The 144,179-nt window shown below is 41.3% G+C and overlaps 1 protein-coding gene across 2 annotated transcripts; it reads left to right on the forward strand.

Moving 5' to 3' along the window:
* Window positions 1–7,266: 7,266 nt before the first annotated feature.
* Window positions 7,267–114,242, forward strand: TBX15 (T-box transcription factor 15). Of its 2 annotated transcripts, none has more exons than XM_030823226.1 (8): window positions 7,267–7,461; window positions 64,752–64,965; window positions 69,814–69,915; window positions 71,601–71,772; window positions 72,820–72,987; window positions 83,493–83,557; window positions 98,488–98,585; window positions 111,774–114,242. In XM_030823226.1, the coding sequence occupies exons 2-8, from the start codon at window positions 64,865–64,867 to the stop codon at window positions 112,556–112,558; spliced, it is 1,491 nt and encodes a 496-aa protein (XP_030679086.1). In that variant the 5' UTR covers window positions 7,267–7,461; window positions 64,752–64,864; the 3' UTR covers window positions 112,559–114,242. The 2 variants fall into 2 exon arrangements, with proteins under 2 accessions (XP_030679086.1, XP_030679085.1); XM_030823225.1 differs by lacking the exon at window positions 7,267–7,461 and adding an exon at window positions 8,481–9,224 and having other exon boundaries at window positions 111,774–114,236.
* Window positions 114,243–144,179: the final 29,937 nt, after the last annotated feature.

The raw sequence follows: 144,179 nt of genomic DNA on the forward strand, positions 1-144,179 counted from the left end.
GGTCTGCTTGGCACTGGCTACAGACCACCACTGCGAGGACAAATTCTACTTAAGACGTAATTGCTGTTAGCAGCCTACAAGTGGGTGGGGTTGAAGGTCCAGAAGCCTTCAGAAAACAGGTGGCTCTGGGGTTAAGCCAATAAAGGGTCAAAGCCATGTAAAGCGGATGCTTTTGAGGTGAAGCCACCCAAACTGACTGGGCACCCAGAGGGAAGGCTGACCAAGGGCTGGTCTGAGGCGGGCAATGGGGATCCTGGTGAGCAGAATAAGAGCTTAGCAGCATGATCCCAGTTGACTGCCCATAGCCCTAGGGGACTGCCTCCAGGTTGCCTTCCTGGAAGCAACCACTGTGGCTCCTGCAGTGATACATGTTCTGTTAGGCACCTGGCTGAGCCATACCTTGAGTAATGTCAGAGTGGGAGACCCTGCCCCATTATCCTTTTGATGTCAAGGATGCTTTGAAGGCCTCTCATGTGTATTTTAGATCTGGGCAGGCAAGAGTTTTTGGCCTGTGTAAGACAGTTCCACCAGTGCCCCATCTTTCCCTACTAAGTTGCTTGAGTCAGTTGCAACCAGAGAGAACTTAGGTGTGCACAGAGAAGGACTGAGGGTATAGGAGCAAAGAATTCTAGCTCTAGAATTCTTTTTAGAATTTTACCTGCACTGAAAGCTGTGAGACCTTTGCCAAGCTGCCTAACTCCTTTGTACCTCAGTTTTCTCATGTGTAAAATGGGGCTGGTAATACTAGTTCTTGGCTTGTAGAGCTTGAAGCAGGCTACATAAGTCCGTGCAAAGCACTTAGCCTAAGGCATGGAGTAACAAGCTCATTAAATATTAGCTCTTCTTAATTTGTGCAGACCAGAAAGAGAGGAGCTACAGAACGAAACTTGGTGGCAAGAAAGGAAGGCCGTGGAAATAAACACTTACCTTGTTCTCTTTGTCTTTCCTGGAAGGAGAGGCCTCTGGATAGCAAACACCTTCTGCTGTTTTCTGAGCTGGCTCAGAAGTTCTCATATCCTGTGGTAAAGGCAACCAAGGATAGTAATATTGGATGTTGGTGAAGCTTCCATCCACCATAGTGCCACTGACCCTTGCCCCTCAGAGTCATCATGCCTCACAGGCCCCTAATGCCACAGACACCATTGATAATGAGGAGAAAATGGATTCATGAATGGTTCCATTTTGGAAATTCCTTCATTCGCCTAGATTTGTAGGCTGTCTTACAAAGTCCTTGGGAAAGTATGTGAATTCAGTATTTTTCTTGGTTTCAGATGGACCACTTTTCTCCCTGCTGGCTTTCCAGGGTACTTGGCAATGGGCCAGAGTGCAATGCCTCTTGTGGCTGTTGGAGTGGGACCAGCAGTGGGGCTGTTCTTCCCCCCAACTCTTCCCCAGCAGCAGCTCAAGGGACTCTGGCAATGTTTGCCTCTCAGCAGACACCACATATGTGTCTCTGGTCTGAAAGTAAAGTCAGGTTATAAAACAAAATTTAAAAATTACATATATCAATCTGTATCTACTGATTTACTTCAACCATTTGGAGGGCTCATTTGTGTGGGGACAACTGTGCACCTGCTCCTTACCCTGACTAATTTCAGTGTCACAGGATGCTATGCATACCACCCGAGAGTTCTGGATTTCTTCCTATCCCCTTAGATTTGGTTTCAGATAGAAGAGGTAGCCCATGAGTTATGGGCCAAAGTCACATAAAAGCCTCCCATGGACTAGCTCACACCCCGCCAGCTCCCCCAACCTCACCTGAGGCTGTGGGCAGAGGCAAGAACAATTCCAGCTGCCCCAGCTACCCTGACCTCGGCAGCCTGGAGGATGTAATGCCCCAGCCCCACCTGGGAGCTGCCCAGTTGTTCCAGTGTGGAGAGTTATTTTCCACTCTCCTTGAATAATGGAGAATAGCTATTGAATAATGGAGAATAGCCACCCCACTCTCCTTGAATAACTATTTCCACTGGGGGAGAGGGGAGATTGAGTGTAAGGAGGCTGTAAAAATCCACATATGGGACTTTTTGGGTGATGGCTCAGGGCTGGGTAAGCTCTTGGATTTCCACCTTGGACATTTTGCTTGTAGGTGGCCATTTATTAGCAACAAATGAAATTCAACCACTTCTGGAAAAAATAAAGTCATCATCAAATTTAATCCCTAATGCCTCAATTCAGCTGCCTTTAGCTGCTGGTCCTTGTGCCCCAACAGATTTCAGTGCTAGAGGCCCCTCTCCCCTGCCTCCTTTCTGCCAACCTCAGCCTCCCCACCACCAGTCCGCAGAAATCTCAGGTACCCCCTTTATGTCCCAGGGTTGCTACAGAGTTAGACTGCAGGGCCCAGTGCTTCTTCCCGCGTAAGCTTTAGATAATTCTTCCTCTCAGTGGAAAAACTAAAGAGAGAAGTCTACTTAGCCAAGCACCTGCAAACCCAGCATGAAGCGGGAGATGGAGTCACATTTAGGGGGTGAACCTGGTAAAACTGGGGTTTCTGAGACCAGAAAGAACAGGAAAGAATTCTCTGTGTAGGACTCATCTGGCTCCCAAGATTTAGCTTTTTGGCCTGAGGCCTGCCCACTAAAGGGCCAAGGGGCTGCACATGAAAGCAAGACAAAGCCCTGCTGCTCCCACTCGGCCCCACCATTTCTCATTGTCCTGTCTGTCAGTCCCTGCTGGGGATCTTGGGGCTTTGGAAAAAGTCCTAGTCTCCCCCAAGAATTGGGTGGCTCTCCGGAGGAGCGGAGGAGCGAGGGCTGGAAGCTGGGTACTCCTCATGTTTCATTTCTTTTGTTGCTTCAGAGACCTTGACCATTCAGGCAATCCCTTGCAGATAAAGGAGAGGAGGCTACAGGACAGCCACATGGATTAAGCTTCAAGAAGCCAGGGAGATCCTGGGAGAGTTATGGATTGGGGACAAGAGATGCAGCAGGAGGGATGCGTGTTGATTTCTGCAGACCTTGGGGGCAATTGAGTGGGGCCAGGATGTTTCCTCACATGCCTGTGTGTGACGCTGTGTACCCACGTATGTGTTGTTTCCACATTCATGTTTGATTCTAGAAAGGTACATGGATACAACGCGTGTGAGTGTAGGAGGTATATGCATGCTTATGTGTGCTGCCGGATAAACATATGGCTTTGTGTAGTCACACATGATACGTGCATGACGCTTGTACTTAGCTTCCTATAAAAAGTATATGGTAGTTGCTGATGTACCCGTATTTTTTCGGGGTGCATGTTGGGGCCTCAAAACTCGCCTATTTTGGATTGAGTTTCATGGTGCTGCCAAGCAATCTCGAGCTCCTGAGAGTGCAGAATGTTACCTTCCAGCATTGCGGAAGCAAGGCCAAGGAGAGGGGCTGGAGGGCTTCCCAGGAAGCCCCTTCACCTCGCACCCAAGGCCTGTCTTTCCGCCTTGGTAACCTGAGGCAGGCTCCTCCCTCATGCTCAGTGGGCTCAGCTCAGGTTCAAAGTTAGGCATCCTGCATCCTGCGAAGGCTGGCAGGGCCGGAGCTGGAGCCTGGCACGGCGGGCGCACACTGCAGTCGAAGGTCGGGCTGCGGCGTTGCGCGAAACGCCGTGGGGAAAGAGAAGTTGGGCCTGGGGGAACAGGATTTCCTCACCTTTTGGGCGCGGCCGCTCCGGCCTGGCCACACAAGGCTCCCTTTGTGGAGGGGCCCTGCTCCTGCGCAGACCGAAGTCAGCGAACAATAGCGCAATTTTGCGGCCCGCCGGGCCGGCTCTGCCGGCCACACCGCGGCGGCCGAAGGCGAGGAAACCGGGTGGCGCTTTTTTATAGTCACAAATATAAAATCGGGGCTTTCCCCCCCTTTTCGCTCTCCTCTTGCCCCAATGCCGATAGAAAGCAGATAAATTTATGAAGGGCAAGCTAAGAGAATAATTACAGGGTGAAGGCCGTTAAATTTTATTTCCAGTCCCAAAGGCAAAACCTGCGATTTTATTGCAAACATCTGGAAGGACCAAGGGATGGGCACGCTGCTGGTTTAAAATAAAAATAAAAGATTTTATTTCGTGAAAACAAAAAAACATCATTAAAGACCTTTCACCCCCACGGACTTTTATTTTTAAAAAGTGTGAGGGGGTGGTTGAATAGTTAACGACTTATGCGGGTCCCGCAGCTCTCTGCGACTTGAAGGAGCGACTGCAGGTGCGGTCAGCAAGAGTGGGCCCACGCCGCCTCCGCGGAACTGGCATTGGGCGGGCGTTTCCAGAAATCCACTCCCTCTCCCCATCTCACCACGCCCGAGGGTTCCAGATCAGTTATGCTGTCCCATTTCGTGCTCTTGTTTTTTGTTTTGTTTTGTTTTGCTTTGTTTTGCTTTGGGGGCACCAATTTGGGAAAATATGTGAAAAGTGGAATCGTTGACCTCACATTCCCAGAAGATTCGATCACAGCAATAATAAAATCTCAGGTCTGTCCAGCCCCAGGGTCGATGACCTTGCCTGCTTTGCTTAGCTGTAAAGTTTTAAGAACCCCTTCACTCTGAGGATAAGGAAACTGAGGCATAGGCCATTAATCGACTTGCCGAAGGTCACACAGTTTGGAGGTGAGCCGGACCTGGTCACTAGGCTCCAGCTCGCCTTGCAGTCTAGATGGTTTCTTCCCACCCCATAGACGCCTCATAATGTTTTATACCTACCTTGATGGGCGAATTCATTGTAATTCTCTCACCCCCACAGGGTGTCCTACCCACGTGTTTAAGGGCAGCCTAATATGTCCCGCTGGCCAACTATTTTTAACTTTGTTTTCAATTACTCACTCAAAACTCTGAAATCAAAGCCGGCTGGTGGTTCACCTTGGTATTGAGGCATTAGCAGTGGTGTTATTTAAGGTGATATTCAGTGTGGGGTAATGGGAGGAAAAGACAGGTATGTGGAGGATGTGGGCGCTCCGTTTCTGGGAATGCCTATTTGTGTTTATGACTCTGATCTGTTGCCGCATGACTCTGCTCCTCCTTTGAAAAATCAAAATAGCTGGACCTGGTCAGCTGTAGGTGAACAGTTACTGTACTGCCTTTCTCTTTCTAACTTTTCCCCTTCCAAGACTAGGCCTGGACTTCCACTTCCCTGTAAGCCCCTGCGGGTAGCCTGTGAAACCCCAGGGCTCCTCAGACTTCCCAGGTACCCAGTAACCTTCGCTTCCTTTTGGGGGACCTGCAGGGGGTAAGTGGGAGGCAGACATCTTGTTTGGTCTTTGTCAATCAGTTTCAGGCTGAAAACAGCTCTGAAATAGAGTCATTTCAGGGTGGATCGCCTGTAGGATCCACTCAGGGCGAAAAGTTGAAGTCTGTAGCAGGGAAACCTAGGTAGTGCCTAGGGAATTAGCCTCATAAACTGGGGACCCCACCCTTACCGATAAAGGTTAAAAGAGAGATAAACTGGGGTAATGAGGGGAGATTTTTAAAGCCCGTTGATGTAATCAGTAGAAGGAAAATTTGTATCACACTTCCAGATTCTTACATGTAATCTCCCAAACCTTCCCTCAATTGCACACGAGTGTACACCTAAGCACACATATTAAGCCGTCCTGCTTACTCTTTCTCCAGACTTTCCTTCCCATCAGCAGAGTCACCCACCAAGGAGTGCATGCTTCTGGGAAAAACCTTACATTAACTCCTATAGAGTCACGGGAGTTTTCACTGCTCCTCCCATTTACTTAGAGGAAACCCCTTATTTTCAAGACTGTTAAAAACCAGCCTGCTTTCATTTGGGTTCGATTGGTTTTAGTGGCCTAACCTACAATTCCAGGATATGTGTGTCTGTGGAATGGGGGTGGGAGCAGCCTATGTGCAAAGCTGAAGGAGGGGTATGGGAACTCTTCTGGCTGACTCCTGACTCTGCTGAGTGCAAGCTTCGGGGAGGATGCAGATGCATGCTGTTGAAGCCATTGCTCATTCCTCTATGTATGCCTCTCAGATGCTGTGTCTTTGGACATACAGGAACAATCGGGACTCTGGACTTGTAATTACGTTCCTCGATAACCAAAAAGTCTTCCTTTTTTTTTTTTTTTTTCTATTTTTGAGACAGGTTCTCACTCTGTCACCCAGTCTGGAGTGTAGTGGTGCGATCTGGGCTCACTTCAGCCTGGACCTCCTGGGCTCAGGGGATCCTCCCCTGTCAGCCTCCTGAGTAGCTGGGACTACAGGCCCACACCACCACACCTGGCTAATTTTTGTATTTTTTGTAGAGATAGGGTTTCTCCATGTTGCCCAGGCTAAGTTCTCCTTTTTGAGAAAATTCCGTGGTCTCAGGGAGGGTGAGACCTGTGGTGTACCCGCTTCTCAGTCCAAACCAGGCCTGTGAGAAACTGTGAAAGGCAAAAGGCTGCCAGGGAGAGATGGGAGATACCGGCTATGGGGAGGAGAAAAGAGCTGGGAAAGTCTAGAGGCCGGCCCCATTGCTACCCCACCAAGCTTGGTAGGGTCAGGCTCCAGCCGCAGGCGGAAAACGCCGGGCGACACCAGAGTTGGGAGCTGAGAGAGAGGCCCCAGCCGCTGGGGAAGGAAATTGCGGGCTCCCGTCTGCCTTGTCTCCAGCTTCTCTGCTGAAGTCCAGTAGCAGTGAATGCGCGCTGACTTTCAGCGAAGACTCCTGGAAGCAACACCAAATGGTGACTGAAGTGGGAGATCCTGCGCCTCTCCATCCCGGCTCCCCAAGTCCTCTGGGCAGAGCTGTAGGAGACGGGGACCAGTACCCTGCTTCCAGCTCCCCAGAGTTCATTTTCGTGCTCCCTGGGGACTTCCAAGCCTGAGACACAGGCTCCCGGGAGGTCAGGCTTGGCTGAATCACACTCATCCGGTGGCTTTTCCATTGTTCTTTTTGCATTCGCATGGGATGCTAGCTTCCTGACATCCTGGTTGGATCCTAATTTGGGGTGGGGGTGAAGGAAGGGGGCAAAAGTAGACTCTTGTCCAAAGAGGCCCAAGGTGCATTCACAACACTGTGGTTGCCTTTAGCACCAGAGCACTTCCAACTCTAATAATACAGACTAGATTTCCCTGGGCCCCTCCGCAGTCCGGCAGAGAATTCGGCGTTTCAGAGGCCTGACAAGTCATCTTTTCTTGCCGCAAGGTGGGAGAGCTGATTCTCCCGGGCCTCGCGAAAACAAAAACAACAACAACAAATCTTAACAGGCTGTGGGCCCCCTAATCTAAACTTTCAGGTTTGGAGACTTCTAAGGGCCTGGCTGTCGTCACGACTGTCCTGCTTGGCCTCTCAGTCTGTCCCCCGCCCCCGGGACCCAGCTCTTTCCGGCTTCTTTGCAAAAGGATAGAACCGTCTCGACCAGGGCACTAGGACTGGAAGATCGGCTGTGTCTAGGCCGCTGCCCGCGAAATCCGAGACGTTTTTCCAGCTTGGCTAGGACCGACTTCGCCGCCGGTTTGAGCTTTCTCTGCACTCGGGGGTCTCCTGCCGTCCTCGACCAGTGGCGTAACTTGGGAAGGGGTGTGGGAATTAAGAATGGCCAGGAGCGTTGGATTTTTTAATTCCTTAGAAATCCATGTTGAATGCAGTCCTTACAGATTGCAAAAGGCGGGGGGCGGCCAGGGGGCAGATCAGCTGGCCGGGAAAGCCAGGGTCTTGAGGTAACGGGATTTGCAGGGAATTTTGAAAAAGCTCCTTCTCTTCTGTTAAAGTTCCTAGCTGCTCTCGCCTGTCACCTCTCCATAGGTTCTCTGCAACAAGAGCCCGGAAGAGGCGAAGCGCAGCCCAGCGTTCGGGCCGTAGGGAAAGAGAGTATTTATTTGCAGCGTGAGGGGGCCCAGCTGGAATACGCCTGAGGAGCTCGCCCTAAACCCCGCTCTCCGTAGCCCACCCCTTGCTCTCAAGGCGCCGGTGTCTCCTCCTCCACCAGGTAGAGCTGGAAGGAAGAAGCGGTCTTTAAATTTTCAGTTACAAGACCCTGGTTAGTAACAGGGCTTTTTATTTGTTTGTTTGTTTGTTTCCTTTTGCCTTACCCAGATTTGCTTAGAAAACGTTCAATAGGAACATTAAAACCTGTGTGGCGAAATCCAGGAGGAACCAGAATATTCTAAAGCACCTGGGGCTGACGCGAAATTATCAGAATCGTTTTCTGGAGTTTTGGACAGGTTAACATTTTGTCAGAGCCCCAAAATTCCAGATCTGCAACTAAAGTGACTCTGGGCTTGCAGCGTCTATGAGACCAGCAGATCTGGAAGAAAATCGTATGGATTTGGGATTTGCAGGAGTTTGGGATTTGCAGGCGCAGATCAGACCTCGATTTTCAACTGTCCTACCTCCCTCTTGGAGTAACCCATGGGGAAACCGGGAAGCCAGGGGTTAAAGTCGGCCCAGGAGCATCCAGGGGACGACTGGCGCGCAGCCTTGGCCCGGGCCTCAGTCTCTCCCTTCCTCTCATTGGTTCGCGCTCTCGGGGTTTCTCTTGTTCCCTCCTCGCTATTGGTTGGGGGCTGGCTTTTTTCCCCCTCAGTCTTTTTCTTCCTCCCCCTCCCTCTCCCTCACCCCTCGGACAGGAGCGCACCGCCTGCCCCCTGTTCCTCGGGAAGGGAGGAATTTAGCGGAAAAAAAAGTTTCCCAGAAGTTTGGATCACAGGGAGGACGGGAAGGCAGAGAGGAAGAGAGAGAGAGGGAGGAGAGAAAAAGAGAGGGAGGGGAGAAAGAGGAGACAGACAGAGAGAATAATAATAATAACAAAAACAAGATGAAGTTCAGTGGACACAGCCTGTGAGCGCCTGCCCCGGGGGTGGGAAGCAGGACTCCAGCGCTCATGCAGCGAGCGGGCGGCGCTCGGGGCGCTAGTTCCTAGCAGCTGGGCCAGCGTAGGGGCGCAGATCCGATCCGGCAGAGGAGGGCGGAGGAGGACGCAGTGGGAGGGTGCAGAGACCCGCGAGCCGCCGTCTCAGCCTCGTCCGCCGCGCCTCCGCCTCTCCCGGGCCGGGCCCGGTGGGCGCTCCGAGCTTGAGGGCGCCAACTGCTCCCTCGGTAGCGGGGGCGAGCGGAGGCAGGGGTGTGGGCGGCTAAAATGAGTGAAAGGAGAAGATCTGCAGTCGCCCTGAGCTCGCGAGCACATGCCTTCTCCGTTGAAGCCTTGATCGGCTCAAATAAAAAACGGAAACTGCGAGACTGGGAGGAGAAAGGGCTGGACCTGTCCATGGAGGCGCTGAGCCCCGCGGGCCCACTCGGAGACACGGAGGACGCGGCGGCACACGGCCTGGAGCCTCACCCGGGTGAGTGCGTCGCAGCCGACCGCGGGAGGCGGGCGGAGAGGGGACGCCGAAGGGCCAGTCGCCAGTCGCTGGTGAGGAGCTAGGCCCTGCCGTTGACGCCCTGCCTTGCCCCAACATAGGTTTCTTTTTCTCCGCGCAAATGCCCTGAGCCTCCCTAAATTCACCGGAACCAATTTTTGGGGCCGGACTGAGCCTTGCATTTTCGTCGCCAGCCTAAGCAAGGAGTCCTGTTTGTTTGCATTTCCTTCTCTTTTGGGAGGAGAGCGCAGCTTTCTGGGTGTCCGTGGGTGAAGGGCTGCCGGTCCCTGGGATTGGGAGGGGCGCGGGCTGAAGGCAACGGCGGGAGCCGAGATCTGGGACTCGCTTCTGAGAACTCGGGAGGACTGGCGCGGCGTTCTCCAATCCAATACCTCAGTCTCGGGGAATGACCAGTTTGTCTCATTTAGCCTTCAACCTCGTCCTTGCCCTTCTCCCACCAACTTTTCGATGATGGAACATAATTATATTTCTACTCCTTTGGCGTTTACGGAAACAAGAACGGATGTTAGACCCCTTACTCCTTGGGTCACTCTTCAGGGCCCACATCTCTGTGTATTTAGGGTGTGAGTACGGTTGATTTGTGTCTCAGATCCTACAGTAACCCATGTATATTATGTGCACCGAACATGTAAAAAGCAGGGCGGATGTCATGTCTGTATTTTAACAGAACCCTAGGAGGGGAGAAGCCAACTTTAACATTTTGTGTTAAGTGCCAAGATTTCAACTGTGCAAAAACAGCCCGGGGGAACAGCTGTTGTCGGAAGAATCTTGAGTGTGCGCGCGCGCACATACACACAACGCTCGCAATTTGGTTTAGCGGTTTCAGAAGCTTTCCAGCCCGGACTTCTAAAACCGTGCTGGAAGGTGCTCCTGCTGAACAGCCGGAGCTGGAGAGTAGACCCCGCTTCGCACGCTGGCAAGCCCGGGGAGGGGGCAGCGGCCTGCACTGCGATAGAGACGGCCTGGGGCTCAGGAGCTTGGGGATCCCAGCCGCAAAGCTGTCCAACTCAGAGAAGGGACAGCTGTCGCTTACATTTTCTCTTTAGGCAGTGACAGTTCAATTTCCATGCTCCCGAGGCTGATAATAATGCGATTAGCGGGTGACCTGCAAAGATAGAGTTTTATGAATTTTCCGTGTTTTTGTGGCCCGTTACGGTATTTGAGTTTAGTACTGGGGAATTATTTTTATTAGTCGATGAAAAGAAAATTAAAAGGAGATTTATTTCGACCGTCCAAGCCGTTTCCTGTATTTGAATGCAAGTGCTTGTCCACGCGGACCCCTGCGTGGGCATTCCAGAAAGGGACCCAGGGCTGATGTGTGTTTCCCTTCCCTGGCCAGACCGTATTTCCTCAGCTCATTTATCTATTGTCAAAATCTCGCGTGGGCCTTCATACAGTTAGAAGTTCTTGCAGGGGTAATGACACCTTAGAATTTGTAAGGTTCTTTTATTTTCTCCACGGCGGAAAAAACAGAAGTTGTTTAGCTGCGCGTGGCAGACGTCCTGTCCCGGGGAAGTTTTCTTTTCGGAGGCCCCAGTTCGCACGGAGCCCGTCTAGGGCCTTATGTTCAAAATGGGCAATATATGGGGTCATAATTAGAGATTCAGATAAGAGTTTGCTCTTTCTGCCGTTCTCCTCAGCCTGAGCTCCATTCAGGAGGCGGAAGAGAGAAAAGTTAGGGAATGAGGCAAAAAGAAACCATTCTAGAGCGTGAACCTGGGGAGCTAAGCTCATGAATTCTATTTACTCGCTCCCGCGGGATGGGGGTGGGGTGGAAGATCTAACAGAACTAACTTTATGTAACAGAGTTCGGTTGGTCATTTCCCATTACGTTATCATTTTTTAAAAAAGAAAAAGATGAGTATTTGGATTAGAGAAAACGAAATGTATTTGTGGGGCAAGGGTCTAGGAGGAAGAAGCTGAAAGCCCAGCACCCTCTGGCTTTCTGCGGAGCTGGGCTACAGGCCGGGCCTAGCCTTTTAGTGGGCCGGGGGAATCCTTAAGGTGGAGCCCCCGCAATGGCTAAGCCTTTCTTAACGATTTGCTGGTAGGATGAGAAAAGATCTTTTAGTAAAAAGGGCGCCGTGGCGTGGAGACGCGGCGGTCCAGGGAGCAGAAGAGGTGGAGCTGTGGGCTCCAGACTCAGGCGGTAGCGAAAGGCGGGACCAGGCCTGGGGCTGTTTTTAGGCCTTTCTTTTTCTGTAATATAGCACGCTAACGAGCACACACAGGGACACATTTAAAGATGTGTGTATGGAGGAGTAGCGCAGGCGACCCTATTGTGCCCAGGGCAGCGTCTCTTCGCGGGTGAGCCTCATTATTGTTTCAACTCTCTTCTCCTTAGGGCCGAGAAGCCGCTGCATGGGTCTCCCGCCCTAGACCGATAACAAACCGGGAATAGGAAAAAAACAAAAAAATTGTTTTGGGGGAAGAATTAAACACACACACACACACACACACACACACACACACACACACACACACACACACGTTCATGCCTAGAGTATTCTCACCATCTCTCATAACACCGTTTTTTAGTCCGCTCTGCCGGAGCTTCAAAATTCCGCGATCTTTAGACAACTCTAGGGTCAGATTTTAATGTTTAACTTTCATTCAAAGACGCGGCCTTTTGCTTTTTCACAGCCCATTTTTCTTTCCGCGTCTGGACAGAGCTGGCTTTAGTCGGCGCCCGAGCACCCGCAGCCTGGGGCACCAACCTGCAGCAACGGGGGATCAGTCCGGCCTGCGCGTTGTAGGCAATCACTCCACAGAGGAAACTATGTATTTCGAAAGTGTTTCAAAAATTCCACCGAGCCTGGTGGCCCCGAAAAACCCCAAGGCCCGCCAGACTTTGGAGAAGGGTCTGTGAGGTACCCTCACCGTCATACCTACGCCGGCACTCGCAGTCTTTTGGAGAAGCCGCTAGAGTGCCTCAAGACCAGCCTCGGAGGGGCCTGGCTCTCGAGCCTGCTCGCCCCCGCCCTCTCCCAGAGCAAGAGAGGAACTTTCGAGCTAGGATCGGCTGGAACAGCTGCTCCGGCTGCGGCCTTGCAAGTATATTGCTGCGGCCTTGCAAGTATATTTCAGGCGCTCGGCGGCGCCATCTGCGCTCGGACCTCAGCCCCAGCTCCACGCGGAGTCCTCAGCTAGGGCTTGGGCGTTTCCCGCCAAAATCTTCTGCAGAGTGCGGCCGAAGCCGGGTCTCCCGCGGAGCGAAATAATTTAAACCTTCTGTGGAGGGATTTCCTCCTCCTGAAACTTCGGGCCGGGCCACGCAGCAGCTGCGCTCCAGAGGCCTGGGGAGGTGGTGGCGCGCGCGGGTGGGCACCTAGACAGGCACACCCAAGGACACGCAGGCAGATCGACACTCCGCATACACGTGTACAAGTGGCAGGTCTCGCATTCTCGCACGCACCCCTCAGCTCAACTGCTAGTGAAATGAGACAGGAAAAGCCCGTGCAGAAAGCGCGGCCGCCCCAGGGCACTTTCTTTTTTGGAGTTATCTAGACCAAGTGGTCACATGAATTAATCTGCCAGTTTATGGTTTGTTTGCTCAAAATAAAACTCAGAGATTTTAATTCTGACATCACCTCTCTACCAACCTCCAACCCCCAATAGGGAAACAGGGTGAACACGGAGGAAGTGACTCTTCACTGACGTTTAAGTAACGAATAAAAAGTGACGAGTTCAAGCCAGCGGGGGAGAATGTGTTTGTGTTTGCGCGGGGCAAGCGCCAGCCAGGGCACAGGCCGGAGCTCGGACCGCAGGGACAGGGTGTTCGGCGAACGCGTAGAGTGAGATGCCTGAGGGTCTGCTGGGGTAGAGTCCAGGGACAAGGAACCTTGGTTCGGCTCTGCCCTGCACGCCTTTGCTCTGGTGCTGGCCTGGAGGTGCCTGGCTCCGAGGAGTCAAGGGTGAGGCCTGGTGGACCTACGCAAGGCACTCACTTGTCAGGTTAAAACGGTCTTCCACGGAGGTCACCCTTTTGGTAAGTGACCTTGTGTGAAGGGAAGCGAAAGGGACCTAAGGCCCGAGTTTGTCATGGGCCAGTGAGGATTATTGTTCGCTGAGGGGATGACCGCCAAGGACCTTTTTCTGCGCACTGATCGGATCTTACTAAATTAGACGCCCTTTGGGTGCGCGGGGCTGGGTTCCCGGGCAGCGGGGATGGTTATGAAGACATTCTATGTAAAACTCCGGCCCCGGAGCGGTGGCACAATAGAAACCAGTCGGCAAAGGGAAGTAATTGTAACCAGTTCCCACCCAAAGAAATGACCACGGCAAACTGCACTAGGGCAATGGGAAGTTCAGAGAATGGGAAAACCCAGATGTAGAGTTTGGACTGTGATGGGGAGGAAGGTAAAATGTGCTATGGTTTGCACCTCCAAAGGTCCCTTCCCACCCTAGGTTCCCGCGCTTCACAAGCCAGTAATGATAGACCCAGGGATCACAAGCGGGTGTGCGGGTCTCACCTTTTGCTGCCACGAAGTGCAGGGCGACCCCTCACCTGCCTCTGGCGTCCACCTCTGCACCTCAGAGACCCGCTGGGGAAGCACAAACCTCATGGGCAGCGAAGGCTTTCCTAGGCAACTTCACACACAGTCTACCGCCGCTGCAATTCTGAATTCAGATCTTCTACTCCCAACTCAACGTTATTTCTTACTGAGCACTATATTTGGGCTCTGAGCTTGCCACTTTGGGTATCTTGATTTGTATAGGTGAAATTCCCAGAAGGAAAATTTCATGGGGGAAACCTTCATGCAGGGAGGAAGGCAGAATTAAATTTCTTAAACAAGAGTTCAGACTGAAATGATGGTGACACAAATTGTCTGCCATTTTTCTGACACCTCCCATACCAATGACTTCAAATGGTTAAAAATCTTTTAATTATGAAAGAAAATTTGTTTAAAATATCTTTTAATATAGACAGCATGTGAGGAGTGAGTGAAGAATGGCATGCAATGCCTAAACTGGGGACCAAAACTAAAAATACTGGGTATTGTGGTTTGTGTTCCCCATTTATCTGTATACTGTTCTTCATGGGTGTAAACATGGAAACGAGTCCCTCGTCATTAACCCTCATATTAGGCCACAAGGAGAATGGGACAAATACATTTAGGCTTAGAAGGCCTAAGCATTGTGTTCATCCAGTCCTCTCTTAGGGCATGCAATGCTATTATTGAGTGAAATATTTCCGGTCCATCACAATCGTTCTATTGCCAAAAAAATTATAAGATGAGAGGACCGCTTTGAGATCCTGATTATAGACTCTGGTAGAACTTTATTTCTCACACCCGGGAGAAAAACAATTACCTCTTAAATCTGTGAATTCCTTCTCAGGGTGGCTATAATTTTTTTTTTGTTTGTTTTTTGTTTTTTAAAGCAAGGCCGAACTGTACAAATTCCACAGGGATAAAGGGCAGATTGGCATGCTATATACCTTTCTCCTTTCTGGAAACAGGACTCCATTCGATTATTATTCTGGGAGTGCAGCTGGTTATTGCTTTCTTACTCTCAAAAGATAAAATTGTTCAATAGGAGAAAATACTTAAATGATTTTCCCATCTGAGCTTTATGTTTTGACCTTTTGAGATACTTTTCACAAAATGGAAAACTAAGGAACTGGTGGAATGTGGAATCTCTTTTCCTTGCTCTTTCTCATCCGTGTAGTTTATTTTTGCTTTGCTTTTCCTGGTTTCTAGTAAGTCTGGAATTTTATATGTGCATGACTGACATACTCAGGAGTCTGCACTAGGAACAGCAATTAGCAAATTTATAAATTAGGGTCCTGTTTACACTTCTTTGGGGGAAGGATAATCATTAGTTAATTTAAGTGAGGCCCTTGCTTTAAGTGTCAGAGGCGGAAAATGTGATTTGGTAGGGAGGACCCGCTGTGAAATGGGAAAAGGGGAATTCAAGAAACTGGTGAGGACCAATCAACATTTCTTCAGTGCCATTAATGGCTTCACTTTTAGGCAGGATATCTTGCTGACTGCAAAACTGGTGATGAGCTTTTGATACCAGAAGTGAAACAGGCCTTGCAAATGACTACTTTTCATTTTATACTTTCAATATTAGCTAGTGTCTTATATATTTTATAGATAAGTGTATAAAACATATGTTCACAAATATATGTGCTTATATACAAACTTACGTGTGTGAACACCATAATATCACCAGAACACTATATCTACATCAAAATATCAGTTCTGAATTGGATGTAGATAAAAATTTGGGACAAGAAACTGCCATTGTGTGTGTGTGTGTGTGTAGCCAGTTTAACAAATTGGGAATGTATAAAATTTGGGAGGCCAAAAGTTTTGTCACCCCTAGGTATCATGGGATGATTCTAGAGCATCCCAGTTTTGAAACTTCCAGGTAATGGGCATTTTCATTTAACTTGTAAATAAACTGATGACTGTGACCAAAGTCAGAAGTACCAGTCAAGGCCGGGCGAGGTGGCTCACGCCTGTAACCCCAGCACTTTGGGAGGCCGAGGCAGGGGATCAGGAGGTCAGGAGTTCAAGACCAGCCTGGCCAAGATGGTGAAACCCCGTCTCTACTAAAAATACAAATACTAGCCAGGTGTGGTGGTGCGGGTCTGTAATCCCAGCTACTTGGGAGGCTGAGGCAGGAGAATAGCTTGAACCAGGGAGGCAGAGGTTGCAATGAGCCGAGATCGTGCCACTGCACTCCAACCTGGGCGACAGAGCAAGACTCCATCTCAAAACAGAAGGAAAAAAAAAAAGAAGAAGAAAAAAAAAGAAGCACCAGTCAAAATACCAGAAACTGAGACTGTACAGATGCTATTTAAAAGAACAGGAGGAGTGGAAATTTTTCTAACTAAATTTGGCATTAATTTTGTAATTTGTATTAATTTTGGATTGGCAGAGTGGTCCTTTTAGTCTAAAAAGTGGTTTCATGTTCTTCCATGTAGAAAGTAAACGGAATAACTAAGAGAAATCTTAATAACAAAAATAGCTTATAGAAATAACTAGAGAAACATCGTGATTTGAGGAAATTAATTTAAGAACATAAGAAATGCATGTAAAAGCGTCCTCTTGTCTTCTTATATTTTCTACAATATAGTTGCCAAGGCTCAAATGAGCTGACAGTTTCCAAAATGTTGCCATACACTTTAGAGGATTAAAAAACAAAAACACAAACCACCCACTGCAGATGACGAGTAGAGTTCCCTCGGAAAGGGAACATTAGAGAGGTCGTTATTATAGACCTAGCCCGGAGCCTTGGAGCTTTTTTTAGCTCCTAGTTCTCAACTGGATGAACCGATTTTCCGAATCCCCCACCGCTGCGTTCTCTTTACTATCCCACAGCTGGGAACGTGTAGTTTAAACTCCGGATAGGGGTCCGGGAAGCTGTTAACCCCCTTACTTGCCACTGACTTCCCCTCTCCCAATTTTCCTCCACCCACGATGAAAACGTCCAATTCTTCCCCCTCTCCAAGAATTTCAGATCCCGTTTCGCCGCAGAAGGAACTGGGATTGCACCTCTTCTCTTCAACCCATCTCTGGGAAAATAGAGCAGTTTCGGTGACCTTCACAAGTCAGAATTGGGCCGTGGCCGCGTCTGCCCGCCCTCGGCCCCTCGGCCCCTCGGCCTCTCGGCCAGACCTTGGAGGCGCCGCGGGGCGGGAACGGCGAACCGGTCAGGCGCGGCCTCGGTGTGCCAGCCCGAGTTCCTATTCTCGCGCCCGGGGCTCCCCGCTGGCCCCGCCGCCTCGCCTCGCCTCGCCGCGCCGCGTGCGCCCGGGGTTATCGTGGGGCCTTGGAAACCCGGGACCCGGAACCCTGAGGGATGGCGGCTGTTCTTAGCTCTAATTACATCCTGGAGAAATGTGGGGACCCTGGGCTAACCGGGAAGGCCCTGGTGAAAGACACTCCCCCCAAAACAAAACAAAACAAAAACAAATCAGGAACCCGCCAACGACAAACCAGAAATGCAAATGGAACCCAACAGTCTCACACCTCGCGCCCTGAGGGGAGTTCGAGCTTTTGCTTTCATCAGGCAGAACAAATTTCCGAGGAATCAAACTGACTTCAAACATTAGCAATTAGAAACCAAGAATCCGCTGGCTTGAAGAACTTTTAATCCCTAACCATTTCCAAATGGGTAAATCTAGGGTCAGTATATATCGTAGCTAGTCTGTTAAAAAGGAAAGTCATCCTGTGGGATCCTGACGTGGAGGATCCCTGGGTGCCTAAGAGGCAGGGACGCTGACGCCCGGAAAGCGAGCATTGCCCACCAAGACAAAGAAAAGCAAATGATTGTCCTTCCCGCTGCTCTTGGGGATTAAAAAACAATGAACTAATTCTTTTATTAAAAAAAAAAAAAGAAGAAGAAGAAAAAGAAACCAACCAAGTGTAAAAGCAGAGTGAGAAGTGACTACTAGTAGCTGAAATAACTGCGTTCTTTTAAGAACCCGGCGGGAATGGCTTCCCTTTGGAGGGAAGTCCTGTCCCGATGCATCCTTGCTCCAAAGCTTTAATCTCTCCAGGATACAGGGCTCCGAATTGTAAACCTAGGGGCTAGGTGCCCTGGGTGGTTTAGTGCTTCCACTCTTGCTCCTGAAAAATAAATAACTGATTTTCACAGTGGGGAGGGGCAAACATTTGAGCCAACAAGTGATTGTGAACACAGCAGTGCCTTCCCTGGGTTCAGAAATGTTTTCTCAGTTTAGAAGGTTAATTAATAATTTGATTTTTTTTGGCATCAAAGGATGGGAGGGGCTATACGTACTATTTAGAAAGAAGGATTTAGTTAGAAAATTAAAGGTATAAACAAACTTACAAAGGAATACTGAGTTGTAAAATATATCAGAAACTTTACTTACTTATGTGGATATACATGTCTTCACTCTCCTGCAAAGCTTTCAACATAGACCCTCATGTTCTGTGTTATATCCATATTTTTATGGTAGAAAGAGGGCTGGAGGAGCTTAAGTTAGTAATCCTAGATTCTAGTGCTAGCTTTGAAATTGATGTTGGAACCAGGGATATTTGTTTTAAAACCAGACATATTAATGTTGAAAAAAAGTTTCAAAATTGTTTTATAGCCACTGATGAGTCCTCAGTGCCTCATTTGTGAAGTGAGGGAGACAAGGCTCAAATGACATCCGAGGCCCCTTTAGCTACAAGATTCTGTGATCCTAACTTTGGTTTTGTTTTTTGAAATATTAACATTTTCTCCTAAAGTACTTTGGTCATCACTTGACCCATCCTTACTTTGTTGGAACGAAGGAATTTTACTGCAGTTGTAGAAATTAACAGCAATAGCAACACAAGTCCAAAAAAATTTAAAAAGAAAGAGAGATTTTTAGAGCTAGAATTAAAAGCTTTGGTAAAGTTCTTAAAAGAGTTTTTATATTAATATCACATGTTCAGAAGTCCTGGATCAGTGATTTCCAGTCCTTGTGTATGATGTAACCTATTGTTGCTTGTGTGAACGCTGTTGAAAGGGTTCTACAGCATTAGCGAATTTAAAGGAAATGTAAGTTATTTATGCTTTGAACATTTTCTGTGCCATTCCCAGAAATAACTGGAAAAACTCTGGATTTGAAAAATGAGGGTTGAAAAAAGCAACTTCATCACTGGTGAGTTGAACTGGTGGGCTAATAAAAATCAGTTGCCCCCTCATTACTATTTGAGCCTGATGGAAAGCACTAGTAACTATTTTCCATGTCTAGTCTGCTAAGCCGAGATCTTGATCTGGCAGAGATGTGAGAATGCTAAAAGGATGACTTAGTAACAGGCAAAACGCTTGTCAACAAGATAGATCAGAAGACAGCTTAGCATTCAAGGCCTCTATTCATAGCTGCTGAACTTGAGGGCAGGGTCAGATGCAAAACTGTGCCCAGCACACACCTAGGAGGGTTTCTAGTGTTTCTATCTGTGGGACTTTATTTCCTTACAGACTTCTGCAGGTGGGTTCAAACTCCACTGATGGCTCCCCACCCTCATCTGATGTCCACATTCTGCACAGCCCCTGTGCAGAATTCTGCAATCATGGAACCGGTGGATTTACTAGTTGTCCTCTGTCACTACTACCCTATAAACTACTGTAGGCCAATGACCTTGTCCTCATTCTTTTTGTATCTCCAGAACCTAGGACAAGTGGCTGTTACATAGGAAGCACTTAATAAATAACAAAACTATAATAATGATAACACGATAAGAACAACGATAAGAAACAGCAATGTTTATTAAATAGGCACTCTGTGCCAGCCCCTGTGCTATATATATATGTGCATATATATGTGTATATAACAATTATATGTATATCAAAACACTCACAAAATACTCTATCTTATTATCATTTCTATTTGGTGCAATGAATGAATGAATTATACAGTGTAGTGGTTAAAAGCTCAGATTCTTGGGGGTCAGACTGCATGTGTCTGACCCCTGGTTTTAACGCTTGCTAGTTGTATGACCTTGGGCAAGTTAGTTAATCACCCTCAACCCTAGTTTCTGCATCTATAAAATCGGAATAATAAATGTGTTCACTAAAGGATTACTTGAGAATTACATGAGATAGTTCACATACAGGAACAAAAGATTTAGCACTATGCCTATTATTCCTATCAATTGAATTGACAGCGATTACTCACCTTAGTGAGCAGCTTGGATAAGAAATTGTTGCAAATTGTAATCTATAGCAGCCATTGCCCCCTCCCCCATTCTTTTGCTTTAAATGGAATGTGTGGGACTTGAAGTGGAATCCCCACTTTGTTTATAGCCTACGGTTAGAAACAGTACAGAATTTGAGTACCTGTAGCTAATAAAGACGAAAGGAATTTTGACAGCTCTTGCTATTGAATGTTCCACTGAGGCAAAATGCCAACCTGAGTGAGCATCTGGGGAAGGGGTGGGAAGTAGCTGGCTGGCAAACAGTAGGAAGAGGGAGTGAGCAGCGGTGCTGAGGAGACTTAGCCTTACCAACTTCCCCAGGAGGGAAGTGGAATAACACAAGCATGTTTCTCTTTGGTTAGTTTTTGATATTTCTTCCCAGAGCTCAGAAATCCCCCCAAAACCAGACTTTACCTGATAGGAAATAGAAGGATTCTTTCTTTGTCTGTAAAGCCATATTCCAATGTACCCCCAGGATTCTGGGAAAAACGAGCCAGTTGCACCAGTTAGTTGAAGCTGCAGTAGAGGATTAGTGGGTGTTGCTTGGCTGAATTTAAACAACAAAAACAACAACAACAATAAAAGAAGAAAGAGACTAAATTAAAAGAAAACCTATAACTGAGCTGAATGTTGGGGAAGAGGAATCTGGGAAGTCTTTTTTTAGAGAAACAACAGGAACCCCAGATCTGTTTTGCCCAGTTTAGGACTGGATAACCCACATTTGGCAGCCCTGGTTTGCCCAGTTTTCTTCCTTCTGTAAAACAGAAGCCTGGATTTGATAATTTACTACTTTTTTAAAATTTTTGTTTCACCCTAGACTTTGTTTATATTATTTCCTGGCAACAGAGGGAGAAGGTGGCTTCCCTAGGAAAGAGGAACAGAGAAGAGATCCTTTCCTCAGCCTCCTTCAAGAAGCCCAGGGCCCTTAAGAAGAAGTGCTGATGTCCTGACCATCCAGAGGAAAAGGGAACTGCCTTTTCCTTCTGGAATCCAGGTCTCAGCGTTCAAATTAGACTCTGCCCTATGTTTTATCTCCAAGACAGATGTTACTATACTTCTCCAATTTTCCAAGCATTATCTTTGCTCAGTGTCCACAACTCTAACCAGCAGTAGCTTTCATGGATTGAGAGCACACTCTGTACCAGGTACTGTGTGGATGGTTTTATTCACATTCTCTCATTGCATCTACCCAATAGGCCTTGAGGATGGCAATTCTTTCCCCATTTTACAAATGAGGAAATTGAGGCTCAACAGATTAAATAGCTCACCCACAGTTGCACAGTTCCAGTATACTTTAAGTGACCCAGCCAGAATTTAAACTCAGCCCTGCGTGGCTCCAGAGTAATATCCTTAACCACTAGATTATATTGCCTGCCCTGTAGATGATGCTTAAGAGCTCTAGGGAGAATGTTGAACCTTTGTAGGTGGAAATTTATGTTTGCTGCTCACGTTGTCACCAAAACAGAAATTGTTAAATTGTGAATGAGAGAGAGGTTATTTATAGTTTCCAGGTCTTTTCCTTCCTTGCTTGTCATTAGTAGTTCCTCTGCTCCTCAGGTGACTTTTCCATACCTGCTAGTAGAGGTCCTTTTGTGGCAGTGATATAGGGTTGTTTTCTAAGCCATGGTCTTTGGAATGGCACATGTGCAGCCTTCCCAACATGATCTGTGTTTCTTTGACTTTAATGCACAAAAATCTCAGTGTCTGAAGTGTAGTGACTACATATTGAATTTTATCTAAAACCTCTCCATCCTAAATCTCCTCATGCAGTGAAATTCGGGGGGAAACTTTAACCGTGCTGTTTTACCCATTCCCTTCTCCATTCACAACGGGATGGATGGAATCTTATTGGTAATTGATTCAAAATGGAACAGCTTAGAAACATATCAGTTGCAATGACGGGCAATTCGTGCATTTCTAAGTACTGTTGATTTTTTTCAAACTCAGTAATCGCAGCTGAAATCCCCTTGCCACGGATTGAATTTACAAAGGAAGAGATTCTGATTTCCACAGTGGCTTCTTTTTAATGCCCTAGGATTAGGAAACTGCCTTGAGGACCACGGCAAGTACACCCACTGTTAGGGTAGAGGTTTTAACTTTAACCTCTGAGTGACTGCTCTGATTCATTTATTTTGTAACAGCTTTATTTAGAGTAGTCTTGTTTGGTATGGTATCAGTTATTTGCAGAAGTCTCTCATCTCAGTGAACACTTACACCCTGTGCTCCATTACTCTTCTAATGCTGTAAGTGGATGAGATGCCGGCAGTGAGTTTCAGAGAACTTAACAACAGGTTTCATGCTTTTCTGGCGCACCTGTTCACTATCTTTCCTTTACTTTTTCTCCACTCCAAGTAACCTTCCTCTCTTAGGAAGTCTGATGTCTCCGACAGGGATTCGAAGAAAATCCAGCCCCCTGCCCCTGTTTTGGTGCGTGGATTTTAGCATTAATGTGTTTCTTGGCTGTTTAGTTGTACAGTCTGTCATATTCCTGTCTGTTGTGCCCAGTGATTAAAAAAATGGCTTTCAGAAGTGAAAAAGAGAAAGACATAAAATCCATCTCTGTTTTAAAGCTTTGCTTTCTCCTGTTGCCAGCATCACTCTATGCAGGCAACTGATTGATGGGATTTGATACGCTCTTTCAGCAACAGAAGCATATGAATCTCTGGGTCCATTTCCTTTCCCAAGGAACCCATAGAGAGCCAAACTCTTGAAATATAGAATGTGGCAGAGGATGAGATGAACACTGCAATCTTGGGTGATTTACTGGATCTCATCCATAAGATCTATCACATTAGAAATGTAGATTCTGCAAGGTATGCAACTAGCCAGGCCTTGGTCATTACATTTTCCCTGCAGTGTTCAGAGCACTAGTTGCATGACCAACATTAATCCTGGGAACATTAGATCCCATCTGGTACAACTGTGCATTACCCAGATTAGACTGTGACAACACAGAGATTTAAGGCATCTCTGTGATATTCTGACTGGGTGGTAGGTACTGCAGGAGGTGCTTCCTAAAGACACAGGCCAATGTGATGGCTGTAGGGTTGAGCAGAGAGTAAGCCAAGCCTCAGCCAGTGTGTATGAGTGTGTGTGTGTGTGTATGTGTGTGTGTGTATGTGTGTAGGGGAGTGTTGGGGGCGGTGCTGAAGGGTGTTACGGAGAACTGGGTGTAACAGTTCCCTAGCCTGCGTGGGTGAATTGGTTCCGGATGTTAACATTTTTTCTTTGGGGCTTGACTACATTCTTCTTTTTCTTTGCCAGTCTGTTTTCCTTCCCAAATTCTTAGGCTTCCACAGCTGTGTGGCTCATTGCTGGTCAGTGCTGAGAATGAAAAATCTGCTTTATTAGAAGGGCAGTTTTTAGGCATGTGTATAAGTTTAGACTTTTGAGGGGTTTTTATTCAGCACCTTTTCTGAATTCTGAGGGCTTTTTTTTTGCCCATCATCTTATCAGCTGAGTACTAATTCTGTAGTGTATTGGATGGCCTCTGTTGGGAAATGAGCATGAGTGTGAGTATGAAAGCATGAAAGCAGACAGCCTTCATATACTAGAAGCAGAGAAAGCTGGTTGGTATGGGAAACTAAGACAGTAGATAGAGGCCAAAGAAGTAGCACTGAACTGCAGGGAAGAGTCAGGGAGACCTGATGTGAGCAACTCTTCTGGCTGTGACTTTGAACACATGACCTGGGCACACTGTACCTCAGCTGTGTACATGTCAAATGAGGGCAAAAATATTGCTGCAGAGTTGTTGTGAGAATTAAGTGAGATAACAAATCTAAGGTGCTTGGCATAGTACCTGGTACATTCATCATGTCAATTAACGTTTATATCAAATTACCCTTTTCCATCTTAGAATATTCCTGTCATATTTGGTGCAAAATTAGGGAGTGCTCAATATTATCAACTGTCTACCTTGCTCATAATTATACTTTTCATACATTGAGACAACTCGGACACTCTTTAGTGTTTTTATGAGAAACCATTTGGCCGGGCGCCATGGCTCACGCCTGTAATCCCAGCACTTTGGGAGGACGAGGCAGGTGGATCATCTGAGGTCAGGAGTTCAAGACCAGCCTGGCCAACATGGTGAAACTTTGGCTATACTAAAAATACACAAATTAGCTGGGTGTGGTGGTGGGCACCCGTAATCCCAGCAACTTGGGAGGCTGAGGGCAGGAGAATCACTTGAACCCAGGAGGCAGAGGTTGCAATGAGCCGAGATTGCGCCACTACACTCCAGCCTGGGTGACAAGAGTGAGACTCCATCTAAAAAAAAAAAAAAAAAAGAAAGGAAAAGAAACCATTTGGAGAGTGTTAGCACAAGATGGTCCCAAACTACCAAACCACCCTCCTTGCCTACTTTTCACTGCTGCCCTATTCACAGCTCCTCTCCACACAGGCTTTTTCTCCTCTTCCATGCCATTATTGCTGCTGCCTGGAGCACTGTTCCTCCTACTTTTTCCTATAAAATTCTTTCTAAAGAAAGTTATTCTACTTTCAAGATCTATCTTGAGCACCAAATATGACAGGAATATTTTAAGAAGGAAAAAGGCAATTTGATATAAATGTTAATTGACATGATGTGTAAATCCAAACATGTAATGGCTTCAGAACATTACATATGTCCATGCAGAGCTCATATGTTTGGGAATACCGTAATGGAGGAAAGTTCTTGGATGCACCAATTGTACCTTTAACTTGGAATTGGCTAAAGGGAGCTCTTTTAGGGATGTCTTTTTGGTTTCCTCTCAAAATGGCACCAGGGTGCTTCTGTGGTTTTGTGGTCACAAAAGAGCCCCAGTTAGGTATTCTGCAACTCTCAAAGGTGTAGCCAAGATTGTACAAATACAAGGGTCCCCCTTTGGCCATCATCATCAGCTCCTCTTGGAAGGAGGTCTTCACCAAGTAACCTGACTTGACCATTAATCAAGGCTCCTGTCCTGCCTTTATCATCATAGAATACCTGCTGGCTTTACACTATCAACAGGACAGTAATTTGGTTTTAACCTGTTATTTTCTTGGCAGGATGCACACCTGTTCTATTCCTTTTGCCCTATTAGATTGACATTAACTTTTAGACTTTTGGGCAATTGATGCCTATACCGAAGGGGTTGTTGGCTTTGGCTGTCCCTCTTATTCTGTGGCCATCTTTGTGCACATGTAAATACATATACACACTCACACAATGGTTTTGGTTGACCTTTTCTACATTTTAGAATTGGTCATAGGTGAATGGATAAGTTAGAAGCCTTTAAAAATTAATATTTTGTACATTTCTTATGACATCCAACATATTTTTCCTTGAATTATCACTTTTTGGAAGAAATATTTATTTTACAAGCCCCAACTAGACTGCAAAACCCTGGAGAGCACTGTGTCTTACTCATCTTTGAATTCCTGTTGGCACTCAGTTAACATTTGTAAAACTGAATTGGTGGTTGTCAAACTTTAGTGATGGGTTTTGTGACCACTACAGCCACGTTACAGATGACTTGGCTTCAAGATGATCCTGGAGCCCAGCATGAGGTGCCTGCCAGTCACCTGTAGGTGTGACCTGGAATGCGTCAGTTGATCTCTCTATATTCTGGAATCTCTATAATAGGAGTAAGACCCCTGCACTTAGAGAAGAAAGAAAGGACATTTGACATTTTTGTAGATAGAAATTGTTGAATGTTCATGGAGTCTTTTTTGGAGCTTTTGCCTGATGAGGTGTTAGCATTTAGAAGCATAATTAGTTTGTGGGAACCTCTCTGCCTCCTCTTTTCCCATTTGTTTCAGGATTGTGACCACGGCAGCCTCTGTTTTCTGCCCAGCAAAGGAGAAAAAGAAATAGAATAAAAAGCAATCTGAAACTATCTAGTGTTCTTAAACAGTAGTGCAAAAAAATTTCTAAATGAAAGACAGATTGTGTGTGTTTGCCTGAGGGAGCAGAATTGTGTTAACCTGAAGCAGAATGACAGATTTTTTTTCTGGCTTTTCCTTCCCAAGAGCAGTGGGGAATATGTGCATGAACTGACAGGAGATCCCAGCTTAGGTCTCAGCCCCATGGTACCAGGGAAGGCAGATTGTCAGGAGAAGGAAGGAGAAAAACCCCTCATACACAAGGTAATCACTGAGCAAAATGGAGGGGTGAGAAATGTAAGGCAGCTCTGTGAGAATGCATTAAAAAACTGCACGGTCAAGCATCAGCCGCAGAGATCCATAGAGTGCCAGGTGCTTTTTGGTCCTGTCAAATTACATGTAAAATCCTCAGTACTGTTTTGGTTCTGATGCAGATGGTCAAGGAGAAAAACAGCCTCACTTTGCTATTTCCTTTCTTCTTTTATGCTTTATGACCTGCCTTCCTGCTGTTGTTTGGAAAGAGATGTTCTGACTACTATGCCAGTTGCTTTTCATGACTTGCAAGACGGTTTCTCTTTAACCCAGATCTTGTTAACAATCCATTGGTTTAGAAGATAAAGGTCTCCTTGATTCAGTGTGAATTCTCAGCTAGTATGCCCACAGTGGCAGTGGACTGTTAGGGCTGACCCAGTGTCATTGTGGGTTCTGCAGGGGTGGTGGTTTCCAAGCCATTGTTATATTCTAAATCCTGCAAAGTGGAGACAGATGTGGAGGGCCAAACTTACACAAGGAGGCTGTATTAGTCCATTCTCACACTGCTATAAAGAACTACCTGAGACTGGGTAATTTATGAAGAAAAGATGTTTAGTTGACTCACAGTTCCACAGGCTGTACAGTAGGCATGGCTGGGGAAGCCTCAGGAAGCTTACAATCATGGCAGAGGTGAAGGGGAAGCCAGCATGTCTTCACATGGCAGCAGGAGACAGAGAACACGGAGGGGGAAGTGCTACACACTTTTAAACAACCAGATATTGTGAGAACTCACTATCACAAGAACAGCAAGGGGGAAACCCCATGATCCAATCATCTTCCACCAGGTCCCTCTCCCAGCACTTAGGATTACAAAACAACATGAGATTTGGGTGGGAACATAGAGCCAAACTATATCAAAGGCCAACAGACTTGAGGTGAATGGATGCCTTGAGCTCCAAGCATGGGAAAAGAGAGTTTCTCTGCACTTAATATGTAAATGATCAGAATAACCTAGTCTATCTTTCTCTAGTTGAGAATCCCTGATCCTGAATCTTGCAGGATACTTCTTCAAGATACATTTGTGGGTTTCTAAATGTTAATAGCCAACAGACTCTAGGAATTGTTAAATGACCTAGTGTCTTTTGGGAGAATGCCACTTCAACATGGTTCTTATCCTGTATCCTCTTTAGAAAGGGAATGTGACCCAGGACTCAACCCAAGAAGGGTTGTACAAGATGACTCACCAAGATCTGATTATAGGTCATGAAGGACCTAATTTGATGCCTCTGAAGAACAAGAAGTCTCTTCAGATGCTAAAGTGCTTTCTGAGGATATATATTGTCCACAAAGATTTGAAAGTTCATTATTCATTCATCTGTATGCTGATCCTTAAGGCTTACAGAGTTCTCTTATAGGCTTCCCTTCAGGTCTTTCATGGTCCAGAGGCCAGAATCAACAACTCCAGAGAGTAACCCCAGAAGGTCACTGCCTTGACACCCCTATAATAATCACACAGTTTGAGCTCCCCTATTTTCTGTTTCACGGTGAAATGGGTCCTATTAAGTGATGGAGAAGATGGGATGAACCTGAACCATAGGCTACTGGAAGAGGTCTATCCTTTGAGCTGCACTAGGTACAGGGAATAAGTTCATTTGTCCACGATGCTAAGGAACATGGTGCAGATACTCTGGGGCAAGAGATCTGACTGCTGTGCCAGTTGCTTTTTATGACTTGCAAGAAGGTTTTTCTAACCCAGATCTTGTTAACAATCCATGCTAGGTGATGTATTGATTGTGCCATTTGGGCTGTTCTATCTTAGGAAAACCCCAAAACCTACTTTCTAATCCCAACCATATCGATACTTTTCAAAGAAGCTGAAGTGCCTGGCTCTGGGGCTCACCGTAGACTGTAATCCAAGTTTCACATCATATGGTTCTCTTTAGATGGGAAGCAGGGCACCAACACCTTCTTCTGGAAGCCTAAATCAGAACAGACCTTCAAACTAGTTTCCATGCTGAGAACTTCTGAGTCTTTCCTTCTCCACCCAACAGCATTGGCAAAACAGCCTGTTTACTCACAAATGCAATATGTATATATTCGCAATATATATGTGTGTATATATATATACCATTGAGAGAAAGTATTTAAGTTTGTTTTTCAGAAAATTCCTCAGACGATGTTAGGCTGGGCATGGTGGTTCACACCTGTAATCCCAGCACTTTGGGAGGCCGAGGTGGGCAGATCACTTGAGGTCAGGAGTTCGAGACCCACCTAGCCAACATAGTGAAACCCCATCTCTACTAAAAATACAAAAATTAGTGTGATGCATGCCTGTAATCCCAGCTATTCTGGAGACTGAGGAAGGAGACTCTCTCGAACCTGGGAGATGGAGGTTGCAGTGAGCCGAGACCACGCCACTGCACTCCAGCCTGGGTGACAGAGGGAGACCCTGTTTCAAAAAAGAAAAAAAGAGAAAGTCCTCCGATGATTTTGATGGACAGCCAGGTTTGGAAAACACTGTTCTGTACCACTGTCTTTTTCTTAGGAATTCCCAGGAGAAAAAGACTGAGAAGTGTACATTTGGCAAAAATGATCACAGTGCTCTGGAACCTGTATTTGTAATGCTGTTGTAATAGTTCTACAAGTATACAAATAAATGTCATAACTGAGAATATTAATTACTCTAGCTAAGTCAGAAAATTACTTTTTGTTTTAATAGGAGGGACTCATGGCTATTGAAATAATGTGAGGGCAGTAAGTAATGTCTGATTACAGGCTCCCTAAGCAAATGAGGCCTGGGATGTTTTTCTGGTTGTGGCAAATACAACTTGTTATTTTATAGAGGTCATGGAAAATGAAACTCCTTCAGGGTTTTAACACTGACAACAGAATACCATTCTGGAAATAAATTAAATTAGAATTAAATTTAATTTTATGCAGGTTAACTCTGGGAGCTATGCTCAACATTTGCAACTCTTAGGATGATATTTAGAACTGAATGAAACACCAAATTGAATAAAACACAAGTTTAAAAGTGAAATATTTGGGTAACCTCTTCTTGTGTCTACATGGCTTTAAACAACTGCTTTGACTATTTTATCTTCTACTCGTCCCTTTCCTTCACTTAACTGATGGATTTGACTTGTCGAGTTGACAGATGAGGTGCTGTTTCTATGGAATATAGCTATCTTTGTCAGGTATACAGAGAACATAAAATCTTAGCTCAGTGGTGGCAAACACATTATTTTAAATCATTTTGTTGAAATATTGCCTAATTATGCTGCTACTTATAGGTCATTTTTATGATTTTTATATAGCATTTCTACCACTGTGAAATCTTGACAATTTTAGTCCTTCATTTTTGAAATTATTCACTTAGATGCTTGTCTAAGTGAAAACAATACAAAGCAATAAATAAAAAATAAATATTTGGTGAATCTGCACGAGAAGGTCAATAATGTAGGTGTCTCGAGGTCAACCCTTTTCTTTTTCTCTTGTGGCACTTTGCTTGTACCTCTAACAGAATACTTCAGTGATGGTATTGGAGTACAATTATTTGTTTACATCTGTCTTCTTCACTAGATCTGGTATTTCCTATAGGTCAGGAGTCTGTCTTTATCTCTGTATGTCTAGTCTTCACACCATCCCTGGCTTGCAATAAGTGCTCTATTAATTAACATGCGTGGCAATTAATGAATAATCATAGTTTTGGGTTTTGTCTGTCCTGAGCTATCAGATTAACTGTTTTGACTGAACCAGCTGGCTGGAAAATTTAGTCAAATCACTGGCTTTTCTCCAAAATGATCACTTGCGTAATACTGCTAATATTTTATATTGTATATTAGTTTATTTTCTCAAAGTACTGTCTGCCCCAGGACAGAAAATCATGTTGATAATTTTATTTCATTCTCTCAAAAACATAGAAAATGAACTACTAGTCTTATCTTAGAAGCAGGAAAGCAAATGAAGACAGCTTAAGCAAGATCACAGCCAGGTATGAGCAGAGCTGTTGGCATAGATCTGTTGCTTTCCTGCTAAAATGCCCAGTCTCAGTGTACCTTCCTTTCCTCAGTATACTCTCCTCCTTTGCGTACCTCATTTCCTTACCCTGGGCAGTGTGGATGGAAGTTTAGAGGATGTGCTGGAGGCAGGCCGAATACCATTTTACATTCTAAGGGCCTATGAACGTGCAATGAGTTTTCTTCTAGTTCTCCTAGGAATTGCGTTGAAGGCCAGACCTAGAGGCACACAGTAGTGGTATAGAGGGTTTCCTTCACTTTTTTTTTGAGGAGCCAGTGTTTCTAAGCCCAGAATGTCTACCTTTGTGTTTCCTCAGCTGCTGCCCAGCAGGCCCAGGAGAACCTGCTCTGCATGATTTGTGAAATCGCTGCTGGGTGACAGTCCATTAGGTATCTTCTTCTGTTCATGGGCCTCTGGTTTTCCCTGAAAGACTGAATCAAAACCTCAAAGTCACAAGATTGGTTCCATTCTTCTTTTCATCTTAAAGTACCAGGTGTACCTCTGTGCCTGATAAGATTGTGTTGGCCCCAGTTTCTATTCTCTAATAGACTGTGATATTTTTTACTTATTCTTTTTTACTTATAAATTTAAAAAAACTCAGATAATTTGTATACTTTTAAAAAATCCAGACAGCCCAAAATGAACAGTGAGAAGCATAAAGAGCAATCTCCCATCCCTAGTTTCCGAGCTTATCCCAGGATAACCACTCTTACCAGTTTCCTTTTGCATCATTCCAGATACATGTATGATATATATGAGTCCTTATATACACATACACACATATGTATGTATACAAACTTTTAAAATGAAAAGAGAGATTGTGGCATAATATATATAGTACTTTAGACTTTATAATTTTAGTTTTGAGCTGTTGTGTTGGAGACTGTCAAATAGTCATTATTGCAAGTTCTCCACTTCCCCCCTTTTAAAAGTCTCTTAGAATTCCATCGTGTGGATCTATCATAATGTTTATTGAACCTATTTTGATGAGCCTTCAGGTTGTTTGCAGTCATTTCCTTTTTTAAATAAGGCTCCATGATTACTTTTGGGCATTCTTGTGATAGCACTTATAGAATAAATTCTAGAAGTAGAGTTGTACGGTTGAAGTCATGGCATTTAAAATTTTGATGATTATTCCAGATTACCCTCCCAAAAGGTTGTTCAATTTACACTTCCACCCACAGTGTATGACAGCCCATTTTCCTATCCATTTGCCAACAGTATGTTAGAAAATATTTTTGTCTTTGCTACCTAATACCCTTGTATTTGAAGGGTATAATGCTTGCAAATTGATTTCATCATAAATTCTCTTCTGTTCTGCCTCCAACTTCTCCATTTTTTCCAGGTACAGAGCTTAAGTTTATAGATTTGTAGAGTAATTCCTTCTTCTCTTTAAACAGGCATAGGGCTTTGTTTAATATCTCAGGCTTCCCTGTTCCTCCATTTATTACCAATCATTACTTTAACTTATTCTTTTAGGATCCTGGGGTGCACGTCTTCAGTGCCGGAGGCTTTCAAGGTGTTGAGTAAATAAGAAATGGCAGCAAACATTTCTTGTTAGTGAGGGAGAGAATAAAAGGCATGTCAGTCAGGTTTTCTGGGTGCAACTTTAGTTCAATTATCTTCAGATGTTTAAAATAAAGGCTGTTTCCAAACCATTTCAAAGAACGGCAAGGCAACCTGCTGAGACCTGTGTGAAATGAACACCCTGTTACAACTAATTAGTGTTACTGTTTTCCTTGCAGTTGGGGGTGAAAGGAAATATATGAAGGGTGTTTATCTCTTCCTGTAGTAGGAAAGAATTGGAACCACTGGAAAAGCCTGGAGGGGGACCCAAACCATGACTCCAGCTGGCTATTCCCACCTTTCTCCAAAGAGTGGCTGCAAGCAGCTATGAGCCATGTGGCTGATTTGACCCAGTGCATATGCCTTCTTTCACCATGCACAGCCTTCAGGTTGTTTTTACAAGAGGCCTGAGACAAATAGCCCATTCGATTAAATTTGACAACTATTTATTGAACACTTACAATATGTAGATGAGTAAGGAATAGTCCCTGCCCTAAAAACTTTACAATCTAGGCAGAAAGGATAATTGAGTAGATGTTTGGAGCGCCTGGAAGTTTTCAAGGAGGATAGCGGTTATGAGCTTAGGCTGGGTTTGAATTGTGACTCTAATCCTTATTAGCTCTGAAAACATGGGTAAGTTGCTTAATTTCTCTTGACTTCCATTTACTTATCTATAAAGGTTTTGTCATAAGAATTAAAGTCATCAACAATTAGTGATCTATTAACGTCAGTGACTACTACATAATTAGGGCTATGCCTTAGGAAGATTCATGTCACAGTAGTAAATAGGACACTAAAGCATGGAATGGGGAAAGATAAGAAATGGGGAGATATGAGTTTAGTCAGGGTAGGTTCGGCCCCATGGCAAGACAAACAAACCCTGAAGTCTTAGTGGCTTAATATATACAAGTTTATATCTTGCTCACTGTTTCAGTTATCAGTTTGTGCGCTTAGTGCCTTAAAACCCTTAGTGGCACCATTTCGTTTGCTCCTGATTCTGTGGGTCAGGTATTCAGGGCACAGCATGATACATGGGGCCTCAGCTGGGGTGGCTTAAATGGCTGGCTGAGATGACCTAATATGGGATGTATGTCTGTAGTCTCCATTTTGGCTGTCAGATGGTCTCCTCTGTTCTTCTCCATGTGGCTTCTCTATGTTGCTAGCTTGGGCTTCCTCACTGCATGTCAGCTGGGCTCCAAGAGCGTGTGTTCTAAGAGGACAGGCTCCAGTGTGCAAACATGTATCAACCTTTGCATCATGCTTACAAAAGTCCACTTGGCTAAAGCAAGTCATGTTACTAAACTCAGGGTCAGTGTGGGAGGAGACTGTACAACGGTACAAATACTGAGAAGAAGAGTTCATTAATTGAGACACACTGATGTAATAGTCTGTACTACTGTGAGAAATCTGGACATCTACCATCATGCCTCTCTTCTGAGTGGTGACTCAGGGACCTAGTCTGCTTTCATTTTATAGTTCCACCATCTCAACACATGGCTTCCAATATTGCCATGGCTAGGGAAGAGAGTTACACTGAGGCCTTAGCCTGTAAGTTAAATATGTCACAGTCCAAAACTAATCATCGCCTGTCTAAGAACAGAGGGTCTTAGCTATGTATTCTGATGCTCAGGAGAGGGAAACAAGTAAGAATGAAACTAGAAATCTTTTCTGTTATCACTAGGGAAGATGCCTGTGGTGGTCCAGGTAAGCAGTAATGCAGATCTGAAACAAAGTGTTTAGGAAGACACTATAAAGGAGAGGATTGATTCAATGAAAGAGCCCTTCAAATACCTGGTTAGTAATAGTTCAGATAAAACAGTGTCCTAAATCAACTTTCTGCTATATTTTTTAACCTCATAAACACACGTTTTCTTCATTTCTGTGAGTTAATATTATAGCTTGGTTTTGCTCTAAGGATATGAGGTCCCATCATGGATTATTTTATTTACTTAGATGTATATTCTCTACTTTTCTTTTTCAACAAGAATGTTAGGCTTTACAGCATAAAGGTTAGAAAGACTTTCAGAGATTAGACAATGTAATGATAAACCTGAATGACAAACTTTTAAAAGTGGCTTGTTTCTTATCTCCATTTTCCAAATATGCCATCTTCCTGAAAAGCAAATTCCTTAGAAGTTTCATTCTTCCCTTTTCTAGAAAGTTTTAGTTTTAATGGAACTGAGGGATTGTCATAAACTATTTCTGCTTTTGAGATCTCTCCTACCAACTTGTAATTTAATTATGTAATAACCATTTCTAAATTAATTCAGTTACCTAAATGGTCAGTGTTCATTGATATTTTTCCAAAGATCATCATTGTCACCAATTTTTTAGATTCCCACTGAAGGCTTTATTGTGTAGCTAAATAAACCAATACAGTGAGGAAAGTGTGTGAAGGGGTAGAGAGAATCCCTTAAATTCTAGAGGTTACACTTTATGGGGACATGAAAACTTCAGTTTAGCACTTGGTTTGGCCATTTTTGAGAGCACTTTGATATGATGTACCAGTATTTCATAATTGATTAGAGGTAGTGAGGTGGCTCACTGAAGTTCATGAAGCCTTATCAGTTTTCCACTTGTCCATTTAGGATATTTTGAGGCTTTAGAACGAGCATCATTGTCATTTAAATACAGAAGGCAGTGTTGTTGGTTGCTTTTGGCCACAGAGACAAGAGTAAGTAGCCTGCTTTACTTTTGGGAGAAGTGATGATAGTTACCCTTATCATCAGCTGAATTGTCATTACGCATTAAGGAAATGTAGGCACGATTTGAGGTTATGTAGGCAACCAGAAATTGAAGGCTGTTTTTAAGGGTTACCTAAAACAGCGATAGTCAATTTTTTATTTATCTGATATTGGAGCAAATTGTAAGCTCACATAGCCAAAAATTTTATCAGTGCTGGTCTGTAGTAATGGACTCTTACACAGTTTTCCTTAGAGTTCTACAAAAAATGAATGTGCCTTTTGTGTAACACTGTCCTCATAGAAAAAAGAAATTTTGTTGGCTAGGATTTGGGCTTAATGTACTAGAACTTTTGAAAAATTGGCATATCCTCATGATATAAATGTTAATCCTGGCTTCTTGTAGTTCTTCTGGAAAAGTAGAAGTTGACTGTAACTTAAAAAGTTCTTCCGTAAACATCCATATATTGGGTTGTTGGAAGACCAAAGCCATTGTCATTTGCTTCAGCATGGGTACCATAGTCCGTCTTGATTATAGGAGAGGGTCTTATCTCAGCACTTGGACTGTACATACCTTGAAGACAGGGATAGTGCCTTAATCACCTTTGCATTCCCCTCAGAGCTCACCAGAGAGTCCCCCAGGTAGCAGGTACCAAGGAGATGTTCATGGAAGTGACTCAGCTTGTAGTGGGAAAGAACGGGGTTAGACAAATGATACTCCCAGCTCTGCTAGTACTAGATAGGAAATTTTGAGCAAATCAGTTTTCTTCCCTAGGCCTCAGGATTCACACTTAAATAAGGGGATCTAGTGAGATGAAACTTCTTGTCCTTTTTTGGCCTCCATCATCAAGCTTCTGCTTCAGAGAGTCAGAGGAAGGCTCTAGGAACCTGAATTTTACATAGTAATTGGGGCATTCTTCTGACCTCTCCCTTCCCCTCATGCACTTTGAGTAATGCTTCTTCTCCCCACAGAAGATGGCTGCCTTATTCCTAGCAGTACTTTGCAAACATCGAGACTGTACAAGAGTACATGCTCAATTTCAGTGGAGAGAATGAATCACACTCTCATCATAGCAATAGTTGATTCACTTATTCAACAAACATGGTATTAGGTGCTGGGAGGTATAAAGATGAATAAACACCATTCTCTGCTCTTAAGAAGACAGATACATAATCAGACAAATGAAACACAGGGAGATGGGTGTCTCGACAGAATATGAACAGAGTATGGAGCACAGAGCCTGAGTTAGGAAGGGGGAACCAGGAAATCATTTTTAGTCTCTTGATTCCCATCAGGTTTCCTATAGCAGGGCCTGGATGAAGAAGGACCTTGCATGAATTCCCAGTCCTTGGGGGCCACCACTCTCCTGCAGTTCCTATAGCCCAGCACAACTGCCACCCACTTCTTTTGCTCTCCAGCCTTTCCTGCTACTGCTGCTGCCTGCAGATCTCTGTCCATAGCCGCCCAGTGTCGATGACAGCAGCAATAACAAATTGCTCCTCCCTCACACCAAGAGGATGGGTTGGGCCAAGTCCAGGATGATTAAATTGCACTTTGAGCCACTGCTGTGTTGACCAGACCTTGGCTCTGCCCTCCCTCCTCCCTTCAAAGCAACAGTAGCAAACACTGGGGATGATTGAGTCAGAGTGGCCGCTTGTCCCTATTTCCTCACACCAGCTGGACTTTAGAACATGAAGCCCTGATCCTGAGGGAGACTCTGCCGGCTCACTCAGTAGCCTGCCTGGGAGGCTGTGTCATCTCCTACAAATTAAACCTTGTGCTTTCTACTCTGGCAGGCCTTCCCTGCAGCCCTTCCTCTCATTGTCCAGTTTGGCCTCCTGGTCGCTCACTTGTGTTGTGTAAACTTTGGTACTTTTTAGAACTGGCCTCCTCTTCTGGGTCCTGGGAAGCTTGCAGCTGTGGATGTCAAAGCTTGGAGAAGCTCAGTCACTGAGTCTGGCCACGCAAGCCATTCGCTTCAAAGGTTAGATGGAGGTGCAAGGGCAGTGAAGAGCTGCAGGTGTTCTCCAGGTCTGATGTGCATCCAGTTGTTTCCATTCAGCTGCAAAAATGCATAGGGCTCTGGAAACTAGAGCTTCCTGGTGTGAATCAGATGAAACCTGAACTGGGCGGAAGGTGGCAAGTTTTCCAGTGCAAGCCTAGCGGGTGTACTTGGGTGGAAAGTCACGTCAGGCCCATAAACACAGCAAGATGGAGAGGCCGCCAAAAGCAGAGGCAGAAATAGCCAGGGGGTCCCCCATCTCGCCTCACTCAAACCACAGGCTCCTGCCAGACATTCTTCTCCCTTGCTCTGCCTTCCCTTTTTCCCTTCTTTTTTTTTTTCTCTTTGTCTTCAAGTTTTGTTTTGCTCCAGTGATTCTTCAGCTAGCCCTGCAGCTGTCTTGCCAATCTCTAAGTTGCTGCTGGGCCTTTTCTTGGAGTGCAGGAGAGATTCAGAGAAGATGGTTTCCATCTAGGGCTTTTCTCTGGGAAGCCGCAGGTGAAACATGCCTTTCTGCTCCACCCCAAGGTACTATATTCCAGGTGTCTGTACAAGGAGGAGAAATTGGCTTCTAACTCTAGTTGTAATCAGAGCATCTTTGGATATACTGAATTTATTGCAGACATTTGTGCCTATTCTGATTCTGAAGTCAGATTTCATCTCTTTCTCATTTGGTCTATATGTAGCTCCCCTTGCTCACCGAACTGAGTTCATTCACTATTTAACAATGATGAATTAGGGGGCTGGAGTAGCACTGACACTGTTCTGGAGAACAAAGCTCTATATTTTGCTAGTGCTCAGAGTGTTCAGGTGGTTTTAGGGAAAACACAATAGCAGTGAAACAGGTGCTGCAGTGGCAGTAACTCCAGGGAAGGCTCAGTTCAGCTTGGCAGGGCTGATGTGTTTTTTTCCAGCTACAGAGACGGGAGCCACTACAGTGCTGACAGAGGTTAGGTACTGGAAATATCAAGGACCATCATCTCTCAGGCCTGAAACACCTTGTACATTTCATGTTCAGATGCAGAAGCCTTGAACACCTGGCAGAACACAGCTGTCTGCCTTCCAAAGGAGAGCTGATGGTCTCTCTTGCAGATGTCTATAAATACATATTCTTATTCGCCTGAAGGCTTTCTGGCATGGATCAGAGTGTATCCTCCACAGCCCAGCGTTCATAGTTGGGAGGATTCAGTGAGGTAATGTGGGAGGTATCTAGCACAGTTCCTGGTGCAGAGGAGGCCTTAATTGTTGACATTTCCCACTCTATTCCACATTCCCTTTTTTCCTTTGTTCTTAATTTCTACCCTCTCCCACAGGGAATGTTACCAGAGTATACGTTTAACTTAACACACACATACTCTCTCTCTCTCTCTCTCTATATATATATATATATATATATGTATATGAAGATATTATACCTTCTGATGATCACTAAGGCATTTTCTTCCCAAGTTAGAGAGCCTCCCTATTAATTAGTATTTATAATACTGGAACACTAAACATGGTCTTCTACCCATCTTTTACCAATCTTCCCTCTCGTTTACTATTCCAGCCTCTGTTTTTGCTCCTTCTAGGGTGAAACAGCTGTTTAATATTTTTCTTCTTTTGAACCAGGCCATCAGAAAGCAGAGGAGGTAGTGACCAGGTAGAGTTGGTAGGAAATGGTGAGCATCTCAACATGCCTAATAAGATCAGACATTGGTGAAATGCAGTCCCAGGAACCATGAGGTTTAGCTACTTCTCTGGGAGGTGGGAGGTGGGGCTGGTGGGAATATGGAAGGATATTGTGGTGGGAATGGAGTCATAGACTGTGTTTGTTAGGGTAGGGCCAGGACCATGCGGAGGCAAAAATTATATCACTGATCAAGATAAATAATATTTAGTGCAGTATTTTAAAAATTCAGAATTAATGTAAAAAAACTATGTTGAACTAAACATCAAAATATTGGAGTGATATTGGAACCTGAAGCAAAAGGAAAAATCAGGAATACTGACCTGTCTGTTTTAGTCTGCTCAGGTTGCCACAACAAAATACCATAGACTTGGAGGCTTAAACAACATAAATTTATTTCTCACTGCTCTGAAGGCTAAAAGTCCCAGGTCAAGGTACAGCAGGGCTAGGCTCTGGTGATAGCTCTCCTCCTTACTTGCAGATGGCCATCCACATGGTAGAGAGAGAGAACAAACTCTCTGCTGCCTCTTCTTATAGGGGCACTAATCCCACTGGACCAACCCCTACCCTTATGACTTCATCTAATCCTAATTACCTCCCCAAAGTCCCGTCTCCAAAAACTGCCACATTGGAGGTTAGGGTTTTGACATAAGAATTTTGTGGGGACACAAACACTCAGTCCATAGCACTATCTTTATTAAATATTTTGATAACTTCATTCATGGCAAATTTTTGCATTAATTTTAATTTTTAAAAATATTGCATTGAGAATAGTGCCACAATAAACATACGTGTGCATGTGTCTTTTTTTTTTTGCATGTGTCTTTATAGCAGCATAATTTATGTTTATTGCGGCACCATTCACAATAGCAAAGACTTAGAACCAAGCCAAATGTCCAACAATGATAGACTGGATTAAGAAAATGTGGCACATATACACCATGGAATACTATGCAGCCATAAAAAGGATGAGTTCATGTCATTTGTAGGGACATGGATGAAGCTGGAAACCATCATTCTCAGCAAATTATCACAAGGACAAAAAACTAAACACCGTATGTTCTCATTCATAGGTGGGAATTGAACAATGAGAACACATGGACACAGGAAGGGGAACATCACACACTGGGGCCTGTTGTGGGGTTGGGGGAGGGGGGAGAGATAGCTTTACCATATACCTAATGTTAAATGACGAGTTAATGGGTGCAGCACACCAACATGGCACATGTATACATATGTAACTAACCTGCATGTTGTGCACATGTACCCTAAAACTTAAAATATAATTAAAAAAATAAAATATTGCATTGAAATATTATTGATCTTGATTGCTGAAATTTTTGGTGCTCCTCAAATTTTTCACTCCAGGCCAGTGCATTGCCCACCTCACTCCAGTCCTGGTCCTGCCCTGGAGAAACCCAGCTCCTGGATTTGGGGTAGAGCAGTGGGTCAAGGAATCACTCTAAGTCAAAGGGGCAAGGTCTGACCCTCACTGGATTGGTCCAACTGACCAGATTCTTCATTTCCTTTTTCTTCCTTGATTATTGTCAAGTGCATGGTTGTGTTTTCAATGCTCAATTGTTTTCATTGTTCCACAATAGTTTGAATTTTACCCAACATTACAATAATTAGTTAAATATAACATTCAGTAGCCAAGTATGATTTTCTAAATTTCTCATAGGAATGGAGGTAGGCAGGAACTAGAGAACCCATTCAGAACCTTCAGCTTTGTTAGGCTGAATGTTCTTTTGTTGTGACTTCTGTAATCTTAAAGCGTTAGTGGATTTAATCTTTTTTTTTTTTTTTTTTTTTTTGAGACAGAGTCTCTCCCTGTTGCCCAGGCTGGAGTGCAGTGGTGCGATCTCGGCTCACTGCAAACTCCGCCTCCCGGGTTCATGCCATTCTCCTGCATCAGCCTCCCGAGTAGCTGGGACTATAGGCGCCTGCCACCACGCCTGGCTAATTTCCTGTTAATTTTTTTTTTTTTTTGTATTTTTAGTAGAAACGGTGTTTCACTGTGTTAGCCAGGATGGTCTGGATCTCCTGACCTCGTGATCTGCCCACTTCGGCCTCCCAAAGTGCTGGGATTACAGGTGTGAGCCACTGCGCCCGGCCGGATTTAATCTATTTTTAAAAGACTATGAATATCTTTCAGCTCTCTGATGATGTGGTTATTTTTTCAAAATTGTTGGAATGAGTTTCCAAAATGATTAAACATTCTTGAACTTTTAATTCTGATGTAATTTTAAGTTTACAGAAAATTTACAGCAACTATTAGAAGGAACTCCTTCATGTATATATACCCTTTACACAGTTTCACAAATTGTTTATATTTTGCTCCATTTGCCATCTCTGTGAGTGTGTGTTTTTGTATAAACATTTATACATAAATACCTAATTTTTTTCTGAACTATTTGTTAGTAAATTGGAGACTCATGTATTGACACAATCTGTTATTTAACCCAGTTGGTATTTACATTTTACCATTTGTCCTAATATCCAGTACTAGTATTTTTTTTTCTAATCTAAGATCTAATTCAAGATTATTGTCTTAGTCTGTTCAGACTGCTAGAAAAAAAATACCATGAACTGAGTAGCTTATAGACAGAAATTTATTTCTAACAGTTCTGGAGGCTGGAGGGTCCAAGATCAAGGTGCTGGAAGATTTGGGATTTGGTGTCTGGTGAGGGCCTGCTTCCTGATTCATAGATAGCACCTTCTAGCTGTGTCCCCGTGTGGTAGAAGGGGCAGGGTCACTTTCTGGGGCCTCTTTTATAAGGGGCACTAATCATATTAATTAGAGATCTTCAAGGAGGTTATGGATGGAGAAGCCAGGCATGACCCACAGCTCATAACCGTTAGGATGAGAAGTCTTTGAAGACCTAGGATAAACTCTGTGCTCATTTACTTTGCCTGGAAGGATAACTATTTGGTAGACGATCTTTTACACCTGAACTATAAATCTCCATGAGGCACACATAGGGAAGAGTGGGCTGTTGTAACTAATCCTTGGGTCTTACTCAATTTCCATACAGAAGCATTCCATAAACTCTAGAATAGGGTCAGGGAATTGAAACAGAAGAGGATGACCTTATGTGATTCTCTGCCTTTTTTCACTTTCTAATGGCCCTAGAGCAGGGAGTTCTTACTCTTTGTAAAATGGCTCTGAGAGCTCTTTTTCTAGACTCTAGTGGAAAATGTCTTGACTCGCAGAAAAGCAGGCCGAGGTTTTCTTCTGGCTGAATAGTTTTGTATTTCCGCACTGTCTACACACTAGATTGTAAAAGCCTTGGGAGCAGTGCCCTGAATTATTCTTATTAGCATCCCCCATTAATCATTGATTGATTTGTTTTCTGGAACAACACCAAATGCTTTGGGGTATGTGAGATGGGAGATACAGTGAGATGTGACTTGTGTATAAGTATAAAGTTTTTCTGTGTTAGCTTAATCTTATAACCTTGGGTGGTTCTGGAGTTTCCCTTGTACAAGCAAAATCACTATAGCAGTTCCAGACTTCACTTTTCCTAAACATCCATTTTTTAAAAAATCACATTGTTCATATTTAAAGGGCTGATGGCATTTTAAAAGAATGGAGCTTCTACATATTTAAAAGCCCCTTTTAGATAAAAATAAACCTGTGGGCTAACTGATCTTCCATGGGGCGGTATAGGCAAACTTAGGGCAAGGGAGGCCTTCTTGGCAACCCTAAAGTCCTATGCCACCCATGAAGAGGGATTCTGGAAAGGTGGCTTACATTCTTCACACTCCCTTTATGGGTCTCACTCTTGGGCCTGATGAAGGCTGAAGCTTGATATATTGTAATTCTAGCCAAGGAGGTGCTTGGGACTCTTCCCTCTTTATGGTGGGGATAGGCTCTGAAGGAACTTGAGGGGTATGCTCAACAAGGGCATATAAAATCATGCAGTGCTTCCAGCTGAGATGCCTGTGTGCATCAGTTGTGGAAACCAACAGTTGGATTAGGGAAATCCCCTAACCTGAAATGAATATTGGTTTGAGTTATTAATCCCAGAAATATTTCCTGTCTTTGAGATTTGCTGGCAGGCCATTCTTGTCTTAATTTAAAGGGTTAGATTTTCCCGAAAGCGGTTGAGCTCCCTTGGTATTTTGGGTAATCATCTCTCCACACACGTATGGTTAATCAGGAGCTGGAGCATAGTGAACTTTATTGACTTTGTCCTGTGCCTAAATTAGGATCTCTTCCTTGGCCAAGTGAATGCTCTTGATGAGTTTGCCTCCTTCTGTGATCATGTTGTAGGGCTTTTGATTAGACATTGCTGTATGTAATCCACTCTCAAGTTGACAAGCATTCCTCTAAGTAAAGATAAGATCTGGCTCGTGGTAGATGATGACTCTTTTCCTGAGATCTCCTGGGGACAGGCTGGTGCTTTTAGAACTGTCTTGTGCCTTGATCTTAATTTATCTGTTGTATTCAATATCACTGGAAGCCAGGAAAAGGCCAAATACCTGACCTCTGTTCCAGGGCTGTGATATGCCACCCACTCCAAGCTTCCTTTGATCCTTTCTTTGCCCAGCCAAGCAGGGAAACTCCTTAGCTTTCCTTGGTCTCCAGAGGTCCATCTGACTGTTGATTTGTGATATTTAGTCTTCCTATTACAGTTTGATTTGATTATATGTTGGGGAAGTAGAAGGCTCTGACAGCCCCTGGAAAGTAACTATTTAGAATGGTGCTCTTCCAAGTGTCCACGTGAAGATTAGTGTTTCTCCCATGACCACCTGGCTGTCATGTGACAAATCTTGAGGGATAGAACCTTGGCTTTATTTGGTCTGGCCTGGTTATAAGAACTTAGAAGGGTAGGCAAAGGACACTATAGATAGCTTAGAATATTCTCATTAAGTTCACTGCCTCCTCAGATAAAGACAACTCCTTGACTGTTCATTTCAGACTGTTTATTAAAACTAATTCAGATCTGCTGAAATAATGTCTACCTTTGTAGGAGGCAAATGAACATTCATCAGAAAATTTCACATAGTGAAGAGAATTGTTTCTTGAGAGTGAAAACCAATAAACTTAAAAAAAGAAAAAACTCGGAACAACCCTGTGTATAAAGTGTTGGTACTGGGTTAGGAAGAGATGGGTTTCAGATAATTCCCATATGTGTAACATCAAACATATTATAGGCACATGGCCCTTCTCATTTCACTTCCATTCCCATCTGAAATATTATTGTGTAAGCTGTGGAATAATGAAATTTCACTTTAAAATGTGTTTTACAATTGGAATTTTGAGTGTCATTCTTACCTTTCTTTCTAATTAGAGTGAGGCTCTGAGGATCCCAAAGTCCAGAGTGGGAGGTTGAGAATGAGTGAAACAGTGGAGACCCCATGTTTCTCTTGGGGATGTGGAGCAGTTGGAATTCGCCAAGATTCTATTTAATCTCTTCTTATTTGTACATCTTATTTTGTATTTATTCTATGTCTTGTATTTTATGTTTGGTTGGCTAAGTCAGGTGTTATAAGGGTTAAAATAAAAAGTAGCATTTAGAATGAATTAAATTCCAGTGACTCATTTATAAGGGTTAGGTTCAGAGGACAACCAAAGAAATTACTAGTCTGAAAAAATACCAGTGGCCTTAATTAATTTAGTCATAAAAGCAAATCTTAAAGAGAATACTGTTAGTTGGCCACAGGTGTATTTTTTTTTTTTTCAGAAACTATTCCTTGGCAACATGGAAAAATGTCAGTATTGGGTTTATACATTTAAAAAACATGAAGTGCCTCTCTTTCCTCCAGCCATCTTTTCCTATTTCTATTCTGCTTTAAGAAGCCTGAGCTGTGGGTGGATCTAAATATGAGATGCACCATTCCTTCAAGTGCTAAAGGCACTTGGCTGACGACAGTTTTTCCTGGTGGTTTCCTGTACTTCATTTTCTGAGATAGCAGAATTTCAAGTAAAATAAATACTTGATTTCTGTCTCTTGTGGCTCCTAGTGTAGTTTCTTGGCCAAGGAAAAAGTCCTTATTAGCTTTCTGAGCCAAAGAGTTACTATTATTTATTGGTCAAAACTACTATGGCTAGCCCACTTGGCAAGTTTAGCCATACTTTATGCTGGTGCCTAGTCTGGGCATCTGTAGGTATTTAGGGCTATGTTAGGGCAGACTGCCCAGGAGAAAGAGGGATTAGACATCGGGAACTGATGGTTGGCGCAGGATTGTAAAATGTCTTATAAAAAAAAGAGGGTGGCCGGGCGCGGTGGCTCACGCTTGTAATCCCAGCACTTTGGGAGGCCAAGGAGGGCAGATCACGAGGTCAGGAGATCGAGACCACGGTGAAAACCCGTCTCTACCAAAAAATACAAAAAATTAGCCGGGCGTGGTGGCGGGCACCTGTAGTCCCAGCTACTCGGAGAGGCTGAGGCAGGAGAATGGCGTGAACCCGGGAGGCGGAGCTTGCAGTGAGCCGAGATTGCGCCACTGCACTCCAGCCTGGGCGACAGAGCGAGACTCCGTCTCAAAAAAAAAAAAAAAAAAAGAGGGAGTAAGACTGTTGACACTCAGTGAGGGCACTGAGTGAGATGAGAACCCACGCTTAAAATAATTGAGAATTTAGAGTCTTGGTTTGAATCTAAAGACATGGTTGGTCTTAAGGACAGAATTTTTTTTTTTCTAAATTTTTCTTTCTATATTATTAACCCTTGAAAAATGTGACGCTGTGGTGCTGACTCCCTGTGTAGCCAAAAATCTGGATATAACTTCCGATTTTCCCAAAACTTAACTGCTATAGCCTATTGTTGACTGGAAGCCTTACCAATAACATAAACAGCTGGTTAATACATATTTTGTACATGTATTATATACTATATTCTTACAATAAGGTAAGCTAGAGAGAAGAAAAAGTTAAGAAAACCGCATGGAAGAGAAAATATATTTACTGTTGATTAAGTGGCAGTGGATTGTCACAAGTCTTCATCCTTATTGTTTTCACATTGTGTAGCTGAAGAGGAGGAGGAAGAGGAGGGGTTGGTTTTGCTGTCTCAGGGGTGACAAAGGCAAAAGAAGATCTACATGTAAGTGGACCTGCACAGTTCAAATCTTTGGTGTTCTAGGGTCAAGTGTACTTATATCAACTTCCACTGCAGCCCTACATTCCTGCAAGCTGAAGGCAGGGATAGAGAGTCACATTCAGATTTTGAACACTGGCAGGAGCAGGGCCCTCCCACCCTTGCCCAGGGATGGCACAGGGAAAAGACATAACCTTGTTGGGGCTATAGCTGTGGAGAAGCAGTGAGGCCCAGATAGGGCTGGGACACTAACATCAAGTTGGTGACCTTTTGAGTGTGTGGTGTGAATTGGCAGATATGGGAGTAGGAAGCAATTTTGGCCCAGGTTAATGGTGACCTTTAGGTTTTGCCACTTGGAATCAGGAACAATGAGATGTTGCAACCGAGGGCATGAGGCAAAGTAGAAAAAGGCACCTGTGGTTGTGGCAGGTGACCTTTAAAAATTGCCAAGAAGAGCTAAGGAACCATTTGGAGACCTTGCCAACAAGAGAGGAAGGACCAGGGTTCTGGGACTCCACAGATCTCCCAACACTCCTGCCCTGGGCTCAGAGCCAATGGCTGTTATTATTGTTACTCAAAACCCCTCCACTGGACTTTCTCCAGCTGGGAGAAGAAGGGGTGGCCTAGGTTACCTCTATTTCTTAGGAGAGAGTTGTCGTTGTTTCTTATTCTGGGAATTGCATGTTAGCTGCTACCTGTGTATCCCAAGAATTTAGAATGCTGAGCCAATTAGGGGAAATGTCTTCTACATTGGGAGGTAAACTCCTTTCTCATGATTTTGTTATCCTTATGACAGTTGGAGTTTGAACATTTCTGGTCTCTGGATAAAAGGAATCTATTTTCTCCTGTCAAGGAAATTTATTTCAAGCCAGGTATTTTATGACATTAAAGATGTAGTCATAGTTTGTAATTTGTTTTCTGTAATATCCTATTCTTTTTATAGATAGCTACATGACATCTGAATTGTGTAATGATTCTATTTCTTAAAACTTTAAGTTTTTTGCAGTATGAAAATTGTTCTTGTGCATTGCTCTTTTGGGGGCAGTAGATGCCAATGTCTTTTCAGAGTGCACAGTGGCATGTTGGACTTTTTTCTTTTATCACCACTGCTTCATTTGGTAAGGAACCAAGATCACATGCTGATGTTTGGACTGCCCCACCTGATCCTCCAGCGAGAACTATGAGGCATATTGTGCTTTTATACTGGCAGGCTTGAGAACTGAAGCTGGTTTTTTTCTTCCTTTTTTGTGATGGTCTTTGAAACATAGCTGACATTCTGAGTTAAACTTTTCTATTAGAGAATAATAAAGGCCCATACTTGTCAAGGTATGAATATCAGATGTTCATTTAAGAAACAGAACAGCAACAACAAAACCACATGACAGGTCAGGCAGCTCAGTCCACTACCACTTCAACAGGCTTTTCTGGGAAGGCCGCAGCCTGGCCCTGTACTTGCAGTTTGCTCTCAGGGAAGGTGCTTATATATTTTCTTCAGCTGCTATTGGGAGATACTTTAATGGTCCAACATGGCTCTTGTCCTCATTTAAACTATGTTTAAGGCCAAAGATGAGACCACACCAAGTGGCCTCTGCCCCAAGGATGCATGAAGAAAGAGCTCCTCTTTATGTCAGTAAGTCTTGGCTCAGCATGAGCTGGCTTCATCTTGGGTTCTGCATCCTCAATCCTGTCTTTGTCTCCTCTCAGTGAAGCACAAGTCAGACAAGAGCCTGTCCCAATGAAGCCAGAGGCCTCAAAGCAGCAGAGAAATCTCTCTTCCAGAAGCCACATATGTCTAGACCCCGAGAGTATATGACTATTACCATGAAGAGGGGATTCCTTCTGCCGCTGAAGAGCAATCTTTTATAATTTCTTCCTTTACCCTCCCTATTTGCTTCTTTGAGCTGTGTCATGTAGCCAGAATTTTATCAAGTTAAAAGCAAGGTATTTATTGTGTGCCCATGCTAGGAGCTGGTTTTTCAAGCCAGATAGTAGGAGATTATTTTAAATGCAAATGTATCTCGAGGACCACAGAAGGGAAATAAGTACTGTCTTGGAGAATCTGGATTGGGTGATGGCTACCACTATGGATCATATAAAAGAAGTTTAAGACTATTCTTTCTTTAAGGTTGTTTTGCGATTTTTGTGAAACTCACTGAGAGATCCGGAGACAACCTGAATAGTGGGTCACGGGTTCAAAGTGTTTGTATTTTTCTCCCATTTTCTCCCAGTTCTCAGGGTCCTGGCAATCTGGGCCATCTTAAGCCATTGAACCAGTGCTGATGGAAAGGCAGGAAAAGTAGCAGCTGCTTCTCTTATTCTCAGACTCAAGGGCCTCAGCTAAGAGGCCTCACGGCCAGGTCCCTGCCAAGGACATTGGGTTTCTTGAGTGACTTGATCACACACTGATGTTTCAAGGCTGGGTGCTCCCCAGCTGGAGCCCTGAAAATGCTTGTGTGACATCCTTGGAGAAGGAAACAAACTTGAAAGAAACTCCCACAAAGTAAATCACCAGGACTGGATGGTTTTCATCCAAGAGTTGGGGAGGAAATGAAGTGTGAAATAGCACAGATACTGATGAAGACATTAGTTCTCCATTAAAACCACAACTGTGTCAGAGCAGAGGAAGTTTGCTAACATGATGACCTTATTTCTAGAGGGGAGAGATTAGTGGCCTCTCAGATGCCTCTGGAAAATCTGGGCCACTTGGAAAGAATAATATAAAATATGAACAATGGCACAATAGCTTTTATTTCCTGAAAGCAGGTAAGAGGGATATTGTGACAATTCATGCACAGCAGCATTCCAGTAGAAGCCTTAGAAATAATATGATAATAAATATGTAATGCATATGCTGCTATTCCCTACTCCTGTGTCCATGAAAGACATCACCACTCAATCTGGTACTCTTCCCTTTGAGCTTGGATTGGGCCTCATTCTTCTGAATTTCAAGCTCTCAAATGCCACATTCAAATGGCTAGAGTTGAGATGCATGTTGAAACTCATTTGCTCTCCCTTCCTAAGAGGATATATTTTATCCTGGTCCACACTGACTCATAATTAAATTGTAAATAATGACAAGAAGGAGGGCTTTCACAGGTAGTTTAGGAGCATGAAAAGAAACATGTTGCGTTTTTTCTAAGGATCAAGTTAGCAGAACATTTATCTCTAAGTAGTAATATGTATCTTGTGCAAACTGAATTCAAATGTGTAATCACAACTCAAACCATGGTAGGGTCTTTCTGGAGGGAAGAAAAGTCACTTTCTCTGAGGAAACAAGCAGCATGTTTCACAAGATCATTTTGAGAAATGAGAATCAATAGCAAGATCTTTCACTAGGTGTTTCTTCGTGAAGTTGAAAAACAGTTGCAAACATTGAGTCCTGCCACAACAGTGACTCTGTGGGGTAAAGGCAAAGTGAGGTATGCTTTGAGAGAAGAATTGCACTGAGGCCCAGAGGGGAAAAGAGCCAGGCAGGTTGGACCCTAGAGAAATTGAGCAACTTTATGTAAAACCTGAGGCTTCTTTGGGACTAGCTTTTGTTTTAGGAGGGAGCAGAAGGCCAGCTCTGCTGCTGGTCTCAGAATCCCATAGGACCAGTCCCTGGAACATTTTGCCATTGGATTGAGCAAAGCCTTATTTTGCTGAAAATAATTAGAGCAATTTGGCTATACTAATTATCCTGCAGCCTAGTGGCCTCTGTATAAGAGGATGTGATAGAGCCAATCTCTTGGTGTGGACTTTAAACTGACCTTTTAAAGATGTTATCTGCCTGCTCCCATTATAAAATCAGTTATTTTGCTTGATCAGTGAAAAGTTGCTACATATGTCTCTTAACAGAGAATCAGAATATAGGAAAAGGCACTTAGCATGATAGAGACCCTGACTGTACTGTGACTCTTCACTGAGTCACCACTGAGGAGATGGTCAGATGCTATGCTTCAGAAACCAAAAGAACAAATGGGGTCCATTGGTCAGCACACTTGGCTGCTAGTTCCCCACCACCACAAGATAACTCATGACCTTGCTCACATCTTGCAGAATCACAGATCATGGAACAAGATGCTGGGTAGGTCATTTTGTCTAGATCTTTGTCTCATAGGAGCAAGCAGTTAACGTCTCCATTTTAAAAATGAGGCAATAGTTGCTTAGCAAGAGTAAATGAAATACTGGTGCTGGGGGAGGCATGGACCAGTTTGAGGAGAGAACCCAGGCTCTCAGCAAGCAGGTCTTCTTACTTCACCACTTTGCTTCACCGAGTCTCACTTTCCTCATCTCTAATGGGCACTGCAGGTATGGATTAAGCATGGTATTTAGAGCACATTGAAAAGTCTCTGCAGGGTAAATGATTAAATGTAGTGCTGATAAGTTACATTTTTATATGGCACTTTATAATTTACAAAGTGCTTTCCTCTGCATGATTTTATTTTGCTGGTGCCTCATTGAGTTGCGTAAGCAGTAGGATTCCTTCTCCACTTTTCACAGATGTGTCAACTAAGGCACCACAGGGTTAAATGGCTCCTCAAGATCATATCTCTAGGTAGAGTCAGAATCAGGACTCACACTCCTGCTTTCTGATTCCAAACCAGGACGAACACTCCTACCTTCTGATTCTGAATCCAGAGTTCCTTTCACCATAAAATGACAAATAATGCAGTTGACTGTATTTATTATCCATTTTAAAGACAGCAGAGTCTTCAGTGTCACAGTGTGGTAAAAATAGATGTTTAGCTGGGAGGACAAGGAGGTTCTTGGTAGCAAACAAACTGAGCTCACCAAAATGTTCTTCTCATGGGCAGGCTCCATTGCCATGGCCTTTAGGAAAGCCTTGGCAGGCCTACCGGGGGCAGCCTCACTGACTCACTGTGTCCAGCTTTCCCTGTGGAGCTGCCTCTCAACCCCAGTGCCAGATGCAGACATTTCCTTAGAGGACATGAGGTGGAGGGATTTCTTCTGAGATACAGGGATTACTGCCTAAGAGCACATCCCCAGTGAGGGGATTGGACTGCAAGTCCCACAACAGCAGACTTGCTGTGCAGACTTTTAGCACACATGAGGAGAAAGAACCTGGTGAGCTTGGGGTTCCTGTGACACTAATGTTTTCCTGGGAGATAGGGGAAAAGAGAACCAGAGTAAAAGCAGCAAGGCCAAAGGAAAAGCCACGTTTTCATTCACTCAAAAATAATTTATAATTCATCTACTTTCCCCAAGTAAGTAGGTGAACATGGATTATAATTTATCCAACTTATATATATGTGTATGTGTGGTTAAAATAAAGATCAATGGAAAACAGGGAATCATACAGAGAAAGCAAGATGGTCTCAGGTGGCCATTTTAATACTCATTACTGCATAGAGAAACATGACCCCTTCACTTTCATAATAAAGATAAAATATATTTTTATTAAGATGCACCATTAGCATTCTGTGTCATATTCTTTTGAATCTTTCTTTCATTGTAAATATCTGGCTGAGGGAAAATGCATTTTGTTACAGCAGAATAGAGCTTGGAAAGATGGATGTTTATTACACTTGAAGAAAACCTATCAAACCAGTGTAGTCCTTAAAGCCTTTTAAAGTCGTAGATTCCTTTGAGAATCTCATAAATCCCATGCTTCCTAGCCCCAGAAAAGCATACAAGCTTTTGCAAATTTAACTTATCATTTTAGGTGACTTGTAAACCTCCAAAGCCTGTCCATTGACTTTAGGTTAATAACCTCTTCATTTAAATAATTAGAAGTCAATATTTTATATAATAAATTTTTTCTTTATAAAAAGATTCATCTCAAACTATGACTGTAGTTAAAATGTACAAGTATAGCAAGTGTCATATCAAATATTCTGATATCTATGAAATTTCCTAGCCTATAGCATTTGTGTTTTAAACTTGTACTCATTGCACATTCACTTATAGTTCTACTCTAGTCTTATTTTTTTAAAGATGCTATATATTGTATACTTTATTGTAATTTGCATTTGATAACACTTGTGTAGTACTTGGTATAAAAAGGAAAATCTGCCTTCACTCATAAATCAATGTTGATTATATGTAGAATATGTATATAAAGTAATACTTTAATATATACAACAGCTCATACACCATCAATAAGATCTCATCCTCCAGACTTGTAAATTCTTGGAAAAAATTACTTCCACATGTTCCTAAAAGTACTTAAAGATTTTTGACTGGTTGGTGGTCCATTGACTCTGAATATCTGACCTGTCAAAATGCCATCTTTAAACTCCAGTGATGCATACAGGCTTGGAATTAGCCAGGGTTGAATTTATTACAGAACAAAGAGAGGTGATGATTAACACACCCATCTGAACAGTAGGGGGGGAAAATAATCCTTGAATGGATTAGATGCCATGATCCTAAAACCACATTCTCTGAGTGTTGGGTTCTTGCCCAGGAATGGGAAAGGCCAAACGTTGATGCCTTTTAAATGACAGGGTGTCTCCATGGAACTCTGGTTAGGGACAGTGGAGTAGAGAGTTTGGGGTCAATTGAGAAAAAGCCTTTCTTTCTCCTGTGACCTATCAGATTGAGGACCTAGACCTGCTCTGTGTGCAGTAACCCTCAAAACTTACAGCCCACCTGATAAGTGTTATACAATTATCAGTCTGCCTGTCTGGGTGGAGATTAATGTGAATATGTAAATAAATGGACTTAATTTTTAACCACTAACCAGAATTAACTTACAATTTTGGGGAAACTCTAGTATGCTGCTGTAAAGACTGGAATAAATGCCGCCAAGAAGATGAAGTGAATTCTTATACACTGTCCCACTTAATTGTGAAATAGACAGGCTCTCTCAATTCACTGGCAATATCTGGTAGGTTCTGAACACTCCCAGGCTATGTTTTCAGGGAAATTTATCTTTGTAAGAATAGTCCATGAATAGAGTACTAAACCCATTTTCTAATTGACTTTCCCATTCTCCTCTCTTTCCCCGCTACGTATTGCAAGCTGTATAAAAAATATGGATTTTTAAACAGCATTGTGTAATAGCATTGATGGAGATTGACTCTGAGAAGAGGCCTCCAACAGAAAGACACCATCCTAAGAAGGAAACAGGTCATCAGAGGAAAGTCATTTTGACCCCCATTCCCTGGGAGGAGGAGTGCTCGAATCGCAAGCCCAGGTGCTCAGGAAATCTCCTGTCACTCTGAGATGGGCTGGAACATGGTGCCATGTCCAAGCTTCTAAATACAGTTCAGGCTGGGTCATCATGACAGATGCTGAACTGGCACCACTGTGGGAATTGAAGTGGGAACTCTGACAGTGCTTAAATGCCATGGCCCCTGGGCTCAAAGTCTTCCTAGGCAGGGACGGGGAGAGGCAGGGCAGAGTCTTGTGGGGAGGAGGGTAGGAGCAACTTTGGCAAGGAAATCCTGCTGTCTCGGCGACACTGCCACTCTTTCAGAAGGCAACAGACACTCAACAACACACCAGCTATTTTGGAAGCTGTCAGTTTCTGAATTGCTGACACACTTGAAGGACACTGTCTCTTCAAGGGTGATTCTGACCCTTCAAGGTAGGTAGGCCTGGGGAAAAACAGAGGCTTGCTGAAGCCAAGATATTGACCATGGAATGAGTGGAATTAAGTGACATGGTGAGGATGACTCAAGGAGTTGGGAATGGAGTTAAGAATAACATGTTCACTTTGCGATTCCCAAATCAGCCTTCTACACAGAAGACAGTGTAAGGCAATTCCTTACCCCACTCCACCCTCCTTTTCTTGGCCATCATAAGAACTCCACCCTGGGGTTAGCATCCTTTGATGACTCATTCCCTTTTGGGAAGAGCTTTAGAGGAAAAAGAAAGACAGGAGAGACTTGGGAGGAAGACTTTTCCTGGAGGGTCTGGAAACTTGGGACGTGAGGGTGGGATTCTAAGTTTTGCAAGCATCTTAATCTGGGTTTGTTGAGTTGTAAATATAAAGACACTCAATGATTTCACTCTCAATGATTGCCTTGTGCCCCAGAAGTGAACTTCTTTCTGCCATCAAAGCATTTAATTTTAGGGTTTCTGAAGGTGGTGTGGGATGGTGGATGAGGTGAAGTTTCAAAATGGGAGAGACTTAGGTTCATTTGTTCTCTCTAATACTTCTGGGTGGGTGGCACTGGGCATGTTCCCTTGTGTAAGTCTCAAAATAGGGTTAAAATGCCTACCTTTCAGGCCTCCTGCTCATGCTCCCTGGGAGCCTCACCTAGGTACTAGATTTTTTTTCTGCCTCCTCAGTGTGTTTTCCTTATCCTGAGCCAGGTGAGTGTTTCTGACAAGGCTGTGCATCTGGAGTCAGGGCTTCCTGCAGCTTCCAAGCTCTGCCCTGTCCTTTCCACCTCTCATGGAACAATGCCTTTGGGCAGTTTTTTCAGCCTCAGTTGCTATCTCTGCTTCTCTGCTCAAGGTGAAAGTTTGCTCCCTGGCCCATTTTCCTTACTGAAAACCCAGTATACCTCTTTTCTTAGTGATCTACCCTTTTCTCTCTTCTTTTAGACCTTATCACTTTCCTTCTCAGATATTGTGCCAGCCATTATGGACCAAGAGAGCATCACTCAAGCAGACCCACACAAAAGCAGGCTTCCTTACATGGCATTTTCATTGTTTCTTCTGCTTTCCCCTCTTTCTTCCTTTCCACCATTTCTCCTAACACCATTCAGTTTTGATAGTTTTGCCCTAGGCCCTGAAATATTTTCTTCATCATGTGATCTTTTCCCACTCTGTATTTTACATTTTCTTTGGTGAGGTTTGCATTTATTCATTTGAAAGTCTTCTTTCTGCCTCTCTGATAGGGACAGGGAAGTGACTGGGAAAAGACTTAACACATGTGGTCATTTTCTGTTCCAAATGATGGAAAGAATTTATATTAAGTATATTCCTATTGTGCGCCAGGGGCTTCACTGAGACACATGGTATCCACTATCTCCATTTTAGATGAAGAAATTGGCTCAGAAAAGTTAAGTAGCTTTCCCAGTCATAATCTGGGTCCGTGGAATTCTAAAGGAGGTTTGCAATCTTTTGCCTTACTTCTCAGCAACTCTGGAAACCCCACTTCACTGCAGACAACAGAGACACTGGATGTGTAGGGGACCTGGTGAGCACAGCAGTCATTCTGTTCCTGAAGGAGGAGGATATCTCTGTCTCACTACCTCTCCCTTAGCATTACTAGCTCTAGCATTTGTAGAACTTGATCCTTTCCCCATTTTATCCTCATGATTATAAGTACCTTCTCTTCTTAGGTTAATGTGGAGGAGAGTTAGTATCTGAGTATTTTCTAGGTGTTTGACTGAGTGCTTCTCACAGAAGTGAGGGAACTCTTTGAACTCAGTTGAAACACCTGAAAGATTTCGGGTCAGACCTTGCCAATCAGTTTGACACAGCTCATAGTCATGCAAGGAAAAGCTGGTAGTATTCCAGTAGTTCAGGTTATGATGTCAGGAGGTGACCCTGGGACTTAATAGGGATTTCACTGGGAACATGTCATGCAATTAAGACACCTCATTACTAGGGATATATTTGTCTCCTGGAAGAAGATGAGAAGAATAGCATTCAAGATTCTTCATCTGGCTCCAGCCTACCCTCCCAGATCTTCTCTGGCTATATCTCTTCTCTTACTTTGCTAAACCTACAGCATCTCATTCATTAATTCATTCAACAAAAACATTTTATTGAGTGCATAATAGGCACCAGACACTGTTCCAGGTGCTGAGGATACAAGAGGAATAATACAGATGTGGTCAGGATGACATAGATTGCTGCTCTCTAAATACGTTTGGTAGATTTTATTGCCATGCCTCTGCCAGAAAATTCCCTTTTCCTAGAAGACCCGTCTCTTTCTTCCCCATTTCTGCCTTTGCATCTCACAGACATATCTTCATTAGGCCCAGAAAAAATCCCTGGACTTGGAGAGACTTCTCTTACCTCTAAACTCCCATAGGATTTTGTTGCTATTTCTCTTAGATAATAGTATCTGAAAATTAGCATTCATATGTCTGGATCTTTTTTGTTGATAAAGTATTAATGCAAATACACATACACAGGCACTTTGTTAATAGTTCATAGAAGTTTCACAAAGTAGATACAAATGATATCCTCATTTTATAAATGATAAAACAAAGGCTTAAGAAGTTAAGTGACTTGCTTAAGGTTAGATGGTTGGAAAGAGGAGAGATGAGCTCAAGAACTCAGTCTTTTGGATCCTAAGCCCCAGCATGCTGTGTGCTATGGTGGATTTTGACTATTCTACTTTTATTAGACTTATTTATGGACCTATCCTCTCTCCCTAAATGATTGTGTAAGCTCCTGAGGACATGGATCATCTCTTATTCAATTTTGTGCCCCTAATAACACCTAGTACATTCCCAGGTCCAGCCTAGAAAATGAGTATTATTTGCTGAACAAATGAATGATTGATTGAATGGATGAGTTTTGATTACTGGAGAGGTTGTTACATTGTTGTCAGCCATGTTATATTTACTAAACAGGATGGTTTTCTATGTTTGCGTGGTGAGTTGGGTAGATTTTAAACTTGGAATAGTTGGTGGTCTCCTGGGATCATTTGAAGGGCATTCCTGGCTGTGCTCAAATGTTTATCATACTTACATCTTTGAAACTGCCACATCCAGAGGCGCTCTCTCCAGAAGTCATAGTTAAATTACCCTTGATGTTTAGAAACGGGCTTCTTAGTTCTTCCCTTTTAGTGCATCATCATGAATTTGTTTCTTTATTGGTGCTCAGTGGGAACATTCTAACAAGGTATAAAGCAAATGCTTGTAGGGCCTTTGGAGAAAGGCCCACTTTTCACATCACAGAAATTAAAAGACCACAGTGGCAGATATATAATGGTGCTATGACAGTGGCTGATGTCGGAGGTGGTGGTGGGAGGTTGGAAGTAGTGGTTGCAAACAGCAAATAAACATTGACTTGGGGATGAGATAATGTATCACTTCACCCAGGAAAAATGCCAAGAGCCTTAGGATGGGGCCTGCGTTGATAGCTGCTCACCTGAAATTCATAAATCTTGAAGACCACCCAGTTTATCAGAATGAACTTTTGAAGGACCTTTGGTGCAAAAGGTACTTAGGTTGAAAATTTCCATGTGGCTCGTGGCCAATTTTTGATTATTCCACTTTTGCACTGTCTGTGTGTTCATCAGGAATATTTTCTAACCCAAAAGTTGGTCTCATAAATATTAATTTTGTGGGAAGAATACAATAAAATATTTGAAATTTGAAGTTCGGACTGTTTTAGAAAATTCGGGACCCATATTTGTCATTTATTTATTTATTTATGTATTTTTTGTTTTTCTGATACGCTTGGTCACTGGCGTAGAATCTTATATGTTAATTTGACACTTTCCTGTTTATGAAGTGCTTTCATATACATTATTATCAGCTGAATTCTCTTCAAACATAGATATCCACTTAGGACCATCAAAAACTCTTGGGTCCTGCACTCTGACTTGAGTTAAGCCTAAATAAACCAAATTCTGCACAAGTAGGGCCCACTTCAGTTGCCTTCTGTCTTTCAATGCTTCCATTAAAAATTTCTCAAAGCCCAAACATCTTCCAAGTACCTTGTAATGTTTTGATTAATGGTCTAGGCTAAAGCAAAAGGGTGATTTGACATTGACAGTGATCTTCAGTGTCTGTCACATTTGGATCTTCTACCTAGGTTGGATTGGGGATAGGAAGTGAAATACAGCAAAAGAGGCCTTTTATACTTGTACTTACTTACTAAATAATGTTAAGTTGATGAAGAGAGCTAAAATATTTCTGAATATAACTGCCCTTGTACTGACAGGGGAAAATTCCCATCAGACCTTCGTTTGAATTTTCCCTTCTCAAAAAACCAACAGTTTTAATTTCCATAGCACTACCTTCTGATTGAGCAGCCTGAGCATTAACTCTGCATTTCTGAGTTCAATGTAGGATGTGCACAGCTCTGCAGTTCTAGTTATGAAAAATGGGCAACAGAGTATAGTGAAAAGAGCAACTCTAGTGTCAGACTAATTCAATTCCCACTCTAACACCTCCCATTTATATAATGTGAGACAAGTCTTTTATTCATGTCATGCCTCATGTTTCTTATATATAAAATGGCAGCAATGATGCCTACTTTAAAGGTTTCTGTGAAAATTGTATGAGATAATAACGTATATAAAGTGCCTAATACAGTACTTGCTACTTCTCTTCCTTTTTTTCATTTCCAGCTTCAAAGCATGCTAGATCACTAGAGGTTGAAACTTTTGCATATTTTTCTAGGCTAAAGCAAAGTTTTTTATAATTTCATCTTTTACTTGAAATTTCAACTTTAAACAATTTTAAATCTAGGGGATACCTGTGCAGGTTTGTTGCATGGGAATATTGTGTGATGCTGAGGTTTAGGTTATGAATCCCATCACCCAGGTAGTGAGCACAGTACCCTATAGGTACTTTTTCAACCCTATGCCTCCCTCTTCCACCATCTAGCAGTCTTCAGTGTCTGTTGTTCCTGTATTTATGTCCATGTGTGCTAAATGTTTAGCTCTCACTTATAAAAGAAGATGAGATATTTGGTTTTCTGTTCCTGTTTTTTTTTTTTTTTTTTTTTTTTTTTTTTTTTTTTTTTTTTTTTTTTTTGAGACTAGATCTCATTCTGTTGCCCAGGCTGGAGTACAGTGATGCCATCGCAGCTCACTGCAGCCTCGACCTTCCCAGGCTCAGGTGATCCTCCCATCTCAGTCTTCCAAGTAGCTGGGACTACAGGCACGTGCCATCATGCCTGGCTAATTTTTGGATTTTTAGTAGGGATAGGGCTTTGCCATGTTGCCCAGGCTGGTCTCAAACCCCTGGGCTCAAGCGATCTGCCTGCGTCAGCTTTCCAAAGTGCTAAGATTACAGGCATGAGCCACTAGGCCTGGCCTGCTCCTGTGTTAATTCACTTAGGATTATGGCCTCTAGCTGCATCCATGTTGCTGCAAAGGACATGATTTCATTCTTTTTTTATGGTCGTATAGTATGCCATGGTATATATGTACCACATTTTCTTTATCCAATCTACTATTGATAGGCACCTGGGTTGATGCCATGTCTTTGCTATTTTGAATAGTACAGCAATGAACATACAAATGCATGTGTCTTTTTGGTTAAATGCCTAATATACAGAATCTATGGGGAACGTAAACAAATCAATAAATAAAAAACAGCCCCATTAAAAATGGACAAAGGACATGAACAGACGCTTCTCAATAGAAGACATACAAGTGGACAAGAAACATAGGAAAAACCCCTGAGCATCACTAATTAACAGATAAATGCAAATCAAAATCACAGTGAGGTACTATCTCACACCAGTCAGAATGGCTATTATTAAAAAGAGGAAAAAACAACAAATGCTAGCAAGGCTGTGGAGAAAAGGGAATACTTATACACTGGTGGTGGGAATGCAAATTAATCCAGCCACTGTGGAGAGCAATCTGAAGCTTTTTCAAATAACTTAAAACAGAGGTTGAACCTTTAATGGCATTGAGCCTTTGTCTGCTCAGCAAGAAACAGATATAAAAATTACTACTACGACTTCTTTGCAAAGACTCTCTCAAAGGCTTTGATCTCAGGATGACTTTGGGTCCTTGCTGTGGTTCTATGTATCGCTGAGAGAGGTTCTGCTTCTTAAGTGGAGAGTGCTGTAGGCAGCTGGTGAGACATGATGTGCCCTTAGTCTCCTTAATTGGCTTATTGGCATGGGAATTGCAGGCTTCAGGTTACTCCCTTTTCCCAAATAGAACTTGGAGGGCATGGAGAGCTCAGAGACACCATTCCATTACTAAAGCCAATTAACAGGCTCATTTGAGTGTTTGCTATCATCATAATTTTAGTTTAATCCAACCCAGGTTATAGTTCATTCCCTTGAAGCTCTGGACTGAGTATCAAATTTGGGCTCAGTTCGTACTCAGGTCAGTGCCAAATGCTCTGCTTCTGCCATATTTAGAGTTACTCTATGAAAAATTTCGTCACCAGCATTCTCTAAGCTACTCGATAAAATCTGATAGCCCACAACCAATTTCCACTGCAAAGGTCCTCTGGAAATAGGAACTTACTTGCTCCTGGTACAGAGAGGGCTGCCTGGGTTTTAAGATTCTGGTATGTGCCGTTCTGTGAATGGGAGCCCTGAGATAGTCATGAGAGTTTTGGTTTTAGAGACTTTGGGATTTGTGAACTAGATCAAGAAGTGGCTGTCCTACCAATATCAGATAGGAAACACCACTCAATGTGGTTGTGTACCAGTATTTGGCAGAAAAGAAAGTAAGATGAATTGTCTGTCATCCGGGTGGGGTTTTTCTCCTTTAATTGTTTCAAACTATTTTCTTCCTGGTGGAAAATATGACAGCTGAGCTCCAGTCTTATAGAAGTAACACTGTGCATCTAATCTCAGAGCATTCTACATCTCTTATCTGACTCTACAGTCAGCTTACACATTTCACATAGAAACCAGGCTATCTTGCATCATTCATACAGGAGATGGGGCAAAGTATTAAACTGGGCTTATGGAATTCATAGTCTGGATAGAAGACAGAACTATCACTACCTGCATGTAAAAGAAAACTTTAGCATGTAGATGATAAAGTCTAAACTCCATATCCTGACACCCAAGATCTTCGGCCGTAAATTTTTGTTTGTTCCCTGATGTCCCAAGAGTTTAGAATAGTGACTGGCACATAGTAAATGTTCAATATGTAGTCATTTAGTTGAGTTGAACCTGGCCTTCCACCCTCATCATTTATCTTACTTCTCCTCTCCCTTTACATAATCTAAACTCTGACATACCAGTTTGTTTGTAATTTTCTAAAACTCCAAATCCTTAATCACTGTTATTCCCACTACCTGAAATTCTTTCTCTATCATTTTGTTGTTTATTGGTTTCAAACTTCTATTTCAAGACCATATTCAAATGTTACCTCATAAAATCTTCTCAATCCTCTTATCATTGACTTGCTTCCACTTCAAAGCTCCTCAACACTTTTCCCCACCTCTGCGGGCATATCTGTCACAGTCAGCCTTCCTTAACAGTTTCTATATCCTTTCTACCAAGTTGTGAGCTCCTTCAGAGCAAGAACCTGTTTTATTTGTCTTGGTCCATTAATATGTAACCTAATCAAGGCAAAGCAGAAATATTTGGTGATATAAAAATTGAATTAAATGTAGTCTTCTGTGCTGGAAATCCTTAGGCAGTAGAATGGATGTAACCTGGACTCTGGCATCAATAATGTATAAAATGGAGATAATAATAATAACAACTCTTAGGCTTGCCTGTACTAAGTGATGTTATGCATGTACAGTCTTGGCAGAGTGCCTGACAAATAGTAAGAGCTCAATAATGTTGACCATTAACTCCAAGACTTGGTGGTCTCTAAGCTGTACTACTAATCCACCCATTAGACATTCAGGTTAAAAGGGACTTTATACACTTCTAATTAAATGTGCATGTGCTGTGCCATAAAGATTAAGGAAATTGGGGACCAGAATAGTCATGTGACTTGGCCAAGATCAAACATATTTAAGCCACCTTAGTTGTGAGGATGGTTTAAATAGTTAAGGGGTGTTACAGAGTTGCCAGCTGTTTTGGCTGGGTTCAACCTAGTATGCTTTTGGGGAGATCTGACCGTTGGATCAGGATGGAGAAGACCTACATTTTAGTACATGTTAGTTTTCAATTTCTCTTGTTTCAATGTCTTTGTCCACAAAATAGACATACAAATACAAGCTATGTCTATCTTATCAATGGGAAGACAATATTAGGTAATGTGTAAAGTATAAATTAAAAGTTCTTTTATTATTGTTGTAGAGTGAGAATTGAACTTACTCTAAGCTAAACTCAACTTTCTGTGGGAACTTAGTGTTACAGTATTCATTTTATCAAAGTGAAATAGGTCAGAGATAGAAAGTAAAATGATGGTTAAAATCTCTTTTTAAAGGATTTTTTTGGGGGGATGAGAATAAATATGTTGCTTTGGCCCTGTGAGTCACAAAATGTTCTCTAGTGACTTGTAACTGGCTCAGCGCAGGTTACTTAAGTTTTCTCCTTTAGCTGCCTTGGTTACGTGTAACATTTTATGTTCCTGATTTACTTAAACTTATTCTGTTGAAATACTATTCTGACAGTATCTGATAGCCAAGAAATCCTGCATCATTCATATGAGTTCCTAATGGCTATTTTTTGAGGACAGGAAGTCACAAATTGCCAAGAATAAATGAACTTGAAAACACAGAGGTGTTTTTTGATCTTTAAGGGGCTGACTAATTATATTTCTAAATGGATGATCTGATTTGATTAAAATAACCAGCTGTGTGTTTCTTTCACGACTTAGATAACTTTATTATACATCCTAATTAATAGCTAAAAATTTAGATCTGGTTAGCCAAAATATTTTTTATAACTATGATTTAGAAATGTGTTTTACAAAAGATTAAATTTTATTTTTACCTAGGCTGTTAATCTTGACTCTGAGATTACTATTTTAAGAGTTTTGTAGGGTTGCTTACCCCACAGGTGGCCCTAACCCTTCTAGAAGCTTTTTAAAAAGAGCCTCTATAAAAGTAACAGTAACTTTATTTCAAGATTATAATATTTAAGAAACAATTGAGAATAGAAGATTGGATATGCATTCATGTTATTGAACATGTGGGCTGTTGCTTACATTCTTTATATAAAAGTCACTGGATCCTGTTTTGTGAGAGAGTGAAAATCTAGAATTTCAGGGTATTTCCGGTTAAATAAATGTCTTTGAAAATCCTCTTCATGGACAAATACTGCCTATGCCCCCACAGACTTGCCCATTTCCTTTCTAGTAACCATGGGTTCCCCAGGAGTGTTCTAGCCCTCTTGGATCTCTTTCTCTTCTGGACTTCTAAGAGATATCTGAGACAGTATGTAATGGTGTGGAAAACTGTGTGGCAGTTATTTGTGTTGCTCTCTGATTATTTTTGAGTGCTCCTAGTCTCTACTGTACTGTACTTGAAGAGAGGTCCCATTGTGTACTTTGTTATTTCCCAGAATCTAGCACAGTGCTGGGCACATAGTAAGCACTCAATAAACACATAATTAATCAACACTAACTGGGAAATTTCAGAAGGTCTTGGATTCTGTTTCTAATTATCTGCATGGTACTTCATCTAAGGCCATATGCTGATAGGTGCTTATTGATTGATTTGATTGAAACTATAAACCCTTATAGAATACCCACTCAATTATTTAACTCCTATGGTAATGTGAATCTGAGCCCCCAGTCTTTTTCCTTATTTAACTTGTCTTGTTCAAAGAGTTTTAAATTTGATGTTTCTAATTGAGGTTACCTGGGTTAGCACTTGCACTGGGGAGGATTCTTACATTCAGGTCATTAGAGGTGGAATCCTTAAGCTCTTTCTTTCCCATTGCACATTGAGGACCTAGGCCCCGCTGTGGTTAAATGGCTTGTCTAAGGTTATTCATTAATTCATTTGATGTTATATTTTGAGTCCCTGTTTTGTTCCAGATGACATACTGAGTTAGGGGTAGAGTCTCTTATTTCATAATTCTCTAGCCGTAGTCCCAATTCCAATCTCAACCTCAATTTAGCTACCATTAATACTTATCTCTTAGTGTAGTGATACCTTTCCTTCCCTTTCCCACTTCCTAAACATACATTGGAGAAATCATATGTCCAAAATTTCTGCTGGGTCCTACTTAAGGTGTCTGTTTCCAATTTTTTGTAATTGTGGCACTTTATGGTGGATTTCATAACTTTTCGCTTCCAAAGGCAGGACAATAATATATTTTAAAAATCTTTTTTTGAGGAGTTTTTTGAAAAATTTACAGTATTCATGATAAGTGAGGAGCTCTTAAAATATCCCAGAAACAAAATAGGATTTGGGAATCCATGTCTCAGGGGACATGAATTAGTGTGTTTGCCTGAGTTTGTGATGATATAATGGCTCTGCTACTGAAAGGCATATAGAATCAAGCTAGGATATAGATTTGTCACTCAGCAACAGCTGTCATCTTAGATAAGTAGTTCTACTTTTCAGTGCTTGGAGAAGACCAAAAATAGCTGCTGCTTAGTCCTAGGTATAAAATTATGTGCTTAGACATGTAAAACCTAGTTATAAAACTTTATAGATTTTTTGTGAGTGAGGGGAAGAGGGGGAGGGAGAATGAAGATAGTGACTACAGTAGTGATTATGGGTAAACTGAAGTTTTTGGTCAGAAACTTCCCCTTTATTTAGAAGTTTGGTTTGGTTCTTTAACAACCTGAATATCTTCACAAGTGACAGGTAAGGAATTGGGGAGATGGAAAGAAATGACGCTTTTTCCCCTGTGGGCACTTTATTCCCTGTGGCTTTGACACAGCTGTTAGATATTCTTGCCAGAGATGCTGCCTGGTGTTGCAAGAGAAAAAAGCCAGTGACAAAAGGAAAGAAAAGTAAAGGAACAATGGGATGTATCTTTCACAGGGCTGCAAACCTGCTGCAGGTAAGTGAGGTTGGCAGCAATGTGATTGGGCATTCTGTCCCATTTTTTTTCCATCTTACTAGTGCCAAGGATTGATGCTCAAGAAGCTCTGACCCTTGACACCATTGAAAAGTCACTTGTCAGAGTACAACACTTGTTTCCAGCCTTTACTCATGTATATATTTAACCCCAAGGAAAGCAATCAGAATTCTAGATGTTAAGGGTGGGTTAGAGAAATGGATTCTTAGACTTGACTTGCAGCATCATTTGACTTAAGAAAATTATACTAGATAATCTGAATTTGAAAAATTTTAGGACATACAATTCTTGGCATTAAGTTCCTAAAGGTAAATATTTAAAATTCCAGAAAATCTTCCCTGGTAAATCTGGCTCTAGCCTTCTGCATCAGTCAGCTTCCCCTGCCCCCCAGCCCCACTTGTCTTCACGAGTGCAGAAGACACAGGAAAGGACCATCTGGCCCAGCATGCCAACTTTTTATTTGGTTGCTCTCAATCCCACCTTCCTGTTTGGATCACCCCTCCCGTCTGCCTATACTTCAGAAACCAATCAAGGTGTCTCCTGAACTCATTTATTCCCTTTGTTTCAACTGCCTTTTTGGGTAACTTTTTCCATATGCTTACATCCTTGACTCACAACAGAGGTTTTTTTCCCATTCAACATGGCCTGATTAGACTCTTAGGAAAAACCATTTACTCAAATATATGACAAAGTACTTCTAAAGATCCCAAGCAGCTTTTCATTACTTTTGATGGCCATGGCTTATGTAAGTAGAGGGAAAATTTCTGTGTTTAAAAATAACTGACAGGCGGTGATGCTGAGTGGTATGGAACTGAAGAACATATTGTTAGCACTGAATCTTTACTCGCACAAATGAAATAGTCTAATCTAGGTTTGGATCTATAATTTATAATTATTTTAGTTTAATTTGGCGTTTATTTTGTTGCCCCAGTTTGGCCTCATTCCCTTCAACATGGTGACATTAGTACTATTTATATTGCCTGTTGTGGACCAATTTTCTTCAGCTGTTGCTAAAACTTACTAAAATGCCAGATGTCACGTTGGAAACACGAAACCTGAAAGAAGGTCATAAATCACAAAAACAAACCATAAAAAATAATAAAATACCCTGAGTGCTGTGCTCTGGAGCTTCCCAGCTTTAAGTCTCCTTTTGTTTACCCCTCTCCCCACTTCATTGCATTTCCCACCCCCATCTTTTAGGGCCAGGGGTGAGCGGAGCTCAGCAGTTTCTCACCTAAGGCTTGATTGTTTATTTTGCAGATTCTGAGCAGAGCACTGGTTCAGATTCTGAGGTCCTCACTGAGCGGACTTCCTGCTCCTTCAGCACTCACACTGACCTGGCCTCTGGTGCTGCAGGCCCTGTGCCTGCTGCCATGTCTTCCATGGAGGAGATTCAGGTGGAGCTGCAATGTGCTGACCTCTGGAAGCGGTTCCATGATATTGGAACTGAAATGATCATCACCAAAGCAGGCAGGTAAGGACAAATTCCTTTGAGTGGCCAGATTCAAAGAATTTGCAGAAGTAGGAGCCATTACATTCTTCCATTCTTATTTATTTGTGATGGCATCAATAAAACCGAAGCAGCTTGCACTCACTTTCTGCATTTGGACATCTTGGTAAAGTGGTTCTGTTGTGTTTGTTGTGATTGTATTATTTTCCTCCAAGGGCCAATCAAATGTAAGTCATGTAAATCACAAACATTTTCCACCTACAAATGTATTTCAGCTAATATTGGAAGTCCATGGGATCTTAACAGCCAAAATATATATTTCCAAAGCAAGTGTTTACTTCACCATTAAATACTTTCAAGAAGTTTGCTTCCCAAATAAAAACTTGCATCTTCTAAAGTATTTAAAGCAACAATGCTTTTGTAATAATTTTTTAAAAAGAATTGGCTTGATGCATATTCTGAGCCTGTTGATGTCCATTGTGTTTTATCATTGACTTGAAATTATTACACAACTTTATCAGTGACCTATGGAATTTCTTGCAAAACTGTTTTTCTAGGATTACAAAGTTTTAAAAACACAGCTTCTCTTGATATAGTCACTTTTAGTTAAGCTACTCCTTTATTAGTATGTTTCAGCTTTCCATAGTTAAGTATCTATTTTGTGCTGGACACTCAAAATACATCTTTGAAACTTACAGGAATCCTATGAGGTTTTTCATAATCATCCCATATATGGATTAGGATGCAGAGGATGAAAGACATTAATTAGCTTGGCTGAGGCACATGGGTAGTAAGAGGCAGCTCCAGAATTCTGCATAAATCTGTGTGGCTCTAAAACAGTGGTCTCAACTCTGAACTGTTAAGAAATTGCTGTAGTTCTTGCCCCTTGGATTCAAAATGAAACGATTTAGATAAAATTAAACTTGGGCTGGGCACAGTGTCTCACACCTGTGATCCCAGCACTTTGGGAGGCCGAGATGGGTGTTTACCCTAAGGTCAGGCAGGAGAATCGCTTGAAGCTGGGAGGCAGAGGTTGCAGTGAGCCGAGATCATGCCATTGCACTCCACCCTGGGTGAGAGAGCAATACTCTGTCTCAAAAATAAATAAATAAATAAATAAATTTGGACTAAACTTTTCAGCATGTAGGAATAGTTCACTGAAATTAAGCAAAACAATTATGCTACTTTTGTGTTTTCAAAGCCAGTGTACATAATCTCACATGTCATGGGGAACAAAAATCACATCTTACTGATTGTGAGCTGTTTTCATGAACATAGCCATTTAAAGTAAAATAATATTTTGATTGGGTCCAGTTTATCTACGTGTCTATAAGGAAACCTTCCAAAACAATAAGATATGACAAAAACGTGAAATTAGAATAGAGCTGAAATTTTGTTTATTTTATTTCTTTTCTGGAGCTCTCTTCCTTCTCTCAGTAGTGAATAAAACCATTAAGGCTTCCTAGGGGGAGAAGCTGGGCTGGATAACTGTGTTCAATATCATCTCTTTTTCATTGATTGGGTCGCAGGGTACTTCTGTTCCACATTTTGGGGTGTAAAGGCTTGGAAGAAAACAAAGTAACTCAAGGAAATTTTTTTAAAGTTTGTGGTAGAAGAGTTGTTTTAGAGAGAGAAGAAATATTACTTTTTTTGTCTATAAGATTTTCCAGTATTCTTTTTGGGTTTTTACTTTATTACTCTTGGGTCTGTTTATTCCAGTCATGTTTGTTCCTAATATCACTCCCTTATTCCCTGTGCTTTAGTGAATTGAGTTCATTTGAGCATCTCCTTGACAACCCTCTTGTGACTCATTTTGTAATTCTTCTGCAGTATTTTCATTTCCATATCTCTGATTTCACAAATTCACCTTAATATCTGGATACTCTACATATTCCCCAAGACAGACACATAGTTTGTTCTTTAGTAATAATTGAAATCCTTTGTTTAGGTTTAGAAACTACATTAATTGGTTCTGTATTCAGTTGTCTCAACTGTTGTTACTACATCTAATTCTTCTCAGGTAATTCTGAAACAACTCAGAATCATACAAATAAGGCTTTCTCTTCTGTGAATTTTCTTCGTTCCTTCTCATTCTCCTGGTTAATTTCTTGCTTCTCACTCATTTTTCTTGCTATGCAGTATTGTCAGTATTCTTTTCCGTTTTAATTCCGATCTCCATCTTCTTAGTTATGTTAGTTATATATGGCTTTCTCTCCTTTTTCTCATTTAGATGATCTTAGTCACCATCTACCTCCTCCCACACTCCAAACTGTGATCCTATTGATTCAGAGCTGCTGAAGTCTATAGAGCCCTCAGTCTTTGAGTGTACCAACCCAACCTGCATGATCAGCACCATGGACAGAGGTGCTGGCGAGGATTAATGGGTTTAGAAGACAAAAGAACTGGCCTACATTTAGCCATAAAATTAAAACCAAACACATCTCTTTTTGTAAAACATGAAAGGTTAACTTTTTCCTTAGAATGTCGTGACTTCACTTGATATTCTATGCTAAAATGTGACAAAAAGAAAAAAAAGGCTTGCAAAGTTTTTAAGAAGAGAATTCAAAGGTAGTCACAGAATTTTAAAGCAAGGGGGCACTGTAGAGATTATCTAGTTGATTTCCTTTGTTTTATAGGTGATGGGGTTAAATGATTTATCCAAAGTCACATAGTTCATTCATTTTAGAAGTTGGGTACTGGAAAGGGATGGGTAACTTCTCCATTAAAGGTCATATAACTGTTCCAGACAAAACAGATATTGAATTAAAAACATCTAACACCTTTTTCTGTAAAGGTATGAAGAAAAGAAATCTCTCTCTTTCATGTAATACAGCCTCTCTAGGTGACTGGGGGAAACCATATTTTCTTAACTCAGGTAGTAAGTGAGAGGACTTTTGCCCCATCTCTGGCAAGATGCCCTCCAAACATTTACATATACAGGGAAGCTATAAATCAGTGTTATTAAGAAGGGAATTACTTATCTGTATTTAAGTGTATAGATCAATGTTCCCCAAATTTTTGGAATTAATTAATGCAAATTAAAGTGCCTTACCTATAGTGGATGTTAGATTTAGTCAATGTGCGTATCCCATCATCAAATTTCATTAGCGCACCATAAGACAAAAGTATGAGGCTTTTAAATAAAAATTGCGAAGTAGGGGGAGAAATTTTTAAATGATATACCGCTAGAAGCTTCTGAAGAGTAATAAGGTGAGAAAGATGAAATAGTTATGCATTAATTTTGTAAATAAGAATTAGCCACCATCTCTATTAAAGGACTGTGATCCTTCTTGTGCTTTCTCTCAGATATGATTATCATGTCACTGACCTACTGCCAGGGGATATTAGCCTTTTGGGTTGCTTTTCCTGGATGAGTAGTGAGTGTGTAACTAGAACAGAGAGCCTCTCCTGTGACGAACCAGTACATATTTGCAAGATGGCTGTCTGAGGTCAGGGTATGGTCTATGGCCATGAAATGGAGCAAAGCCAATTAGGCCATATGTGGATCAAGCCTGTGACCTTGACCTCATTAGCACCGTGCTCTGCCCAGCTCAACTAACTAGCCCCAGATGGTTAAGCTTAATGCAGCATTTTGCATACAAGTAGCCTAGAGCACATTCAGTGCAATCCAAATTTTTGAACTGAGGACTTTTTATGTCCGGCTTGATAGAAAAGAGCTTGAGCTTGATGTTTTTCTTCTTTCTTATGGTTAAAGAAGAATGGTGAACTTTATTCTAGACTTATTGAAACTCAATATCTCTTTTGGGCTGCTCTGTCTCCTCCTCTCTTCAATTATGAGAGAAGTCGTAAAGTGCTATATCCTGACCTCACTTGCTTTGGCAAGTTTAACAAGCCATTGTGGTAGAAACAAGGTATTGCCCAGAGGCCACGAGAATTCATTTGGTATTTGCTTCCAATTCCATAGGGTCCTTCCTCTGACACACACGTTGACAGCCTGAGAACTTGCAGAAAATTTTCTACAGTTTTATGCACTAAAAAATCTTGGTGGCTCTTTGTTTGGAGACTGGTAGCACCTTCCTTTTTTCTTTTATACTTGAGAGACTATTTTTAGAGTGGTTATTTTCAAATAAACTCAGTTGAAAATATTTTATGATAACTTGCAATAAACTGAAAAGCTCTTTGGATTATAAGGAGAGTGTAAGTTGCTATACTAACCTTTAAACAGATTATAGCTAATAGGAAATGTATGCATGGCTACACACGTGCACACACATGCCTATGTATACATATATATCACAACAAAGATTAACTAAAAATACAAAGCAGGGTTGAACACTTGGAGAGTATGAATCATCAGATAGGTCAATTTAAGTTAAGAAGAGATACTAGTTCAGTAGTGTAAGTCTCCAGTATATTTCATAGTGATAATTTCCAAAGTGAAAAAAATTAGTCAACTTTGAGAGTTAGAGGACTTTAGAATTTGATGTGCTTAGAGTACCTAATAAGAATACATTGTTTAGGCCGGGCGCATTGGCTCACACCTGTAATCTCAGTACTTTGGGAGGCCGAGGCAGGCAGATCACGAGGTCAGGAGTTCGAGACCAGCATGGCCAATATGGTGAAACCCCATCTCTACTGAACACACACACAGACACACACACACAGAAATTAGCTGGGCGTGATGGCTCATACCTGTAGTCCCAGCTACTTGGGGGGCTAAGGCAGAAGAATCCCTTGAACTCGGGAGGCGGAGGTTGCAGTGAGCCAAGATTGTGCTACTGCACTCCAGCCTGGGTGACAGAGCGAGACTTCGTCTCAAAACAAACAAACAAAAACACATTGTTTAAGCTTTTACCCCTGCTACTTCTCCCACTCTGATTTCTGAGCTTTCTGTTTTATTCATCTTTATAGGAGGATGTTTCCTGCCATGAGAGTGAAAATCACTGGCCTAGATCCACATCAGCAGTACTACATAGCAATGGACATTGTGCCTGTGGACAATAAAAGATACAGGTAACAATAACTCTGGGATGCGGAAATGTGGATATCACCAGCATTCCAAGACAATTCTTCAAACTCCTTAGAGGATATATTTTAGCAATGTATGCTGTACAGGGAACAAGGAATGCAGACTATGCCAATGGCCTGTGGCAGAGCACCAGGTGGAAAAAGCGTTAACTTTGACCTGGGATTCCCCACTATGTCTCTGGATAAAATGGGATTGTATAGTGTCTCCCAAGGTAGCAAAAATCAAGTGGATCTTAAGTCTAAAATTAATTTAATTAACATTGGAAGTGATTAACATATTGAATAATTTGGTTTGTGAAATGCTAAATAAATTGGGGCGATTTATTTTGGAAAGAGGAAGGAGAGGTGGAACAATAAATCATATTAAAATGTATATTTGATGGATCACCCCATAGATGATGGAGAGGAAGAACAGGAGAACTGGGTAAAATTTCAAGAAGAATATCTACTTAGGGAGAATTATTATTCATTGATATGGGTTGTGAGTGAGATTGTTAAGTAATTTTCCCTCAAACTGATTAAAAGCCAACATAGTCTCCATGTCTCTTGGATGGCTTATACATTGCTCTTGCCAGAAAAAAAAAGTTGTGGCTTATTTGTTTTCCTGAGGTCTCACTCAAATCAGTAAATCATTACTCATTTTTGAAATATCTAAAGTGTAACAGCTTGGCCCTAAACCCGTGAATAGGGAGGCAAGAGTTGATGAAAAAGGCCAGGACTAGTATAACAAGTGGGGAGAGAGCTGGCTGAGAGAGACACGGTCTGGATTTCAGGACTTAGGAGAAAAGATGCTTCCAGCTTGTTTCAGGGGATCTTGGGATTGTGATTTGGACTGGGTGCCTCTACTTGTCAGGGTCCAGGTCACATGTGGTCCTTTAGAACTGAGAAGCAGGGAAGTACCAGATCCATGGAGATGTTTCTTCTGAACCATGAGAAAATTGTCAAAGTCAGGAAAACTGACTTCCTTTGCTACCAAACAATGTCTTTTTTCCAGTGACTTTGTGGGAAAATAGTGTAGAAGATGATGTTCAAAACAGGTTCATCAGACAATGTGAACTGGGAGTATTTGGTGGTGCTTCTGAAATGGTTGCAGAGAGGCAAAGGCCCATCATAGAAATGCCTCAAAGTCCATATTCTTAGCAAGGAAATGGTTAACCAGTGAGAGGCTTGGGAAGGCTCTGCACATGGCTGCATTTTATAGGACAATATGGAAGATGTTTTTAATAAGGAACAAAATCCTGAACAAATGGCCAAGGGATTATATGGTTTGCATTTGAAAGGTGAAAGGTTGTAGTAAAACGCCTTTTCTATAGCTAGACATGTGAGTTCAGGATGCCTGTGTGCACACAGGGGTGCACGGCATGGAGAGAGGGAAGAAAGGAAGACGGCCGTGAGAATGTTTTCCTTGCGAGGGCTGTAGATTTGATCATTAACCACAACACCTCTCTGCCCTCCCCACTCCATCTTTTTGTCCATTTCTATCTCTATTTCATTTCCCTGGTTATCTGCCCTTCTCTTTTCCTCCTTTGATTCTCTGTTTCTTTCCCATTACTTCTCCATTCATGTAATCTCTGTTTTTCTCTCCTTTCCCCTGTCTCAACTTGTTTCCTGGGCCTCTGTCCCTTCTCTGCCTCTGTCTCTGAATTTTCCTCTCTTCCTCTTTATCTCAGATATGTGTATCACAGCTCCAAGTGGATGGTGGCTGGCAATGCTGATTCGCCTGTGCCCCCAAGAGTTTATATACACCCTGATTCTCTAGCTTCTGGAGACACCTGGATGAGACAGGTGGTCAGTTTTGACAAACTCAAGCTTACCAACAATGAATTGGATGATCAAGGACATGTGAGTCAAAGAATCCTATCTCCCCTTTCTTTCTCTCTTCCTCTGTTTGCTTTAGAGCTGGCTAGCCCCAGTCTTTTTCAAATAGGTAAAATAAGGAATCTCTAGGCCACTTTAAGTAATTTTAAGTAAGTAAGCATAAAAGTGTTTTTTTTCCAGTTAAATTCCGTTTATTACAAATCTAACATTTAGCAAACATCTGTTGTATATCAAGTTGTGTTTACCAGACAAAGTCCTTTTGCTCTAGAGGCTTACAGTCTAGTCGAGGAGGCAAGACAGCAAAACAAGACAAATCAACCAGTGGTTTAAAAAAATCACAACAATCAGTAGAATAACCCATGAGGCCATAAAACAAGAGAAACAAGTGAATGACAGTTTCAGCTAATTTGTCAAGAAATTTTTTATACGGAAGACTAAGTCTTAAGGCTTTCCAGGTATATTTGGAGCATGTGATGTTATTAATTTATCTTTGGCAGTGAAACACATACCGAATTTTCACTGAATGGCAGGACCCATACTGGGTGCTATGGGAAGATTGAATAAGCTAAAACCATTGCTTCCATCTTCAAGGAAATAACAATTTTCTGAAAGAGTGAAAACCCATATCTACCATTTACTCTCACATAACAAAATAATGTTCACATATTCAATAATAAATGCAAATAATAGGATGTAGAATTTAAAGACAGCATGAATACATGCTGAAAATTTGAAGCTGGAGGGAACAACTTGTCACATGGCAGAGGTTCTGAGACCTTTTAGTGACATGTTGTCCATTGGTACTAAAGAAGTCATTCAGCATTATCCAGTTGAAGCAAATGTATTACTTTTACCATCCATGATAAGGATGTCCTGCTATTTGGTTTCATGTAATGCTATTTAATCACTTAGTTCTTCCTGGGCAAGTATACTGATTTCTAGTTTTCTGTACATCTCACCTCCAATCTGTGCTTTTCTTATAGTGCTTCTACTTAGTGATTTATTTTTGCATGAGAGCAAAATGTAGGTTCCTTAAAGCCAAGCCTGGTACAATTCCCCTTTTTATTTCAGATCATTCTGCACTCTATGCACAAATACCAGCCTCGAGTTCACGTGATTCGCAAAGACTTCAGCAGCGACCTTTCACCCACTAAGCCTGTTCCTGTTGGGGATGGGGTGAAAACGTTCAACTTTCCTGAGACTGTGTTCACCACAGTTACGGCCTATCAGAACCAGCAGGTAAGAGGTGGCCCTTGAGAGTCTTCTGCTACATCTCTTTTTAAAACAGTCTCTTCTTGCTTTGGGCAAGAAATGCTTAGTCCTGCATGGCACTGAAGGATTAGTATGAGAGACAAGAGTTTTTCAGTACACGCAGGGCATTGGTGATAACAATATGGTAGTGCCTAGTAACAGCTTATACAGTCTAGGTTTAGATCAGAGACAAGATCTTGACCGAGAGGACCAAACCTATTAAATTATTTTTATGTCTCTCTGTACTTGCACCTATGTTCATGATCTCTACTACATCCTGGCAAATGATCCTCATCATTTGAAATTCCTTTGCAAATATTGAGGTTTGAGTCATGCCTTCTCTCTTATATACAGTTTTCTGTGTATCCTTCCACCAGGCTACATCAAAGTCATCAAGCTATTGTGGGTCTATTTAAGACCCACTACTTTCACTTACACTTTCAGATTTAATTTACTTCTGTGTGACCACTGGCCACACCCTGAGATCTGTAAGTTTATATCTGTAATACATTCATTCATTCCATAAATATTTATTGAGAACATACTATGTTCCAGATTTAGCAGAGAAATAGAGCTGATTAAGATGAATTTTTTGTTCAAGAAAAGAAGAATTTTTGTTGAATGAAAGACATATAAAAACATAATGATAGTAAAATGAAATAATTCAATGACAGAGATGTAGGCAGAATGTTTCTTGGTTTGTGGAATAAGGTAAGTTTTCCTGGAAGAGTTGACACTTTTCTGATGTTGACACACACACACACGAACTAGCCAGAAGAATGCAGGAGAAATACATATAGGAGAGGGGGAAGGAGAAGTCAAGCCTGGAATTACTGTGGGTATTCTAAACGTGTTTTTTTTTTGTTTTTGTTTCTGTATTTTTTTTTGGAGGAAGGTGGCTAGGTGGACTTACAAGTGGTCTCACTTTACCCAACTCCCTAAAAGTTGCATAAAAATGCTATTTTTGTTAATTGGATGGTGTTTGTTTCTCAAAATATGTAATTACAAAGATTCTGCAGTGAACCTTTCCAAAACAAAGAAATGTTTTGTTTGTTTATCTTGCTTGAAACTGTGCTCACTTTTATTTGGGGCCTATGGAAGCAAAGTGAATGTACACCATTATACTCAATACCTTTTGTATTGGATGCTCTGCTTCGTGCTCTAACAATGAAAGCAGTATCTAGAAAAGCATTCATTTACTAATTCTATATCAAGTGCTTATTATGCGCAAGGTAGCTGAAGGTGAATTATGTAAGTATTGACTCATATAAAAAGGGTATTTCTATCTTTCATGGTCCTTCTGCATAAGATTCCTTAGGTATTATTTACTTTCAGGGGAATTTGACATACAACAAACCTTAGTCCACTAAATGTTAAGTACTATACAGCGTTAGACTTCTCAGCAGCTGTGAAGTGTTTTCAACTTCAGATTTTCCTTGTGAATGCCACATTTGATCTAAAATAGAAGAAGAGCTTTAGTTTGGTTTGGGTGCTATTTAAGAAGCTATTAAACCATCTCAAATTCCTTAGATAGTAAAATTGCAGAAGCCATGGAGGATCCATACAGAAAACTGTAATAATTAAGATTTTTCAAGCTCTGATACAAGATATAGCATCAATATAGACATGGACTTTGGAGCAACCAGAACTTTGGGATTAGTTCTGGCTCAGAAGAAGGGGAATAAGAGTCTGAGTTCTTTGGATAACTGATTAGACTTTTCTAAGAATACTCCAGCCACAATTTAAAATAGTTTCTGATGAAGGCAGCGATGTGACAATAAGTATTTCAACATCAGAATTTACTTTGTAGAACACTGAAGAACAAACATTCTACTGCCTCATTGAGATCAGTTATAGAGACTAGGAGAGCCATTATTGTAACCCAAGTTGAAACTAGAAAGCTACAACTCACTTTGACAATGAAAGAGGACCAAGCGTGGGTTTCCGACAGCCTCTTCACATCCTTTACCTTCTTTCATAGACAGTGTTCTAGCACATGAGTACATTCTACTCATAGAAATATTTTGTTTACATCTGGGCTGAAGTGGGAGCAGGATACCATGGTTAAGATCTTGAAATTTGGCAGCAGATAAACTTGGTTTGATTTCTGATCTTTTCACTGACATTGCATGGCATTAATTTCTTTCAACTTGTGTTTCCGGTCTTGAAAATGCACCTACCTCGTAGTGCTATGAGGACTAAATAAGGGAACATGTATAAATTCACTGACACAAACCTGACATCTAATTAATAGTAGTCAGCCTAGGTTGCTCCGTGGCTGGGTCTGAACAGGCATGAAAAGCGGGGCATAGAAGCAATTTTAAAGAATAAATTGCTTATTAAGGAAAAAGTGCATTGTTGGAAATTGGAGGAGCTGCAATGGCTCTCAGAGGAATTATAATCCATAGGTAACTACTTTGATCTCTCTGTCGTCATGTCATATTGGTGAATTCATGATGTGCTGACATGCAAAATAGATGAGTCATACTCAATTCTGCCCATTTTGGGATCAAGATGACAGCTTTTGCCTGTTTAACAAGCCTCTAATCCCTGGATAAATCAGCAAGCATGCTTATTTAACATTCCCTTTGGCTGCGCAGATATGATTTAATATAATACAGTACCTTCTAGTAATACAAAATAACCTTGGGTCTTTCCCCCAGGAATCCTGAAGTTTGCATCCTGTAGGTCAGAGCTGTTACCTAACTATACTTTTCGGACTTGTTATGAAGATGCCAGGTAGCATAAATTGTTCTCTTTTATGAGCTATTTTCACCTATTACTGTGTTTTTATTCTTCATAACATTCTAGAATGAGAACAATCAATATGGCAAAATTATTTACTTCATTTATTTCTTTTTAAAGAAATGGTTAGGAGACCTGTGAAATAGTAAACAGAAAAAAATTTAGTGGTAGGTCCTTAGTGTTCTCAGGAACTTGTTTGGGGAAACACTGAAGAAAAGACAATAGAGGGAATGTAATGGAAATGGAACATTACCCAGACTTTCTAAGGAAAAGCAGTGTCCTGCTCCACAGACAGCAATGGGCTAGACATTTGGAGACCTGGGTTTTAGTCTTAAATTTTCTACTAGCTACACATGCTGCTCTGAGCAAATTGTGTTTTTTTACAATAATTGTGCTTCAGTGCTTCAGTTTCTTCTCTTAGAAAATGAGGAATTGGCCTGTGCTTTACAAGGTCCCTGAAAGCTCTGGAATTCTAATTTATCCCTCTTTTTTTTCTGCATGATTTTAAATGAGGATTGGGAGCAATTGTTCTCAAACCAAGGCAATCAACACAATTTTCAACTACTGAAAATTATTAGAATGTTCATGTCTAAAAATTGTTTTTATTCACCAGATAATCTATACCAATACATTTTTAGTAAGTCTATACTTGAGAGGTATGAACACAGTGTTTTGTAAATAAAATATTCCCCAATATACTGTTTATTTGTGACTCTTTTCAATTCTCCTGTTGTTTTTATTTTTTGTTTGTTTTTTGGGACAGGGTCTTGCCCTGTCACTCAGGCTGGAGTGCAGTGGTGTGAACATGGCTCACTGCAGCCCTGGCCTCCTGGGATCAAGCCATCCTCCTGTGTCAGCTTTCTGTGTAGCTGGGACCACAGGCGGGTATCACCATGCCCACCTAATTGTTTTGACTTTTTTTTTAGAGATGGGGTCTCATTTTGTTGCCCAGGCTAGTCTTGAACTCCTGGGCTCAAGCGATTCTCCCACCTCAGCCTCCCAAAGTGTTGGGATTACGAGTGGCATTGTTAAACCCCCTGTTCCTGCTAACTTCCATCTTGTCACCCAGGTTGAACACCTGGTTGTCACAACATCCAGTCTGCCACTAATGTCTTTTGCTTCTACTGACAGAATATTTTCTTCTTTCGAATCTGATTGATTTTGCCCTTGTTCTGTTCCTGCCTTCCCCCGACCTTGGGTTCTTATGATAGCTTCCAGTTAGGTCACCTGGACTACAAGCTTAATATCTCACGGGCCATCCTATACATCATTGTAAAGCACAGTGATAATTGCACCATATCTATGCCAAAAATTGTCAATGACTCCTCAGTGCCTAGGGAGTCAAGTCCTGGACCCCGAGTCTTTCCAATAATGTCCTCCGTGGCTAATCACCAACAACATTTCTAGGCTCAATTTCTGTTATTCCTCCTCACACATCTGCAAGAGTGGCGCAATCTGGTCAGATTTTTACTGTTGCCTGAACTTTGTAGCATCCCTGCCTTTGTATGTCCCTTTTTCTTTTCCAGGAATGCCCTTCCCTTTCATTTTTATTTGTCTTGATTCCTTCTACTCTTCAAAAATTCGGTGAAAATACCATTCCCTACCACTTCCTTTCCTTTTTTCAGCTGCAAATGAGCTCTCCCAGTTAGAACTGTTAGGGGACTGCACCTCTCTCATGACCTCATCACATTGTAACTTTGGCGTGCATGTCCAATCTTCCTCTTGATATTTTGAGCTTTTTAAGAACAAAAGTTCTACCTTTTACAGATAAACAGTATGATGTAGAAAACACGAAATTGGGAGTTAGAAGACTTGAGTTCTAGACCCAATTCTGCAATTGACGGACTGTACTACTTTTGACAAATCACTTTACCTTAGAATTCTCATTTACAAATTGATGATTTGGTCTGAATCAGTACTAGTCTATGGAGAAGTTTTTTATGGTCCACTGAAAAATGAGAAAAATAAAGAAATGTGGGGACTTTTATGAATGTAGACGTTTAATTTAATAGACTTTATTTTATTTTGTCTTTCCTACTTTTTTGATATAAAAACGTCACTTATTTTATGAAATTATGAGACAGGAGAAAGTAGATAGATGTCAACTGTCTCCATTTGGTAGAATGAAAAATTCAGATGTAATGTTGATTCCTCAAATAATGGGAGGGGGATTAGAATTGGCCTAAAAAATTCTGAAGCACATTTCCGTAAATCTAAGATATTTGCGTCTGACCTATATTGCATAGCACTGAATATATATGGTTGGCAAATGACTGAAATGAAACTGAATGAATGATTAGCCAACACGACTCTACCACTGGTTTCTTTATATATCTGTGGTTCTGTTTCTTTGGATGTAAGTAGTAGTAAAGAGAGCTTTTCTATTTTCATGGAATATGTTATGCTTTTCTTTCCCCATTTTCCATTCCTTCTTTCCATCCTTGCTTACTGACCCATAGACTCTTAGGGCTGCCAACATACTGAAGTTATTATTACTATTATTTGCTTTCTATATGCCAACTTGGCAGGCCTATCACAGAGAGAAAGGTGCAACATGCCCAGAATCTCTTCATGGAGAATAAAGTGGGAGATGTGGGAATAAAGGTGACTCAACACTTCATGCTTTTTCTTAGAAGAATCTGACGCCAACACATCCTCACAGAATTAGCAAGAAATTTCCATTGCAAAGTCTTTGTCTTCTCTAAGGGAAAAAGAATGCTGAACGTTGATTTTAGTTTTCAGACAGGAAACTAGATTTCAAAAAGACATGGCCTTGTTTTCCCAGGTAACACAGTCTTATTCTTGATTAGAATTGGCTACATGAACCAGATAGGAAGTCGGAAACCACAGCCAGGTTTGTGTGAGCAAATCCAATAGGATTTCTGAGCCACTCATTATGGTCTAAACTAGAGAGCCATTTTGCTGGCTCAAACCAGTGTGGAATCTTTTTCATATGGGCTAAGGTTTTTTATTTTGTTTTGTCTTCCCCCCTATGGAAAACCTTTCAAGCAATATAGTATGAAATACAAATAACGAAGAGTGTTAATAAGAGAAGGCCCTTTCAGCCTTCGTACTGTAAAACCATACTCAGGATATTCAAGTTTCATTTCCTTTTCAGGTTGTGCTATTTATGTCTGCCTGGTGCACTGTGAAGTATACCTCATTTATTAACCGCCTCCATGTTACTAGGCAAGAAGTCCATGACAATGATTAACATTAATGGTGGCAAGTCGGCAACCCCCTTATGTGCCTCATTGTGTAGTTCTATAATTCAAACTACACAACTTAGTATAAGGTTATGGAAATAAAATCGGTAAAGTAAAATGCTTTTACAACCTCTGTATTTTCCCTGTCTTCTCATTATCACTGGACAAAGTTTGGACATGTAGACTAGTAGACTTGTTTTAGTCACACAGGAGGTTACTAATAGACCTTTTTCTATTAGTATAGGATTTTTGTCTCTAATGCCTCTAGTGAAAGCAAATAGAATCAAGAGCATTGTTTGGTATAGATTCTCTAAAGCTTATCATGGTTTTGGGACTCTTGATCCCTGGCTCTCACATCATCATTTATTCATTCACTTGCTCATTGAATAAATATTCATTGAGCATGTCACACTGGGTTCTGCTTAATTAAATGGTATAAAAAATAGACATGGTTCCTACCTGTGGTCCAGGGGGAGTTACATTTAGTAAACATGTAAATACAAAAATACATGTGTAATTACCAATTGTGTTAAGAGGAAAGATGGAATTTAAAAGGGTGCAGTTAAGAAGAGTAGCAGAAGTATCCTATTTTGGAGAGATGATCAGAGAAGATCTCTCTCAGGAGATAACATTTTGACTGAGGTTTAGGACGAGGAGTCAGCTATGTGCAAAGTAGAGAAATGAGCATTTCGAATCTGGTTGTAGAGCAAATGTGAGTGGCCTGAACACAGAAAGAGCTTGGCACATTCCAGCACTGGGAGCATCTCAGTCTGGCTGAGTTGCTCAGTCTGCCCTGAGCCTGTGGATCAAGGCAAGGGAGTGTGAATGGGTTGGAGAGGCAGGCCAGAGTAAGGGCCTGCTGGCTCTGCAAGGCTAGACAAGGAATTTGGATTAAATTCTGAGTGGTAGTGGCCACTAAAGAGAATGACTTGGTCCAGTTACATGTCAACGAAGACCAAATGGGGTGCTTGACAGAGAAGAGATTATACAGGGACGAGAATGGAAGAAAGGAGTTCAGTTCTAAGGCTACATAGAATAGTTCAGTCAAGAGATGATGATGACATGGGCTAAGGTTTCTGGAATATGTGTCATTCTTTCCCACTTTGATATTCATGCTTACATAGGGCCTTTCTTTTAAAAAATTTAAATTAAATTTTATTTTAAGTTCCATGATACATATGCAGGATGTGCAGGTTTGTTTCATGGGTAAACGTGTGCCATGGTAGTTTGCTGCACATATCAACCCATCGCCTAGGTATTAAGCCCCCACATGCATTAGCTATTTATCCTGATGCTCTTCCTCTCCTGCTCCCTGACAGGCCTCAGTGTGTATTGTTCCCTTCCCCATGTCTATGTGTCATCATTCAGCTCCCACTTATAAGAGAGAACATGTGGTGTTTGGTTTTCTGCTCCTGCGTTCGTTTGCTTAGGATATTGGCCTCCAGCTCCATCCATGTTCCTTCCAAGGACATGATCTCATTCCTTTTTATGGCTGTGTAGTATTCCATGATGTATATGTATCACATTTTCTTTATCCAGTCTATTATTGATGGGCATTTTGGTTGATTCCACATCTTTGTTATTGTGAATAGTGCTACAATGAACATACGCATGCATATATCTTTATAATAGAATGATTTCTATTTATTTGGGTATATATCCAGTAATAAGATTGCTAGGTTAAATGCTATTTCTGGTTCTAGGTCTTTGAGGAATTGCTGCACTGTCTTCCACAATGATTGAACTAATTTGCATTCCCACCGACAGTGAAAAGAATTCCTATTTCTCCACAGCCTTGCCAGCATCTGTTTTTTCTCGATTTTTATTTATTTGTTTTTATTTATTTCTTTATTTTTTTTGGAGACAGAGTCTTGCTCTGTCACCCAGGCTGGAGTGCAGTGGTGCAATCGTAGCTCACCGTAGCCCCCACTTCCTGGGTTCAAGCAATTCTCTCGCCTCAGCCTCCCAAGTAGCTGGGACTACAAGTGCACGCCACCATGCCTAGGTAATTTTTTGTATTTTTAAGTAGAGATGGGGTTTCACCATGTTTCCCAGGCTTGTCTCGAACTCCTGAGCTCAGGCAATCCACCTGCCTCAGCTTCCCAAAGTATGAGGATTACAGGCATGAGCCACCACACTTGGTCTCTTGACTTTTTAATAATCGCCATTTCTGACTGGCGTGAGATGGTATCTCATTGTGGTTTTGATTTGCATTTCTCTAATGATCAGTGATGTTGAGCTTTTTGTGTGTGTGTTTCTTGGCCACATAAATGTCTTCTTTTGCGAAATGTCTGTTCATATCCTGTGTTACATAGTGCCTTTCTTAAGAAATGCTTCCTTTGTCCTTTTTCCTTGTCTTGTGTTTTCATTAAAATCCTACACATCGTGCAAGGCCTGGCTCACATGCTGTCTCTAACATGAAACCCCAGAGCCCTTCAACATGGAGTAATTCCTACTTCGTCTAAGCTCTCAGGGTACTTTGCCTTTATTGTAACCTTTATGACCTTCTTTTTTATATTGTAATTGTTAGTGCACATCTGCTTCTTTCTTAAGGATTATAAGCTCCTTGAGGAAAAATGGATGACACACATCTGTACACTAGCTGTACACGGTTCTGTCACCTGTGTTGCTTGTCACACTGTTTTGCACACAGAAGGTACTTGATGATAAATGATAAGTGGCACAACCACGCTCTTCATAAAGCTCTCTAATTCTCACATTAAAAGCTTTAAAACAAGTGTACGGATATTGTTTTTTTCTAACACTTGAGGCATTTGCTATTAAATTTCCATGCATACCCATTGGCTTGGGATCCAATGAGCTGTGGGAAACATATTTTCAACCATTTCTCCCAGGCCCATGAAGTAGAGTGCTGTTATATTTACAGGGGTCTGTGGAGACCCCCAAAACATGGCATCACAGTCATGTGTCAGAAATCCCTATCATAAATGAGTTGGACAGGATAAACCAACTTGAAAGAGAAAATAAAATACTATAACCCCAACTTGAAAAGAAAATATGGTGCATGGTTTATTGCTGTAGATTATGGAGGAAGAAAGAACTGATTTTAAGTCAAACACAGAAAAGCAGTGACACTCTTTAAACTCAATACAATATTCAGACGGCAGACACTTGACTTTAGAAAGCCAAACTTTTAGACTCCTGCTATGGTCTATAAAATACATGTAAAATTGCTTTTGCTACATTATTAGTGCTGCATAATTAGTGTGCAATTTTAAAGGCAAGGAATATTTAGGAAGAAAATAACCTTGAAGCCTTGAAGACTCTTTCAAGTCAGAGTCTGTCAGAATCTCACATTGCTTTGAAAGACCTTTAAAGACTGTGGTCTTGGGAAATTCCACTCTGATAAAATGAGGTGAAAGAGAACTAGGAAAGATTTGCAATGTGGGAAACAACTTTAGCTGTCTTAGTGATAAGTTCTACAATTATCAAAAATATGGGTCTTAAATAATGAGATTCCCTTATTTCTAGAATCACCTTGCATTGGGAGTGCCTTCCTTCCTTCCTGAACTCCCTAGCACCTATGCCTAAGTCTCCATTGCTTGCATGTAGTGAGTCATTAACAATTGGTTCAGACACAAAGGTACAAAGGCTGAAAGTGGAAACACTAGAGTGCATGTGAAATACGTTGTTCAGGCTTGTTCTAGTCTACAGGCATGAAGGCAATATATACAACCATGGCAGGGTTTGCCAGAACTAAGATAGGATGCAATGGATGGAGACTTATGCATTGAGTGGGGGTTGAAACACATGGCCCCTGAAGACCAAGCTGGTGACACAATTGGATGTGCTAGCTTGGTCAGCCTTATGAAACTGGCTCTTTATTTCTGATTTGCTTGTGAGTCTTGGAGACTGGATAACATGTACTGCATCCTGCCCCATTCAGTCTCACATGGCAGATTTTCCTTTGGGTAAGATCCTGGCAAAAGTCTGCTTTTTCTGTCTTTTACATGAACATTTCAAGTCATTAAATGAATAATTTCTAGTAGTAGGAAAGGCATGCCTTCAGTGAAATGGCAAATGCAGTCAATTTTTTGGGTCTTTCAGGCTAAGGCAGATTGTCTGGTGGTCTGATTCAACCTAACTGAATTGACTGAGTCCATTATTAATTATTAACCCACTTGCACATCATTTGTTTACTCATTCATTCAACAAGCATTTTTTAAGTGCCTCCCGTGTGTCATGTACTATGGACGTGACCATTGACCAATTTTCCATTTCAATATCTGTCTAGGCAAGTGATTTATCACCACTCTGGGGCAAAGAAGGTGAATAGGAGAGAGCTTATAGAGTCACATACTGGGCAAATTTTAGTTTTTATAGAGAAGTGAGTCGGGTGGGTCAGACATCTGTGTGCCAGGCCAAGTTCTATATCCAGCTTCAAATTAAATCTCAAGCTGAAAGGAAATTAAATAAAAGCAACAGCTGTTATTAAAAAAGTGATTTTTGTAATTTTCTAGGAGTACTAAAAAAGAAATTAGTTAATATAAAAGCAATTCATAATTATTTGTTTGTTTCCAGATTACCAGATTAAAAATTGACCGAAACCCTTTTGCTAAAGGATTCAGAGATTCTGGGAGAAACAGGTAAGAATCATTGGGGAAGAGGCACTTCTTTTCTATGTGACATTACTTCCCTCACATCCTGCTGATAGTTGATGGCTCCTGCCTTTTAGAAAACACCTATATGCTCCACCACTGTGTACACTTCGGCAAAGAGAAATGGATAGCTAACGTAAGAATGAAATTCTTTGTTGCACAGTCTAAATCACCAGATCAAATCTCTCATGCTGTTTTCTTCCCCACATCATATTTAGTAATTGAGTCACTTAAAACAAATTTTATGTTAATTTGTTATCATTAAAAGATTGCCATTTTTTTCTCTGATAAGTATCTATAGGTGGCTTCAGCACCTGCAGTGATATCTCATATATTTCGCATTCCCAGGAAACAAGGAGTTGTAGACAAATAACATTTTTTTCAGAAAATTACTACCTTAAGAACTAAAACAGTGTGAAAAAAATGTAACTGTTTTTCTCCTGGGAAATAGTTCCAAAATATATCAGATGCTTCCTGCTTTAGAAAAGAGAGTTTATAGAACACCCCTTTCTTGATGACTTAGCTTCAGTCATTATGACTAGGTTGTTATATAGTGAATCTCTTATTGCTGAAGTTTGTAGGACTATTTGCTCCTGCTATAAATGTCCTAAGAGACTGTGTCATTTCTCTGGTTGATACTTCTTTCTTTTCTCTAAATTCTTTCTCACTCCTCCTGTATAAAATTAAAAGCTGTTACCTATGGAAAGTTAGGGGAGAATCAAAATAGGTAGGGAAACCAGCTATATCTAAGATTATTCAATCAAAACATTTCATCTTATATAGACAGTATTGAATCCACAAATGTGACACATCTGTCTCATAAAGTGCATAGGCTTTGCAATGACTGTTTATTTTAATAGATTTTTAAAAATAATTTGAGGGCATTTATTTACATTCAAATGACAGATTACCAGGGGTTATCTTTGGTATTCTGTCTGTAAGAGTTTTCTAATAAGCCAAAAACTTTAATTTCAAACCATTTCGTGAAATGTGCAGTGCATTATATTAGAATCCAGATTTATGCTAAAAATCAGTTACGGCAATCATTTTCTTTACAAAATGACTTATGAATCACTTCTCTGCTAAACTTATGTATATTTAAAATATATTTAGATTTGAAGAAAATTGTATTCACCTCAGAATTTTTAAAAATTATATATATGGAGAAAAGTAAAAATCACTTAAAATTCCAGCTTGTAGACGACAAAATTGAGCAATATATTTTTGGTCAAGCAACTACTAGTTAGTGGTAGAGCGTAGTAGAACTCAGGCATGTGGACTACATGTCAAATGCTTTCCTTTTGATCATTCTTTGTTTATAACAAGACAAGGGCCCTCATTTTCAAAATTTAGCCAGTGAGGAATGAATACCTATTACTTTCATTTCAGATGGCTCATCCTCTTCCATCCCATTAGCTTATTTCACATGTCCAGGTCAGCAGAATGTGCTTGCAAGCCATTTCCTATTGCCTTTTTTTCCAAGGTTCTGTACTATGGGCTAATGGAAGACCTTGTTAGTGATAAGGAGATCAAAAATGAAGCTGGCCTTTTGTAAAGAAGCCTCTAGACCTGTCTTGGTGGTGATTCTTTGGGGCAGGACTTTCATGACAGGCTATTTCTGGAGGTAGGCCATGGCATGCAAGGGCTTATAAGACCTTCAGCTTGGAGTACACGGATAGATTTTTCAGGGGTTTTAGATATTGTAGGTAAAATTGTGTTAGGATGAATAGATGCACATTTTTCCTGGAGAGAGGTCTACATCTTTCTGCAGATTTTCAAAAAAGTCTTAAAGTTAAGAATTTCTGCTCTAGATACAACTCTCTCTCTCTCAAGGGTTCCAACCTACTGGTGTTAGTTATTAAACTATTTCTTTCTTTTTCCTTCCTTCTGTATCTCCAATAGCATTCAGTATTTGCTTATTTTATTCTTCAGCACTTGAAATATTTTATATTCTTTGCTTTTTTCTCCCATTTGAGTCCTTGTTTTTCTGAGTTTTTATTCATTTTTCTAAAGTTGAATTTGATTTCTAAATAAGTGCTTTCCTATGAGCAGCCACCCTATCCTTGGAAATTGCCATCTGAATGTACTTTAACCATTTGTTGTCTGCACTGCAAAGGCATCAAGAAATATGTATGTCAATTATTGATAAATGCAAAGAAGAAAAATAAATCAGATTAAGAGGTAGAGTGAGAGTGGAAGACACTTTTACAGCATGAATAGGGATGGTGTCCTGATAAGATGCCATGAATGTTGCAAAAGAAGCTGCCAGCTATGCACTCCGGGCTGTGGAAACAGCAAGGGCAAAGACAGACGTGTGCCATGCATGTCTGTGCAACATCAAGGAGGCCCTGTGGCTACAAGGCATGACCCCTGCCCAGGAACATGACTGAGCATCATGAGAATGAAGGTGCTGAGGCATGATTTAGAACAGAAAAGTAGGCTAGATAAGCTAGTGTTGACCAGCATTAGATCTATGTTGTAGGAATTAGAGCCACTCTTTAACTTTGAGAATTAGACTGTTGCATCTTGAAGAATTTGCTGTTGGTTAGGAATTGTGATGACATCTCAGTTCAAGTGCTGAGGCCCTCATTCCTCTACTGGCTTGAAGGCTGGTGACTGTCTTACTGCTCAGGGCAGACAGTTATGTGTGTGTCCTTCCTAATGGGCTCTGTTCTCTCTAAGGGCTCTGGGAAAGCAGAACTATGGATCTTCATTAATCCATTTCACAGCGTTATTTATTTATTCTTTTCTGATACCATGGGAATTCTTCATTATGTTCCGTCAAAATCTGAGGGCTACTTTAAGTACTATCAGAAATTTTATCAGTTAACTTACTGTGTTCCAGACCATTAATTATGTTTTCTCTAATCTTCAAAACAACTCGTATTTTAGAAATGAAGCAACTGAGGCTCAGAGAGGTTGGGCAGTTTTCCTACTGTCACATAGTAAAGCTGGAGCAGGTATTAAAATCGACTCTGCCTGACTTCAAAGCCTGAATGGTTTGTGCTATATCATGCTAACTGTTTACACTTGACTTATTTTGTCTTCAGCAGATATTGAGAACAGAATTCTAACTCTAAAAGGCAGAATCCTACCTCTTAATCTGTGTAAAAATACTATTCAAGTCACCTAGAACCTTTGCTTTTCCAAGTAAAACAAACTGTATATTCTCAGTTTGTCTTCGTCGTCTTCTCCCCATGACTTCATTATCAACTTTCTATCCCCGTGTCAGTAAGTGTTTTCCTAGTAGAGAACAGGAAGCCAGCCTGACCTTCCTTAGCAGGTGAAACTATGATATAATGACATTGAAGTCGTGTGTCTCATGATGGGACAAGGATGAATTACTAAAGATAGAAGCCATTTTTGTCCTTCAGCATTCTAGAAAACTAGATTAAAATAAATTGCTACGGCAAGTAAGAGGGCCCTTGTATTTTTCTCTTTAAATATCTCAAAATTACCTGATAATCACATTTTAATTCTCACTGGCTACCCACAGGATCTGATAAGGGCAACAATTATTAATGCCACTTTGCAAGTGGGAAATATTGATAGATGAGGATATAGAGAATTATTTGCAAATCTTCTGGGAACTGGTGGTTCTGTGTCAGAATCAGGACCCAGTTCACCATCTTCCATCCAGCACCTCATCTATTGCCCTTCTGTGGTAAAAAAAAAAAAAAAAATCTTATAAATCTAAGATCTTCCCCATGCATTTTAGACATCAAGTGACTACTCATGCAGAGGAGCATGGCTTGATGAGTTGCATATAAATTTACCCAAAACATACGGATTACATTTCGTTTAAACACACATGGGCTTAAAAATTAGGGGGGAAAGTGCTTGTCCAATGTTTTTTGGTTTTGCAGAACACAAAACATTTGTGGAAGACTTTGGAGTTATAGAGTTTGCCAAACCTCAAACCAAAACATGTTCAGGTTTGTCGATCTCAATCCATCCTAGTACAATCCAGAGGCTCAAGAAGCGGGGAGTGAGAGGAAAGATGGGGAGGACACAGCTACCCACGACACTCTCCTCAAATGCCTATGAGAGTCTCTCTCAGCCCATAAGCCTCTCACACTCAGAACCATCCGAGTGTGGCCCCCTGGCTGACAGCTATGTCCTCTGAAATATAGAAAAGAGTGCTTGAGGGACCTGTGGCTTCCCATTTGTCATATGTTGATGTAAAGAGACATCTGGCTGGGTGCAGTGGCTCATGCCTGTAATCCCAGCACTTTGGGAGGCCAAGGCGGGTGGATCACCTGAGGTCAGGAGTTTCAGACCAGCCTGGCCAACATGGTGAAACCCCATCTCTAGTAAAAATACAAAAATTAGCCAGACATGTTGGCGCGTGCCTGTAATCCCAGCTACTAGGGGTGCTGAGGCAGGAGGATCGCTTGAACCTGGGAGGTGGAGGTTGCAGTGAGCCGAAATCATGCCACTGCACTTCAGCCTGGGCAACAGAGTGAGTCTCCGTCTCAAAGAAGAAGAAGAAAACAAACAAACAAACAACAACAACAACAACAAAACAGAGATATCCATGGAGAAGTCCTCCTGGCTTCTAGCCCCATCCCTTTCTCATTCCTCTCAATGGAAACCAGAATGACTGACCTGATTGGTGAGTCTGGAGGAAGGAACCCCCCAGATTCTTGCCTGCTTGCCTGCAGAACATACATTCCCAGCTGTCTTTCCATTATGTGGAAAGTCTAGCAGAGGAGGCCTACATTTCTGGGGCATCAGCTTATTTCAGGGGAGTTCAACCTAGCTCATTCAGCCTTCTCACTTATGCCACAACACCCAAACACCTTTATCTATAGTAAAAATGGTATTCTGATCTCCATGGCATTAGGCGCCTGTGCCTTCTACAGAATAGATTCTGAGCTTGGGTGAAACAAGAGGTGATATTCATTGGACTGTGTAAGACCCCAAGGGGAGCCCCAGTGAATCCACATTTCAGCCCTGTGGTATTGTAGTTCTCCCTGCTTCTTTAAGAAGTGTCATGTGAGAAGCATAGGAAGGTCTCCACCCTTCAGACTTGACTTATGGAACTGCTACTTTCCATTACCAAGTAATTAAGCCCCTGATGAGAAGTCTTCACTGGGAGCATGCATGTGTGTGTGTGTGTGTGTGTGTGAAAGTTGAGTGTGCGTATGTGTGTGTGTGAATGTTGAGTGTACGTATGTGTAAGTAAACCTGTATATGTGTGAGTGTGTGTCTATGTGTGTATGTATAAATATTGTAAGTATTCATATATGTGTGAATGTGTGTGTGTGTGCAAGTATATCTATATATGTGTGAGTGTGTGTGTGTGTGTGTGAGAGAGAGAGAGGAGTAGGTGTATGTGTGTGTTCATGTTGTGGTGAAGAATAGCAGATGGCCATTTCATCTGGAGTGAAATCACTGACAGATTTTGCTTCCAGGCATTGTCTCTGCAGTGGGAGGGAAATTGTTTTTTTTTTTTTTTTTTTTTCTAAGTTGTTTCTACTTCTAGATTTCTTAGAAATGGTGTGGCCCAAATCTGGTTTTGGGTGTGTGTGTGGGATGGGGGCAGCGTTCACCTATTATCAGGCATATAGCTCTCAGGCACAATATCCAGGGTTGCCTCTGGGAGATTTCTCTTACTGGGGAAGACAGTTAACACTTGCCTGTTTTCAGGGAAAAATAGCTTTTCTCAGCTTGAGATTTTTTTTTTCTTGTCTTGTGCTCTGTGTTCCTGGGCTCTACCCTCTACTAGAATATAAGCTCCTGGAAGACTGGGACTGTACCCATTCCAGGTTTCTTTTCTTGTATTTTTTTTCCATGGTGCCAGGAATACAGAATAAAACAATAATTTTTCATTTAGCTACAAAACAGTAAAAAGGTATCAATGAATGGCACAGAAATTAAAAATCAGGAGCTCTAGAGAGAGAAAGCCCTATCCCAGCCAGGGGGAAATCAGGTAGATCAGCAGTGAGGAGCTACTTTTGAACACCACATAAGGAGGGAAGAAGGAGCAAATCTCTAAATAGGCTTAGTTTAAAGATTAATGGCAATTGTGATTAAAGTCAGAGACTGATCACTGCTGTAAGACATTGAGTTAGCCTAACTGTAGATTAGACACACACACCCTTGAGGCCCTCTGATCTGGCTCTGGGTAGCTGGGGCATGTCTCTGTGTTCTGGCTCCCTGGAGAAAGATACCTAGCAATTTTCAGTGCCTGTGAGCTTCAGGAAAGAAGTGGTTCCCAGAGACTGAGCTAAAGCAGAATGAGGTTTGGTTGAGAAAGGCCACCCAGTAGTGAACCAAGAGGTAAAATTATGTCTTTGAGTATGGCCACCCCAATGGGGAACCTGCACCAAGGAGAAGACAAAGATCCTGAAGCTAAAGACAAAGATCCTGGAGCAAGAGTCTTTGCACTGGGTCTAATTGTCGAGAAGCACCTATGGGAGGTGCATGTGCACACATACCTGGAGAGTCCACTGTGCTCGGCTAGAGGGAGCATGACAACTGCCAAGACCCTGCACATGAAAGAGATAACCAAAGAAGTGGAAAGAAAGAGACTGCATCTTTCATCCCACATCTGATGTGAAAACTTTGTCCTTGATAGGGTGGCTGCCAAGATTTTACAGAAAGCACAAGTCAGCTTGGGAAATTTTATATAATAATTCTCAGGGACTTCCTCCAAAGCAAACACATACATAAAAAAGAGATGATTAAGGTTGTGGTCTGTCTGGGTAGTGAAGGGTTCTATGAACTTGTCTTAAAAGTGCTATGGAGTGAAAGACTCTGGGATTTTCCTCTGAGCCTTCATCCTGTCTGTGACCTTGGGCTTTACCCTTACTCCTGCCTCCATTGCATCTAGTACAGCTGCAGGCGGGACTGTCCCATCTGACACAGTTTCCTCCAGATATTTCCAGCTGGCATGACACCCCAAAGCCACTGCTGTTGGTCCCACGATAGGGCCCAAGTGGAATGGCTCTTCTGTAGCCCAAGGAATTGGTACAACTTTTTAGGAGGGTATGTTTTTCTCTTTGAAATCCACCATTGGAGGCCTGAGCCAGACACTCAAATTCTATAACTTAGAACCTGTCAGAAAGGAGCCAGTGTAAGGCTCTGTATCACAAGGAAGTTGTTTTATATGGGTAAGTAGTTTTAATGAATTGCCCCTCACTGAAGAAACAATAGGGCTTGCAGGATGAGGTGCAAGAAGAAATCTGAGTCTGAGCTCATTCTTGGAGTGTTTCCAGCCAGCAGTGCTGTTTGCTGGGAATGTGGTTGGTGGCAGTCCTTCTTGGTGCCTAGTGTCGTTTTACATAACGTGTCAGAGGATGCTGATCTAAAACTGGTGCCACTCACTGCATTATGGGAATGGATATATTTGCTCACTGAAAAAGAATGTTTAATGAGGTTGATACTTAACCTGAGAGAAATAATTTCTCTCTAATGGTGGTGGAGAAAATATTTGGGAGTAAAGAACTTTCCCATGATCCCCTCTTCAGCAACTGCTGTCCCATGGTCATGTTTATAAAGAACCACCTCTCTTGGGCACAAATAGGTGTCCCCTGTTGGAGGGCCAGCCCCTCCTCACAACACCCAATGGAAGGTGGAATGTAAGGTGAGGAATCAAAGTGCCTAATAGTAACAGAAGGAAAAGAAGGGACAAGGAAAAGTAGGCTAGGAATTAATCCCAGGCCAGTTTGTTTTTGCTGAAATCTGAAACAACTTGTCATTGGGGGTGGGAGGAGAAAGGGTATACAGAGGATCTCAGTTAAAATTTGCTAATAGAGCTCTCTATTATAACCAAGTAACTCAAATCTTATCTATACCTTTATCTATTAAGTTAAACATAGAAAATTACTGTATTTATAGGTCAAAAATGGCAAAATGCTAGCAATTTCATACAGTTTAACCTCATATATTTATTTTTAGCCATTCAAATCATAAGTATACAAGCAATAGTAACAATTATTTCATAGAGTATCTGTGGTCCAAGTTGTCCATTTTTATCTCCAAGTTGATGACATCAATACACGATTTCCCATTTTACTGATGGTAAGACTGAACACTATGAAGTATTAGCTTTCAGAATTTGTAAATCCAGCTAATGACAGCGTACAGTGAATGATTTCACTCTCTTCTGCTAGGCATAGCTTGCTAGTCAACAGAAATTGTATCTTTGTTCACCTCTGGCTCCATGTCACTCCTGAAGGCTCATGTAGTGAGCTTAGAGCCAGTGAACTGACCACTTGTCTTTAATTCAACCAGCATGACATCTCAAGTGTCTACCTCACTTTCAATTTCTATATTTTCATTTGGTTTCCCTAAAGCCATTGGGTATATTTGTCCAGCCAATCTCTTTCTACTCTTTCCTGGCACTCTTACCAGCCCCCACAAATTTTGCAAACCCTTTTGTTATCCCTGGCATGGGTGGCTTCTGCCATTTAGCAGATCTATGGAAGTAATCAGTGCTGGACACTCCATCAGGCACTACTGCATCTACAGTTCAAGGTAGCTGGCCCTGTGCTGGATTCTGGCAGATGATCCAGCTGGACTCCTGCTTTTCATGCAGGCCATAGCTGTTTATCATATTCCTTGGCTTGTGGTCTTTTAGCCAGTACTTAACATTTTTTCTGCCTTATTTGTTCTCCCTCCCTTGTCATGAGCCTTTTCCACCATTGTCCTCTTGGCTGTGTGGCCTTGCCAGAGAAAATTGGCGATCATTTTGTTATCTGTGGCTTTTGCCCAGGGATGGTGTCATCGAACAGAGAGACGTCTTTTTAATGGCTAACATATTTGAGTCTGAAATATCTGCAAGATAATGAGGCCTACAGGAACTTGAGGGACACATTTTTGTTTCTTTGAGAAGACAACGAAAAATGGAATTAGGTACCATACAGCTCCCTCCACATTTAATCCAGAGCCAGAGGGCTGACAGAACTTTGGATTTCAGTGAAGTAAGAATATATTCTTCTATTATAGGTTACAGTCTGAGGAGAATGATTGTAATTCTTTTGCTTGAGTTAGACCAATGCTCCTCAAACTTTCATTATGTTTTATCTCTTGTTTTGATACATTTTGTCTTTAATCAGTCTGCATTTATTAGGTTAGGAGGAAGTATTATGATTATCTCCATTTTACAGATAGGCAGACTTAGAAATGAAGAGGTTATATAACTTGGCAAAGGTTGCACTAATAGCAGGGTTGCAGTTTGAGGCCAGGTAATCTAGCCCCAGAGCCTGTGCTCTTAACCATTATGCTATTTTGTCCCTCATGTGATTTTAGCATTACCGAATTAAAGTTAGACAATTTCAGTTAAATGCAAAGAAACTTAATATTCTAGTTAGCCAGCTTGGTGTGATCATGGGTTATTACTACACTTATTGAGTCAGTGAAAACTCTTTATGGACTGCCATTACTACTGATTCATACTCCAAGGGAGGACAGGGTTCTCAAGTTGGGAATCACTTGGTAAGGAACAATTTTAACTCAACCCCAGGTATCTGTCCATTGGACACTTGTTCTCTCAAGCCATTGCAAGGCACATTAATGACAGCTACTTCATCACGTAGATATACTTATGGTACTATTTAACACCAAGTTTTGAATGATGGTTAGGTTTTTAGTCAATTTGCACACCTCTGCTGGGAGGTCTTTTAGAATATCCCTGGACAATAACATTCCTGAGTAATCTGGATATTTTGATCTGAGTAATTCTATTTCAGATCCAGTGAAGGAGAAAGAAGTATGGAAGGTTTGGCCTTACCTAAACCAAGCAAGAAAATCTATGAATGTTGAGACGTGATAATTATATCTGAAGGAACAGTATATTCTAGTTATATGTCCTTTCAAATACTAGAAGGGAAAAGAAAGGGGATCAGAGGCATAGCACCACCTATGGGGTAAAATCTAAGCACCTATCATGTAATAAATGCTCATGGTGTCTACTGTCCTTCTCCCATTCTGTACCCTAGGCTCCAGTCACCCTGAACTATGTCCCCAAAACATGCCTTCTTTTGCATACCTCCAAGTCTTTGCACATACTGTGAAGTCTACTAGAAAAACTTTTACTGACTCTTTTCTGGATGGAAAACTGCTGATTACTCTTTAATAGTAAGCTTAAATAACTGGCCTTTTGTGGAATCTTCCTTGAGCTTTTCAGATGTATTAAGTGATTCTTGCCCAATATTCCATGGCATCTTGGCATACATGTCTTCAGTGTAACATCTACTGCATAGTTCAGAAACTAGTCATTTATATCTTTTTCCTTTTTTAAAAACCAAGACAGTCATAAAGGGTAGAGACCCTGTGTCTTTTCTGTCTTTATATTTCCTGAACTTAGCATTATAAGTATTTTTTTCTGGTGGGATAATTCTCTTATTACTTCAAGACCTCTGTCTCAGTAGGCTTCCCTTAGTCCTTTTCCATCTTCTACTGAGAAGACCAATGGCCTTATCAACCTATAGCATATGTTGCCTTTGTTACCAGTGTCACCAGCAAATAGTATGAGGAAGAGTAAAAATTAAGGAAGTCAGAACTAAAGAGAAAATAAACAAAGGAAACATTAAAAAGCAACTCCCTATCTCAAGACAAAAGAAAAGCAGAAATATGTATTGGAGTGCTACCAAGTAGGGTTATGAAAGTTATTATAATTATTGTTGTACTTATCAAATATTTGTTGAACTTTGAAGGAATAATACTACCATCTTTTTTGGATCGGAAATGTTGCAAGGATTTTTTTTCTGTAGCCTGACTATTTTTCCAAATAAATTGATTTCAAGGCATCATCAATTTGCAAAAGAGGTCCTTGGCTTGTTTTCTCTTCTTCCTCTTTCCCCTTCTCTTCAGCACATTCTGTTGGTTTGGCTAGTGAGCAGCCTGAAAAGCCTAAAGAGAAGAGGCCTGGAAACTAGGGAGGTGATTACAGCCAAAGCACTGAACAAAGGTGGTTTGGATACAGCCTATGTTGTCACTGGAGCTAACAGGGAAAAAATGAGCAAGAGGGGGACACTTGCCAATTTGACCGTCTCTGATTGGAAATCTCAGAGATGACATCAGGTCTCTGGTGTTCAGCAGACCTGAGAGGCTCACCATGTGGAACACGTTAATGGCATACCATTACCTAAGACTGCTTTTTCACCCATTAGACAATGAATTCACTTTTAAAAACTTGGAGATAAAGTTTTACAAAACTAGGGTAAAATGATGACAAATGAGTAAACAATGTGTAGCACAGGGTAAATTTTGACTAGACATCCAACTGGCTGAAGATGTTAATAGGTGGTTGGCAAGAATTCTCATAAGAAAATATGGGAGGTGAAATGACTCGCCCCTGTGAGGGAATTCAGACTCTGCTGAAGCTCAAAAGTTCTATGGCTGGAATGGAAAAAAACAAGGAAAATGCAAACCTCTCTGAGCCTGAAGTTAATAAAGGCACAATCACAATGAGCTATAGAAACAATTCCCAAATCTCTAATACCGGAGGATCTCTTCTGTTTTCAGATACTTTATTTTACACCAAGTTGTGTTCCTAAGTTTTAGGCTTAGAAAAATGAATGCTTGTTAAAGTGTAAGAATGACTCAGCAATAAAGCATTCATTCTTCTAGTTATTAATTCAATGCATATCATTTGAGATCTTACCCTGTAACCAGCACTGTGCTAGAAAACTGGGCATAGAAGAACATGGGACCTAAGCCCTTGAGATGCGAACATACTAGTGGTGGAGAGAGGTGAATTGTTTAATCTTGCCATGGCACCACACCAAATATTGATATATAGAACTAGTACGTTCTAATAATTAGATCTATCCAATGAAGCGTAATAGAGTTGAGGACAAATAAAACAGGTAGAATACGGTAAATAACTAGGATTAATTTTTCTAAAAAGCAATACACACTGAATACATAAATAAAATCAGTAATATAAATCTATGAGACCAATATTATTCTCTGTAGGATAATATGTATTATAGGATCATTTCTATTATAGAATAATTTATATATATGCTATGTAGGATATATTTACAAGACATAGATCCACTGTGGATTAATAAGACATGGTTAGGCATGTATGGTCTTAGCCATTTTTTTTCGGGAGCCATAACCCTCCCCACACAATTCCACTACCAAACTGATCCTTGCTGTAACAGACCCCTGGATGGATTACATATGTGTCCATAGGTGGCATGTTGTACTTTATGTTCTTTAGCTAAGGAAGGTCTCCCTGCTGAGGATGTGGCAGGTGGACTCCTTGTGGGAAATGCCTGTCACTCTCACTATTTACTTATTGGTAATGGAACCAGAGGGTGAAAGTTATATCAGATCAATCAAAAAACTGAAAATTTTCCTGGGGATATATATACCAACAGAGGTGGATTACCATTCAAGATGGTATCATAAGAGGTATAGTAGATGACATCCAAGATTCTTCCTGGATTTAAAATCTGTGATTTTACGACTCAGTTCTTTTAGTTGGATTTTAGATTTGAATTCATGAGTAAATGGTCACTATTCTATATAGAGTTAACCACTTAAATAATATAAAACTATTAACACTTTTGTCACAGTCTTCTTGCCTATTATGAAAATGAAACTGCTATGGTTTGAATATGTCCCCCAAAGTTTATGTGTTCCAAACTTAATCTGCAATACAACAGTGTTAAGAGCTGGGACCTTTAAGAGGTGATTAGGCTCTGAGAGCTGTGCCCCATGAATGGCTAATTAACACAGGAGTGTGTTCCTGATGAAAGAATGAGTTTGGTGCCTTTCTTTCTTGCTCTTGCCCTCTCTTGACCTTCCATCTTTTGCCATGTATGACTCAGCACAAAGGCCCCTACCAAGTGCCAGCACCTTGCTCTTGGACTTCTCAGCCACCAAAACTGTGAGCCAAATAAACTTTATTGTTTATAAATTACCTAGCGTATAGTAGGTTATAGCAGCACAAAATGAACTAGGATAGAAAATGAAGTTCATTTTCTATTTATTCAACAAATAAAACATTGGCAGTGTATCAGTATATTATTGCAATTTCATAGTCTTCCAGCAGTTTATTATGAACTGAGAAGGGACTGTTCTTTGTCCTTGAGCTAATATTTTGTCCTCATGATCAGTACATGTTCCTGGGAAGAATGAACTAGGAGGTGGAACAATAAAGGCTCTGCCATTTTCAGTGAGCCTCCTGTGCCATTAAAGGGAATCCTAAGATATTCTGGTGGGTGGCCAACATTCCAAAACAAAGCAGTAAGACCTAAGCCTGGCCTATCTATTTCTTCTATCCATCCAGGCTCAGTGTGGCTTTATTTGCCTATCCCCTTATTATTCTGAACTCCCTAATTGCCTGGGCTCTTTCTCTCCACAAATAGTTTCATGTACTGTATTCAACATTAATGTAGAGTGACTATGTGGAGATGTCTCCTATTCCTACTTCTAACAGATTAACAGCTAATAAACACCATGCAATGCTCTCTTCTCTGAACCTCTTCTTAAAATACAGAGTTTGGTTTGCCAACATTGGTGTATTTAAAGCCTCCAAGATTCCAGGGAAGACTTTAGAAAGTTAACTGTGCAAGTGAGGCCTGTTCAGAGAGGAAATTTTCCAACACAAAGAGTCAATCAGCATATCAGCAGCTCATCTGAGAAGAACCTCAGGGTATCCTATAGTTGTTGATAAGTAAAGGATATTTGTTCTCACCTAAAACAAAATTTCTTTATTCTTGCTGTGTAAGGCTGAAGAGAACTCTGGAAATACATTACCAAGAAAGAAACACAGGCAGCAGAAGTTTCATCTCAAAAGGGGAAGCTAATCCATTTCAGGAAGGGATGCCATACCACCCACCTTCCAGTGATCTTGCAATGGAAAGATTTATGCCATCTGCTCTTTCCTATTCTCCTCCCACCTTTCTCACAGGTCCCACACTTTTCCTCCCTCTATTTAGTTAAGTGAAACAGTTTTTTTTTTTAAAGAAAGATCAATAATTAGAAGCTGTGTTCAAAGCTTCAAACAAAGCCGCAGCTGATATTTTGTTTTGAGGGTATGGATATCAGCAAGAATATGTCTGTGATAACCTCAATAATCATGTGAAAATGATGTTTATCAGCACTTGCTTATGTGTTAGAGACATAGTTAATTGAAGGGTAAAAAGACAGTATGCACATAGTCCAATTTATGGAATTTCCAATACAAATGAACCAGGAGCCTTAAAGGAATGTACTTGTAAAATGTTGGATACTTCCTGAACTCTGACAGTTTGTGATGGCCAAAGGCCAGACTGATTATTAGGTTACTAAAATGCAGATGAATATTTGGAGAAATGTATTAGTCTTTTTGCCTGAGCCATAATTTCTGAGTCCAAGCCCTTTCTTTATCTTCAGGTAGGTGTTTCTAATTGCAGCAGAAACCCAAGTCTATTTCATTGCTTACCTCTCCTTTTATTTCTGTTGCCCTACCCATCTCTGTGGATTTAAGAAGCCTTTAAAACCACAGAAGTTTGACAGTTCCATTCATTCTGTACATACCCAAGGTGAGGAGTTGACTCTCGGTCAGGCTGTGTCAGTGCAGTGTGGTAATGATGACGACATTGTTCTGTGCTAGAGAAGCAGTCAGTGTTACTTTCTGCACAGCTGTACTCATGATATTAGTGGCCTTGATCTTTAACACTTACCATGCTTTTTTTCCTGCAGACCAAGCCTCCTTTAAAGGAGGATCAGAATAAAATTCCATCATTGTTGTAGATTTGCTTGCAAATGATCTGAATTGGGTTGTTATTCCCCCTGCAGTCCAGCATCATTGTACCTTGAGTTTTTTCACCCTAATTTACCCTGATGGTGGTAGCTCTTAGTACCTATGCTTTTATTACCTGTTTGACAGTCCACCTCTGGATCTCTGAAAAGTCAATGCATTTCTTGAAATTATTTATGACTTCCTTTGCTGGCTTTTCTCTCATCAGAACTGGACTTGAAGCCATCATGGAGACGTATGCATTCTGGAGACCTCCTGTGCGCACACTCACCTTCGAAGACTTCACCACCATGCAGAAGCAGCAAGGTAAAGCCCTGGAGCAAGGCGTCTGCTTAGTGATAGGGCCAGGGACAGAGTGGGAGCTCAACTGAATATAGCACATCTGGCCTCAGGCCAAGATATGGGTTATACCAATTCTCCTGGAATGAAGAGAACTCAGGAGCTCTGTAAATAACCAAAGCATCACCACTTGGGTAAACAAGCTGGGTCCAAAGGCAGCATTTCATCTGGCATTCAAAATGCTCTCTCCCTTCCTAAGAGTGCAGTTATATATTTATAATGATGATGATATTATTATTAATATTGCTAAGCATTCACATATGCCTTGGTATTTGAAGAGATTTTCTTAATAACTTCATTTATTCCTCATGGTAGCCTTCTCAGTTTTCTTAGAATAAGAAAAGTTTTGTGATGAGCAAAATCTTAGCTCTGGACAATGGGAATAAATTGTATCAGGTCTCAAGGTGAGGAATGGGCTGCTGCAAGCCTATCTGAACCTTGCAACTTGTGTTCTTTCCTTTTTTGCTTATATAAAACAACACCCCTCTCAGTTGGTGGACTAAATAGACTTTCCCCCCTACTGCTTTGAACTTTGTGCTTTTTATCCAATTTATAATTTTTCTTTCCTCACAGCTCAGGTTGGGAAACCTGTGGCCAGATGGGTTGTGACTTATTTCAGATTTTCTCAGTCTAGTCTGTAGCTTTCCCAGGCATAGCACCCATATATTATATTTAACATTCCCTTTTCAGGGGAGCTTCTAACATTTCGCACGCTGAATTAGGTTTGTAACCTAAATTGCTGAAATCTGTCAGGTTTTAAGATGAGTGTAGTGATTAAAAGCATAGACTCTGGAGTTAGACTAGGTCTAGGCTAGGCTCTTATCACTGATCCTTTCTAGCTTTGTGACCTTGGTCAAGTCCCTCAACTTTTCTGACACCCAGTTTTATCATCTGCATTATATGGAAAAGTAGAATCAAATAGAATTCTTGAATTAAATGAGATACTGTATTTAAAATCATAGTAAGCATTTAATACAACTAGTTATTATTGTCTTCGTCATCCCCATTATCTTCACTTTCAAGGCCCTTATGTCCCTGTATGTAGACACTTAAGCAAAGATGTGTCAGGACCAAGGAATATTGCCTTTCTGATGATTAATTATTTAAAACATGATTAGAGTATTCATTTTCACAGGGATCTGGTGAAGTAAGTGATCCAGAATTTCCATCTCTGTTATATATTCCTCCCTACAAAGCTGTGATTAGAAGCAGAGTCTATAGTTATTCAAGGTGTCACCACAGCTTTGAGGCCCTCATGGATGGCCATTAAGAGACAGGGGCTTAAAGGGACTCAGGAAAATCTAGGCCCTCATCTTTGATGGTCATGAATTCTCTAAATTGAGGCAATTTACTTCTATTCCTGCATGCCAGTTTTCTCACCTACAAAAGAGGGATAATTTTTTGGTGCGAGGAAATTTATATAAACATGCTGTGTAGACAAAAATGTGTCATTGATTTGATTTAGTTCTGTGGTGGCTTCTTTGCTTGTCTGGCCTTGCTTTACTCATTGCCTTTCCAAGCTCTAGGTAAGCAGGAGTTTGTATCATGGAGGCTGGTCGGAGAAGGTTGGCAGGGATATTGCCAGTTCCAGAGGGCAGGCATTAATGGCAACAATTGTGTTCAATGCTGTATCCCCAAGATCTACTACAGGGCCTGGCACCCAGTACGTACCCAATGAATAGTGAATGGGATCACTTGCTGGCACTGTGGCTCAGGTGGGCAGAGCCACTCTCAAACTTCATCTTGGAGCACAACCACCTAATATGTATGTAGACATGGACATGGAGTGATCATTGAGGGTGGCCATTGGGCAGGCACAGACACAGGAAGCTTGCATGGGTTACTTAGATGTGCAGCAGAGTAGGTTTCATGGTACTTATAACTAAAATTTTACCAGTATGAAGGGTTATTATCGACATTTTGAAAACAATGGTTTCAGATAAACTGAACTTTCAAAACACTTCAGTGACCCTCACTTTTATGGGAAGAGAAGAAAGAACTTGAATTATTGGATACATATGGTGATGGGATGGGGTTAGAGAAAAAGCCAGGACTCTATTAAATAGTTTAATTGGAATATATTTTTGAAATATCCACTGAAGTTGATCCAGATTCTCATTATTAAAAAATATGTGGCTTGGTTTCTTGACGTTAACAAAGGATGTAAAACCAACAACACCCATCCCCTCTTTCCTTAAGAACTAAGAGTTTCAGTGACTCTGGACAGTATCACTCATAAAATGAAGAGAAGAGACACAGCCATGCATGCTGAACTGCTTTGCATCTTAGAAGGAATAGAGAGGAATGAGCTTCTAGTGGAAACTGCAGTGGTAGGCTATTTTTTACAGCAATTCCCTTTTAATGAGGTGAGTATTGGCAGTGTTTGCACCAAACCTAAGATTGGTGCCAAATATTGACTGACTTATCCAATTGTCCATATTACCTCATTGTTTCAGCATATGAATATCTGTCATGTCACATAGCAGTCCTAGACAGTTTTGTGCTGCTACTGGTGAGGGTGGATCTGTCTTTCTGCATAGATGAGGTTAAGAATGCTTTTTCCATCCTGCTTTGCTGCCATCTTTTATTTCTCTTGTCATTAAGACTCATCTGCTGATAAAACTTCGAAGAAAGCACTTTGGTAAATTTTCCACAGTTTTGCAAAAATTCAAATCTTTTTATTTTTAAAATCACATTGAATAGAGTATTTTAAATAGTTGTTTTAGGGAGAAGAATGCATGAGATTCATTATCTTCTGCCTTTGACACAAAAAAGAAACTGAGGCATGACACAGTCTAGTACAGGGGTGTCCAGTGTTTTGGCTTCCTTACACCACATTGGAAGAAGAAAAATCATCTTGGGCCACACATGAAATATACTAAAACTAATGATAGCCAAGGAGCTAAAAAATCTACAAAAAAATCTCATAATGTTTTAAGAAAGTTTACAAATTTGTGTTGAGCTGCATTCAAAGCTATTCTTGGCTGCATGTAGCCCTTGGGCCATGGGTTGGACAAGTCTGCCCTAGTATCATATCTGTAGTTAAGTGGTGGCCGAGCTAAGTTCAGAGTACCAAGGCAGATCTCTTATTTGACAGGACAGTTTCCTTTCCACCAGATAACATTACTTTTCTTGTTCTTTCTTACTACAGCTTTAATTTTCCACAAAGATTTTAGTTTGCTCTTCCTATTGATGGTTTTTACTGTTCAACAACTTGAGCATTAACTCTCAATAGGTCAATTTTTTTTTATAAGTCCAGTATATGGTCTTCAAATGTCTTCAGTTAGACTCAAGGATGTTTATGTGTTTGGGGAGTCTAGAGAGGCTGGAGGTTCTGGAGATGAAGATTCTATCTCAGGAATGGCTTTTGCCTGAACACTGCTAGTGACAAGGAGGAAATGAACTAACCAGGCAAGTTACACTTGGAGAAAGTGATTGAGGCAATGTAAACATAGAAGGAAAAGGAAATAAGAGTCCAGGTCAGTTATAGCTAAATGCAATGCAATCCTGTTGTTGTTCTGATGGATATACTTGAATAAAATCTGTGCTTCAACTTCCTCATGTATATAATGGAGCTATCTGAGTGGCCAAAACCGAGAGCTTTATCAGCAGTGACTTCAAGCTATTTGATAACTGTTGTTCTAAAAGGAATCATTCTGGACCAATGACACCAGAACTGCCAACTTTCCATCTGTGGACATGAGGGGACCTGCCATTTACAAAAGCTCTCCATTCCCCAAGAGAGTTGGCAGACATCACTACAGAGCTCAGTACCACTGGGTGTTTCAGTGTTTGTCAGGCAGTTAAAGAGTTAGGATTATGAGGGTCTCTATTGATGACTGAATTTTCATCAGTTTGACTTGTATTAGTTGAGGTTGGTTAGTGAGAGGGATCAGCTACTGATCAAGTCATACAAGTAAGATACTGAGAAAGAAGAACAATTCAGTGGCCATGAGCCACTGAACTATGACGTCACTGTAATGATCAAAACATAGCTGATTTATACAGATTTCATTTATCACTGAGGTGAGGAATAATGCCCATACGTATGGCTTATCACATAGAATTTTTTTTAAAGCACTCCCTTTTTAGCTATAGAAGAGCAATATCCTAATTCTGCACTACAATCGTGAAGAGCTACTGATAGGGGGTAGGGAGCATCTCAATTCAATCCATTAAAACAAACAGTAATTGATTACATATTTTGTTTTGTCCCCAAAGTTCCTTATGCTCGGCATGTCCAAAACCGACTCATCATCTACCTCACAGCCTGGTGCCCTCTCCACGGGGAAGGAGAACACTCGATATCCCGGAAGTTTCCCTCCCTGCCCTACCCCCGTGCCCAACCATTACTAAGTTCTTAAATCTGCCCACATCTCTAACCTTCCTTGTTACCATGCCACTCTGCACTGACGTCACCTCTCACTGCATGACCATAATGTCCTCCATAGTTCCTACATTTTCTTCCAAGCCATTCCTCATGTAGAAATGAGAATCATTTTTTTCAAAACACACATCTTTGCACCTCAAACTTCTATCTCCAGTCTGCTTAAAGCTGCTCAATGGCCACAGTTTACTTTCACCTATGAAAGACAGACCTTGCATGTTCTGGCTTTTGCTGCCTCACCTCTAAAATAGGGATAATAACAATGAGAATTAATGAATGTAAAGTGCTTAGGAAAGAGCCTAGGATTTACTGAGTGTTCAAAAATGTTCTCTATGATCATCCTTATTATTGCTATTATTACTACTCTAGCTTCAGCCTATATCACCTCCCCTCGTTCTCTCTGTTGTTTCAGCATCACTCATCTTACTTCCCTTTCTCAAACATGGTGTGCTCTTTCCTGCCACGTTGTTCTCTTTCTCTGGAAGGCTCCTTGCTACCCACTTGCCTTCTTAGTGCTATCTGTCTTTGAGATCACAGATTAAATATGACTTCTTTGGGGAAATTCCCTGCCATCCAGAGTAGGCCAAGTCTCCTTAAGGTGAGCTCTTGTTTATTTGTGTCATTCTTTCATTAATGTCTCTTATCCACATTTTTCTCACTATTTTTTTCCTGCATGATTAAATCCCTGGGTCCAAACACTCCCTGTTGGTTGAGTGTATATTTAGTACTCAAATAGTGATTGAATAAGTGAATAAACTCTGCTAGGTTCTGTATCATAGGGACTAACATCAATGTATTTGGCAAAAATTAACCAGAGACAACTTTAGGATAAAATTTGAAGGCCATGATGATTAGAAAAGAAAAACGAAGAAAATAAGTTTTGTAAAGGATAGTGAAGAAAGTACTCAAAATTCTTTTCTTTTCCTTCCTTCCTTCCTTCCTTCTTTCTTTCCTTCCTTCCTTCTTTCCTTCCCTCCCTCCCTCTCTTCTTTCTTTTCTTTTCTTTTTTTCTTTTCTTATTCTTTTCTTTCTTTCTTTTTGACAGAGTTTTGCCCTGTCACCCAGGCCGGAGTTCAGTGGTACCATCTCGGCTCACTGCAACCTCTACCTCCTGGGTTCAAGCAATTCTTCTGCCTCAGCCTCCTGAGTAGCTGGGACTACAGGTGCACACCACCATGCCTGGCTAATTTCTGTATTTTTTGTAGAGACAGGGTTTCACCATGCTGGCCATGCTGGTCTCAAACTCCTGACCTGAAGCGATTTGCCCACTTTGGCCTCCCAAAGTGCTGGGATTACAGGCATGAGTCACCACACCTGGCCCCCAAAATTCTTAAGTGAAAATAACAAGATAGTAAGTTGGGAACAATTATTTATGGTCTCAGGAATCCATATGTCAGTGCATATAATATGAGGAGTGAGTAAAATGACCTTGAAGCTTTAAGAAGTAGGAGTCACTTGTTCACTCATGCAGTCAATTAACATTAGCGTTTCTCATGCTGTCGTGGGTAATGTTAAGTCTTCTTGGGACAGAAATAATGACAAGAATAGTAAATTAAAGTGATATACTTTGAAAGAAATAAACCCAGTAGGAGAAAAAACATGAGTATTACTGTTAGGGAAGACTACAAACTTCATTGAATTCTAGGCATCCTAATGTTATTCCCACAAGATCACACCATTGTTTTTCCTGCTTTTATTTATATATTCTTCCTTTTATGTCTTATCTAACTGCATTTCACAAACCTATCAGAGAATGTCCACTTTGATGTCTTTGGACACTCCTCTTTTATCTTCTTACCATTTGTGGTGTTATAATTGGTTTTTGAAATTACCTTTTTGTTTAGATTTGTGCATTTCTTTCTATTGAACTTTTAGAAAACTTAAAAAAAATAGCAGCTGTTGTTTTTCTATTCTGTACATTATCTTCCTTATTTGTCATGGACACTAATATGAAAAAATCATCTTGAAAAGTTGCCAGCATTTTTACTTCATTGTTTAACCTGTTCTTATTGATCAGAATGAGGCCAGCAACCATTTAAGAGATTATGTATTTTTCTAAAGTAAAGTCACTATCTTATTAGATTTTTTTAATAGAGCTAGATGTCTATTTACATAGCTGAAATCCCTTGTTCCTACTCATAGGTAATTTATCATGTCTTAGGAAGGAATCATCCACAGCTTCCATTTGACAAAGTGGTTCATAGTCTAGTCCTACCATTCTCATTTTTATTTCTCTCTCTTCCAGCTTTATCTTAAAATTCCTACCCCTTCAGATTCATAGTGGAATTACCTATAGAATTAGGGAAGTTTATCAATTAGGATTCTTACTGTTGTAAATAAAATAAAACCCAAATGGCAAAGCAAAAAAGAAACTCATTGGGTCATGAAACTGAAATGACTCAAATATCCAGTTTTAGGCAAAGCTTAATGTAGGCACCCACAAAAGATCATCAACTCCATTTTTCAACTTTGCTCTCTATCATCCTGACTTTATTCTCAGTTTCCCCATGGTATAAACATGCTTACCAGAACCCCTGACCCTACATATTTTGAGGTTTAAATCTGACGGGAAAAGGCATGTACCTTTCTCCTAAGATTTCTACCAAAATCTCATTGAGTCTAATTGTCTTTAATCGAGTCATCTCAATTTTAATTACTGTAGTAGGGAGGAATATGATGCTTTGATTGTCCAGGCCTGAGTCACATGCCTTCCTTGAAGGTAGGGCTGAAGCAGTGAGAGTGGGAGAAAGTGTGTAGTAGTGGGAAAACTAGATACTGTTGCCAGAAAGAAGCAGATGAATTCTAAATGAAGATAACAGATGCATGCTGCAGCAAGGAAGGCAGCAAATCAAGTAGGGGAGAAAACAATTAAGTTAATGGAAAGTGAAGAAATGCTGCAGTCCATCTAAGGAATGTGGTAGGTATAAAATAGGACCATCTAAGAAGCAGAGACACTCAGAGCACAGAGTACCAATGTGCAAAATGAGAATTGGATGAATATATTCAAAGCAATTTTAAAGAGAAGGAGTTTAGGTCTGTGCATACCTTTAACTTTTATGGAGAATGATTCACTAGGAGTCTTTCTAAGATTGAAACCACGCAATTCCTATTAGCACTCTAATGTTCATGTTTGCATTATGAGGATGGTACTCATCTCAACTAAGTAATTCTTTTGTTGAGATGAACAGTGCTGTGCTCATTAAACTTTACAATCTCTGGGTTTATTCTCTGGGATCAGTCTATAGGGTGCTGATATTTTACCTCTTACCTGTTTGAAAGCCTCAAAGAAGACTTCTCAAGGCTACACAGTGAATCAGCACTCCTCAGAGACAGATGCCATTGAATTATACAAGAGAAGAGTCTGGCTCATGGAACAAAGTAATTACATGGAAATTTATTCTTTACTAGCCTAGATGGGGTTTTGCCTTACTGTTTTTCAATTTTGGGGGAGGAGGAAGAAAAGCACAGCAAAATAAATCGAAAAAGAAACTGTATGTGAAAGCCCTCATATTACAATCTGGAAATGATCAATTTAGAGATGCAAAAGTCAGCAGGTTTAGTATTCAGGATTTTCATGGTCACGTTTAACTTGTCTTTATGGTAAAAACAAGCATATTCTAGGTTATTGTCCTCGTACGGAATTACTGCTAAATGTATCCTTTTTGGTTATTTTGGCCATTAGCCTTGGATATTGGAGCAAGTTAATGTCATATATGAATTTTCATGTGTGCCGCCTCATATTGGCCCATAGATGAAATAGGATGAAAGGAGCTGGGGCTGTAGGAGATTGATCCTACAGATCCTACAGGACCTACAGATCCTACAGATGCTACAGAACTCTTGAAAGTTTTAAGCTACTTAGGGCATTATATTTTAATCACTTCTCAGAAGTGAATTAAGACCTCTAAGGATAGTGGGAAAAACACCAGTCTAGCTATTTGTGTTCTGTCAATCCCACTTTGCTTCATTTGAGGAAAGATGGAGACACGGGCAGCCATTCTTGTCCTGAACTGGAAGTGAGGGAGGAGGGACAGATAATTCAGAGAGGAACCAGAGTTATGTTAGCCTTTGGGAATATGGCACAGGTAGGGCTATAGCTGCTACCTGGCCTAGTGCTCCATCATTCACAGTGATTGAGGTTCCTCTAGCGTGTAACAAAAAACATGTAGTTGTTGTGACATAATGCTCACCATGGTGGGGAGAGGCCAAGATGCTTAGCTCCACAGACAGAGGCCAACACCGCAGAGCCATTCTCATTAGAACCCAAGTTCCTTTCTCCTTCCTTCACTCTTCTCTCATAGAAGAGAATAGTTAATGCTTATGTGCTGGGCTAGGTGCAGTGGCTCACACCTGTAATCCCAACACTTTGAGGCTGAGATAGGAGGATTTCTTGAGCCCAGGAGTTTAAGACCAGCCTGAGAAACATAGTGAGACCCCATCCCTACTAAAAATTATTTTTTAAAAAAATTAATGCCTATGTGCCAAATACTGTTATGAGCACTTTGTAATATATACTATTATATCTTATCTATTTCTCAAAACATCTCTACAAAATAGATATTGGCAATTCCTTAAAATGTAAAAGGCTTGGAGATGCTAACTTGCTAAGGTTCTGTCCTTAATCAGTAAGACAGCTGGGATTGGAACTGGGTTTGTTTGACCCTATACAACACACTCATCCATTAAATAAAATTTCTGTCAAGATGCTCAGACACTTGGGACCTGGCAGGTACAGAGGGGAGGAGGGCACAGGGAAGAGAGGCATGCTTTGCTTTGAGAGGCAGCTCTGACTCTCCTATATCAGTATGGCCTGGCCTGGACTGGCCTCCCACCCTGCCCTAGCTTTTCTGTGATGAGAATCTCTAGTCAGCCAAGTGTTGAAAATGAACAAGGAGGATGGGCTCCCTCTTTGTGCTCATTTTGCACTTGGCTGGAAATTCCAATCTTGTTTAACAGTTGACAAGCTGTTAGATCATAGGAGGAGAAAGACTTGTCAGTATCTCGGTTTGCTTCTCTGCAAAATGAATACCATAGTCTTCTCTTTCTATGGGAACTTTGAAAAATAGCTGTTATCTGTACTGAGTACTTTATGTGCACAAGAGCATTTCTTCAAAGTGCATGGAAGCAAGGTGACCTTCTCTTGGACAGCCTTGCCCCTGCCTCCTTCAAACAGTAGTTCATATGGAGGCTTCGCCCACTCAAGCTCAGCAGGCCACCAAGTCTCATTTCCAGTGAATGTCATTTAAAAGCCCAAGAAAGCTGACTACAAACTTTTTAACATGTGCCTCTCATCTGGTCAGCAGAAATCCCTGTAACTTGTTAATAGTTCCACCCCCCACCTTTTTTTTTTTTTTCTTTTTGTAGTGAAACCAATTGAGGCCTTAAATCAGTACCATTCGTTCCATCTTGGGCCATCAGAGAAAACCATTTAGAGTTGTAGGAAGTCGTCTGCTCCATCTTGCACTTCCTGCTGCAGGGCTAGGACCAGTGCCTGATAGAACACACCTATAACAGGACAGTATGGCATGCTGAACAGGTGGTCTCCTCAGGGACCACATAAACACAAGATCAGGGAGAGCAAGGATGAACTTTCAAAGAGAAGTGACCAGATTCCTATCCCATAAAACACAAATCTCTTTACAGCTGGAGTCAGGTTTCTCCATTTGTGCCATAGCATTTATTTCAGAGAAGCTCATGGCATTTAGAGTGGAAAATAAGGAAAATGTGTAGGATGCCTCAAAGAGGAACCACACACTTGAAATGAATCCTTGAGATTTCTGCAAGGCACAGAAGGCCTGGCCATTCAGCTATATAGAAACAAGACAGATGAGATGTTCTTCCTCCCCCTTCTAGAGTCTTCTCCTGCCAGAGATCCTTTATTATATTAAAATAATTCCATGGAAAGTACTTGTTGGCGATTCACACTTTATATTATTTGAAACTTCAGTTACAGATATGCTGAGAAGGAGAGAAACTGAGGCCCACTGGTTCAAGCCCCTGATTTCACAGCTAATGAGAATGAAGAGGTGGCCTGCATTGCTGGTGGTCATGAGCTGGACAGAGGTTAATAGGCCTGGAATCAGGCTCAGAGCTCTTTCCAACATGGCCAGCTGCTGTCTTCCTTCTCCCAGCAGTATTTACAATGTTGGCCTTGTCTCAAATTGTGGAATAAAAATCATTTTACTTTTCTTAAAGGATTTTAAGTTGAGTATTAGAAAGGAGGAAGGAGAAGTTTCTGAAATGTCTCTAAAATCAGCAGCTACTTATATCTAAATGCAATTCTTCCTTGAAAGTTCACTGGGGAGAATTCTTTTGAAATTCTTTTGTTATTAGTTAGGCTTTGTCAAAATTTACCTCTGAAGAAACTATTATAATAACAAGAGCCAAATTTGTACTTCTATAGCCAGCACTACTACCTATGTCCATGGATGTAAGCTGAACGCTTTTCTTTTCCTGTTAAAAATTAACTTTGGGTTCCCCTTTGAGGGCATCTGTCTCTTAATTGACACATCTGGAACCCCTGTGTACTTAGCACACTGTGGGTGGTTTCTTTGTATTCCAGTGTCTCTGGAATCCTGCTTTTTTTTTTTTTTTTTTTTTTTTTGAGAGAGAGTTTTGCTCTTGTTGCCCAAGCCAGAGTGCAATGGCGCTATCTTGGCTCACTACAACCTCTGCCTCCTGGGCTCAAGAGATTCTCCTGCCTCAGCCTCCCAAGTAGCTGGTATTACAGGCGCCCGCCACCAGATCTGGCTAATTTTTGTATTTTTAGTAGAGACGGGGTTTCACCATGTAGACCAGGCTGGTTTTGAACTCCTGACCTCAAGTGATCCACCCACCTTGGCCTCCCAAATTGCTAGGATTACAGGCATGAGCCAGTGTGCCCAACCCCTGCTAGTTTTTATAACATTTTCTTCACTAAGAAAAACCTTATTCCTGCTCTTTTATACCTAAAATGCCCTTTACCCTTTTATAATGCTCAGCTTCTAAGAGTCCCAACATGAGTCCGTAGGTGATCTAAAGGATATTACATTCCTTGGGGGAATCACAGCTCTTGACAATGCTGGGAAATTCCTAACCTTGTTGTGAAGGAGGAAGTTACATCATGGAAGATTCCCTATGGAAGACAAAGCAGCTGCTCTTTCCAGAATTCAAATAAAGGGCCCCGCAGCCCTAGGCCACACCCATGTCTTTAACTTCCATTGGATGAGCCAGGAGGCAGATGCTGCACTGTTGCTTCCTGACTTTGGGAAAGAGGAGGCTCGTAAAGGTCATTTTTGGCCTTCTTAAACTGCCTGAGAACACACTGAAGTAGGTTGGATTGAACTGGTCCTGTCTGTTGGTGCATCATCTACCTGTCTAGCTTTAACATTCGCACATCATAAGATCAACTCGTTCAAATACAGATTTGGGGACTTTTGGAAATGAAAGGAATCTGGAGTTCCTCTAACCCAAAGCGTGGTCTCTGGACCATCACCTGAGAACTTGTTGGAAATGCAAATTCCTAGGCCCCACCCCAGACCTACAGAATCAGAGACTCTAGGGATGGAGTCAGCAATCTACGCTTTAACAAGCCATCTAGCTGACTCTCATACACACTCAAGTTTAGGAAGGACTATTCTGAGTACTTAGAAATGAGGAATTTGGGTTGTATGGTTGGTTCTTAAGCCACACTGCACATCTAGGGGAGCTTTTAAAACAATACTCATGTGGAGGTTCCATGCCCAGAAACTCTCCTTTAGTTCATCCAAGGTAGGATCCTGGAACATCAGCAGTTTTAAAAGCTGCCAGGTCCTCTATGCCTGAGAACCGCTGATCTAAGTTGATTCCTCATCTCTAGATGAAGAAACTGTAACCTGCAGAGGCTAAGTGATGTGCCTAGGGTTACCTGGGCAGTTAGTGTGGCAGAGTTCTGAGCAGACCCAGATCTCCTGACTCTCAGGTCAGTTTAAGGCCTTTTTGGCTTCTTGTTCTGATAAATATTAAAACTCCGAAGACTCCATTTACAGTCTTTATTCCAGTCTCTGAGAATGGGCACGATCCTATAAAAGGAGATCAGCAGAGCCTCTGGTTCATAATGATTTTGTTTTGGGTTAGCCTTGCTTTATTCTAATCTAGCTCTTACAATTGTGTTCCCAATGTCTTCCATGTGATGCAACTTCAATCTCATACCACAGGCTCCACTGCTCTGCACCCCTAGGCCTCAATTTTGACTGGGCATTCTCTTCCATTACCCCATTTCCTCCGAGATTAGGGTCCTGCTTTGGTGTCCTGCATGTTTGGCTGGAAGACTAAAAATGGCAAAGTAGGCAACAGCCCTTGAATAAAATACATATTTAAAGCATTTCCATTAAGAATGGGAAAAACTGAGCTAGTGGATTTTAATGCTGACATCAGAAGTCTTATTAGAAAGTGAATTTGATGGTGAGAAATGGCAACGTGAATCTTGGAAGGTTTATTGTTATTTTTATACGAAGGACTTACTAAGGCTCTTACAGAGAAAACAAACAAAAGAATTTGGTGTTGTTTTTGATCCTTCTGGAGTGTGTGTGTGTGTGTGTGTGTGTGTGTGTGTGTGACTGTATGACTATGTATGTGTCCACAGGTGGAATCACTTAGCATAGGTCTGCTGAGTTAAGAGGAAAAATGATTCTGTAAAAATAAGCCCTATCTTGGACATTTGAAGGCATCTCTTGTATGGCTTGCATGTGACTTAGGCAGACTCATCTTAAAAGACTCTGTCTCAATAGTATTCACGTTTTATTTTTCAGGAGGCAGCACAGGCACATCCCCAACCACCTCCAGCACTGGGACGCCATCCCCTTCGGCTTCTTCTCATCTTTTATCTCCATCCTGTTCTCCTCCAACTTTTCATCTGGCCCCCAACACTTTCAATGTGGGCTGCCGAGAAAGCCAGCTGTGTAATCTAAACCTCTCTGATTATCCACCATGTGCCCGAAGCAACATGGCTGCCTTGCAGAGCTACCCAGGGCTGAGTGACAGTGGCTACAACAGGCTTCAGAGTGGCACCGCTTCAGCCACTCAGCCCTCTGAAACCTTCATGCCTCAGAGGACTCCATCCCTGATCTCAGGAATACCAACTCCTCCCTCGTTGCCTGGCAACAGCAAGATGGAAGCCTACGGTGGCCAGCTGGGGTCCTTTCCCACTTCCCAGTTTCAGTATGTCATGCAGGCAGGCAATGCTGCCTCCAGCTCCTCATCACCACACATGTTCGGGGGCAGCCACATGCAGCAGAGCTCCTACAATGCCTTCTCCCTTCACAACCCTTACAACCTGTATGGATACAATTTCCCCACTTCCCCTAGGCTAGCTACAAGCCCAGAAAAACTGAGCGCCTCTCAAAGCACTTTACTCTGTTCTTCTCCTTCCAATGGGGCCTTTGGAGAGAGGCAGTACCTGCCGTCAGGGATGGAGCACAGCATGCACATGATTAGCCCTTCACCCAATAACCAACAGGCAACCAACACTTGTGATGGCCGGCAGTATGGGGCAGTTCCAGGCTCCTCCTCCCAGATGTCCGTGCACATGGTTTAAAGGCCAGTCCAAACACCACGGAGCTTTTGGCAATCAAGGCCCCAGAGTCTCCGTGGTCAGATCCTCCTCTTCGGGAGTCCAGTGCCTTTGGAAAACAGGAACTGTGTATTTTTTTTTTTTTTTCTGGAGGAAAACATATACCCAAGAACAAGAGACACCTTTAAGCCAGTGAAGGATACTTGCGCTAGAATCATCCACAACTCAGTGGCCGTTCTTCTGCCTTCCCAGACCTTAGTTTTATAAAGCATTGTCTGTTCCAGAGTGGCCTTTGAAGAGACTGAATAATCACTTCGTCATAATGTTAAGGGAGATGCTAGTGTGTGGCAGCCGTGAAAAGTTACACATACACACCCACGTACAGACAGACCTACCTATACATACATGCACACACACATATATATTCATACACAATTCATACATATGCAATCATACATGCACACTGACTCTGAACTGGGTGAACTCTGTGGAGGGAGGCCCAGAATGGGTGCTTTCACCAAGAATTTGTCTATGTACAACTCTAGATGGAGTGGGCCAGCAATAGCTGCCAGTCTTTCTCCCCTGCAGCTTCCTCTGCTTCTGGAATGAACCATGTATCCTGGAGACCCTCCCCATGGATAAGAGTGGAAATACATCAGTACAACTGGACTTGGCTTCTGGAAAAAGATTGCTTTTGAACTTTGGCTCTCTTCACTTGTATGCTATCATTGATATTCCCAGTGGTGCCCATGGAAAGAGGGAGGAATGAGCAGCTGAACAGGAGAAAGACAAACAGAAAGAATAGAGAAGAGGAGTGAGGTGGAGAGCAAGACTGACAGAGAAAGTGTGAGCAATGATGAGAGTTTTAATTCACCAAGGAGATAGGTTTTTGGTTTGTCCCCCCAAACCCCGCCCACCCCACTGTAGGCTATAGAAAGAATCATGGCATTACTGAGGAGTAAACCTCTCTGGCACACTGAGCATGGTCGGGGTATTGGTCAGAGGGACAGAGCAAGGGATGCATCCTGAGCCCACAGCTTTGACCACTGCGATCCAGAAGAGAGGTGCACTATGTGGGAAGTGCTGATTTCACAGCATGCAGCCTGGTAGGGGAAGGAAAATAAAAGGGTGTGAAGAAGGAATAGTTTTATAATCTCTGAAGATGATACCAAAAGCAGAGGCAACAAATAGAGGCCTGGCCTCCAGGTGCCGGATCCAGACACCTGACCTAGAATGCCTGCCCGCTACCCTTGTGGCAGGAAATATCCCCTCATGTCCCAGGGAATTGCAGATGGGTCTTCTATACCTTTCTACCTGCCCTTAGATCTCCATTTTTATCAAATAGTACATTGCATTTTGAAGTTTTGGGTTTTTTCCTTCATCTTTCCCTTTCCCTTCAAGTCTTTTAATGGTAAGAAAGCAAGTGAAGCTTGGTGCAAGCTAAAATTTTTAAATGGTGTGGAAATGCAAATAATACCAAGTAAAATAATACAGATATTATTAAGATTTCTGGTTTTGAGGTGTTGTAGATAAACGTATTTATGTGCCTAGTGGGGAATCCAATATTATGAATATGAAAAAGGGGGCAATAAAAGGGTATGTAAAATATGTATGAAGAAAAGGTGTACAAAAATTTGCCCTTATGCACAGAACTCTGTTTCTAAGTGCCAAGCACAGAAAGCCGCTAAATAAAATCTTTGCAATTGTTTTCGGCATGTTTGTTGATACAGAAAAATCAAATAACAGCCTTGTGCATTTTCATCGTGCATTACAGTGAGTATAAAAGTTATATATATATATATATTACTGTATGTGATTTTTATATAGACCCCATTAAGTGAATATTAGCATCCTTTTATAAGTAGTGACTGCATTCCAGAGAGATTGAATGAAATTTGTAGCATTATCCAGCCTGTCACAGAGGGACCGAGGACTTGAAACCAGATCTTCTGACTCTAATGGGATTTTTGCCTTCATATTAGCTGCAGAAACCTGTGTGAGGCTAATAGTAATTGTCATTGTTACTGTGTGCCACCTGATACTATACCATGTGTTTTACATGATTATCTTATCCTCCCACAATTCTATGAGATAGGTAATATTTGAATCATCATTTTATAGATCCAGTAACGAGCTTATAAAATGTTAAATATTTGACCAAGTGGTGGAGCTGGCAATCTGACCTTAGGGTCTGTGCAATTAGCACTGTCATTCAGCAGTACCACGAGGCACTTGGACAATCAGGAAAGAAGATGTATCTTAAGGGATAGAGGTGAGAGTGCTTCTGAGGCTGGATTTTGCTTGGTATATTGAATAATAAGTATACACTATCCTCCTTGAATGCATCACTGCAGCATGGGGAGAGTGGTTTTGAGTTGTCATGCACCAACTGACAACTTAGACTAATAAAGAGGCTAGGACTATGCCATTTACAAGAACTTTCATATATTATCTCACTGGAGCCTCACAATAACCATGAAAGGTGGGCAGGCCAGGAAGTATTGTTTTGCAAATGGAGAAGTAAAAGATAAACTTTGTGACCTGCCCATTCTTAAGTGGCTGGGAAGCAGCAGAGCCAGGACTTGAAACCTCTTGCTCTTGCCGCTACTCCAGACTGTTTCCTGGTGGATGGTTACATTGGTTGCTCACTGACCCATTTCATCAGGGTTTGATTTGGTGGGCTCAGGTTGCCAACCACCACAGCCATTCACTGGAAATGGAGGTTGGTTTGGGAGAGCAAAAACCTTATTCATTGCTCTGGTTTTATAAATAACTGCAGAGGGTGGCATGCTAGTTAATTCCATTAGCCATCAGATCATTGCCAAAATAACTGGACAATGACTGACTGAGTACCTCCACGGATTGCAGGCTGTCTGGGATTGACATGCCTCAAAACTTAGAAAACCACTCCTATTTGGAAACCTTACATCACCCCTTGGTTTCATAATGGTATAACAGAAACAACTACATGTGAAGCTTACGGTTATTATTATTATTTTTTAATTTAGCAGCATACCAAACATTGTTCACTGATCTAACACCCTTTGAGGTTTGGGGTAATAGATAATCATAGTATGCCAATCAGAAAACTGGACATAGAAATCTCCATATTTTCACCCAATAGTAAGAATAATAATTTCAATAATCATTTAGAATATTAAGTACAGAACATTTTTGTAATTTGGGTTAATTAGAACAATCCAAGTTAGTTACATCTGAATTATGGCATATGTTTCCATGTGTACCTGAAGAAGTAATAAAAATGTTTTTTAAAAGACAAACAGGATAAAGATTTGTGAAGAATATGCTCTACGCAATTCTCTTTCATGAAATAGTGAGCATTTATTGTAATTGGCATAATGATTACACAAAGGGGTGTTTACTAGAAGGATTATTCTTCTATAGTCTAAGGTGCTCCACAATTGCTCATTTTTCTGGGGGAAAGGCTATCTTATTCATCTTTGCATCCTCAATAGCTAGGACAGTTCCTGATCTATTATAGAATCTCCGTACATACTTATGGTTTAATTTGTTGACCAAAGCCTTTTTTTAAGGATGATAAGAAATGGTTGCATGGCTAAATAATATTATTTACTCCAAGTTAAAGCTACCTAAGTTAACAAAGGTTTATTGTTCTTCATATAGTATTCTGTAATAGATTAGTGTAAATTTAAATAGCAGCTAGCAAGCATCCGTTATACATAATGAACAGTAAAAATCACACCATGGTTTCTTTCTTGAAAGGGCTCGCTTTTTAGGCAGCCATTCACAATGAGGTGCATGATATAAAAGGCTCTGGAAACTCAAAGAAGATGTTTAGGGTAAGGAGAGGTTAATTGTTTTCATTGGTGAGGAAGAACTTCTACTGAGATTTTAAGGCTGCTCAGAATTTTTATAGAAATAAGAAATGGTGGGTTAAGAACAAAATAAGATTTTAAAAGACACTACAATGAACAAACATGGGAGGAAAAATGATAGTGTTTCAATTCAGGGAGCAACTTAATAGAGATATTCATAACTTTCTTACAGCTTATAGATTAATATCTTTTTCTATGGAATATTTTTTCATTAGTGGGAGTTTTGAGAGCTGAGATCCAAGAGCAGAGCTGTTTGGTTGACACGATTCACTGCTTAGTACTTTGAGGATTTCAGAGAAGCTCTGTTGTACCAGTTTGCATTCAGTAAGCTAAAGGAGAGTTGTTTTCCCAAGGAAACCCAGCCACAAAGATGCATTTCACAAAAGCTTTTTTGCCTATGACCATCAACTGGAGATTTGTTCCCCACACTTATGTCAAGGTTCATCAAGTTCAATTCGATACATATTATATAATGCTCTTTGTTGAGCACTGCTGTAGGCACTGAGAATGTAGCAATGAACAACCAGACATGTTCTTGCCTTTAAGGAGCTCATGGTCTAGTGGGAGACTGACAATGAATACACTAGCAAGTAAATGAATAATTTCAGATTGCAATGATGACTTTGAGGAAATTAAAAATAATAGAATGATAGAGAGTGACTGGGCAATGAGAATGAAGGCTTATTTAGATGTGATTTTCTAAGAGGGCTGCTCTCAGAGGGTGGTGTTTGAACTAGTACAAATATAGCCATTTTCTTAGAATTGGCTTACTCTAACTCGTGCTGAGAGCAGCCATGTGTCACTGAAAAATGTGCTCAGCTGTTACTGTATCAGCGTAGGCCAGGCATTTTTGTCTTTACAATAGCTTTATATAGCATTGATACTAATTTTTTGAAGTCTTCCTGGGACTGGAGTAATTTAGAGACTCTTCAAAATATGAATCTATCTTCTACACAGCCCGAGTAAAGCCATATTTTCATGACATTCTTAGAGGATGAGAGGCACCTTTCTATCTAACTTTGTAAAAGGTTAAAACTAATGATCAACCAACCAATTGATATCAATCAGATTAATGATGAACAGTAATTAATAAGTAAATATATTAAATATGGCTTGGTAGTCTATAATGATCTGAGACATTCTGTTCCAGAAGGGGATTTTACTCTGGTTGAAGAGTCAAGCTACATGCATATGAAACAATAAAAGTATTAAATTGGTGGTAAAGACCATATATGCTGCAAAATTTCAGAACGAAACTAATTTTTATTGAGTGTTTATTACATCTTACACATTATGCAAGGTAATATCCTGTAATCCTTGCAGCCACCCTATAGGATTTATATTTCAATCCCTATTTTATAGATAGGGAAACCGAAACTTACAGAGGTTAGTAATGTGCACAAAATCACAGAACTTGCAAGTAACAAAGGCAGGGCTCCAACCCAAGCCTTTCCACTACTATATTTTTCCCAAAATGAGATTTATAGGGAATATATTAAAAAGTGGTGGGCTCATGGAGAAAGTTGAACTTGAATCGTACTTCAAAGAATTCATGGAAACTGCCTAAACTGAGGAGGAGGAAGGTGTCCTGGTGCTAGGGTGGGGCCAGCACAGTAAAGACGCATGTTCTCTGTGTGGTATAATGAGCTATGGTAGTGGGATTGAAGCAGAGGATATTCATTTTCTTGAGTCAAATCTCATAAAGTTCTCCCTGCTGTTCCTGGCACCATGACCTCTGGGTTCCCTTTCCCTATGTGAGGTGTCCTTGCTCTGTAACTTGGGCAATTCAGGATTTCCTCCAGTGTCTCAGTGGGAACCTTCAACCTGGAAAGCATCAGTAAGGCCTGGGAGGTGATGAAGAAATCAAGTTGCATCCCTCCACCCCCCCAACACCTCCACCCCACTCTACTCCCCCAGTCGGGGCCCCAGGAATAGGCTCAACTGCCACACTCCCTGAGTCAGGCTTTGCACAGAGGCCCTTGCTTTTTCCAGCCAGGCACACAGTGCCACGTGGGATGGTGAAATGGGATCTTGCTGCTTAAGGCCGAGAAAACATTCATCATGTTTTCCTTCTTAGCTCATTTTACTGCTCACAGCACTCATCTTTTATGGGCCAGCCTAACGGCATTTCCCACTTCAGATGCTTCCTACTCACAGTTTCTGCTTTTATTACACTTTACTGCAGGCTCTGCAGAGGCACAGAAAACCAAAGGGGTTTGGAGTCATTTTTAGTATTTTCACCTAGTGAAGCCAAAGTGGACAAAGGGGGCTATCAAAGGATTGCCAAGTCAACCTCTAGCAGCTCTTATTCTCAGGGAAGCTTTTGAAATCCATGAAGAAGATTCTTGGAGCTCTCCTCATCTTGCCCACACCATGCATCCTTCCTCTACACATGGGCAGGTAGAGCCTCTCTTAGGCTGTCTCTAGGTGAGGTAACAGATAAATCTCCAAATCTTAACATAATAATGTTCATTTCTCACTCATCTCACAACTCAACATGGAGTTTCTCATTGAGTGGTTCTTCTCCAAGCAATGATTTAGGAAAACAATCTTCTTCCATTTAATGGCTCCAATATCTTCAGCACTTAGCTCAGTACCTCTCCATTCAGCTAAAAGATGAGGAGAAAGAATAAAAACTTGTACATGGGAGATAGTCATAAGCCCAGTCTTGTATTGGTGCATGACTTCCTGTCTATTCTAATGGTTAGAACTCCAATGACCACACCTAACTGAAAAGGAAACTGGGCAATATAGTCTAGCTGAGTGCATAGGAAAAAGAGGAAACAGATTTGTTAGGCATTAGGGAGTTTCTGCGAGTCCCTGAGCCAACCTAGCCTGAGCCAATCTCAATCTGCTTTTCCTATAAACCCAGCAGGCAAAGATAAGGCTAATTTCTAATCCCAGCTTCTCAGATGCTTTGCAAAGCAATCTGGAACAGTTAACTTTGCCCCACTGGGGTTCAGTTCATCTGTGAGATATATCTTTTAGTAGGATTCCTTCCCGTTCTCCTAAAACATCTTGAGGATTTATAAAATGCTGAGTGAGCTTTTCTCAAGTGATAAGTATAAACAAGAAACACTTATCAAGTGCTTATTCATGCCAGCTTAAGTGCTTTAACTAGTACAGTGTCTTATTTAATTCCCAACGACTTTATGAAGCTGACAGTATTATTACTATACCCACATTATAGGTGAGAGAAAAATGCAGAAAGACTAAGAATCTTACCAAAGGTCACACTCAGGCGATCTGACGTTAGAGCCATTAATATTTGATAAGGCAGACTTTTAGAAAATATTTCTTTTCTTGGGCAAAATTCTGAGAATGCTACACAAGCCATGTTCCCTGGTTTAAATAAGCTTATAGTATAACAGGAATCACCTCTTGTTTGGTTTCATTCAGGAAGAGCTCAAGAATGACTTGTATATGGAAGTCATCTCCAGAGTGTCAGGATCACACTCTGCTCAGCCTGTAGTTTTTGCAGGTCTTTGCGTAATACTTCCTACCTCAAAGCAGGAGTGTGGAAGGCCGATCATGTAATGTTATTTGCAGTCCCCAAAGATTCAGTCTGTTTGGAAACTATATTCATACATGGCTTCTGGACTAAGCTTCTGGAATTAGGCTTTGTCTAACCCTGTGACAATGCTCAGGCCTTTGACCTAAGGATGTTGCTGGTGGTGCTCCTCAGAAAGGAAGCTCACAGGGTGAGTCACCCTCTACAACAACAACTATCTTGGGTCCCATCACTGATTAATCTTTACAGAGAAAAATTAGCTATCCCTTCATCCAGAATGGTGCCCAGAACAAATAGGCAAAATGCCACTGGTTCCATTTTCCATTTCCAGAGTGTGCTGGTCTCAGGAGGGATTTTGCTTAATCAACAGAGCCTTTTTTCTGTATTCTTGTTTTGTCTCTTTGCAACATGGGCTTACATTAAAGAGACAATGCCTCAACCATGGAAATGGAAAGACTTTTTTTTAACTGTTAAGAATTAGAGAAGAGTAAGACCCTAGTAAAATAATCAGGGCAAAAGCCAAAGGATCCGGAGTTGGAAAATCTCAGTTTTCTGGTCAAACCTCTGGCATACAAAATTCCCCAGACTTAGTCTCTCAGGGACATCTTTACCATGTAGCTAAACAGAGAAAACTGGAGATGTTGAGATTGGTAAAGATTATCTCTTGGGCTCCCGGTCTATATCTGAGACAAAGGCATGCTTGTGTTTCAGTGGAGGGTGGGAAGACCATAGATAAAAAGTTGAAACAGAGGTTGAGGGGTACATATGTCTTATCAGGCAGTTTAGTTTGGTAATGTCCATGAAACCTTATACAGACTTTTGGGAAGATTTAAGGAAGATAACACTGAAGGATACTGAGGTATAGACAAAACTAAAGGCCAATCTAGGTGGCTGCTAAATTCCTTGTCTCCTACAAGGTGAAAGCATGGGGAAGTCAGTCATCCTTTCAACACCTCCCCTCCAACAAAGGAATGATAAATAAAGTTACCTTTTGAGAGTTAAACTAATTAGCCTTTTTGCGGTGACAACTCTAGTGGGCTGTATGTCCTTCTGTCTGAGTGTTAACACAAGTCATACTTAATATTTCATGACAGTAATATTGGCAACAGAAAGAGTTCTGGAATAGAATTAATTCACAGGCCTGGAAATAATTTTTACCTTAACCCATTCAACTAAACCTTCAACAATGGCTCACCAATATGTAGCGAATGTATATTTTCTGTAGGACATAGTGCTAAGTGTTGGTAATATGCAGATAAGTGAGAGCTAGTCCATCCAACTTAGGAGCTCTAATGTGTCTAGTGTGGTGACAGACCAAAAATAGAAACAATTACTGTAGTGAGGAAATGCCATGATAGAGGTAAACATGGATGCTATGGGAGCAGTTGGGTCAGCCTAAAGTTCAGGGGAGGCTTTCTGGAGACGATGATGAGTAGCTGAAAGTGAGACTGCTTAACACAGACAGAGGATAAGCTGACAACCAGTGATTATAATTAGGGTGGCCTGTCATAATGCTCCAAGGAAATGCAGAAGCCCAGTGCCACATGATGCAGTATGCCTATGGATTTCTGGAAATTTTATATAAGAGGAAATGGCTCTGGGGTGGTATGAAATAACAACGCATGGTCTAAGATTTAGAGTCTAAGGGACTAAGCACCATTAGATATGTGGAAGCTCACTTTCATAAAAAGTGCTGTGCAGCTCAAGGGGCTACACAAAACAAAACAATAGATATACATAGGGCAGTCATCATCTTGCCATATCCTCATATCCATACTTATCCCAGAAAAGATTGCAGGAGCCTGAGCAGAGCTTCAATGTCCTTTGCATATTTGGAGATCAATAGCACGTATGACCATGCCATCTTCACATCGGGAACATGATGACGTGAATGTGTGCAGACACTTAACCCACCACAGAAAAGCCAAGCACAGAGTGAAAAGGTCATTTGTGGGAAGGTGTGAGATGTGTGGGGAAAGCCAAATCACAGAAGAGTTACCCATGAAGGGGCCAAGTCAAGCAAGATTCAACAGGGGCCGTCTTGCCTGTTCAGGAATTTTATAAGCCCACACTCAAGGGTGCTAGCGGGACCCAGAGATCCAAAATTATGAGTTATTTAACTTGGCCTTCAGCATGACTAGCTCTTTTGTGACTTGGCTGTTCTTGGGGATGTCACACCTTGATTCTATTGGGCTTTACTGAAGAATATTTTTTTAGGTGCATTTTATGCTCCCAATGACACAGTCCTTTCTGTTTAGAGAAAAAATTAAAGAAGAACCAGCAGTAGGGGATATATATTTATTTCAGCTCATTATCTCAGGGAAAACGTTGCTTTGAAAAGAGTTGCAGTACAAGAACACAGTCACAATGGAACCTGCTACTGTAAACAAAACATCATTTTTCTCCTACTGCATTGAACAGTAGACCCTGATTAGAACTAGGTGACATTAAGATGGAGGTGGGAGGATGGGAGAGTAACCCTTAGATTTAAATGAGTATCTATTTTTGGCTTTAGCACTCCTAAATGCCCACCACAAAAAAATCAGTGGTTTAAAGTCTGAGTTCTGTCATCTGTCCAAGACAGCAGAGATTTCTTATGCTTGGACAGGATGGAGTGCTGCTGTGATGAGAGGAGATCGAGAAACTGGCCTGAAGACAAGATTAAAAAATCTGGAACAATGAGAAATGAGCAGAGACTCCTGTAAGGCCTAATGGCAGCAACTCACCAGGAGTTTGGTCTTCTAACTCTGTTTTATAGGTCAGGAGATGACAGAATGAAATACATTCTTATTTGATTTCCATTGACTCCCTGCTGGAAACCGAGATTTTATTGGCACATTTTGCTTCTAAAGAAGCTACAATCTTTGGGATAAATTCAGTGGTTTTTCTGCTATACCCTGGAAGGCAAAACACAGAGAAAGAGCCCTTGACCTAGCTTTTTTAAAAAAAGCCCTGGATTTTAGCCTTTGGTCCCATTATTTATTAGCTATAAGATAGACTTCAATACCCCATAGACTATTAAAGATAATGTTAAAATAATGCAACCAAAAACCCTAATCTCATTGAGGGCCCTATAATAGATACTTGATAAATGCTAGTTGTGATGGTGTTTGCCTATCTATCTTCTGGACAGAAAACAACATGTCAGCCCAAGCTATTTAAAGAAAGACATGGTTAGATGATGACTGCCTATTCCATTAATGCCAATCTGCAGAACCATCGAACCAGTGAGAATTTTGCTTAGGTCAGATTGCAATTGATGAGAGCACCTTCCTGGTAAAGTGGGGCACCGAGGAATGCTAGTTGGATGTTTCACTGGGTCATTCATAACGATAAGCATGGCATGGATGGGCTGAAAGAGTAGTAGATTCAAGTCCCAGCTCTGCCACTAATCACCAGTTATGACAGCCTTCCGGACTTTCTGGGCTTCAGTTTCCTGTCTTTAAAATAAAGGTGTCAAAAGAGAAGATTTCTAAGTTCTTTGCCATCTCTCATGCTCCATGAAAGATAGCCGGGTCTTGTCCATGATTTTTGGCCAATCTTTGGAGTAGATTCTGTTTAAAGAAATAAATAAGAAAGATGATTAATAATAAGCTGACAAATCTCATTTGAATAGAAAATTAAACTAGAAAACTTGGGTACATCATCTCTGCCCAGGCACTTGTAAGTGCTTCTTAATACTTAGTTTTTATTGAAATATATTTTCTCTTCATAGCCATGGCACCCTGAGAAACAGAAAACCTGAAAGAAGACACTTACCCATCAACATTCGGTAGAGAAACTCCTAGATTTGGAATCACAATACAGTTCTCTCATTTGCTGGCATCAGTTTCTCTGCAGGTCACCTTCCTTCATCTATAAAATAATGACAGTTGTTTTTTACTTATGGAAAAGAAAGGACTACTAGAGTTTGAAAAATATTTGTAAACTATCCATACATATAGGCTCCTCTACTGGATTATGATGCTTAAAGACAGAAGTTTTTTCTTTTATACTTTTGATGGCATATAGTACAGTTGTGGAGTCACAGTAGGTGCTAAGTTAATGAGTTAATGAATTAATGAGTTGATCTGATAAGGACTAAATATTTTCTTTATATATTCACTTTCAAAATTTACAAAATGACTTCCTGCTTGTTGTAACAAAACGAAATACCGAAGTATATTCAACAAAAATGAAAACTGTCCCCAGATGTACTATTGTTAATGGTTTGGTATGTAGCTTTCCAGATTTTTTTCTCTAAACCTATTCAACCTACATACTCACATTTATGTTTACTCTGACACATATATTCACATATATTTTTATTTCCTTCCTTTTTTTCTTTATTTGCTTTAACCAAAAAGGAATAATACCATACATATTATTCTATACATAGCCTTTGAAAAATTCATTTATCCCATAGCTGGCTGCCTATGATTCCATATTATTGATGTGCCATAATTTTTTTTTTTTTTTTTTTGAGACAGAGTCTCGCTCTGCTGCCAAGGCTAGAGTACAGTGGTACGATCTCGGCTCACTGCAAGCTCCACATCCTGGGTTCACACCATTCTCCTGCCTCAGCCTTCCAAGTAGCTGGAACTACAGGTGCCCGCCACCACACCTGGTTAATTTTTTATATTTTTAGTAGAGACGGGGTTTCACCGTGTTAGCCAGGATGGTCTCGATCTCCTGACCTCGTGATCTGCCTGCCTCAGCCTCCCAAAGTGTTGGGATTACATGCGTGAACCACTGCACTTGGCTTATGTGCCATAATTTTTATGCAGTTCACTGCAGATAATCATTTAGGTTGCTCTTATTTATTTATTTATTTATCTATTTATTTACGTATTTATTTCCAGTATAAATAATGATGAAATAGGCCTGGGTGGTGGCTCATGCCTGTAATCCCAGCACTTAGGGAGGCAGAGGGGAGAGGAAAGCTTGAGCCCAGGAGTTTGAGACCTGCTTGGGCAACATAGTGAGGGCTTCTTCTCCACAAAAAGAAAAAAAAGACAAAAAATGATGAAATAAAATTTTAAAATATATTTTGACTACCTATAGGCATTAAATTTTAACTAACCCTAGCTCTAGCTCCCTGTGGATCAAGTCTGCAGGAAAATTATGCAGGATTCCAAAGATAGACTTTGCTCTTAGCGGCTTATCAAGGCTTCCTCAGCTCTCTCATAATCCTAAAATGAGCAAGGCTTACTCAACAGCTGCTACCAGCCCTGGTTTCCCCAAATGGATCATCTTGTGAGCTTCAGCAGACTTGAGTGCAAACACGTTGGTTGCTGGCCCCAATAACCTCCCCCTCTTTTCAACAAATGTCCAGGGCAGGGGTGAGGTTCTCCTTGCCTCTAACCATACATAGACAATTTTAGCAACAGCTTCTCTGGCATCTGTTTTACCGGGTTCTTAATCTCAGGAGCATTAGTAACTGATACCATAAATAATATCACCGGTGAGTGGCTGGAATCTTGGGATGGGCTGAGAATTTGACCTGGAGGTTCTGGGGGATCTGACAAGAGTAGTCTTGTGGTAAACTAATATCTGTGGCAAAAAAAAAGGGTGACTCTAGCACATAGCTGAGTGGACACGCAGGTTTCCCAGCCTGGAGGTGATCCATAAATAAGATAAGGTTTCCTGACCTATCTCTGGGATTATTTGTAGTCATGGTAACAGCATGTGGTAGCTACAAGTCTGTTCTGTGACTAGGAGAGTGGGGCTTCAGACTCAGGCTGTGAGCCAGAGGTTGCCAACAGGTGGTATGTTGTTAGTAAGCATGTAAGTGCTAGATATTGAAAAAATAACTTCCTGACATTTGAAAATTGAGAAATTTTACATAAAAGTCTGGATTTCCGGTATCTCTTGGGACAAATGCAAAAGAAGATTTGGTAATTTTGAGGTCACAGTTTTATGTGGGTGCCAAGTAGGGCTGCCCTGTTGAAAGTGTCGTCAATTATCCAATTCGACAGTCCTCATGTAACCTGCTCCACTGGCATTTGAGTTTGCAACTTTTGGCTTGGATGTAATGATATTTACAACTCAAAAATTATGTTGCTGCTTATTGCTAAGTGGAAGAGGTAAGCACTCACATGATGTAAATTTAGTGGCAAACTTCAGAGTTCTCAATCCTCAATTATTTCTTCTTTTATTTACCAGAAGACAAAAATGCCAACATTAAAATCGATTTGACGATAAGTAATAGCTGACATCTGTCCTAGCAGAATTGTAATCCGCATGCTACAGATAAATAAACTAAGGCCCAGAGAGGTCAAGTACATTGCCCAAGTTCACCGAGGTGTAAGTGGTAAGTCAGTACCAGACAGCATCTCTCCAAAAATTGTACTTGGAATCAATGGATCTCATTTCTTCAGTCCCTTCCAAAGATGAAAAATGCCTCCAGGTAGAGGGAAACTTGGAGTGTTCGTCAGCTGAGACCAAAGGATAGTTAGTTGACAGCTATGTCTTCAGCTTATGGGTATCCTAGGGCATGGAATGCCCCAATGGAGAGTGGGCAGGGCACTGAGAAGAATCTTCTAGTTAAAGATCATGACTGCACAGAGGGCATGGGAAGGGCCCTGATGTTCAGGAGAATGGAATTCAAAGAACAGTCCTGATAGAAAAAAGATAACCTTAGGATAAAGAGCAAAATGCGCATCCTGAGGACTCAGGGAAATCAAGGCTCACCAACAAGATCAAGAGGATTTTAGGCCACATGTGGAGGGTGAGGTTGGAGTCAAAATAAAAATGTAGAATAAGTTGAAGCTTATGAAAAAAATAAGAAAGCTTCTTTTGCTGGAATATGCTCAGTCACTTGGGGAAGTGCCTATAATGTATGACAGACAGGAGAGGGGAGAAGCAAAGTGGCCTCAGTTTCTGACAAATCCCCATTTCCTTCACCAAGAAGTGTCTCAATACTGGAAAGTGTAGAACAGGCATAAATGAATAGGAATTGAAAACCCCAATAGGCAAGAAGAGAGTATAAGAGCCATAGAAAAAAGAGAGGTGTGACTCAGTGGAGAGATTCTGCATTTGGGATTTAGAAAGACCTGGTTGATTCCAGACTCAGCCTGACTCTAGCTGTATAACCTTGGTCAATTTCTTTTCTGTGAACCTCAGTTTTCCCAACATTGTGGTTAGGATTAAATGTGCTACGTGTATTAAATGCCTGGTACATAGCAGACCCTCAGCACAAAGCTGGGCGGACATGCAGGCTTTCCAGATTGGAGATGCTCCATAAAGGAGATAAAGTTTCCTGACCTGTTGCTGGGATGATTTGCAGTCATGGTTACAGTATTTTGTAGCTGCAAGTGCTTTCTGTGCCTCAGAGTGGGGCTCCAGATTTCATTAAGCTCAATTCTTCAGCCCAGATGAATCTAAATATGTGGGTACTAGAGAAATGTATAGATGAGATGAGGAAATGGTTGGTAATTGTTAAGAACATGGATATTGAGAGAAGTCCTGGAAAATTTGGAGAAGGGCAAACATCATTATTTTGAAAGAGAAGTTGGGAGGAAGAAATTTTAAATGCTATAGACTTGACGTGAAACCCAGGAAATATTCTGAAATGTATTAGTAAGCAGATGACTTGAGAGTACTTGGAAAAGACAGCAGTGATGTCAAGGAGTCAGCCCAGGATCATTAAGAAACAATTATTTCAAGCAAATACCATTGTATCTTTATGTCAGAATTACTGAGCTAATTGGTAAGGAGAATGCTATCACATAGCAAATCACATTATGAATGGGACATTTGACAAAGATTTTAAGATATTTTGGGGACAAAATAGTGAGTCATGGATTGAATGACAATACAGTCCAAGCTTGTAGAACTGAAATACTGTTAATGAGTTGACCACTCTAAATTCTTGAGGGAGCCCCCAGAGCTACACACTACAGTGGGTTTTGTACTTAGCCTTATCTTCACCAAAATCTTTGTTAGCAATTTAGAAGAAAATAGATTGCGTATCAGAAAAATTTGTAACATATTATCACTGAGAGAAGAAAATAAGACACTGAACGAGGGGATCAAGATTAAAAAATATGTTAACAGTCTTCACAATGCGTCAGTAATTAAAATTAGCAAACTTAACAGAGGTATGTATTTATTCTTACTTTTGAATTCCAAAATGTTTAGAATGTACAGAAAAAGGGGAGAACTATGTTGAAAAAGCACATGTGAAAATAAATCTGTTTTTCTCTTTCTTTGTGGAGTTGTTGACTGGAATTTCAATACAAGTCAAAGTATGTTGTGATTCTTAAAATAGCAGGTTCAATTCCAGGCTGAAGTGACTAGATTAAGTAAGAGAATACATTAGACTCCCATCAGACTATGTGTATAGTAGTGGCAATAGTAGCAGTGGTGATAGAGGTGCTGTTAGTGGTAATGGTAGCTAATATTTATTGAGCATTTCTCTACCCGACACGGTTTTTCCATGGAAGTATTAGCTTAATATACATAGCTGCATTAGACTAAGGGCTGAAAGAACTTTAAAATCTCAGTGACTTAATATAGTAAAATTTTATTCTTGCCTCTGTTGCATACCATGGGTCAAGGGAGAGATGGGGGTGAAGAAATGCAGTCATGCAGACTCAGGTTTTTTAATTTTGTAGCTCCACCCTCCTGTAAGTCCTTGGAGCTGTTTCCATTCAGTAGGCAGATGGAGAAAGACAGGGAGGATCACACACAAAAAAGATGGACTAAACCAATTAGTGGGGAAAAAATAAGAATATGTGGAAATTTGCTTTTAACCTTCTTGCATGAAAAACAACAACCATTTACTCCATTTAAAAGCACTGATTTATTTGCCAGAAAAGCACACACACAATGTCACGCTTAGTCTGAAAATGGTATATATCCTTAGGCCCACCTTCCCTTCCTGGAAGCCAGTCATATGGTCTCTTCTAACTACAAGGGAGGCTGGAACATGGACTCCAGTGTGCCCTAGAGGATGAGCAGAGCACAGATGCTGGTAAAAACAAACTGTAGGTACTATTTCTTTTGATGTTCAACATACACCTATGAGGTAGAAAATACTACTAGCCCCATTTTGAAGAAGAAAAAAAACAGACTCAATGGTGGCACAGTCCAGAGCTGTGTATTATACTTAAAGAAAAATAATGGCAAGTAACATATTTCAAAGCAATGAGATCTTTATAGGTATTTCATGGGATCTCTATACATGAAATAGGATCTTCATAGTAAAAGTTTGACCGAACTGTTTATATATAACCTGGAAAGGATAAGATGACATGGATGCTATGATAAATATCTTTCAAATGGTTGATGAGATGATTTCAACTTGACTTGAAATTATTTTCTAGAAGCTAGGGGCATTCTATTAACAGCCATGATTCCTGGCATTGGTAAGAACTCTTTGAATCAACCTAGATGCCCATCAATAGTGAACTGGACAAAACCCAGAAATGAGGCACATACACACTATGGAATACTATGCAACTATTAAAAATGAGATCATGTCCTTTGAAGCAATGTGCATGAAACTGGAGGCCATTATCCTAAGTGAATTAATGCAGGAACAGAAAACCAAATACGGTATATTCTCGCTTATAAGTGGGGACTAAACATTGAGTACACATGGACACTGAGATGCATTTGAGGGTGTCAGGTTAGGGGAGCAAGAGAATTGAAAAACTACCTATTGGGTATTATGCTGATTACCTGGGTGACAAAATTATCTGCACATCAAACCCCCATGAGACGCAATTTACCAATGTAACAAACTTGCACATAAACCCCTTAATGTTAAATCAAAATTGGAAGAAAAAAAATGTTCCTAGGCAGACAAAAGGAGTACCTCGTATGGATATTGTTGAAGGAACTCCCAAATTGGGTAGAAGCATCCTTTCTATGATTTTGTAGGATAAAAAGACACTATCTGTACTTAAAATTTTGCCATGGGGCCCTACTTTCTTACTTGGCATTATGGCTGGAAACAGTTTTCTGCAAATTTACCATATGAACACAGTAAAATTTCTTTAATTTAGATGTACTGGGCAGGGTGTGTAAGTGTGAAGTTGTGGGGGTGGTGGTAAAGAGGAAGTAGGATATAAACAAGCTGGTCTGAATTAGGTATTAAGAATGAATAAAATACTATTAAAAATAAATTTAGTTTTATTCTATTATTTTGAACTGGATTAATATCACCTCCTTTTTGGATCTATTTTTAGTGACTAATCCTGCTGTTGTGTGTGTGCTTTTCTGGGAGATAAATCAGTGCTTTTAAATGGGGTAAATGGTTGTCGTTTTTCATTCAAGAAGGTTACAAGCAAATTTCCACATATTCTTATTTACCCCCCACTCATTGGTTTTGTCCATCTTTCTTAATATTGTATTACAAATGCAAACTAAATTTCAGACCCTATTCTAAGGATTAGAAACTAAATTAGGGACATTTGAACGAATGAGAAACATATAAATCATTTTGTTCCTTAAGGCAAATCTTTGAGGAATTTCTACTAATACCTCACTTACGTGAAAACAACATAGTAAAATTTAATTTAATTTTAAAACATTCCTTTATTTGGATAAATTTTTATTAGACTGGAATTCTTATTCCCTTCTTCCTTCCCCTTCTTCTCTGCCCACCATCTGCTTGCTCTTAAGTTTGTGTTTGTTTTGTACTTGATTAAGTTTGTTGTTTTTTTCTTAATTCTTGATTTTGTGTGATTTTTTTAAAAAAAGCTCTCACCCACAAATGTTGGCAGTAGTTAGGTATCCTGGGCTCTAGAGCCCTAAGAGAGCTTGAGAGGAAGTGGATGGAGCTGGAAGGAGGGGCGGGGCATGGAGCTGCTAGAATAACAATTTGCTGAACTGACTAACATTTTCTATGATTCAAATGAAGGACTTTACTGGTGTTGTGTAGACTCAGTCCTACCGGAGGAGGGCGGAAGGCGTGGGCAGGAGTTCCAGCTCTCCCTTCTATGAGCTAGGAAACCTTAGGCGAGTGATTTAAATGTTCCAAAACTCAGTTCCCACATTTAAAACATGAGAATAATAAGATGACCTGCCCTATCTTCATCCACTTTTCAGAGTAATGTGTCAATATTGCAATGGATGTGGAAGTGCTTTCTTTTTCCCTCACCTCCACCTCTCTTTTTCTTTTTCTTTCTTTTTTTTTATTTATTTAAAAATTACTTCATAGACCACAACAGCCAAAAGATACCTAACTTTTGGGCAATTTTCTCAGAATCACCCTTAACGTTTTACAGGATGGGGGTTGTGGAAGGGGCTGATTGAATGAGTCTCCTCTCTGGGGCTCCAAAAACCCAGTAGAGCTGATGTGTGCCGCGAAAGAAGCATTCTGGGGGAAAAGCTTCACTTCCTCAAAGAGACAGGACAGAGGCATCTTCAGCAGAGAATACTGTTCTGCTTTTGGGGGAAACAATGGCTGAAGAACAACTTCACACAGGAAGAGGCTGGGATAATTGAATTCCTTGCAGGTAAGAGACAAGGGTGGATCTGGTTTTGTCATTAACTCCATGTGAAGTTCGATGTGGTGGTCATGAAAATGCACCCTAAGGACTTGCGAATACAGGGAAAATGACCAAGGGCCTAGATACTGCTCCTGAAATCTCCTTCACGCCAAGGCCACGCCTTCCATATGTGCTGCAACCAAGGGTGAGCACGGCTGGGATTCTGAGGCAAGACTATTCCTGGGAGGTGTAGGGGCTGGGAGCTGACTCTGGCTAGCTCAAAGAAGCCCCAACAGCCTCCTCGAAACTTTTTCTTAGATGGCACAGCAGTCTAGGGCTCTTCCACCCAACCGTCTCATTCTCTTCTTCACTCCGGGTCAGACTTGCTTCCTGGTGTGAGTCTCCCATCTTTCTCCCTTTTCTCTCACAGAGCAGTTTCCTCTAATAAAATCCTTTGCACATTTGATCCCAAGTTGACTTCTGCTTTTTATAGGATCCAGAATAACACAATTGGCAGATCGTCTAAATCGCTCAGCTTTACCTTTTATATCTTGCAAATTGGGAGAAATGGGGGACAGAAAGAGAAGCTAGAAGAGCAAAGGGGAACCGAGGTTTATTCAGTTACGTCTCATGACAGAAGGAGACATACACGATTTCACATAATTATCTCACCAATTTAAACGTTCTAGGTAGTTGTGCTGTCTTACAGAAGAGGAAGCCCTTGTTCAGAGAAATTAAATAACTAGCTCACGTTCACATGACTAATCATCGCAGAGCCTGGATTGGAACCCAGTTTTCTTCTAACTTAATGATTTTGTCTTTTCTTCCACTTTCTCTCCTTTTCTGGATGCTTTATTGTGAGGATCAAATGAGATAACAAGTGTGAATGCCCTTTGAAAACGTAAAAAAAAGTGTTACTCCAAAGCCAGAGGTATATTTTTATTGGTTGCAGTCAGGATCACTACATCTTATGCAGAAGAGTGCAAAGTGAAAATGTGGGTCTCCTTGTTCAAATTTATTGAGCATTTCAAGATGGCAATGGCAGAGCATTAAATGATGGGACTTCCTGAGTGTGAAACTCATGAATCTAGCCCTGGTAACAGAATCGTCAATATGGGGCAATCAAATTGAGCTTGTGGGACATTTTCTAGAAGAATAAATTCTAAAACTTGATAGTTCCGAGAGGTAATGTAGAAAAGAAAGCCTTAGCTTTCAGAGGCTCTCAATGCAGTTGAAATGACCTCTGGCTATCTTTAGAAGTCACCATGCATGTTAAACAAAAACAGAGACTTCTGGGCCCAAGAGATCCAATAATGTTTATGGGAAAGCAAGGGGCAAAGGGCAGGATGTGCCTGTAGCAGTTCCCTCCCAGGTCCTGTGTTTCTGGTGCTGGATGCCTTGGCTTCATCTAAAGACATTAAGGGGTTTAATGGCTCCAAACCTTACCTCATGGAAAAGTACAGGCCCTGCTGCCTTTTCTGTCCAGCAATATAAAGCCATACTTACTAAATTAGCTATGGGCTCAGTTTTTGGGGCAGCCTGCTCTCTTGAGGGCAGTGCTGCTGTCTTCAAGTATGGGGCAAACGTTCATCATGGGCCACCAGAAACCCATACTCACTTCACTTAACCAGATGGGTAGCAACATGGTCCTGTGGAGGCTTCAGATCCAAATTGCCTCATTAAGGGTGCCAGACAAAAAATCAGTGTGATTCCTCCTGTGGCTGGGGACATCTTCTGTCAGGTCAAATATCTATTTGTCCGGAAAAACCCAGATGAGCCTCTTTGTAAGCAGTGTGAGGCATACATGCACATTATCCTGGCCCTTGGTGCAGCTAGTTTCCAGTGAGCATACGGATCCTTTTAAACTAGGCAGGGAAATCCATCAGCATTGTCCTCATTCCTGCTTGGATTTGACCTTCCACTTTGAGCTTTTGACATGGTTAATAAGAGCTACTCTATCATTTCATGGCACATAAGCTGGTGACACCCTGGAGGAAAATGATCATGAATCTTAGAGTTATTGAGTGGTAGGGACCTCAGTTGTCCACCCTTGTGCCTTTGGGCAATCTAGCACCAGCCTCATCTCTTACCACTTCCTCATTTGTTCTTTGTGCTAACTAATGTCATACTGTTTTATATGTATTCACTTTTGCAGAGTCCTTTAACTGGCCTGGAATACCCTGTGTAGAAAGTAAAAAGTTTCCTCTTCAAAGTTTCCCTTCTTGTTAAAGAATAAATCATAAGTGTTAGAAATAATAGTTTCTTTTAAAGACTAACTTACTTCAAGCCTCTTTGCTTTGTGCTAATAACTCTTTGTTAAGCCCTATCCTATGTAACTGTTGTACATGCTCACAGACACATTCCAGCTCACAGTCTATGCCCCTTCCTTATTTGGAAATGTTATTGCTTCCTTAAACCTTTCATAAGCAACTTTCTCTCCTTCTTTGTTCTTCCTTGCACTTACCTATTTAGGAAAGTTTTAGGTTATTAGCAAATCAGGTATTAGTTTAAGATTGTGAGGTCCAGCCCCAGCCAATGGATGCAGGACACAGCAGTAAGGACAACTCAAATGTGTAAGGAATAAATATGTCTGCTTTTCCTTTGTTCAGGTGTGCTCTCACCATTGTTCCATCTGCGATTGAGCACCCTTTCTGCAGAAAGTAAAGATTGCCTTGCTGAGAGATCTTTTGTCTCTGTGCTGACATTTCTTTGTGGCACTGATTATCTGTTTCTAACACCTGTCTATTTTGTTCATGTGGGGAACTCTTACTTTTTAAAACTGCTGCTGAGAAATGTCAATAGCTTGCTCGGGGCCTCATTCCTCTCTCTCAGTATTAACTCACATATAGTCGTTATCTACTGTGTGTTGTCTTTCCTACAAGTTGTTGTGAGCTTAAAGGCCTGGAATTGTCCTTGCTGGTCTCCATAAGCCTGGGTATTGTGGTATGTAAACCATAGTAGATTTTCATTAATGATTGGTGAACAGAAGTGAATGAATGAATCATCCCATATCCAGAATATCTCTCCCAGGGTCTTTCCACAGAACCAAACAGTTTCCTAGTCCATGTTCTCTTAGTCTGGCCTCAGTGGAAATGTAGACATTGTCTTTGTATAACAAACTGTGGACCATACTCAGTCTTCACCTTTCACAGAGAAACAATACTTGCTTCTTTCATAAAGTTATACAGGTATTTGTTTTGTTTTGTTTTGTTTTGAGATGGAGTTTCACTCTTGTTGCCCAGGCTGGAGTGCAGTGGCGCAATCTTGGCTGATCACAACGTCTGCCTGCTAGGTTCAAGCAATTCTCCTGCCTCAGCCTCCTAAGTAGCTGGGATTACAGGCATGCGCCACCATGTGCAGCTAATTTTTACATTTTTTAGTATAGACAGGGTATCTCCATGTTGATGGGGCTGGTCACCCAACCTCAGGTGATCTGGCCACCTTGGCCTCCCAAAGTGCTGGGATTACAGGTGTGAGCCACCACACCCAGCTGGGAAATTCTTTAAAAAAATTTTTTTTTTAACTTTCAGCTACATTCAATGCTCTTACCAGAAATTTCTACAGGAATGAGTCATGGCAATAAGGGGGTTTATTCTTTGATAATATTCAGAAGGCCAGGATACAGTCAGCATGGCTTAATGGACTGTCCAGCTCTATAAAGTCACTCCTGAGTGGCTTTTGATTGAGTCTCCAGTTTGGGTGAGAAGAAAAATTTTCCCCGAAGATCAAAGGGGACCCATGTCTTGGAACTAAGGATGAGGTAAATCAAAGTCATCAAATAATTCCACAGATAGAATAGTTTAAGGATTGTCAGAGGCCCACTCCTGGATTATAGTATTTATATCACCCACTGTTTATACCTGGAAGTGTTTAGAATCAATTCTATTTCACCTTTCCTGCTGAGAGTCATGGGACAGTTATTTTATAAGAGGAAGATACTGGCACGTTAACTAAGTATCATTTCAGATTTTGGAGAAATATTAAAGATGATTTGTAAGACTGTGACCAAGCTTGTAACAAATTGGAAACATTTTTCAAAACCGTTTTGGTTAGCATAGATATTCTGAGTGGAGAAATAAAAGATATGACAGAAAAAATCCTAGGTTTATGGTAAAGGAAACACAAATGTCCATTTCTCTAGGCTGTAAGAGTTTTCACCCTGTGATGTTTGCAGGTGCCTCCTATGTGCTGGGCACTGCACAATGGGATAAGGCTTTAACTCTGTTATAAATTCGGATTTGTCAGAAGTACACAAGGTGTGGTTTGTTTTCATGGCAAAGATTAGAGGATGGGTGGGTGAGATCCAGTCAGTCATGTCTTTACCCCATGAACCAGAGAGGAGGCTACCATGACCCTATGGAAGGTGGTCTCTACCCAATGATCCCATGGAAGGTGGCCTGCCTTTGTGCCTGAGCACCCAGCCTTTTAGTGGCTGACCTGCATGGTAGAGCAGGCAAGGCTGGTAGAGTAACAGTATCACTTTACTGTCCCAGGAGGATTTCAGAGATAGGCCTGGACATATTAGTGGTACAAGCTCCCACTGAGGGGTTGAAAAAATCTGTCCTGAGGTTGTCCATGAAAGGATTGTAGGCAGGACCATGTATAGATGTCTCAGATTTGTTTAGGTCTGTCCTGATTTCAAAGATCTTGTCTCATTTTTAGACCATGTCAGATCAATAGGTCAGATCATGTTGTCTGATTTTTAATAAAAAATATGGTTATGACCAATGTGGATAAGTTGCAGAGGGTATCATCCACCCTTCACATGATCATATGCTTCTCCCGGAAAGATTTCTTTGAAATTCTGAGAGGAGAAGCACATTGAGTCTCTTACACTTCAGGGAAGTGTTTTCCAAACTGTTTTCCAAGGAACTATTGATATGTGTTTATCAAAAATCAAGGCTGTGGTTTAATAAATATTGGGAACATTGGGCTTAACAAAGTTAAGCAGACATATTTATGCAGGGACTTCTCAGAGCTTTTAATTTTCTAATAAAAGTTGTGATTCTCTAAGACAAAATGAGAGATGTTTTCCAAACTTATTGCCTAAGAAAACATATTGCTCTGGCATCTTCTGATGGTATCATTTAAAAAGAACTCTCTTTAGAAAACATAGTTTGAAAATAGGGTGTCTTTATAATTTGTCATCCAAGCAAGGACAATTTTGAGAGAAAAAGAGGCACTGTTAATATCAGTACAAGTGAAGCTAGGACTGTGCAAGATAAACTGAAGACATCTGATCACCTTACTTAGAAGACATAGGCTTAACTTCTTTCAGAGCTAACTCAATGGGAGACTTGGAGCATCGGGATTTTTAAGGAGAAAGTGGTATTGATAGAGACTGTTGCTGGGAATGCAAGAGGCATCAATAACAAATTCACAGTTGACTTAGGGATCCTTGTGCACCCCAAAGGAGGAGGACTTTGGAAGACTCCTTGGCAGAGCTACAAACAGCAGCCATCAGTAATAGAGGTGGGAAATACATTGCCATCCTTAAGCACAGCCTATCTCCCATGCAGCGGACCTTACCCAAGTCCTATATTTTAGCAGAATAACGTGCTCACCGGTGGCATCAGGTCTCAGTGTGAGTGCTCATGACCCCTACTTGTAAAATGGCCAATTGCAAAAACAAACAAGCAGCTTCAAGCACCTTGGGAAAAGAGAATGCCATTTCACTCAAGATGTGCCAAATAAAACAGTCTAGAAAAAACAAAATAAATAACTTTCTTGGGCCTAATGAGAAACGGCAAAAGTTTCTAATTCAGGCTTCCTCTGAGCCTCATCCCTTGATGGGCCATTGGAACATGGTCTTGCCGAATTTGCTGTTATTTGCCCAGCTGACTGAAGCTGCCTCACAGTTGGCTTAGATGTCCTGGGCTTCCTCTGAATGGCTGCATGTATTCCACTTAGGATGGTGTCCAATTCCTGCTCTGTACATCATCCAATTTCACAAATCTTCTATCAACTAAGATCTGATGTTTATTTTGCCTGACTCCTAATCCTGGGGCCTCAACCGGAGGAAGACTACTAGAAGATCACCCCAACATTATTCTGTCCCTGGATCAGAATAAGCAAGGTCTGCGTCATTTATTATTTCAATACATATTTTTTGGTAAGAGTTTTTAAGCAGAAAGTAAACGGCATGGTTAGATTTCAAAAATTTGGAAATAATCTTCTGGCCACAGTGAGAAGACTGGATTGAAAGGGACAATTTTGGGGGCAGGGAGTTCCACAGGGAGGATTTTGTAGGAGTCCATCTCCATCTGTGTTAGAAGCTGAGAGATCTCAGCTCCTCCAGCCTTCAAAGTGATTGTCCTGTTTGTCTTGTGTAGCAAAAGGACAGGAGTTGGCAGCAGCCTGTAACAAAGACTTATATTGTATACGGATTATTAGTACACTTTTACAATGATCCCATGTAATCCTCACAGCTATTTTGTGAATTTGGAAGTGCAGGGGTTTATATTTCCATTGCAGAGACAGGGAACTCTGAGGTTCAGAGTGGTTTAGTATTTCTGCTGAAGGCCACTGTGGTGGTTAATGAGGGAGCCAGGACTAGAACCCATCTCCTAATTCCAGTCCTGAATGTGTTTTACCTTAGCAAGCTCCTCACTAGACAGCAGTTCTTTTGGAGTTCAGAGTATCTGTGGTGATTGTGTGAGAGGACATGGCGAGCATATCTCACCACTCAAGGCTGAGAAAATGTGTCTTCTCCATGGAGGCGAGGCTTGGACTCCTGTTTCCTGAAAAGGACAGGTTTAGCCATTGTACTGGCTTCAATACTGTTTTATAAATTTACATCTTTCCTAGAACCTTAGAATGTGGCCTTGGTTGAAAGTAGGGTCTTTGATCATATTGGAGACGGGTGGGTCTTAAATCTGACATGACTGATGCCCTTAAACAAAGAGGAGAAGAGACAGAAACAGAGACTCACTGAGAAGAATACCAGTTAACAATGGAGGCAGGGACTGGATTGACACATTTATAAATAAAAACCGCAAGGATTGCAAACAACTACCAAAAGCTAGGAGAGAGGCCTGGAGCAGATTCTTCTTCAGAGTGCTCCAGAGGGACCACCTTGTTCACATCTTTATTTCAGACCTGTGGCCTCCAGAACTGTGTGAGAATACATTTCTGTTGTTTTAGGGCATCCAGCTTATGGTACTTTGTCAGGGTAGCCCTAGGAAACTAACATAGCCATGCTTTGGAATAGGAATGTCCAATAGAAATATACCGTGACTCACATATGTGATCTTAAATATTTTAATAGCTGCATTAAAAAAGTAAAAAAAAGAATAAGTCAATTTAGTAATACATTTAATTTTACCCAGTGTGAAAATATATTACAACATAATGATAAGTATGTGAGGCGAAGGATATGTTAATTAGCCTAATTTAATCATTCCACATTGTATACATGTATCATAACATTGCATTCTAACTCATAAATATATACAATTATTATTTGTCAACTAAAAATTAAAAAATCATTTTAACACGTAATCCATATAAAATTATTAATGGTATATTTTACAATTTTTTTTCACACCAAGCCTTTGAATCTGATGTGTATTTCACACATATAGCACATTTCAAATTCATACTATTTCACGTCCTCAACTGTCACACGTCACTAGTGGCTTTCATACTAGCTAATGCAAGGTTGGATTTTCTTTCTTTCTTCTTTTTTTTTTTGAGACAGTCTTTCTCTGTTGCCCAGGCTGGAGTGCAATGGTGTGATCTTGGCTCACTGCAACCTCCGCCTCCCAGGTTCAAGCGATTCTCCTGCCTCAGCCTCCTGAGTAGCTGGGATTATAGGCGCGTGCCACCACACCCGGCTAATTTTTGTATTTTTAGTAGAGACAGGGTTTCACCATGTCGATCAGGCTGGTCTCGAACTCCTAACCTACTGATCCCCCCACCTCGGCCTCCCAAAGTGCTGGGATTACAGGCAAGAGCCAATGTGCCCGGCCAAGGCTGGATTTTCAGAAGGGCTTTTCCCTTACAACCCTGCCTCCTGGTGCTCTCTCAGTTCCTATTGATTTGTTCTACATACACAGTCCCTCAAATACCCACTGCTTCTCCACTGGGGGACATCAGGGTGAGCCCTGCCCGTGGTGCCACCAGAATATCTTGCATGGAGGAGCTGGGGCAGAATTTCTTTCCAGACTTGCTGCTTCCTCACTATGGTTCCAGGACCTGTCTTAGGACTTTCTCGTTGACTTGGGTCAATCTTGTTTTAGCCCTCTGCTTTCTCCCGGGGGCAAGGTACTGTCAGTCCTCTGGCTCCATAGCTGAACCCCAAATCTCCGTTGTCCTGAAGCACATATTTAAGCACATGTTCTTCCTTTCCTCCCTTACACTACTGCCAGGAGCGAGGAAGCAGGCAAAGGTCTGAATCTGACACTGACAGATTCTCATGCCGATTCTAAAGAGATGCCCAAGACCAAATGTTATAAAGACAAACCATATGGGAACCCCAGCACTCTGGGCCATTAATAGGAATTTTTAAACGACTGTGATTGATGGCACAGCTCTTACAAGTCCAAGATCAATGAAAATGCATCTTGATCTTTTGAACTTGCTCGTTTTATCTTGGATCCTTTTTCTGTACAATGAGACCCACTTCTGTGATGCCTGGAGGCATCTGGAGCCCCTGCAATGGATTTGCCATCTATGCCCTTGCCAGCCAGCTGGAATGGCGTAGGAATGGTGGAGGGTGAGAGCCTTGGCAACTAGAATTCTCATCGCAATGCTAGATGCCAAACCAGTCCTTACAAAGTGAAAATTTCACACTCTTCCTAGAAAAAGACTCTGGACCAACTTAGGAATATCACCCACATCGTTACTGACCCAGGGATGTTTAATTAATAAATGTTTATTAGATAAACATTTGTGTTCTTGAGTTTGTTTATGTGTCCCCATTTACCTGGAAGTGAAAATAATTCCCTTTCTCCTTCCCCCATATTGTTCCAAAGTAACGAAGAAGGATTTGGTAGAGAACTTGCCTTAGTTTGGAATCTTGAATTCCTCCTTATATCTGAAGTCCTGTCTCCCAAGAATACATCGGTGAATATAATTTTGCATGCAATTTCAGGGCATTCACAAACCTTCTGGGACTCATCTATGGACCGCTCACATTAAGGACAATTGGTGCAGAAAAACTATTATGGGCTCCAAGTGAGGCCATAAAATTGAAGTGGGACACTATGCCATTTGTTTAAAAACAGGCAGAAAACCATATCATTTTCTTCCTTTATGTGTTTCTCAGAAAGCCACAATGCTGCTTTATGAAGATAGGTTCTTTGGTCAAATGAGTTTGGGAACCAGTGAACCAGTTATTCTCTCTTCACTTCCACTTTGGAAGTTAATGATACAAAGCAACATATTGCATGTTTTTAAGACATTCAGAAAAAATTCCAAATTAATTTGACCAGATAATCTTATTTTTGTCCAACACCTCAAACAATCTGCCGAATACACTTTGGGAAACGTTAAATATGGACCATATAGACCATTCCATGTTTTGGTTTCTCCCATAAAAACCACAAGGTTCTACTTTTCTCTCCACTTCAAACTATAGTGTATGTGTCTGCCTTTGAAGTGTCCTGGGTAGCATGGCTATTGGCACACATTGTTAAGTGTGGGGAGGCAGGGCCACAGATGAGTGCAGAAGGGCTGCGTTTTTTCCCATCCCCAGAAGCCATTGTTATGCACATTGTTTTTTGCTAGAGAGGATGCCACTCTCATTGAATACAAAATTAACAATGTCCCCTGGAGTTGTGCAGTGGTGTGGCACTGGAGTGCAGACTTAGTTCTCAAAGGTGCTAACTGGCTTTTGCTCATTCTTTGGGTTGTGGACAACTAGGGCTTTGCTTTGGTCCAGCTGTCTGGAGTCACCCAACAGGAAGGGCAGTTGTCAGGTTTGGTGGAGGACTTGGCGGAGAGAGGGACAAAGAAAATGTCTCCAAGAAGTTGGCATTGGAGGTAAGCCTTGAGGGACGTGAGGGGTTAATTCAGCAGAGATTCTCCTTGGCAGAGAGGATGGCCTGAACAATGGTATGGGGGCTTGCACATCATAGAACAAGTGATCTGTGGAGCATATACTGAGAAACAGATCTGCATAACTAGGGGGTGTCTGGCTGCATTTCCAATGGTTCATATTCTAGAGAAGGATGCAGCAGTATACAAACCTAACTTCATTTAAAGCTCATAGTTTTGGTATGGTAGATAATAAAGGACCCCACAGAGTTAGGTGTCTGGCAGGACTTTCCAAACCCTCATTCAAGGGCTCAAACTTGGACAATGGCCATACATGGTTTCCCTTTTTAAAACTTGTTTTTGTTATTGTTAATTGTTAAGCCCTGGGTATTCTGTGAGAAACTTAATCCATCTGTTTCTGATTCTTTCACACTTAACTTATTGAAACCTTTTGTAAGAGCTTTTGGATAGTGAACCATCCCTCAGAACCATTTCCATAAGCCTTTTAAGCCTGTTGACTCTGAAGTAGGAAGTTGCTATTTTGCCAAAAGAACATGAATCTTGGGATTGAGGACTCTACTGCTGGACATTCTGCCAATCTCATAGGCTTCCAACCCAGCCAAAGTGTCTCCCCATTCTGAATTGGAAGCTGCAGAGTTTCCCCCAGTTCTGTGACCTTATTGATAGAACAGACTCAGTTTTCTCCATCCTCATAGCATCTATGAGATTGATCAGCTTCTTGGCACCTTCAACTTGCATAAAGTATGGAAGTAGGTGAGCTCAGCATGCAATTTTCAAAATGTTCATTTCCAAATAAGATTTCTTCAAACAAGGCAACTCATAAGAACACGTGGATACTCATTCAGAGGGCAGCTGCTTCTCCAATTTCCCTTGGCCCATGATGTCAGGAACCACGTCTTACTTATCTTTGAATCTCCAGTATTTATTTCAGGGTTCAGCATAAGATAAATGCTCAGGAAATGTGTGTTGAATGACTAACTACTGTCTAAGGGGTCAGTGTGTGAAAACAAAAATCACAGAAGTTCTCCTCAACCAAACTAAACTAAATTTAAAAATATTCTTAAGGAATTATTATCGATATGGATATTAAAACATGTATTAGTTCTTGGAGGCAAGTTTTCCCTCTATTATATAAAGACAAATTTAGTGCTTTAATAAAAAGAATATCAAGCTTACCAGAATCCAAGGTGGTTTAATTTCCATGAGGGAGAGTAGCTTGACTTGGAAAATATAACTGTTTTTCATATGGAAAGTGAAAAACTGGTGACTGTATTGGTTCATGTCCACCAGTCTTAAGGCTTTTGTCATAATAGTTTTGATGAATGTAGTCAGAATTTCCAGTGGAATTTGAGAGTTTGAAATATTAATGCCTCTGATCTGAGGGAGGAAAAACCCTGAGCAAAGTGGAATCAGGCAGGAGTTATGGACACATGCAGCAGATAGAGGCTTTGGCACCAGAAGACTGAGTTTGATGATAATGGTGAAGGCTTATTAAGAACTCACCAGCTGCCAGACACTGTTCTAAGTGTCTAACTGGCATTATTTTATTTAATTCTCATAACAGTAACAACCCAATGAGGTAGGAACTATTATTCTTTCTGTTTACTAATGAGGAAACTAAAGCACAGAGATGTTATCACTTGCCTAAGGTCACACAGCAGAGGATGGACTTGATTCCAAGTAGTAGAGCTCCAGTCTCGGTGTTCTTTTTTTTGAGACAGAGTCTTGCTCTGTCACTCAGGCTGGAGTGCAGTGGCGTGATCTCGGCTCACTGCAACCTCCACCTCCCAGATTCAAGCAATTCTCCTGCCTCAGCCTCCCGAGTAGCTGGGATTACAGGCGTGCACCATCATGCCCGGCTAATTTTTATATTTTTAGTAGAGATGGGATTTCACCATGTTGGGCAGGCTGGTCTCAAACTCCTGACCTCATGATCCACATGCCTCGGCCTCCCAAAGTGCTGGGATTACAGGCGTGAGCCACCACGCCCGGCCCAGTCTCAGTGTTCTTAATCTCTGCCTAGTAATAACACTGCTCATCAGCTATGCAATATTGAGAAGGGCATTTTGAAACCTGGACTCTGGGTACTCAGGACCATGACTGGAATAATAATAATAATAATAACTTTGCTTTGTCTTCAGCACAGGATAATTCTGTGGACCATTTCAGGTAATGAATATGAAAACATTTGTATTAAAGCCCAAGACATACAATACTTACCTATTTATCTGAACAAGTGCCTGGCTCAGAGTAATGGCTTAACAAATATTTTTTGAATAATGGAATGAAGAAGAATAGATTTATAATAAAGCAAAACTCATTTTTTCTCCAAATCTGCTACATATTTATTCACACAGGCTCTTTTAACATGCCATAATTCTTGCAGGTAAATGTAAATCTTATACTTGATATAAACATGGTATAGACCAAACACCTCCCAAAGATCACCTGCAATTTAGGTGCATTTCAGGGTCTTTCTTTCTTGAATCATCTTATTTAATAATAGATATCAGCTAAGGTGGCAAATCTTGTCATTCAAAAATTTAAATAAATATCTACTATCTATCCTCTTCCATTCTTGAAAATTACAGTAACTCAAGAGGTAGGTATCTCAGGGAAGAACACTGTGATGTGTGGCTGGAGCAAGAAATGTGTATCTCTTGTTCAATGTTGAGTTTTGGCTCATAGAATAGAGATTGGCTCATAATAGGTACTCAGATATCTGTTGAAATAACCCAGGAAGAGGTGTGGTGGGGGGATTAGCAGCAGCTGGTCATAAACTGCCTGAGCAGTATGTGGGAAAGTGCTGGCCCAGGAGGTAGCTGGATATCTGGGAGCCTTTTCATCCCAGGAGGCTG

This window comes from Nomascus leucogenys, chromosome 12 (assembly GCF_006542625.1).
Source record: "Nomascus leucogenys isolate Asia chromosome 12, Asia_NLE_v1, whole genome shotgun sequence".
Lineage (NCBI taxonomy): Eukaryota > Metazoa > Chordata > Mammalia > Primates > Hylobatidae > Nomascus > Nomascus leucogenys.

Bases quoted from the DNA above. Each gene is read 5' to 3' on its own strand.
- TBX15 (XM_030823225.1), top strand. From the start codon at position 9,020: ATGAGTGAAAGGAGAAGATCTGCAGTCGCCCTGAGCTCGCGAGCACAT. The intron at 69,916-71,600 runs GTAACAATAACT...TCTTTATCTCAG, and splicing joins GTGGACAATAAAAGATACAG to ATATGTGTATCACAGCTCCA. The intron at 72,988-83,492 runs GTAAGAGGTGGC...GTTTGTTTCCAG, and splicing joins CGGCCTATCAGAACCAGCAG to ATTACCAGATTAAAAATTGA.